Genomic DNA, 121,896 nt, shown 5'->3' with positions numbered 1-121,896 from the left:
CACAATGTCTTGCTCGTCAGGTTCCAGGGTGACACACAGAGGCCTGCCCTGTCCTATCAGCCGGCCGGCCCTGGTTTACTGGAAGGCAGGGGGCACAGAACGGATGGAACCCAGCCCAAGCATTCCTGGCCCACCCATCCCCTCTCAGATTCCTCCCCAGGCCCGCCACACCCCTGCAGCTTGCTGGGCAGTGGGCACAGGAATGCTGAGGCAGCTGAGGGTTGGGCCTAACTTGAAGGCCAAATAACAAGCAGCAACAACAATAACAGCAGTCACCACTTACTGAATGCTAACTGAACACGAGGCAGAGCGCTGAGTGCTTTCCAAGTGTTACCTCCCAGCAGCCTCTTTTCAGCCCTGAGAGAGAGGGCCCTCTTAGGAACCTGAGGCTTAGAGAGGTCACTCCCTCAGGTGACTCACACCCATTCTGTGTCCTCTAGGGGCTTCACTCTTCACCAGGACTCTGCCCCACTGGACTTTGAGGACCCTTTCTGACAGGCTCCCCCACCCACTGAGAGAAGAATCTCGCAGCTCCTGCCTGCCAGCTCTGCAGCTGCCCGCAGGCCTGGACAGGTCCTGGCTGCTGCCTCCTCAGCGGCTGTGGATGGAGCAGAGGAGGAATCAGGTTTCACCAGCTCTGGGAGAGAACCCAGGTTGCTGAGTCAGGCCTTTTTCCAGGGCTTCTTAGACTTAGCCTCTAGCCCTGGAGTAGAGGCAGCAGTCCAGAACTGGGAACCCTGGGCCACGCATCTGACCTCACCTCCCACTGCCCTTTGACTCCTGCTCCGCTCCAGGCACACTGGCCTCCCTGCTGAATCCCACCCAGCACACTCCTGCCTCAGGGCCACTGCATTTGTTCCTTTTATCCAAACATACCTGCATACTTGCTCCCCAGTACCCTCCACTCTGCTCAAATGCTCCCTTCTCAGCGAGGACTTCCCGGACTATTAGAACTGAGCCCCGCCCCCAGCCCCATCCCTCCTGCACCCGATCCCAGCTTTCTCTTCTATAGCTTCACCTTTCATTGTACCATGTATTTTACTGATTTATCTTATTTATGGTATGTCTCCCATTGAATGTTGGCAGGATTGCCCTTAGACTGGGCAGAAAGGGCCTCTGCACTGTGCTCTAGAAGGCCCTGCTCTGGCCCTCCAGCTCCTTCCATGAGGCCAAGGAGTTGTGACTGCTAGCACCCGGGTCCCCTCCCTTGCCATTGGGACCTTTCCCTGACCAAATGGCCCTAGGCCTTCACCAGGTCTGTCCAGAGGGCAGCCAGCATAGCCCAGGTACATATTCCCAGGCTCAGGGGATGGAAGGCTGTCTGTGGGGGATCAGTAGACAAAGCTTGGATGCATGGGCTGTGGTATACACACAGGAATGTCATGGTGTGGATGGAGCATGAGGTGGGTAGAAAAGTGGATTGACCTTTGCTCCTGGGCTGGGGGCTAACTCTGCCTGTGAAGCCACATTCTGGCCCAGTACTCTGGATGTGTGAAGAGCCAGACTAAAACCTGGCCTTCCAGATAGCTGTGAAGCCATGCTTGTTCCAGCACGAAGATAGAATATCTTTTATTTAACAGTTTGAGTCAACTCATATGGTATGTGAGCCTTATCCACAATTTCACCCAAAGTCCCCAGTATATTAAGGGCTGGGATTGTGAATATTTTCTGCATTTCTGTATCTCCAGCACCTAGAATAGTGCCTGGTACAGAATACACGTTCAATAAATAGTTAAGTGAACCAATGAAAAAGATGTAGGGCGATGCCCCACATAATCAAGGGGACCCCAGAAGTGGTTGGAAATGCTGTGGCTTTTCAGTGTCAGGGCCTCAGAATCTCAGGGTCAGGTAGGGTCAACTCTGCCTTGCATGGGGGACCCTATGCCTTATATGAAGACCCTCTCTCACTACCTGTCAGCACCCACACCCCCATCATAGCTGGAATTTTTATTCTTTTCTTTTTTTTTTTTTTTTTAAATTAAGATTTTAGGGGCACCTGGATGGCTCAGTCGGTTAGGCATCTGACTCTTCATTTCTGTTCAGGTCATGATCTCACTGTTCTTGAAGTTGAGCCCTGCATTGGTCTCTGTGTGGACAGCATGGAGCCTACTTGGGATTCTCTCTCCTTCTGGCTCTGCTCCTTCCCAGCTTGCATGTGAGCTCTCTCTCTCGAAAGAAATAAAGATTTTAAGTAATCTCTACATCCAAAGCAGGGCCTGAACTCACAACCCCAAGATCAAAAGTTCCGAGCTCCAGGGGGCCTGGGTGGCTCAGTCAGTTGAGCGTCAGATGCTCAGGTCATGATTTCCCAGTTCATGAGTCAGGGCCCACGTTGGGCTCTGTGCTGACAGCTCAGAGACTGAAGACTGTTTCAGATTCTGTGTCTCCCTCTCCCTCTGCCCTACCCCTTCTCGTTCTGTCTCTCAAAAATAAATAAAAACATTAAAAGCAATTAAAAAAAAAAGTTGCAAGCTTCACCAACTTAGCCAGGCAGGTGCCTTGGAGTTTTTATTCTTAATAGTAAAAAGAGCTCATACCTGGGAATCAAGGAAACCTGGACCCCAAAACTGCCTCAGTCATTCATTGTCTGTATATGGCCTTTACTCTCTTTACTCTCAATTTCCTCTTAAAAAGGGAAGCATAAAACCTGTTAGGACTGTTGGTGGAAGAATGCAGGTAACTGACTCCACCCACGTGAAAGGCAGGGCCAGTCACTGCCCAATACTGACTGCCGCTGCCTCCACTATCGTCACCAAAATGTCCAAGGCATTTCCTGGCGCACAGCAGACTCCCGTTGCAAGGTGCGTGCCAGCCAGGGGGACTGTTCCGCCCTCAGATTCCCTTCCTGTAGACTTTGCCCTCAGTCGCCACAGTGGAAGGCGCTGGGACGGTCTGCGGTTCTGATGAATAGTGCCCTCTGCTGGGCATGTGGGGAAGGGCTTGCGGAGAAATCACGGCTGCCCTCACTACTTTGTGCAGACGGGGAATGTCTCTCTCCAGGTGGGAAGTGCAGTTTCCACTCAGGCTGTGGGTGTGGAGATAAAGGAGCAGTGACTGGCCCTGTCAGTCTCAACAACCACCACAGTAGAGATCACACTGAACGCAGCTTTGTATGCCAGGCACCCTTGTAAACATTTTACAGATACTAATTTATTTACTAGGACCATTTTACAGATGAGAAAAGTGAGGCACAGGTAGGCTAAGTAGTTTGTCTAAGGCACATACACTGGAAGTGCCAGAACTTGAATCTGTGCCCTGAACCGTGGCTCCTTGGCGGAAGGTGGGAAGTAGCTCTACCTTTAGCCCAAGAGTTGGCCCTGTGGAGTTCCCATGCGAGTTTGAAACTGGACATACAGGCCGTGGGCTGAAAAAGGGGCTTTCCAGTGGTCGCCCCCACCCGTTCAAAGGCAGGCCACCAAGCTGACCTCAGGGACCCTTCCCGACTGGCCATCCTTTGGCATTTCCTTGCCTGGACCTTTCTTGGAGTGCCTTTGTGTGGGCCTGTGGTTAAGGAAGGTCCATGCCTTCCAATGGAGGACATGAATTTGAGGCCTCAGCTACTTGCCCACCTTCCAAGGATGATAGTCATTTTCCTCAGGCCCCTTCAAGGGCCTGGACAAGCCCACCTGGGGAGATGGGTCCTATCTGCAGCCCCTCGGCTCAGGTCAGCAGCAAGGGAAAACGCACCGTGTGAAGTGAGGCCTGGGCTCTGCCCATCTAGGCCCTGCTGGATGATCTTGGGGGAGTGCTTGCTTTTGGAACCTGTATCTTTTCCTATCTGAAAAATGACAGGGGTGGATTGGGGGCAATTTTCAAAGTGCTCTGCATTTGGGGGTTTAAGGAGAAACACTGGGAAGATGAGGTCAAACAGGCATGTCTCTTGGCCATCTGAACTCTTATTTCCAACAATTTCATTTTTGTAAGATTTTTAAGCAATCCCTATACCCAAAAGAGGACTTGAACTTATAACCCTGAGATCAAGAGTTGCATGCTCCACCAACCAAGGCAGCCAGGTGCCCCTCCAACAACTTCATGCTTTTTTGGATTAGGGATCTGGGACCTTGGCTTTTAAGTCTGGATGAGGGTGAGGGGGGAATCACTTAAAACAATGAGCCCAAGGGGTCCTTTCAGCACCAAGCTGTCATCCTTGACTGAACCCTCCACTTGGAAAACAAGCAGTTTGATCCCAAACAGAACCACAGGCCCCTCTCACCCTAGTGAGACTCATTCCTAGTCACTGGAGGACTGGCTCTGAAGCATCTGCAGAGTTGGGTGCTCCAAGGAGTTTATTTCAACATTGTTAAGGGCAAAAAAGTAGAATCATTCATGTCCATGGATGGTAGGGACATTGAATAAATGCTGACATCCAAACTGGGTATGTCATAGGCAGAAAGGCAGACTCCGAGGCCCTGTTGTGAAAAGGTATAATGCAAAATGTGTGTGTAATGAATGCACAGGGGGAAAAGGTTGGAAGGACACGTACCAAACTGTTGCACCACAAAATATGAAGGATTAACATTCAGGTGGTCCCCACTGGTATGGCCAAACACACTGGTTATTTATGGGTGCTAAACTTTATTTGGATTCCTTATTATAGGCCCTAAAGGCCAGAGTCCTAAAATCCCATTTTGCAGATGAGAAGCAGGCCCAGAGTGAGAAAGGGATGTTATATTTCCATCCCCATCCCAGAGCCCAGGTTCGTTTTCTCCAACTCACTCAGAGGCTGGTGACTAGTTCCAGTGCCAGGGGAATCTAGATCCATCCACAAAGACCAGCCTTGGCTAGAAAAGGCCACTTCTCCTCAACACCCTCCAAAAATCCCAGGGGAGGAAGGCCAGTCTGCACAGTGGCTGTTTGGTTTTATTATTAGTCTCAGCTGAAGATAGGGTTTCAGGCTTTTCAGAGAGGAGTTTAAGATAAGGGGCAGCAGGTGTTTGCTGGCTGAGACACCGAATCCTCTCACCTTATCAGCAAAAGCAGCAGGGCCCTGAGACAGGGGAACCTGAGGCCACAGGAGCCAGAGGCTGCAGCTTGAGGGAGAGCCAGGAGGTGGCCTTGACCTGCAGGCTAAGGAGCTGTGGACCAAGGATGGATGAGAAGGTTTCCCACGTAACTTCGTTCCCCTTTGACTTCCCATCCATGATCTGAGACTTAGGACACCCTCAGTCACATCCTCCAGAGCGTTGGTGGCAAACCTGACTGGACATCAGAATTGCCTGGAAGGCCTGTTAAAGCAGATTGCAGGGTCCCACCTAGAGTTTCTGATTCGGCAAGAAATGCAGATGCTGGCAGTCCAGGAACTGCACTCTGAGTACCAGTGCTTTAAAGCATTAGTCCCTCTTGTGGAAAGAAAATTTTTAATTCAACTTCAGCAATCCCTATGGCTTCACTTGAGATTCTTCTCTCTTGGTTCATCGCAAAAAAAATGTTAAACTTCGCTTTAACAAAGGAACGCACGGAATAGTTCTTTCCCTGCTGTCTCTTCATCCTTATTCCTGCATCCGTGTATTGTTGGGATCGCTCCAATTTCACGTACATCCTGGGTGAGTCCTCTAATTTTCTGTCTGGCTTGATTTTGATGATGATCAGGTGTCATTAAAAAAAAAAAATACAATGAGGCCATTCTTTAAAGGAGGAAAATCCCCTCAGAGGGTGATTGTGAGGATTTGTTTAAAGGAAACAGTGGAAGTTAAGTGGTATTTGGCCCTAAAATGTATCAAATAAATGGTAGCTATTACCAGTGAACACAAATTGCACCTACAGTGTGGCAGATATGAAGCCATCCAGTCTCCATAAAAATTCCCCATTTTATACATGAAAAATGTGAGGCAAGTAGAGGTTAAATTAAGTTGCTAGGAAGTGGCAGTATCAGATCCTCCCTAAACCCCCCGCTCCCACCACTCCAGCCTTTCCTTATAGAGCCCACCACACAGAAGAGGAAATGCTTGCCCACATGACAGCAGCCACTGTTCCAGAAAAGACGTTGCCTGTAGTCCTGGTGAGGGCTCAGCCTGGAGGTAAGGGAGTTAATGTTTCTGTCCCACAGAAGAGAAGCTCAGAATTTGCAGAAAGATGGGTGCCTCGCTGGTTTAGTCGGAAGAGCATGAGTCTTGATCTCAGAGTTGTGAGTTTGAGCACCACGTGGGGTGGTTTAAAAAAAAAAAAAAAAAAAGAATTTGTAGAGAGAGGGTAGACTCACCCTTATCAGGCCTCCTCGGGCATGTATACAAATCCTGAGCTTCCTCCATCATCAGGACAAAGCTGGGTGAAGCCAGCAGGGTTAGATATGCTCACTCCCCTTATAAAACTCTGAAAATTCTAAAAACCTCTGAATTGGACACCGAAGTGGGTGAATGGTATGGTATAGGACTCATAGGGCAATAAAATGGCAATAAAAAAAAGTTCACTCCCCAGGCACCTCTGGGAAAAATTCCTTTAATAAAAAAGTTGTAGTACATTTACACGATTGTCATCACCCTTTTTCTACAGCACTCAATAGGGAAAATAAAAAATAAAGGACAACCTAATCGCGCTCAGTATAAAAACGCAGTAATTCATTCCAACAGGAGGCCTTATCGCCTGAAGAAGAGACACAAATGCATGAGGGCATGTAAGTTGAGCAGCTGAGGCCTGGACTTCTGGAGGAATCCAGAGGACGGCTGAAGACCTGCCTCTAACTTTTTGAAGACAGTATTTAAAAAAAAATAAAAAAAAAAAATCCAGGTTGTGATAAGAGGACTCATTCTAAGAAGCTGGGTCCATTCCAGAGAAAACATCATCATGGGGGGGGGGGGGGGGGGCGGGGGGAGTGCAGGGGGTGGTCAGAGTCTGTCCAGTCTCAGGACATAGAGCCAGGCATTTTATGGCAGGTTATAGACTCCTGGAAATTTGGTCTCAGAAGCAACCCTGGCCTAGTCTCAGAGGTTTTCAGAAGTGAAATCAAACTGCCCATGGCCCTCTTCTGAAAGGCTCAGAAACCACCCCTTAATGTCAGACTTGACACCTCTCTCCTCCAAGTTGCTAAGGCCACTTCTTGACAATCTCCCAAGTTCTTGGCTGAGAAGAGGACTCAGGCTCCTTGGAAATGCCACTGCGGCCCATCTTTAGCCCGGGTCCTGTTGGAAGGCCGCCTAGTCGTCCTGGCCACCACCATACATGTCTGCCAGCTTCTTGAAGCGACTGCCCCACTCGTTCAGATAGTCATAGTCTTGGTCCTGGTCAGAGGCTGAGGAGGTGAGGGAGCTCAGGGACGGGGCATCAGAGCCGCTGCCCTCGTAGTCAAACACCAGCAGGGAGTCATAGGGCGGGGCTGTGGGGTCCGTGTTTGCCGCCTTCAGGTTCTGTGGCGACAAGAGCAGGTGGTTAGGAGCGGCGGTCAGACACTCAGCAGCTGTGGGAGCTCGGGCAAGGTAGCTCACCCTGCCGAGCCTGTGTTTCCTCATCTGTGAAGACCTCTCTTTCCTCCATGCAGGTTTGAAGGGTGAAATGAAATAATGCACATGGATACTTAGCACTGAGCCCAGCATACAGCAGGTGCTCACTGTGGCAGGTCAAGAGCAGGGAGGAACTCTGAAACCAGACAGCTTGAGTCAGAACTCAGACTCACATACTAGTTTTGTGACCTTGGGCAAACCCCTTTTCATCTCTAGGTGCTGTTTTTGTCTGGTCTCCAAAACGGGAGACTTCAAATAGTTTTAGAGGAATACACTAATACATGTAAATATATGTAAAGCGTGTATTAGAATAGTACCTGGCATATAGGGGAACATCATTTTCCTCATTTGTAAAATCAGGACAACAATAGGATTCCTTCCCTGCAGTCAATGTGGGGATTGAATGACATGGTATTTGCAAACTATCTGACACAGAGACATTCTGGAAATGGTCTTCATTTAACTGGAGGGAAAAGTTCCAGGTGTTTAGTTCCAAGACATCTTTTCAAACCATCTGCTCTGGGCAACTTTCCCCAGATGCTTTTGTTTTTGCACAGCTTTCTCAAATATGCTCAGGCTAAACAATAGAGTCTAACCACCAGGCTACTTCTAGAAGGCAAGAAGGGGAAGCAGAAACGTTCAAGCCAGGGTGAGGTATTTTGACAAGCCACTGGGCCCTCTGCCCATCATTGCTTCCCCAAACCCATCAATCTATCTTCCCTCCCTCTTACTGAGCACCTCTATTTTACAGGGCACCCAACTGGCTCAGTCAGTAGAGCAAGCAACTCTTGATCTAGGGGTCGTGAGTTCAAGCCCCACATTGGGTGCAGAGCTTAAGGAAAAAAAAAGAAAGAAAAACCTCCATTTACTGCTAATGGGGTCCCAGGCTGTGAGAGGCTCCTATCATTTATTTCCTGTGTACCTAGTTCAGTGGTTATCACAACCCTGCCTGTATATTTGATTTTAAGCTGGGGGAGCTTTAAAAAAATTGGAGTCTTAAAAAGAAATCCCTGGTTTCCAGGAATTGTTATTTTTCAAAATCCCACAGATAAATCAAATGTATGATCAGAATTAAGAACACTGGAGACACTCAGCTATTATCAACAATAACTATCATAACCTAATAAATGCCAGTGGTACCTGGGTGGCTCAGTTGGTTAGGCGTCCAACTTCAGCTCAGGTCATGATCTCATGGTTTGTGAGTTTGAACCCCCTGCTGCGCTCTGTGCTGACAATGCAGAGCCTGGAGCCTGCTTCAGATTCTGTGTCTTCCTCTCTTTCTGCCCCTCCCCACCTCACCCTCTGTCTCTCTCTCAAAAATGAATAAACATTAAACAAATTTTTAAATAAAATAAAATAAATGCTACATGCCAGGCCAGTGGTTCCTAGACTCAAATTACTTGGGAATCTTTTAAAAATTCTGAAGCCCAGGCCATATCCAGATCAATTAAATCACAATCTCCATGGGGAGTCAGAAACGTCAGTAGTTTTTTAAGTTCCCCAGGAGATTTCAGTGTTTGGAAACTACTGTTCTAGGTGCTTACTCATCTGACCCTTAAAGTGACTTATAATAGCGGGTCCCCAATTCTGTTCCACATTGGGATCAGCTGGGATCTTTAAAAATTTAAACAGGTAGTCTGGCTGCACAGTTTTCAAGCAACTGTTATGTGTGTTGCATAAATGAATAAATTATTCTTAACCTACTGTTAACCACTCTGCAACTTAGGGTTTTATGGAGGAGAAAACAGAAGCCCAGATGTTAGCCAAATGTCAGGAGGTCACACAGCTGGTTGGCAGGGGAGCCAAGATTTGAACCCAGAGCCAAGACTCCAAGCCCATGCTTTTTTCCCCCCATGCTGCTGGTGCTTGAATCAAGGGCTTCCCTTGGCTGGCCCCCTATGCCTCACCTCGATGATGAAGTTCCCAATCTCATCTGGGTTGGCTGGACGTGGACGGTACATGGGTGTGGGGATGAAGGACGGCGCCACATCATTGCGGAGAACGACCTCAGGCCGGGCCTCCAGACCACGGTGGAGTTGGGTGATGTCATAGTCCTTCATGAAAGTCAAGGACAGCATGGGGTTGAGAAGTGAACTCCTCCACCATTTGTATGTCATGCCATTTCCCTGCCACTTGGATGTTATGGTTCATGGGTAGGTCTTAAAAGACAGTCTTTGTCAGATATTTCTGAAAGCCCTTGTTCCCACAGCTCCTCCTCCAAAATTAAGCACAGGCTCAAGGTCACCTCAGCTGGGACCAAAGGGACTACAGCAGTAGACCAGACACCCTCTCAGAAGAGAAGAGGTATCAATCTTACATGAAGATGGATGTTTTAGGCCAGAGTCTGGTCAACGTAGCTAATATGGTTAGTTGGTTAACCCAACTATCCCTGCCAGTGGCGCTGGAGGCATCCATTTCCCAACACTTAGACCTTCCCAGTGCCTCACCTGGTCCTCCTCACCACCTCCCTCTTCGCCATAGTAGAAGACATTGTCACGGGTGTCATCTTCTGGGAGCAGAAGGGGCTCCTTGACCTTCCTCTTCTTCCTCACCAACAAGAGGAGGACCAGCAGGAGAACTGCAAGAGTTAAGGAGTGTGAATATTCACCCCCCACAACCACGGAGCTGGCCAATAGCCCCAAACCCTTAGTGCCCCATCTAATTTTAGACCCCTTCACTCCGCAGCCAGGGTTGAAAACACTTCAGTGGCTCCCCTGCACCTAGGAAAACCCCCAATTCCTTATCAAAGTGTACCGGATTGGCCCCTGTCTTTCTCCACACATCTACACCCCCACGCGGGTCTAGTCACATTTGCCTCCTTGGAGTTCCTCAAATAACACCTAGCAGTTTACCACTTCAGGAGCTTCATGTGGGCTTTTCTCATCTGGAACATTTTGTACACATGGCTCTCACCCTTCAGGCCTCAGTCTACTATCCCCTCCTCCTAGCAGCAAACTGACTTCATTCCCCCACCAACAATTATGTACCATTTATTGTCAGTCTTCCCTTATCGGTGATACTGGTCCTCAAGGAAACACTCCTCTATGGGGATGGGAATCTCCTAGCAGATGTTGCTTTTCAACAAGACTCTTTTTCAGTCCCCAGTGACCCCTACATTAGCCACAGATTTTAAGTTAAAAAGCAAGACAGTGAAACTCTGATATGGTACAGTAATTTGAACATAGGTGCAAATACTATTTTGGTATTTCAAGAGAGGAACTTAGCTTTTAGTAATATGGTCTGAAAGGCTGGCAGGCCATGTGGACATGGGAGTATTGGCCAACTAAAGCCTAGCTGTTCTCCCTAATGCCAGGACTACCCCCAGCTAATCCCATATGAAGAAGCGACCCCAGGGTCCTCTCTGTGGCTGTCCAATGTGACAGGATACACCCACCATTTCGCTTTAGCACTTTTTTTGGCCTGTTTACACAATTCCAGTCTATCTCTGGCCAGTCAAAACAGACCTAGCCTTCTTGGGGAGTCTGTGGGTTATCAGCATGCACACCTTATGTGGGCCAGATTGCAACCTTTGCCTCCCCTTTTCCTCCTCACGGAGTCTGGGGAAAGGCAGGAAGGAGGTGAACTGGACTTCTCACCTGCACCAAAGTTACACGTCTGCCTACTGATATCTCCATTTGGACCGTCTGGCAATTCTCTTCCCATGATCCTTTCCAAACTGGCTAATGGAAACTCCAGTTTCTACTTGTTTGGGTATTAGAATCATTGATGGTTCTTTTCTTCATACCACATATGAATCTGAATAGATTCTGCCTTGAAATACAACCACCTCTCACCATCTCACTCCTAGAATATGGCAATAGCTCCTTAATAGTCTCCCTGTCTCCACCCGTTTACCCCTGTACAGTCTGTTTACTGGGAATCCTATAAAATTCAAGTCAAATCACATCACTGCTTTGCTCTAAACCTTCTGATGACTTCTCATTTCATCACATCCTCACAATAGCCTACAAGGCCCAACAGGATGCTCTGCCACAACCATCACCTCTCTGACTTCATCTCCTACTTTTTTCCCCTTTGCTTTTTCCACTCCAGCAATTTATTGTTTCCACACACCAAGCACAGTGCTGCCTTAGGGCCTTTGCACTTGCTGTTCCTGAGATAGCTGCATGATTTGCTGCCTAACCTTTTTCAGGTCTTAATTCGAATATCCCTTCTCAACAAAGCCTTTCTTACCCATCCTACTTAAGATGGCAGACCTCCTCACTCCACTTCTTTTTCTCCATACCAATACCTATTTCTCTGCCAGATGATTCACTGTCTGCTCTCTGCATGCAAAGTAAGCTCCATGAGGACACAGAGTGGTCTGTGTTATAAAATGCTGCACCCCCAGCGCTAAAACAGTGCTTAGAGCACTGTATGTGGATTCGTTAAAGTTCGCCCTTGTTGAATTCGTACCGGATTGTGTTTCTGTGTAAGGAATTCAGAGGCTAGAAAAAACAAAGGTGATAGGTTCTACCTTTAAAGAACCTAGCTTGTCACTAAACACTTCCGCCCACTATACTCGTGACTCTCAAACTCTAGCATACATCAGAACCCGTGCTGGGCTTGTTAAAACACAGGTTACTGGGTCTTACCCCTAAGTCTCTGAATCAATGGGTCAGGAGTGGGCCTGAGAACTGGCCTTTTTAACAAGTTCCTGGGTAATTCTAATGTCGTTGGTCTGAAGATCACACTTTTAGAACCACTGCTCTAGCCTCTAGATGACATGACAGTTGGGCTGGGTCTGTCTGTTCACGACTGTATCCCCAAAGCCTGGCACATTCCAGAAGTTCCATCAACATCTATTGACTGAATGACACTCCTAGAATTAAGAGTATCAGGAACAGATATGCAATGTTGGGTAGCAGTCCCCAGCAGTCCAGGGTAGAACTGGGTCTTCTAACTACCCCATCCAGAGAGGGGAGAGGGCACGGGTACTCACGCAGCAGAGCCAGGACAGCCCCCAGGACCGGGAGGAGGAAGCCCCCCTTCCAGGGTTTGGGGCAGGTCTCCACATGGCCGTGGCAGTCACACACCGTGGCGCTGATCACTGTCAGCTGTTCCTTGTTGCCATGGTCAGATAGAGAAAGGTGCACATTGTATGTGTCTTGCTTCAGAAACTTCTTCAAGGACAGGGCCACTGTGTTTCCTGGAGTGGACAGATAACATTCACCCTGGGAGACCCCCAAGTGGAACTGGGCAGATCATGGGCAACAGGGCAGAAATATCCCCAAAGCACACTTATGTCAAGTGTTAAAAGTTGATATTTGGCCAAAGCCAAATATGCACCATCATGGAAAGAATTACTGGAATAGGAAAATTTATTTATTGGGGCACCTGGGTGACTCAGTCAGTTAAGCATCTGACTCTTGATTTTAGCAAAAGTCATGATCTCGCAGCCTGTGGGTGTAGGCCCTTGTGTCAGGCTCTGTGCTGACAGCATGGAGCCTGCTTGGGATTCTCCTTCTCTCTCTGCCCCTCCCCTTCTCACACTCCGTCTGCCCCCTCCCCTCTCTCAAAAGAAATAAACCTAAAATTTTTAAAAATAAGGGAAAAGAAATTCATCATTTTTCCCCCTTAAAATCAATAATTACACTATTTTTAAAATAACGATGTTTTTTAAAAAGTCATGTCATGCAAGGCCAAAAATTTCTCAGCACCATTAGCTGCTAGACTGTTCTCTGCCTCAAAAAAGAATACATTGGAATAAATTCTTTCTGAGAGATAATTAACTCATGAACCATTAGATCATGACCTGAGCTGAAGTCAGAGACTCAACTGACTCAGCCACTCGGGTGCGCCTCAAGCCATTTTTAGTTCAAAGTTTCTGCATGGGGTGCCTGGGTGGCTCAGTCGGTTAAGCGTTTAACTTCAGCTCAGGTCATGATCTCACAGTTCATGAGTTCGACCCCCGCGTCGGGCTCTTTGCTGACAGCTCAGAGCCTGAGCCTGCTTGTGATTCTGTGTCTCCCTCTCTCTCTGCCCCTTCCCAACTCATGCTCTGTCTCTGTCTCAAAAATGAATAAAGCATTAAAAAAAATTAAAAAAAAAAGTTTATGCAGACTCTCTGGCCTCCTCCTAGCAAGAAGGCTAGAAGGGAGAATTTGCCCTGTTCCAATTCAGCGATGGCAAGCAGAGAGGGAGCTCTGCAGGCTGAGAATTTAGTCTCCTACATAGAGGCCAACATGGTGCGTTTCCCTGAAACATCCCTACCACCATCCTATCCCCATGCTGGATGGAGATTTCTCAGGGGCTGATGACGATGGTGGTGCCAGTGACTAAGCAGGCACTAACTGGGAGCCATGCCTTACTCTTCTCCACTACCACTTTAAGAGGCAGGTACTATTTTTTTAATGTTTATTTACCTTTGAGAGAGAAAGTGGGGGAGGGGCAGAGCAAGAGGGACAGAGGATCCAAAACAGGCTCCACTGACAGCAGAGAACCCCATGCGAGGCTCAAACTCGTGGACTGTGAGATCACGACCTGAGCTGAAGTCTGACATTCAACTGACTGAGCCACCCAGGTGCCCCAAGAGGCAGGTACTATTATTCTGATTTTACAAATGCAGAAATTGAAGCTCAGAGAGGTCAAGTAACTAATGTGAGATCACACTGGGGTAGGGGATGGATTAACTCCCCTGACAACAAGGACATGATCAGTTAGAAAAACTAAGCTAAGCTGAGATGCCTGGGTGGCTCAGTTGGTTAAGCAGCCGACTTCAGCTCAGGTCATGATCTTGCAGTCCATGAGTTCAAGCCCCGCATCCGGCTCTGTGCTGACAGCTTGGCGCCTAGAACCTGATTCAGATTCTGTGTCTCCCTCTCTCTCTGCCCCTTCCCCATTCGCACTCTGTTTTTAAAAAATGAATGTTAAAACAAAAAACAAAAACTTAAGGGGCCACTGGGTGGTGTCCGACTTTGGCTCATGTCATGATCTCACAGTTCCTGGGTTTGAGCCCTGTGTCAGGAACTATGCTGACAGCTCAGAGCCTGGAGCTTGTCTCGGATTCTGTGTCTTCCTCTCTCTCTCTCTCTCTCTCTCTCTCTCTCTCAGCCCCTCCCCTGCTTGTGCTTACTCTCTCTTTCAAAAATAAACAAAAATACATCAAAAAAAAAAAAAAAAGGAAAGAGAAACTAACTTAAAACCAAGAACCAGGTATCAATATTATCACCAGGTGTTGGTACCAGTGGGCTTTGGTCATAATGCTCACACCTGACTGAACCAGATCTGTGATTGCTGCTGGGAAATAGTGGTGATGAATGAAGGTGGCTGTTCACACACCTACTGAGCACTGATGTACCAAACAACATGTCTCTTGTGTCATCACTTAATCTTCACAATAACCGTATCGAAGTAGGTACACTTATCGGCACCATTCTACAGATAGGGATTAACTGAGGAACAGTGAGGTTCAGTAGTTTGTCCATAATCATAAAGCTAGTAAATGGAGAAACTGGGTCTTGAACTAAGGCATTCTGGTTCCAGAGTCCATGCTCTATAAATGATAAGGTCAGGGATGGGGGAAAAAATGGCTTCCAGGCCACAACAGGGTAACAGGAGACCAACTTGCACTCCTCAAAGGAAAGGTGCTGGTTATACATACCCAAATCACAGGAATCATAAAATTGAGATCATGTAGGTATCTGAAACAGGTCTCCTGAGTCCTTTCAGGGCTAGGCTCAGCAGCAGTAATAGACACTGGACATATCCAAGTAGGATATATAGATAAATATCCTATTTATAGGGGCAGAACCTATATATACTGGTTCCCCATTTCCTTCCTAGGGGACCTTAGCCCCAAGAGGAAAGGGGACACATTTTAAACCAAAGTGAACAGTGTCTCTCCAGGGGCCTTCCTGGCACTTGAGGCTGGATCCACCTTTCTCACACACCCCGGGTCCTCACCCACTTGATACCAAGTTAGACCCCTTTTCAGTCTTGTGACAACTAAAATACCATGACAGACTGAGAACCTCTGGGTGGATGGAAAGAGAAAGCACAGGGAGATGGATTGGAGCGGGGTGTTGGGGAAAGGGACTGTGGCTTCAATTTCTGCTCCATACTTACCACTCTGTGCCCTTGGGCATACTATTTAACTTCTCTGAGCCTCATTCTCATCTTTAAATAGGTATAAAAATACTGACCACAGAAGGTGGTAGAAATATTACAGAAGGAAAGAAAAAGCATTTTGCATATTGTTCAATATGCATTCAATAAATGGTAGGAAGCAGAGGTCTAATGATAAATCAGACTGTCTGGATCCAAATTCTGGTGGCCCTCATTTTCTAGCCATAAAGCCTTTGGCAAGCTATTTAACCTTCTGTAAGCCTTGGTTTCGTCGTGTAAAATGGGTGCATACACATTTATGTGTGTTAATAGTACCTTCTTCACCCAGGGTTGTTGTGAGGATTAAGTCACCTAATCTATGAAGCATCTGAAGTGGTATAGTATATACCATATATAGTATATACCAGTGATATACTAGCACATACTAAGTATGCTCACGACATGTTAGCTATTATCACTGCAGGAATCCTAGCTCTTTTATTATGTGATACTGAGAAAGCCACACCCTCTCTCTCCCGGCCTCAGTTTTTCCACCTGTACGGGAAGGTGGTTGGACAAGAACAGTCTTAAAGGGCTGCTGTGGATTTCCACAGGCTAACACAAAGTTAATAAGTAGCGAAAGTGTGGAATGGTGTCTCTCCAACATTTTTTGTCTTTTTTTTCCTTTTTTTAAAAGTAGGCTTATGCCCAGCATGGAGCCCTATGTGGGGCTTGAACTCATGATTCTGAGATCAAGAGTTGGATGCTGAGGGGTACCTGGGTGGATTCTCCTTCTCTCTCTCTTTTTGCTCCTCCCCCTCTGGTGCATCCTCGCACTCTGGCTCTCTCTCTCTCTCTCTCTCTCTCTCTCAAAATAAACAAATAAACTTAAAAAAAAGTCAGATGCTTAACCAACTGAGCCACCCAGGCACCCATTGGTTGACGTTCTTAACTCAGTGACCCACAAGATGCTGGAATGTGTACAGGGTCCCGGTATGGGGCAGACACCCACCTACTACCCACCACCACTCAATTACCTTTCTCATTGACCTCTGCTGTCCAGTAGATATCCGAGTCATGTGTGAGCTGGGCCTGGAAAGGGGAGGTGTGGGGGGACAGGTCCTTGTCCGTGATGTTCAGCACTTGGGGCACAGGGCTTTGGTTGCAGATAGTGATCTGTCGGGGTTCGGGGACCGGGCCATGGTCGTTGATGTCCATAAGTGTTAGCAGGAGGGTCCCAGTGCCAGTGGTGGGAGGGCTCCCTGTTCATAATTACACATAGGATCCCTTTTAGTATCTGCCGTTGGTTGGGGTGATGAATGAGTGTTAAGCTCTCCTATGACCTATTCAATCAGCCCCAGGGAGGTTCCTTTTAACTACCCAGCTGTAACTTTTCAAGACCTTCCATGCCCTGTCCTGGTCTCATCATAGATCAAACCAGTGATGGTAAATCCATGGCGGCGGTCATGCCATCTTTCGCATAGCAGACATTACTAAGTGATCCTAGCACCCTTACAGCCACTTCATCCATATGGCCACTACCAATCTATCACAAAAGGAAACCTACTGGCCATTTCAGGGCTGATGCAGTGTTTGCTAATGAGCTTTAGGGATGCTTCCCTTCCCAGTCCTGCGGAAACCTTTCATCTGCCTCCAGACCTTGCTTCACTGTGTCAAGCAGCAATGTCAAGTCACATCCTAACTCCGAATCCTGTCATGGTATGACATCACTAATCAATCATGGCACTTTCCAGGCAGCCCCTTTCAATCAATCACAAGGCCAATTCTGGGCTCAGAGAACCACACACTTAGGCTAAAAGAAGTCATTCTCCTAACACTTGGGTCTTAGGGAAACCATAGCCAATCCTGGTCTTTGAAAGACTCCTCTAAAGCCCCCTTTGACCCTCCAGATGGGTTTGCTGACATCTTTCCCTGACACCATACTCTGTGGAGGGGATGTGCTGTGTCATGGGCTCCAAAGGTACCCAAGTGGAGGGATTGGGAGGAAGCTCTCACCATCATCTGTGGCCAAGACCATGACTTCATAGACATTGTTCTTCACAAACCGTTCATCCTCACGGTCTAAAACCCCCGTGGCAGTGACCTGTCCACTGTCTGGGTCCATTGCTAGCCACCCTGCTGGGTCTCTGAGGATGTGGTAGCTGGAATGGAAAAGTTGAAAAGTCATTTCCAGAATACTTAGAATTCTGGTTGTCCTCCAAAGCCTACTCATTCAACTGGCAGATGCTGTTATGGATCTCGGGGCTCCTAAGCAAGATCACATGAAGAATGCATCTCACCCCAAATGGAAGCCAGAGTGGCAGAAAGAGGGCCCAGCAGGGACACATGAGAGAGAGTGGGAATACCTGCCCCCTAGACCTCTGTTCAGAGTCTTCAGTGTTGGGGAGGGTAGGAAGGGAAGGTCCCGTGCAGGGATGATGTTCAAAATATTTAGCAATCTTTCTGGTAATGGGAGCAAACGCTGGCCATAATAAATAACCCGTCCAATACTACTAATGCTTTTGGATGAATCTGAGCCCAGCTCCTGTGTACCTGATCTTCTGATTTCCCTCGTCAGGGTCCTGCGCAGTGTAGGTGCAGACAGACTCCCCGACAGAGATGCCCTCCTGGACCTCGATGACTTTGGACGGTGGGACAAACACAGGTGCCTCATTCACATCCTCCACATGAACTACTATGGTGGCCGTGGAGGTTGGGAGCTTCACCACAAAGGGAGCCTCATTGGTCACTTCAACGTACAGGGTGTGTTGGTTTTTGGCCTCGAAGTCTAAGCCCTGAGAGAGAAAAGGAAGGAGAACCTGAGCCACCAATTTGTGAGGAGACCCCATGCAATGCTTTGATGTCAGAAGGAAAGGGCCGACAGTGAGGGGCTCAAGGTTTCCAGGAACAGCAACGTTGCCCTTTCCATATAGCCTCCTGCACTTTGAGTGGACAGCCAGTGGGGCCTCTCAGACCACCCCTAAACCAGAAAGCCCTACAGTTGGTTCCCAACAGGGTGGTGGAGAAACTCGTGGAGGCCTTTCTGGTGATCCTAATGACTGGGGATGCCGCTGGCATTTATAGGCTGGGGCAGGGAAACCAAGAACTGTTCCACAGGCCGTGTGACTTGCCAATATCCCCCTGAACATTCATGTACTTGTGGATGTGGAAAATCTGTTGATAATTCCAGTCTAGAACACGTTTTATGTGTTTCTGGTGCAGTTTTAATATATATGACTTTTCTAGGAATGCAAGCTTCTGAGGGGAGCCTGTAATTTGATTTGTTCAGGCCCTTCCCAAAAGCTGTTTATTTGCTGTCCTGTAAAGATACCAGTATGACTTGTGGTGTGTATGAGCCGACAGAGTGACACACAGCATCCGCTAGAGTTGGATGAGTCTCCAAAGAGAGGCAAGTAACTGACCACCTTCATTGTGTTTTCTAGTATGTTCTCAGAAGCTTGCGTACAGAAAATTTTTCTGTAAAATTCTTCTTTATTTCACAGTTAGGGCAATCTCTTTTTCTAGAAATTATGTAAGTTAGGTAAGTTTAATTATAAATGAAATTCATTTGACAATGTAAAAAGGGCATTACAAAGTTTTTGTTGAAAGAAGGGGATAGTTTTTAAAGTATTATATATAAAACTCTGCTTCTCAAACTAGGCCATTCTAAAAGCATCAATTTTATTCAAAGACTTTTTGAGAGACAACCATATCTCTACTAAGTAACATAAAACATTTTGCTATGCAAAAACCTAGATATGTGTTATGGATTACATGCAAAATTTGCAAGCATTCCAATAAAACAGAGCCTCTCTGTTTAAGAAGGCTGACTGGGGACAGCCACTGGACACCAGGATCTGGGAGGAGGAGCTCTACTCATCTGCCTTAATCAAATCAGTGACTCCCACCTGTTTTTTTGAAAGGAGTCCCTGGTTAAGATTTAGTTTGAACAAAGCAATACACTGACACAAGAGGGATGGGAAAGGGTCAGAAGCCACCAGCTTGCTGCACTCCCCAGTTGAATGGTTCAAAGTAGGTGTCCCAAGGCAGATGGTACCTCCTTTTCCCGGAGGCCGCAGACCTGACTGTCCCAGGTGTGGGCTTGTCTAAAGCCCAAAATGACTCACCTTCCTGGTTGTCAGAATGCCCTGGTTGCTCTCGGGGTGGGTGGTGATGGTAAAATGGTCCCCATCGTCACCTTCCAAGATGCGGTAGGTGGCGTGCCATGCGGGTGAGTTGGGGGCATCCAGATCAGTCACTGTCAGCCTCTGCACCTCGTGCCCCACCATGTTCTCAGGCACTTGGGCCTCGTACTGTTGGTGTGGGAAGCACAGCACAGTCAGAGCAGAGACTGAACACCCTGAGACCGTTCCACGCTTCACCAGCTATGGATCCTCCATGTGACTCCATGGGAGCTCCATTCCATGCCGCTCACTCTTTCTGGGATCACCCAATACCACACACCAGGGTTTCAGGGCACACACAGATGCGGAATGTCCCGAGACATGTCCTTTCAGCTTCTGGGACAGACCACAGGGATGGTGAGCCTACTATTCGTACATCCAGGGCCTACTACTCCAGTAATCACACTGGTCTGGGTGCCCTAAACCCTGCCATGCCTAGCCACCTATCTAGCTGAGATCAGAAAGGTATGGAGAAGGTGGCAAGAGGGACTAGCTGCCTGACTGCTTTACGGCACTGAGCAGGAACTTTTTTGGAAGCTCTGGAGTAAGTGGCAAAAGTTGGGAACTTGGCTGCTCAGAACACATTTCTAATCAAGCCTAAATAATGTTCAGTAGCCAGAATTATCTAAGGATGGAAGGGGGGGGGGTGGGTGTCATCTTGATTGGCACTGAATCCTCCGTCGCTGCAGGTGTACGAAGTATTCACTGGGTGAAGGTGGACAGGTATAGGTGTGAGGCAAATTATAAGTTTTCATAACAACACGGATTTTGTTCCTTTCTTTCCTCCTTCCTTCTTCCATTCTCTCTGTCTCTCCCTCCCTCTTTCTCTGTAAGGTAACCTCTACCTCTAATGTGGGGCTAACAGTCACGACACCACGATCAAGAGTCACAAGCTCCCCCTGACTGAGCCAGCCAGGGGCCCCTCAACAAGGATTTTCATATTAAGCACTTATGTACCAGGGATTGTGTTATGAACTGTACATAGATTATTTCATTTAAAACTCAGAACAATGCAGCAGGTAATACTATTAACTCCATTTCACAGATTAGGAAATGGGGCACAAAGAGGTTAGGTAGTTTGCCTCCGGTCTCACATCTAGTAAGCGGTGGCACAGGACTGGAAGCCATGTGGGCTGTTTCCAGAGTTTCATGAGAAAGAAAAACCTCAGGGGCATCTGGGTGGCTCAGTCAGTTAAGTGGCCGACTCTTGATTTCAGCTCAAGTCATGATCTCATAGTTCATGAGTTTGAGCCCTGCATGGGGCTCTGCACTGACAGTGCAGAACCTGCTAGGGATTCTCTCTCTGACCCTCCCCTGCTTGTGCGTGTGCTCACTTTCTCCCAAAATAAACAAACTTAGAAAAGAAAGAAAACTCAGCCCTTCATCATCTGATGAGGAAAGAAGGACTGAAATCAAATTTACCTTCTGAGGATCAAACACAGGAGCATTGTCATTGGCATCGAGGATTTCCACTATGGCCACTGCTGTGGTGGTAGAACCATCCCCATCCATGTCTGTAGCCTGGATGGTCAGTGTGTACTCAGGGACTCTCTGGGGAGGAAAGGCAAGTTCAGGCCAAGAGGTCCCTGGCTCACAGAGGCACAGCTCTGGATATACGTAGAGGGAAGGGGAATGTTTCCCCTTCTCACAGTGCTCTCTTGAATCCCTGCCCCACTACTCACCTACGGCAGAAAAGAACAGAGGCAAAGGGTGGAGGGGGAGGGGAAACACAGAACTAAATCGTTCTCCTGGGCCAACTGTGGGGTGGAGCCTGGGGATTGCCCCCTGACCCCGGGCTGATACAGAATGGGAGCTTTGAGTAGGGATTCGGGTAAAGGTATTAATTAGGAAACAGTAGGCAACTCCAATATCCATGGAGCTAATTCTACTTTGTAGCACACAAGGGACAAATCTGGGCAACGTGCATGCTAAGTGAGCCATTCCGAGAGGAAATGAGAAAACCTACAGAAAATATCAAACGCTTGCATTTTACAGCTGCCTCCTCAGCCTTAACGAGATCATTTGGCAGCATGCCATTGGCCCAAGAGAGCTGTGGGACATCAACATGGGAACACAGCAGCAGCCATTCCCAGCTGACTTGGATTCTCACTGCTCCACCTTGGGCTTTGGAGGCTTGGCTTCTGCTCTTGAATGTCAGGCCCCAGCCTGAGAAAGCCTGAGTCGGCGGCACTCTCCCTAAGGGCTACTCACCTCCCGGTCCAGGCCACTGGAGATGACGCTGATGGTACCCGTGCTCCGGTGGACAGTGAACATGAGGTCATGTGGGTCCTTTGGCTCTTGGCTATGGATAGAGTAAGCAACCACCCCATTGTAGGTGTTGATGGCATCGTCCTCATCTGTGGCTGTCACCTGCATCACAGAAGTGCCTGAAGGGGAGAAGGAATGAGTGAGCATCCTTCTCTCCCAGCTCCGATTACAGCATTGCCTACTTCTGGAACTATGAGAGGCTCCACCTTGGACCCATCCTCTACTTTGCGGCCAATTGCTAGGTGGTATCCTTTTTCCTTTCTCTGCTTCTTTCTTAGAAACAAAATGCTCATAATCATTTTAAGCTGAGCACAAGGTCTGCCTGGAACAAAGATTATTTCCCATCCCTCTTGTAGCTAGCTGTGGACTTGAGACTAAATTCTGACAAATGGGATATACGACTTTGGGAGAAGCGTTTTTCTGAGTATGGGGCTTATTCTTCCCATCGCTTCCCTCCTTCCAGGTGTAATGGTTGGAACTCCAGGAGCAACCACAAAGTAATCTTGGAAAATAAAGCCCCAATAGCAAAGCAATGAGAGAGAAGGAGCCTAGGTCTCCAACACTGCAAAGCACCATTGTAGTCTTGATTGTCCACCTCTAGATTTCCTGAATATAAGGAGAAAATAAGGTTTCATCTCATTTAAGGTCCTGTTCTTCTTTGGGGGATTTCTGTATTGGCAGCCTAACCAATTCATACTTCTCAAATCTTCCACAACTCAGAAGAGGAAGGAAGAGGAGAACCCCTCCCCACCAGCATCGGTTTTTGAGGTCATTATGTGTTATATCCAATCTTCACAATTATGAGTAATATAATTCCCATTCTCAGATGTGAAGATTGAGGCTCAGAGATCATGAACTTGCCCAGGGTCACAGAAAAAAAGGTCACATGTAAAGAGGCAAATCAAGATTCAAATCTAGATCTTTGTAGCTCTAAAGCTAGTGGTTCCCAAACCTGAAGCTTCTGGGAAACTTTTAAATATACAGATTGCAAAGCTGTGTATTTAAGATCATCCTTATTCAGGGATCTTGGGATAGAGTAGGGGGAATCTGAATTTTTAAAGATTTTGGCTTTATTTTTAAATTTTTAATTTATTTTTTTAGAGAATGTGTGTGCAAGTGGGGGAGAGTGTTGGAGGAAAGAAAGAGAGGGAGAAGGAGAGAGAGAGGGAGAAAGAAAGAATCTTAAGCAGGCTCCATGCTCAGCTGGATGCAGGGCTCAATCCCACAACCCTGGCATCATGACCTAAGCTGAAATTTAGAGTGGGATGCCCACCCTACTGAGCCACCCAAGCACCCCAGGAATCTGATTTTTTAAGATTATCCCAGGTGATCTGATATACAGCCAAGGAAATCAAGTATAGAGGGTTTTTCCAGCCTTTAACAGTCTTGGCTGACCTCTAGATGGTTCTAGAAGTTGACCCAAGGCTATGTCTGGGCCTAGCAGACCTCTCTAGCTGTCCCCTCCCAGTCCTCTTACCGGGTAGTACCCCTTCCAAGACGCTCCCTCTGAAAACATCCTGGGTGAACTTGGGCTTGTGGTCGTTCTGGTCAGTTACAATGATGGAGATGTTCATGGGCTCTTCCACTGAGGCACCGTTCTCTGATACAGCGTGGCCAAAGAGCTGTGGGTGCACAGGTCCAGGGTCAGCCTGACCCCACCCTCCCCACCTGGCAACGGGGCCCTGCTTTTGTTGGATGCTCCAGATTACCTACCTCATACTTCGCAATCTTCTCCCGGTCCAGCGGCTTATTCAACAACAACCAGCCTGTTTCCTTCTCTATGGTGAAGACACCCTCAGGGGGGCTGTCTGCTCCAGGGCCTGTGATGCTGTAGAAAATCTTGGTGCCTCTGTCCTTATTAGATTTGAGCTGGAAGCACAAGAAAATAGCAGCTGACAAAGTGACAAATCTCTCACGGCTGCCAACAAAAGTGAGGAGGGGTAAAGCCTTATCAGAAATTCTTCCCAGTACAGAAGCTTTCAGGAGCAAGAAACCTTATAGTAAGGCCTTTGGATGAAGGTCCCTGTACCCACCAGTGACTCCCTGGGAGAAAGCACAGTCATACCTGATTGAGCTTCTGGGGGAAGGGACCCTTGCCATTCTCAGAGACGGATATCGGTGGAACCACCCATTCTCTCTTGCGTCTTCGTAAGATACGGTTGGATGGGGAGATCTTCAATGGTTTCCTCTCCTGCAAGGAGAGAAGACCCCTTAACCCACGCAAACAGCTGGAAGATACTCGACATCCTCTCACTTACAGAAGTTAAGGGTGAGGAGGGAGACCTAAATAGGTTTATTGCACAAGACAAATTGAAAAGAATCCTAAGTGTTTATTTACAGAGAACCAATTACATACACTAGAATATATAGTTTAGTATTTTATTTAATAACTTACATAATTAGTATGTACCAGCTTTTGTGTAAAAGTGTAGCAAAATAAAGCCGCATATTCATAGTGGCTTATATATAAACAAAACCTATTTTTAGATGCAGAAAGTGCATACATGTAAATAGTATATCTTTTTGCATAAAAGAGAGGAAAAAAAAGTATTTTTAGATCTGTAAATATATAAAATACATAACATATGTTTAATATACATATAGAATATATAAATAAACTTCAAAAGGAAAAATAACTGGTAACAGTGGTTATCTGTGTATTCTCTTGGAAAGGGCATTAGGTAAATGCAGAGAAACAAAAGGAGGTTATTCACTGTGTAACTTTTTAATATTTTAAAATTGTTGAGCCACATGGATATATTAGCTATTCAAAAAATTAAAAGAAAGAAATGAGGCTGAGTGCCTCAGGTCTGTCTTCCCAGAGGCTCATGGGATGTTCATGGGGTCTTGAATCACCTTCCCTTGGGGTTTAGCAAGATGATATGGGAAAGAAGAAAAGGGTGATGGGAAAGGGGCAAAAGGTACTGGGCCATTGTTCACAAGGCAGTTCTTTGCCCCACTGGCCTGACTCTCTGGCGCCCCTAGTGGAAGGGTGCAGGCATTACCCTGCTTAGATCAGTAGCCACGCCCATAGGTGTGGGCAAACTGAGGGCTAACACTGCCTCTTCTGAAGGGGTAACATGGTTCATAACCCAGCAACCTCGAACTCCTGGCCAGCAGCAAGCTGGGCATGCACAGAGAACATCTTCCTTCCTCCTGGCAGGTGCACATGGTGTCTTACCTGGACTGTTCTACCATTCGGCACAGCAAAGTCACCATCAGTGCTAAGCAGGGCTGACTCTTGCCCAGGGCAGTCCACGAAAATCACTGTGGGTAAGACAGAAACAGAGTATTAGGAAGAAGAAGGCTTCTGGAAGCTACCCTAGTGGAAGCAACACCTGACGACAGCCTCCTGACTGGATCAAAGATGGTTTCAAGCCACTGCAGGAGACCTGGTTTTGGTCTCCATTATAATCAAATACAAGTTTCAGATGGGGCTTCCAACTTTGGCCTCAAGAGGGAGGACTACATGGTGGTTTGTGAGCCAAGCTGCTTTCTTTGTTCATGAGACCAAAGAATCAAGACCATATACATTCAACAACATCAGCCCCAGATGGCCTCGTGAGACAAAGGGTTGACCTGAGGTCATGGTTGAAGGCAGGAGATTTTCAGCATTTCAGAAGACCATGAGTCCACCTATATCCAATATGCATCCTGCTACACTGCTCCTCACACAGATCATTCTGGACAATCTCCAGCTGTTTCAGTTTGTCATGTTCCCTCTGAACCCCCCTGCTTAGCCACCTTTTAAATAAGCACTCTGAGGTGATAACTACCACTCACTAAGCCAGAGACTGGGCCCATTTCATCCTAAACTACCTTAGCTAAGGTAGGTATTATCTCCTTTTCAAAGGTAAGAAAACTGAGGTTCAGAAGCCCTATCAGCCTGACTCCAAACCATCGGCTAGAGAGTACTTACAACCAATGTTCTTAACCACCGTTCCTTGAAGCCAAAGCAGAAGAGGGTACCTGCTGAGGGAACACATGGGCCCATCAGCACCTGCTCTGGCCGAGACACCAGTCTGCATCGTTTTCCTAGGCTGCAGCACAACGAGGACCACAGGGACAGTGCTGTGCCACAGAGATGTCAGCGTGAGGCTTCCAAATGTCCTTTTTCGAAAAATTGTCCTTTAGTCTCAGATTATGAAGATTGTTGTCCCCCCACCCCTGCCTTCACCATTCCCTCCCTCATTTTTTAAATTATTTATTTTGAGAGAGAGAGAGAGAGCATGGGGGGGGGGGGGAGGGAGGGAAGGAGGAAGGGAGGGAGAGGGGGAGGGAGGGGGGGAGAGAGAGAGAATATGAATCCTAAGCAGGCTCTGTGTTGTAAGCATGGAGCTCAATGTGGGGCTCGAACTCACAAACTGAGATCAAGACCTGAGCCAAAACCAACAGTCAATCGTTTAACCCACTGAGCCACCCAAGTACACCTACGATAACTGTTTTAAAAAAAATCCTTCCTTGGGTTGCCTGGGCGGCTCAGTCAGTTAAGCCTCCGACTTTGGCTCAGGTCATGATCTCATGGTTCCTGAGTTTGAGCCCTGCGTCGGGCTCTATGCTGACAGCTCAGAGCCTGCCTTCAGATCCTCTGTCCCCTTCTCTTTGGCCCTCCTCTGCTCGCTCTCTCTCTTCGTTGGGGTGCCTAGTTGGCTTAGTCTGTAGAACATGAGACACTTCATCTCAGTGTTGTGAGTTCGAGCCCCACATTGGCTGTAGAGATTACTTAAAAATAAAATCTTAAAATCTGGGGTGCCTGGCTGGCTCAGTCAGTAGAGCATGTGACTCTTGATGTTGGGGTCATGGGTTCAAGCCCCACATTTGGGGTAGAGATTACTTAAATAAAATCTTTTAAAAACTCCTTCCATAAAATAAGAAAGGGTAATAGATGAGTAAACTACAAAAGTAATGTGAACATGCCAAAGAATTCAAACGAGTATAATATAAAAAAGTAGAATTCTAAATTATAAGTATCCAGAATATAAAAACTCCTAAAACTCAACAACAAACATTCTAATTAAAGAAAAACAAAAAAAAACAAAAACAAAAAAAAACGGGGGCGCCTGGGTGGCTCTGTCGGTTAAGCATCCGATGTTGGCTCAGGTCATGATCTCACAGTTCCTGAGTTTGAGCCCCGCATCTGGCTCTGTGCTAACAGCTCAGAGCCTGGAGCCTACTTCAGATTCTGTGTCTCCCTCTCTCTCTCTCTGCTCCTCCCCTGCTCATGCTGTGTGTCTCTGTCTCAAAAATGAATAAACTTAAAAAAAAATTTTTTTTTAAAGAAGAAAAAAGGGGGACAAAACATAAGAGACCCTTAAGTACAGAGAACAGAGTTGCTGGAGGGATTGTGGGTGGGGGGGATGGGCTAAATGGGTAAGGAGCATTAGGGGAAACACTAGTTGGGGTGAGCACTGACTGGGTGTTATACATAGGGAATGAATCACTGGAATCTACTCCTGAAATCATTACAGCACTACATGCTAACTAAATTGGAGGTAAATTAAAAAATAACTAAGTAAATAAATAAAAGACAGAAAAAGAAAAAAGCAAAGGACCTGAAAAGACATTGACCTAAAGATATACAAATAACCAATAAGCATATGAAAAGATGCTCAGTATCATTAGTCATTAGGGAAATGCAAATCAGAGTCAATTGTGGTACCACTTCACACCTGCTAGGAAAACTATTTTATTTTATTAAAAACAATTTTTTTAATGTTTTATTTTTGAGAGAGAGAGAGAGAGAGAGAGAGAGTGCAAACGAGGGGAGAGGAAAAGAGGGGTACAGAGGTCCAAAGCAGGCTCTGTGCGACAGAGCCTGACATGGGGCTCGAACCCACCAACGGTGAGATCATGACATAAGCTGAAGCTGGATGCCCTGGGAAAACTTTTTTTTTTTTTTTTTAAAGAAAAACAAAGTCCTGCCAAGGTGGGAAGAAAATGGAACCCTCCTGTATTGGGAATGCAAAATGGTGTGAAAAAGTTTGGTGGTTCCTCACAAGGTAAACAGAATTACCGTATGATCCACAGTTCTACTTCTAGGGGTTTACCCCAAAGAAGTGAAAGCAGGAATGCACGAAGAAACTTGTACACTGATTTTCATAGCATCATTTTTCACAATAGCTGAAAGGTGCACACCACCCAAGACTCCATCAAGATATGAAGAGATAAACAAAATGTGTTATGTACATGCAGTGGAATGCTATTCGGCTTTCAAAAGTAATATAATTCTGATACATGCTACAATATGGGTGAACCTTGCCAACATTAAGCCAGGTGAAATAAGCCAGTCACAAAAGGACAAATACTGTAGAATTCTGTGTATATGAGGTACCTAGAATAGTTAACAGACATAGAAAATAGAATAGAGGTTACCAGGGGCTGGAGAGAGGGACAAATGGGGAGTTGCCATTCAATGAGTGCAGAGTTTCTGCTGGAAGTAATGAAAAAGTTCTGGAGATGGATTATGATGCCAGATGCACAACAGTGTGAATGTGCTTTAACGCCACTGAATTGTTTACTTTAACATGGTTAAAACAGCCAATTTTAGGTCATGGATATTTTACCTCAGTAAGAAAAAACAGCAGAAGTCTGATGTGGGAGTATAAAACGGAATAGTCATTTTGGAGAACTGTTGGGTGGTATTTACCAAAGCTAAATATACACATTCCCCAAGACCCAGCAATTCCCCTTTGCAGTAGAGACCCAACAAAAACACATTCACTGGAAGGCATGTGTTATAATGTTCACAGCAGCACTGTTTCTAATAGTGAAAAACTGGAAATAACCCAAAGGTCCATCAAGGGAGAACGGACAGGAACACTGTAGTATATTCACACAATGAGATCAACCACAAGGACAGACAACAACGTGGATGAACCTTACAAACATACAGCTGAGTAACAGAGGCTAGGTGTAAGAGAGGACACAGGTATGATCACATGGACAGGAGGTTCAAGAACAGGCACAACCAACCTAGGTGAAAGAAGTTAAGACATTGGTCATCTTTTGGAGAGAGGGGGGTCAGTGAATGGAACGGAAAAGAAGGGAGGCTTAAAGGCATACAGAGGTGCCTTCAGCTCCCCAGAGCCCAGGGCAAGCTCCCTAGAACCCAAGAGCCCCACAGAGAGAGGCAGGATCCAGTAGGGGAAGGCTGGAATGTGCCTGTGACAGAGAGAGAAGATGTTTAAAAATCAGATTGCCCTACTGACAAGGTCCCCACTGAGGGGTGGTGGCCTGTGTGTGATATGCTTGGCCAGTAGAGGAAGAAAGTGGGATCTAGGCCTGAGTCAGTTCCAGGAGGCCCTGGAAACCGGGAGACTCTCAGGCCACCTTTCAGGGTGACCCTGACCTTTGCCTCCTGAACACAGCTCAGTAGTCTCAACATCTGAGGAATTTGCTCTAGGGCTAAAAGGCCCAGGAATGAGATGTGGCAAAGGTTAAATCACCTTAATGTAGAGCAACAGTTAAATAATCCATGGATTTACACTCCAGTGTTTACACTCCATGGATTATTTATGCAACTATGCAAAATGGTATTTATAGCCGAGTTTTTAAGTTACCTAGGGAAGTTCTTATGCTATGAAGTGAAACCAAGTAAGCAGAGAGTAAGCAGAATGTAGAAAGACCTATATAATATATGCAACTATGCACATATAAAAAGTTTGGAAGGGGACACCTGGGTGGCTCAAGTCAGTTAAGCCTCCAACTTTGGCTCAGGTCACCATCTCACAGTTCCTGAGTTCAAGCCAGACATCAGGCTGTGTGCTGCCAGCGCAGAGTCTACTTCAGATCCTGTCTCCCTCTCCCTCTGCCCCTCCCCCACTCACTCACTCTCAAAGATAAACATTAATATTTTTAAAAATAATAAATAAATAAATAAAATACTGGAAGGAGGAGCACCTGGCTGGCTCATTCGGTAGAGCACGCGACTTTTTTTTTTTTTCCTTTTTTATTTTTGAGAAAGAAACAGAGCGTGAGTGGGGGAAGGGCAGAGAGAGAGGGAGACACAGAGCCCGATGCGGGGCTGGAACTCAAGAACCACGGGACCATGACCTGAGCCAAAGCCCAACATGTAGCCAACTGAGCCACCCAGGTGCCCCAAGCATATGACTCTTGATCTGGAGGCTGTGTTTGAGCCCCTCTTAAAAATAAAAAATCTTGGGGCGCCTGGGTGGCGCAGTCGGTTAAGCGTCCGACTTCAGCCAGGTCACGATCTCGCGGTCCGTGAGTTCGAGCCCCGCGTCAGGCTCTGGGCTGATGGCTCAGAGCCTGGAGCCTGTTTCTGATTCTGTGTCTCCCTCTCTCTCTGCCCCTCCCCCGTTAATGCTCTGTCTCTCTCTGTTCCAAAAAAAATAAATAAACGTTGAAAAAAAAAATTTTTTTTAAATAAATAAATAAATAAATCTTTAAAAAAGACTGGAAGGAAATAAACCTTTCCAATGACTGTGGTTACCAGCAACTACTGTTTACATTTTTCTGTAGATCCATTTTTCTTTTAACATGAATCATCTCCTCCCCCCAACTTCAACTCATATGTTTAAGTCCTAACCCCAACTACCTCCAAATGTGACTGTATTTGGAGACAGGGCCTTTAAAGAGGTGACTAACTTAAAACGATGCCATTAGGGTGGGCCCTAAGCTAGTATGACTATTGTCCTTATAGGAGGAAGGAATATGACCACAGATACAGAGAGAAGACCATGTAAAGACACAGAGAAGACAGCCAACTACAAGCTAAGGAGAGAGGCCTGAAACAAAACCGACCAGGCTGACACCTTACTTTTTGTTAAGACCCTCAACCTGGGTTACTTTGTTACACTAGCAAACGAACACAGCATACACCATTCTCAGCAGTCAAGAATCCCTGTGCTCCTGAATTCTCCCAACAGTGGACATTTAAATCTTTTTATTTTAAGATTTTATTTTTAAGTAATCTCTACAACCAACAAGGGGCTCAAACTCACAACCGTGAGATCAAGAATTACATGTTCTACAAACCAAGCCAGGCAGGCGCCCCAACAGCTGACATTTAAATACATTTTTTGGGGGGGCGCCTGGGTGGCTCAGTCGGTTAAGCGTCCGACTTCGGCTCACGTCATGATCTTACGGTCTGTGAGTTCGAGCCCGCGTTGGGGTCTGTGCTGACAGCTCAGAGCCTGGAGCCCATTTCAGATTCTGTGTCTCCCTCTCTCTCTGCCCTTCCCCTGTTCATACTCTGTCTCTCTCTGTCTCAAAAATACATAAACGTTAAAAAAAAAATTTTTTTTTTTAAATACCTTTTTTTTTTAGGAGAAAAAAAAAAAATGCTGAGCATGGAGCTTGACATGGGGCTTGATCCCACAACTCTGGGATCACCACCTGAGCCAAAATCAAGAGTCAGACGCTTAACTGACTGAGCCACCCCTTAATACTTATTAATACAGGCACCCCTTAATACTTACTTAATACTGGCACCCCTTAAATACTTATTTAATCTTCACCAAGCACTCTATGAAATAGATTTAATGTCTATTTTCTAGAATGGAAAACCGAGAGGTTAAATGAATTCACTGAAGTTACGTAGCTAGGAAACAGAGGAGCTAGAAGTGGTATCCACATCTGTCACAGCCTGTCATTTTCTTACCCACTAAGGTTAATCTTTCTGATACACCCAAGACTTAATTAATATCTTTTCCCTACTTCCCATTACCTCTTCTCCTCCAACTACTGAAATAGCAGACTCTGATTTCTGGATGCCCAATGAGGCAGTGTGAGATTTGGAATAAAGCACTAGACTTGGAAGAAGTAACAGCACTTCTCTTACAGTGTTGATGTGAGGACTGAATGAGAACACCAGTAAAGGGCTGACAGAATAGGATGCATCGGGTCAGGGTCTGCTGTTGATGCAGTTAATGGACACAGAGACCCCTGTAGGCATTGACATGAACTTGCTTGGTGCTCCTGGGTAAGGCACTTGAATTCTCCGGGTCTCACAATCAATCGTTAGCTGAAGCTTTGAACCTGAGGCCTGGTTTCCCTTGGTTTGAAAGGAGAAATGCATACTATTAGAGTTACTCAAGAATAGTATGGGGGCACCTAAGTGGCTCAGCTGGTTAAGCATCTGACTCTTGATATTGGTTCAGGTCATGATCTTACGGTACTAGGATCAAGTCCCATGTTGGGCTCTGTGCTGGCAGCACAGTCTGCTTAGGATTCTCTCCCCCTCTCTCAAAATAAATAAACTTAAAAAAAAAAAATAGCAGTAGGACCAAACATATTTGCTCCTTGATGTAATAAGAGTAAGAAAAGCTTAAAAGGAATACCTAAACCTCCTTAGGTGATTCAGCACTCCTGCAGGTGCTTTAAAGATGCATACAAAGATCCCACAAAACTGTCAGTTGGAAACATCATTATGTTCACGCAGAAGTTGAAGCAACTTATTAGGAATTTATGTTTTCTCATTTGGAAGATGGAAATTAGACTTCACAGAGCCATCTTCAACACCAAATAAGATAGGGCTCAGGTCATCAAGGTTCTTGAGTTCAAGCTCCACATCGGGCTCTCTGCTGTCAGCATGGAGCCCGCTTTGGATCCTCTGTCTCCCTCCCTCCCTCCCTCCCTCTCTCTCTCTCTACCCCTCCCAAGTTTGCACTCTCTTAAATAAACATTTAAGATAAATGTCTAGGGGCGCCTGGGTGGCTCAGTCAGTTGGGCATCTGACTTCGGCTCAGGTCAGGATCTCACAGTCTGTGATTTCGAGCCCCGCGTCGGGCTCTGTGCTGACAGCTCAGAGCCTGGAGCCTACTTCAGATTCTGGGTCACACTCTCTCTCTGCCCCTCCGCTCCTCATGCTCTGTCTCTGTCTCAAAAATAAAATAAAAAAACATTTTAAAAAAATCTTTATAAAAGTCTAAACTACAAATTTGTAAGCCCCAAAAGCTTACATGGATTCTTATGGCACATGAGGAAACTGAGGTTCAGAACTGAGATGATAGCCCAAGGTTACACAACTAGTGAGCGGAAGTGGAGTTAGAACCCAGGGTAGTCAGATTCTAAAGCCAGGTTCCTCTTGTTCATTCAAGAGCTAGTTGAGCGCTTCCTTTGTGCTCCATTTTCTTCTAGAAACTAGGGATGCATTGGGGAACAACTATCTATCCTCAAATATCTTTATTTAAAAATTTTTTTCAAATGTTTGTTTATTTGAGAGAGCAAGAAAGTGAGCATGAGTGGGGAAGGGGCAGAGAAAGAGAGAGAGGGAGACAGAAAATCCCAAGCAGGCTCTGTGCTATCAGCGCAGAGCCCGACTCAGGGCTCCATCAAACAAACCATGAGATCCTGACCTGAGCTGAAATCAAGAGTTAGACACTTAACTGACTGAGCTACCCAGGCACCCCTCAAGTACCTTCAATAAGTACAGGATACTGCCTCCTGTCCAAAATCAACTTTTTCAGCTACTTACCAAACTAATTAACAATGCATTGACTGTAATAGCAAAACTCCAGACAATCCAAATGCCCATCAATAAGAGATTAACTTTATGTTATAACGACATCTATATGAGAACACCATGCAGCAACAAAAAAAAAGCTATAAATGAGGAGCAATCTCCTACGTATTATATGGAAAGCTTTCTAAGACATACAATTAATTTAAAAAAGAGATACAGATCAATGTAGTCTTTGCTAATTTGCTAACATTTGTATTTTTAATTTTGTTTGAAAATACCTTTGAAGGTAACCCCCAAACTGGGTTTATAGGTGGAAAAAACAGCAGGTAAGGAACAGATATGAGTTTTTCTGTACACTATTCTGAATTCTGACCTGCATGAATGCAGTAGTTATTCAAACACGGATAAAAAAAAAAAAAATCAAGTCACTTTTCCCATTCATATTTTTTTAATGTTTATTTTTGAGAGAGAGAAATAGAACGAGTGCAAACAGGGGAGGGGCAGAGAGAGAGACAGAGAGAGAGAATCCAAAGCAGGCTCCAGGCTCTGCTGTCATCACAGAGCCCGATGCAGGGCTTGAACTCATGGACCATGAGATCATGACCTGGGTTGAAGTCAGACACTTAACTGACTGAGCCACCCTGGTGCCCCTCCCATTCATTAAAAAAAAGTATATATATATATTTTTTAATATATATTTTTATTTATTTTATTTTACTTTATACATATTTAAAAAATATATATATATATATATATTTTTTTTTTTTTTTGGAGAGAGAGCACACACGCTTGCACAAGAGGGGTAGGGGCAGAGAAAGAGGGGGGCGGAGAATCCAAAGCAGTCTCTGCTGACAGCAGTGAGCCTGATGTGGGGCTTGAACTCATGAATCGTGAGATCATGACCTGAACCAAAGTAGATTAACCTACTGAGCCACCCAGGTGCCCTGCACTTTTCCCGTTCTTAAAACAGGCTTCTTCCTAAGGTTAGGTCTTCAGCTAGCAGAGCGCTGGCCAGGTATGTCTGTCAGCTGTTTCCCTTAACCAGAGACTATCAGCCTTCCAATCCTCTCCTATCAGGTTGTCCAGCCAACAGCTAATGGACTGACTCCCCCATAAGAAGCCTTAATCCTCCCACTCTAAAAGTTGCCAGGAACCCAGAAACCCTCTCCTTGTTTTCTACCAAATCTGCCCTGCCCTCCAAAATGTACAATACACTTCAGTGTCCTGTGTGCTGGCACATTTCCATTATCATATGGTTCCAAATATTTATAGTTGGGCTGTCCTATTGTTAGAGAGGACAGTGCAACAATCAAGAAGTCAACAGCGATGCACTCCAAGTGTACGTGCCTCCCACTCAGGCTGCATATTCCAGTTGCGTCAGAGGGCCTGGCCCCATCAGCTCTAACCTGCATTCAGTTAGATACAGAGCACATCAAGGGGCATGATTCAGGCAGGCAGGAACAAGCTTCAACCCACTCTGCCGGAGACACCCGGCTAAGTGTTTTCCTATCCAAATCCTCAGAAAATAACCTGCAAGGTGGCTATTACTGCCCCCATTCTCACAAGTCAGGAAACAAGAGGCTGCCTGAAATTGAAGTGCCTTAGGAAGCGGCTTCAGAAGGATCTGAGGCCCCACAGCTAGGAAGCAGTAGGACCAGATTTCAAATCCTAAAGGCAAGTAAATGATGTGGGATTTCAAGTCCAAAAGACTTGGGCTCAAATTCATATTGCGTGGGGTGCCTGGGTGGCTCAGTCAGTTAAGCGTCCAACTTTAGCTCAGGGCATGATCTCACGGTCCGTGGGTTCAAGCCCCGTGTCGGGCTGTGCCGACAGCTCGGAGCCTGGAGCCTGCTTTGGATTCTGTGTCTCCCTCTCTCTCTGCCCCTCCCCTGCTCATGCTCTGTCTCTCTCTGTCTCAAAAATAAATAAAAACACTAAAAAAAAAATAAAAATAAAAAAAATTCATATTGTGTGAGCATATGGAAGTGGTTTCCTCATCTAAAAATGGAGATGCTACTACCTAACTCATAAGATTTTGGGGAGGATTAGGTAAGACAATGTTTGTAAAGCACTGAGCACTATGTCTGACCCACAGCAAGCCCTCAATAAAAGGCACCTCTAGCTTACTCACAACTAATCGAGGTTTCTGATTCCAACTCTGAGTCTCTCCCTACACCACAGAGAAACCATCAGCTACAGCCAAATGCTTTACCTGAGGGATGAAGCACCAAAGCAAGGAGGAGATACACAGGACCAAAGAGCCTAAGAGGGAGCTGGCTTGGTCTGCATTTGGAAAGGACTGTGTTGCAGGGGTGCTCCGTGGTTTATCAGGGACCTCAACAGACAAGTTCAACTGCCCAGGGAAACTTGCAGAGGCACCTGTAGGAACATGAACAGTTTTTTTCTACAAGCCATGAGTCACAGAAAGGCTGGTAAATGGTAAGCCCTGGGGCAGATCGTTACAACTTCCTCCCAGATGTTCCTGGCACCACTGGCTTGTATTACTGGTTTCAAAAGGTAATTGATCTGAAACCAGGTCTCATCATCACTCATCCCCTTCTACCCCACCTTGTAACAGCTAGTGAAGTAAGCTGATTCCCATTCCTGACTGCAGCCTAGCTCCACAAGGCCACACATCTTGGCCAAGTCATGGGAGCATGAATGGACTTGTGTCAGACTCTTTCTGGGGAAAGCTGGTGAGCACTGATGAGCACATGGGGCAACAGTTCAGATCCTAATACTGGAAAAGACACCTAAACACAGCTCTCCCACACCCACCTGGGACCTTAAAGTCATGTGACCGCTTTAGACTCAAGAGATTCTGAATCACAAAGTCAACGAACCTGATGGAGAGTTCAGTATTTCTACCAATATAAATTGATAGCTTTCAGCCCTGAGCTTAAGTACACAATTCCTAGAATATTGTTGGGGAAGGGATTAGAAACTTGAGACTGCTTCCCGACAAATAGTTAAAAAATCAGAGCTCTGTGTATCTGCACTAGAAAGAAAGACATCCAAGGGAACCAGGAGTCTCTGGCCTGTGCTCAAAGCTCCTGTCTAAAGACCATCCCACCAAGCCCAGCCTCAGACCCTGAACTGGCACCACTATACAAGCTGGTCAAGAAGAAGAGTGGAGTCCCTTGGGGTAAAAGAGCTGTTGAAAAAAAGAAAGCTTTTTTCTTAATATTTATTTTACGTAATTTTTCTAATGTTTATTTTTGAGAGACAGAGCGAGAGAGACACAGTACGAGCAAGGGAGGGGCAGAGAAAGAGGAAGACACAGAATCCGAAGCAGGCTCCAGGCTTTGAGCTGTCAGCGCAGAGCCTGAACCGGGGCTTGAACCCATGAACCGTTATATCATGACCTGAGCTGAAGTCAGATGCTTAACCGGCTGAGCCACTCAGGTGCTCTTTCAAAAGAAAGCTTTTAAAGTAGACTTCTAGGAACTGATGGATACTGGGCTGAGAATTCATCCCAGGCCAGCTTTTAGGTCGAATTGCCTAGACACCTCCAAACTGCCAAGGGAACACCCTTGAAGGGCAGGTAATTGTCTTCTCAGCCATGACACATAGGTACCATATTGTCCCAAAGTTCAACCTTACAGGGTGTTCTGAAAAAATAAAACCACCCATCTCTCGGGAAATAAAATGTCCTTCAAGTGATCAATCTTGGCCAGTTTCCTGCTGATCTTTGGGCATTTTGACTAGAATGGAAGGGTAATATCAGTTTTAAAGTATTGCAGCCCAAAGGAAGCTTGTGGGGGATGGAAGAAAGATAATCAAGTCTCCATTCTGGCTTGGCTTAGGGATAGACCTAGCTCATAAAGCAAACATGTGCTCATAGCTATCACTGCTTTCTGGGGTAAGTATGCAAAATTGCTTGAAAAAAAGATTCTGGCATTTTCCTGAGTAAAACTACATATAGAAAAAAGTTCACTAAGAAATACAAAAGAACAAGTGTTGTGGAATACTTTGGAAACAGGTGCTGCTATATACTATTAGGGAGGAGGGGAGTGTAAATTGGCACAACCTTTTTGCCAATTAAGAAGCCTTAAACAAGCCCTTTGGCCCAGGAATTGTGCCAGAAAGCATCCCAGACAGGACAAAACCATACCTGCAATTATGTCCATAACTGTTGCTCAAATTGTAAAAAAAAAAAAAAAAAAAAAAAATTAGGGGCACCTGGGTGGCTCAGTCGGTTGGGCGTCCGACCTCAGCTCAAGTCATGATCTCATGCCCTGTGAGTTCAAGCCCGGCATCAGGCTCTGTGCTGACAGCTCAGAGCCTGGAGCCTGCTTCGAATTCTGAGTCTCCCTCTCTCTGTCCCTCCCCTGCTCATGCTCTCTCCCTCCCTCTCTCTCAGAAATAAACATTAAAAAAAAAAATTGTAAAAAAATAAGTCAGTCTCAACCACTTAACATTCAACAGAATAAGTATGTGTGCCACTGCCACTCAAAGGTCTCACCTACAGCATTCAATGTCATAAAAGAAAACCTATGGGTGGGGGGCTGGGGGGTAGCTGCTGGGTGGCAGTCAGTTAAACATTGGACTTCGGCTCAGGTTGTGATCTCACAATTTGTGAGTTCAAGCCCTGCAGAGGGCTCACTGCTGTCAGCGCAGGGCCTGCTTCGGATCCTCCGTCTGCCTCTCTCTCTGCCCCTCCCTGATTTGCACTCTCTCACTGTCTCTCAAAAGTAAATAAACATTTTTTAAAAAGTTAAAAAGAAAGGGGGCGCCTGGGTGGCTCAGTCAGTTAAGTGTCCGACTTCGGCTCAGGTCATGATCTCACAGTGCGTGGGTTCAAGCCCCGCGTCGGGCTCTGTGCAGACAGCTCAGAGCATGGAGCCTGCCTTGGATTCTGTGTCTCCCTCTCTCTCTGCCCCTCCCCTGCTCACACTCTGTCTTTCTCTCTCTCAAAAATAAATAAACAAAAAACTTTTTTTAACTTAAAAAGAAAGAAAGAAAGAGGGAAAGAAGAAAAAAAGAAAGAAAACCTATAGGGTGCCTGGCTGGCTTAGTAAGAAGTGAGTGCAACTCTTGATCTTGGGCTCTTGAGTTCGAGCCCCCCACATTGGGTGTAGAGATTACTTAAATTAATAAATAAAAACTTTTTTTAAATTTTTTTATTTAAAAAAAGATTTTTTTTTTAACGTTTATTTATTTCTGAGACAGGGAGACAGAGCATGAACGGGGGAGGGTCAGAGAGAGGGAGACACAGAATCTGAAACAGGCTCCAGGCTCTGAGCTGTCAGCACAGAGCCCGACGCAGGGGTCGAACTCACGGACCGTGAGATCATGACCTGAGCCGAAGTCAGCCGCTCAACCGACTGAGCCACCCACGTGCCCCAATAAAAACTTTTTTTTAAAAAAGAGCATTTATTAAAGAAAAACTGCTCTGCTCAGAAAAAAAAAAAAAAAAAACAGGTCACAAAACAGCTATCTATTTATGTTTATTTATTTTATTATTATTATTATTTTTAATGTTTTATTTATTTTTGAGACAGGGAGAGACAGAGCATGAACAGGGGAGGGTCAGAGAGAGGGAGACACAGAATCTGAAACAGGCTCCAGGCTCTGAGCTGTCAGCACAGAGCCTGACACGGGGCTCGAATTCACGGACCACGAGATCATGACCTGAGTGAAGTCGGCTGCTCAACCGACTGAGCCACCCAGGCGCCCCTATGTTTATTTATTTTTAGTAATCTCTACACCCAACATAGGGCTCAAACTCACAACTCTGAGATCAAGAGTCCTATGCTCTTCCAAATGAGCCAGCCAGGCGCCCCACAATGCAGTCATTCATAGTTTGACAATTACAAAATATTAGTATTTTTTTTTTAATTTTTTTTAACGTTTATTTATTTTTTGAGACAGAGAGAGACAGAGTATGAATGGGGGAGGGTCAGAGAGAGAGGGAGACACAGAATCGGAAACAGGCTCCAGGCTCTGAGCTGTCAGCACAGAGCCTGACGCGGGGCTCGAACTCATGGACCGCACGGATCGCGAGATCATGACCTGAGCCGAAGTCAGACGCTTAACCGACTGAGCCACCCAGGCGCCCCAAAATATTAGTATTTTTATACCTGTAAAAGAGAGCAGAGAGATGGGGGAAGAAAAGACACAGAAAGAGAATGGGGCTGAGTCTTGGCACCAGTAAGGTGGCCCAGCTATCCCCAGAACCAACAATCCCAGAAGCAAAATAAACCAAGATGGCAGAGGGTGAGCAAGACCTAACTTAAGGCACTTACATGGGGTCAAGGGAGCAGGTGCAAAGGAAGCTGGGAGTGGGTGGGGAGAGTCCATAAGGCATGCTGGGAAGCCAAGGGGCTCCAGGGGTCCCCAAGGCCATCCTCAGGACCTAGACTCTCCTTCCAAAAGCTGAGAGCAGAGCTAGCCAACTTGCTGTCATAGAGGTGTTCCTGATGATTCATCACTACCAGATCACCATTTTAGGGCACGCCAAGGAATCAAGTACTGTGCTCGAGTGGAAGCACTCGGTGGAACGTGGCTACAGGGGCAGCAGGGGCTTTGCATAGACAGCCAGCTCCTGGACGACAGCGTGACCCTGGCAGAGTGTTGCCATACCTGGCAGATGGCCCCCTCAACACACCGCTCATCTTAGACCTGGGTTTTCCAGCAGATGGGGCCAATGGAGCTCTAGAGGCCCTCAGCATGGAGCCTTCTCCTACCCACCGAAGTAGAAGATGAAGCTGGATTGCTAGGGAAGTGGGACTGGAGGGTGAAGTGTAGGGCAGTGAAGGAGTGGAGTGGAACTCAGGCCTTTTCCCTCAGATCAGGCATCAGTGAACACTTGGTTAGGGAAACGGACCTGGAAGATCTATTGAAAATGTTCATTTGATGGGGTGCCTGGGTGGCTCAGTCGGTTGAGCGTCTGACTTCGGCTCAGGTCACGATCTCACGGTCCGTGAGTTCCAGCCCCACGTTGGGCTCTGTGCTGATGGCTCAGAGCCTGGAGCCTGTTTCAGATTCTGTGTCTCCCTCTCTCTCTGACTCTCCCCCATTCATGCTCTGTCTCTCTCTGTCTCAAAAATAAATAAACGTTTAAAAAAAAATTAAAAAAAAAGAAAAAGAAAATGTTCATTTGAAACAACAAAGGTCCTTTATGGATGGTGGGCTTCCATTTTGCTTATCTTCCAGTTTTCCATAGTTAAACATGTTTTTGATTTCTTATCAGAATGAGACGTTGTGATTCCCCCCTCTCCTGACTAGAAAAGTTGTATGGTAACCCCATATTGTTGAGGAGAAAACAGTTCTTTCTAGCAAGTTCCTTTTGTCTCTCTGTTGAAAATTCTGCAAAGAGCTCCATTATTCAGGTTCCTCCTTACCCTTGGGAACTGGGGGTCCTCCCTTATAATCTGCAGAGAGAAACCCAAGATGAGCTGTACTCCACAGCACCCTGGAGTTTGGGATAGGGCTGAGTCAGAATTAAGCATAAAGTGTGCTGTCTGGCTTAATGATTCCCACCCTCAACAACAATACCAGAACGGGGATCCTAGCTATCACTTTGGGACATCTGGGATAGCAATTAAGGGTCTGGTAGCTAAAAGCATTGGTTCCCAATCATAGCTGAATGGTTCACCTGGAGAATTTTTGAAAATCCAGATCCCCTACTTCTAGCCCATCCATCACTTCTTCTGAATCATCTGGAGGTAATCTTGGGAAGGCAGTTTATTGGTTTTGAAAAGTTCCTGGGGGTGCCTAGGGAGCTCAGTCAGTTAAGCATCTGACTTGGCTCAGTTCATGATCTCGCAGTCGATGAGTCCAAGCCCTGCATCAGGCTCTGTGCTGATAGCTCAGAGCCTGGAGCCGGCTTCAGATTCTGTGTCTCCCTTTCTCTCTACCCCTACCCTGCTCATGCCTCTGTCTCTAGCTCTCTCAAAAGTAAATAAACACTGGGGCGCCTGGGTGGCGCAGTCGGTTAGGCGTCCGACTTCAGCCAGGTCACGATCTCGCGGTCCGTGAGTTCGAGCCCCGCGTCAGGCTCTGGGCTGATGGCTCAGAGCCTGGAGCCTGTTTCCGATTCTGTGTCTCCCTCTCTCTCTGCCCCTCCCCCGTTCATGCTCTGTCTCTCTCTATCCCAAAAATAAATAAAAAAAACGTTGAAAAAAAAAAAAAGTAAATAAACACTAAAAAAAAATTTTTTTTTTCACTTTATAGACAGGATACGTTTATTACCAAGTCTATACAAATAATATTAAAAAAAATCTTATAAACCAACCTCAGTATGAATATAGATCCAAACATTTTATTTTTTATTTTAAAAATTTTTTAATGTTCATTAAAAAAAATTTTTTTTAAAGCTCCTAATTGTCGGGGCGCCTGGGTGGCTCAGTCGGTTAAGCGGCCGACTTCGGCTCAGGTCATGATCTTGCGGTCCGTGAGTTCCAGCCCCGCGTCGGGCTCTGTGCTGACCGCTCAGAGCCTGGAGCCTGTTTCAGATTCTGTGTCTCCCTCTCTCTCTCTGACCCTCCCCCATTCATGCTCTGTCTCTCTCTGTCTCAAAAATAAATAAATGTTAAAAAAAAAGTTTAAAAAAAAAAAAGCTCCTAATTGTCTCATTTCTCTGAAATAGGCCAATTGGAATGGCTTTTTGAGGGCACTTCGAAAGCTGTTATCAAGATTTCAAACATCCAGATCCTTCCTCTGAACAACACATTTATCTGTTTATTCAGTATCACCCCCTGGAGGTTTTAAAGGTGACTTGAAATCAGTGTGTCAAAAACCAAATCCATGATCTCAGACTAAATATGGTTCTTTTCCACTGTCTCCTAGAGAAATGACATATCATGTACTTAGGTACTCAAACCCAAAATCTGGGTCTCAGAAGCAGCTCAGTCTGGGTCTAGAGTACCTGGGCTCAAATTTTGGCTCCACCACCAACTCTGGGCAAATTTGTTTCCTCATCTATAAAATGAAATGATGCTAACAGTATCTATGTCAGTTAAATGAGTTAATACTTAGCACAGTGCCTGGCATATGGTTAGCTAGAGTCATCATCTTCTATGACCATTTCTCCTTCAGACTCTCCTTCAGATTCCAAGTCAATCACCAAGACTCCTTATGCCTCTTCATCTCTACTCATGGTACTTTAGTACATACCACATCATATTTACCCTGAGAGTGCAAATATTTCCATTTTAAAAAAAGGATCTTTTAAAAATGCAACAAATGATACATTTGAGAAAATGAAATAAGATCACTTCCTTGTTTGAAACTCATGCATGGTGTGCCACTGTTGTTCTTTAATGCGCTCACTCTCAGTTTCCACTGTCTAGTCACAGTAGTACTCTCCTTAAATACAGCATAACCCCCTTCCCACAGGACCTTTGCACATGCAGCCCCCTCTGTCTAGAACAGTGTCTCCCTACACTCTCACTCCAGTTTACCTAGTTAACTCCCACCATCTTTCACATCCCAAAGCAGTTTACTTTCTCAGGAAAGCTCTATGTAACTTCCTGCCGTATAACTCATTACAACTGTAATTATATGTTTACTTGTTATTATCTAAATGCCTATCTCCCTTAATACTCTCAATATATGCCCAAAGGCAAAGACTATGTTAGAATTTGCTTATCACTGTATCTCAACACTTAGCTCAGTGCCTGATACAAGGTAAGTGTTCAGTAATTGTTGAGTGAACTATCAAAGTCCTTTGACCTAGCAATTTTGCTTCTAGGAATTCATTTTTTTTTTTAATTGATGTTTACTTATTTTTGAGAAAAAGCAAGAGCAGGGGAGAGGCAGAGAGGTGGGAAGAGGATCCGAAACAGGTTCTGTGCTGCCAGCAGGGAGCCCGATGTGGGGCTTGAACTCACAAACCGTGAGATAATGACCTGAGTGGAAGTCAGATGCCCAACTGACTGAGCCACCCAGGCGCCCCTGAATGCCACATTTTCAAGCTCTCAACACCCAAGGAAAATAATGCAAGTGCTAAGAGCTTTGACAGTTTACTTCTGAATTAAGCAGTTTACATTTTTAAAATTTTTGATGATTTGAAACATTCAGATAATTAAGTCATCAAACAATAGTTGGTGTGAAAACTAATGATTTTTAAACAGCATAGTAACCTTACTAAGCTTATTGCAAAGCCTATCTTAAAGGTATTATTCAAAAGCTTAATTTATCTGAATGGGGTTAAGATGAACAATTCATGTGATCATCCTTCTCCAGCAGTCTTTCCTAATAAGGTGATTCCTGACAGTCAGATTTCTGAAAATCCAAACACTTTACAACTTTTATGTTAACTCCTCCCCACTTCCACATCTGCAAAAGATAAAAGTGGGGTTAGCGAAATAAATCATGTATATCCACCACATAGAGGACAATGGAGCTGTTAAAAACAAGATAGATGTGTATTTAACAGTCTGCAGAGATGCCTGTGATTCAATTAAAAAGGCAAGTTGCAGGGGCACCTGGGTTACTCAGTCAGTTAAACCTCCAACTCTTGGTTTCGGCTCAGGTCATGATCTCAGTTGTGAGTTCGAGCCCCATGTTGGGCTCCGCGCTGGCAGTGTGGTTAGAGAGACACTCAACCGACTGAGCCACCCAGGAGCCCCCCTCCCAATTCTTGTTTTAAAAATTCCTGAATGCACACAGAAGCTTCCCCTAAAGAGAAAGGTCTACAAGGATTCACATTAAACCATTGGATGTGCTCATCCTTAGGCAGGAGAACTGAGAAAGGGAAGAACTTTCATGAGTTTATTTCTGGTTTGCTTCTATTGAGAGGCAGTGGCATTCAGTGGTTAAAGCTTGGGCTGGTTAGATTTTATTTATTTTTTAATTTTTTTTTTTAATTTTTTTTAACGTTTATTTATTTTTTGAGACAGAGAGAGACAGAGTATGAATGGGGGAGGGTCAGAGAGAGAGGGAGACACAGAATCTGAAACAGGCTCCAGGCTCTGAGCTGGCAGCACAGAGCCCGACGCGGGGCTCGAACTCACGGACCGTGAGATCATGACCTGAGCCGAAGTCGGCCGCTTAACTGACTGAGCCACCCAGGCGCCCCTGGGCTGGTTAGATTTTAATCCAAGCTCTGCTATTGACCACTTGTGTGATCTTGGGCAAGTTACTCAACCTCTCTGGCCTCAGTTTCCTCATCTGTAAAATGGGGATAATAATAGTACCTACTCCCAAGCGTGTTATGGTGATTAAACATTATATATATATATATATATACACACACACACACAAATATAATTATATAACACATATAAGATGGTAAGAGCTGTACCTGTCACATACTAAGTGCTACATATTTTACTAAAAAACACGGTCTTTACAGTGAACATATATTCATGTATTAATGTAAAATTCCAACCAACCAGCCCAACCCTAATAAACAATATAAAAGGGTACATATGGAGGGGGATGTGATAATAATAAAAAGCTCCCTAGGCAATTCTGATATTCAGCCAAGCTTGCAAACTACTGACTCAGGGGCCAAAGACACTGGTAAACCAGTTGGAGTGTGGTTGAGTCCCAGCTGGGGAATGCAGGAGAATTCTGGAAGCGGAAAAAGACCATAAAAGACAAGAAAATAGCAAGTCAGGCAGCCCCAGTGGGAAGCTCTGGCTGAGGCCGACTCCACAAAGAGAGGGCAGGGTGTGGGCCTGGCACCTTGTTCTGGCTTGTAGACGAAGAGCCCACAAGCAGCTATCTTTTCTCTCTGCCTGAAGCTACAAGATGAGACTCGTTATGAAAAGGCAGCCAGCCTTAAGCAAGATGCCCAGCACAGTAGCATAGCACTCCAATCCTGCCCTCTTAGTGACCAGCCAGCAGTCCACCTCCTCATAGCTCCAGGGACATGAAGGCACTTCTCACACACAGGACAGTTAGAGCCTCAAGGCTGAGGAGCTGGGACCAAAGTAACTTGCCTCAGACCACATAGTTTGGGATAAGAAACCAAGTTGAGAACCCCCATCTTCCCCTGCCTGTGCCCAGATGCACACCACCAGGTCTGTCCCCACCACTGGGTTTGACAAGACTCTGAAGAACTGAATGGACGTGGGCTGGCGGCGGGGGGGTTTGTGGGGACAGTGTAGAATATGCTAGGTTTGCCAAATTTGCGGGGGGGGGGGGGGGGCGTCATCTCAGAAAAATACATAGGCAGTCTTGGACACAATGAATTCCAGGGGAACAAGGACTTCCTAAAACTAACATGAGACCCTGAGGTCAGAACTCTAGGCAAGATCAACCTACTTCTAGCCTCCACATAGGTTTAAGTTTTCTTGGTAAGAGAGATGGAACACTGAACTAATCTTATGTGCTCTTAAGCAAAAGTTAGGGTCCTGAGATTGAGAGGGAAGAGGAAACCTTGGGATTGTGCCTCCTTGGCCTGATCTCCTCATCCAGCTCTTGAGATGCCTGGGGGTCCCAGTGGAGAACAGATCTCTCCTCCCTGGAGTTCTGTTTAGCCTAGAGAGGCTCTCATGAAGGGAAAGCAGCCACCAACTTGCCCACCTCCTGGCTGTGGGGCCCTGGCTCTGAGCACTCTCCTCGGATGTCAGACAACAGAGTCAGAATTCCGAGTTCAGGGGCGCCTGGGTGGCGCAGTCGGTTGGGCGTCCGACTTCAGCCAGGTCACAATCTCGCGGTCCGTGAGTTCGAGCCCCGCGTCGGGCTCTGGGCTGATGGCTCGGAGCCTGGAGCCAGTTTCCGATTCTGTGTCTCCCTCTCTCTCTGCCCCTCCCCCATTCATGCTCTGTCTCTCTCTGTCCCAGAAATAAACGTTGAAAAAAAAAAATTAAAAAAAAAAGAATTCCGAGTTCAAAGATGGGTAAGGGGATAAAGGAAGGTGTCTGTTTGGCTTTATTTCCAGGATAAGGCATTTTGGTTTACTGAGAGCATAGCAGGATGCCAGCACCCCAGACCCACTACCATAGCCTAGAGGGGATTCTGTCAGCTTGAGGAATTTGCAGACCACTGATGCTCTAGTGACCCAGAATTGCAAGGGTGCCCAGATTTGGCTGGGGGAGGGGGAGGGGGAGGGAGGCAGAGTATATCAAGCTCCTCCACTCAGAGCATGGTGGGGGTGGCGGGGAGGTGGGGGTGGCGGGGAGGTGGGGGTGGCGGGGAGGTGGGGGTGGCGGGGAGGTGGGGGTGGCGGGGAGGTGGGGGTGGCGGGGAGGTGGGGGTGGCGGGGAGGTGGGGGTGGCGGGGAGGTGGGGGTGGCGGTGGAGGGGAGGGGAGGGTAGGGGTGGGGTGAGGAGAGGCAGAAGATAACCAGCCAGAAGGCAGATTCTCTCTGAGAACTGTCAGAGACAGTCCTTGCTATCAGGCCTGGTATCTGAACCTGCCCTGTCCTCCCACATCCTATAAGAAGCCAGGCGTCCTGGAAAGAAATACCCCCGCCCTCCAACTCCAGCTCCTGGTGATTAACAAGAGGCCTGTGGAGGGAAAAGGAATTCAAATCCCTTGGGTCAGAAGTTAACTATTTCTCATCTTCCTTCAGCATGCCTGGGGTCAGAGGACTCACAACCTCTTCCCCTCTCTCACACTCAGGGAGAGGTAGCTGGGTTCAAGTTCTACTTCCACAATTCACTAGCTGGGGGACCTCGGATAGGTTACAAAGTTACAATCCTAGGTTTCCTGTCCAGCTAAATGGGGCCAATTTCACCCCTCCCCCAGTGGGGCTTTTAGGAAGATTTAAAGGGCTTATTACATAAAGTACATAGCGTAGTCTCTGGAACTCAGTAAGCTCTCAGTAAATGGTATTTAGGTTGTGATTTTTTTTTTGGTTGTTTTGTTTTGAGCCCTTCCTTGCGGGTAGCCCTGCTGCCTGGCAATGACAGGTAACTAAATGAAATGAGGGGGGAAATTTGACTGAGACTTATAACATCCCGAGGTCTGAGAAAAGCCGGGAAGGGGAGTCAGGAAGAGATGCTGGAGGTGGGGCCCAGCATCCTGGTTCCAAAGGAGACTTCAGCGACTCTGGCTTCCATGAAGGCATAATTGGGACTTCAGCCACATGTGCCTTGCTGCCTCCCTGATGGGGTGGCAGTCTAAACTGGACTGGGCCCTGCCTACTTCTTTTATTTACCTCTCCCCACCTTACACTCCATGGTCCAGTCAGACTCACTGTAGTTAAGTTCCTGGCCCCCATGCTGTTCCCTTGCCAGGAACACTCCCTGCTACCTCTCATACCCCAACTCCCCTGCAGAATTCTTCCTCAGCCTTCAGTGTGGACATCACTTCTTTCAGGCCCCCCCAAGAACATGTCAGCAGCCTTTCTTATCTGACTCCATATTTTTTCTCCCTCACTTCCTGTTGGATCATATGTATATACAACATGTGATATATATATAAACATATATATAACTTATATAAAAACATATATATAACTTATTTTGTCTATCTTTCTCCACTAGCAGGTAAATGGCCCCCAAAGCCTGCACAAAAACATGCACAAAACATGTTTTCCTTATTAATAGAACCCTAGCACTTGGAACAGCAGTATCTGGCACTTAGTAGGTGCTCAATAAATACTTGTTGTAGGTCAGATTCATAGTTAAAACTGCCTGGTGGCTGATCTGCTTCCTCCTCTAATTGCGGAGCTCATGATGTTAATGAGCTATGGGTCTTTGTCATCTCTGAACATCTACTAACATTCGTTGGCTGAATGACCACTCAGCTGGGCCTTGGGTCTCAGACACTTCACTGCCTCCCTAATGAGGCAGGAGCTAGATTTAACCACCTCATCCATGTGAGGAACCTGTTGCCCACTTATACACTGTCCAGGATAAACATCATCCAGGAAGCCCTCACCTAAAAAAACCCAGGGCCATTTCCAGATTCCCTTTATATTTGGGGGGACAATAACAGGCATTGGCTTAAGGACAAATAAAGGGAAGGATTTCTCCCTCAACACAAAGGATGTGACCAAAGACATAATAAGATTTGTTGTCTCTCAGCATAGTGCTAAGGGAGAATCAAAAATCCAGCAAGGGTGGGGCACCTAGGTGGCTCAGTTGGTTAAGCATCCAACTCCTGGTTTCGGCTCAGGTCATGATCTCACAGTTTGTGGGTTTGAGCCCCGCAACGGGCTCCGTGCTGACGGTGCGAGGCCTGGAGCCTGCTTCAGATTCTGTCTCCCTCTTTCTTTGCCCTTCCCCCACTCATGCTCTGTCTGTCTGTCTCTCTCTCTCTCCCTCCCTCCCTCTCAAAAATAAAAGCTGACTTCTCAGTACAACAGCCACAGTACTGAGATGCTCACATAATCCTCAGTTAACCCAGCAATTATGCTCGCAGGTATGTACCTAACAGATAATGTACACTGAGACTGTCCACGGAGACTGGAACGATAATGTTCACAGCAGCACCAGTCATAATGGCCAAAACCCATAAACTCCTCAAATACCCATCGACAGTAAACGTGTCAATTGTCACATAATGGAATACTACAGGACATTGAGAATCACCTACAACTACCTCCAGAACTATGGAAGCATCTCACAAAATGTGCGATACCCAAGAGGATATTCTGTACAGTTCTTTTACATAAAATTCAAATACAGGCAAGTTAACCTGTGGTATTAGAAGTCAAGATAGTGGGGGCGCCTGGGTGGCGCAGTCGGTTAAGCGTCCGACTTCAGCCAGGTCACGATCTCACGGTCCGGGAGTTCGAGCCCCGCGTCGGGCTCTGGGCTGATGGCTCAGAGCCTGGAGCCTGTTTCTGATTCTGTGTCTCCCTCTCTCTCTGCCCCTCCCCCGTTCATGCTCTGTCTCTCTCTGTCCCAAAAATAAATAAACGTTGAAAAAAAAAAAAAAAAAAAAAAAAGAAGTCAAGATAGTGGTTTTCTTGCTGGGAAGGGTAGAGAACAGGAAGGGGCATCTGAGGTGCTGACAATGCTGTTTCTTGATCTTGGTATGTGGGTGTTTTAAATCTGTGACACTCATTGAGCTGTACACTTAGCATTTGGGCACTTTCCTCCATTTATGTTATTCTTCAATAACAGTGATTCTCTGAATGGAGACAGTTCAGCCTCAGAACCAAAGCCTCAACTGATTTGGACAGGGGAGGTCCTTCTCTCCCTCCTGCTCCTCCATCATCCTCCAAATGCTTTGCAGAACTATAGTTTCCAGCCTTAGAAACCCACTGCTTAATGTAAGCAATGCCTTCCTCATCACACAGCAGGGAGGTGAGGGCACCCTGCACTGGGTAACCTAGGAACAGAGTGCCATGTGAGGAAATGGGAAGGGAGATTAGAGGTTTGGGACCTGCTCCCCAAGCACAAGCTAACAGTGATGTGCAACAGGCTTTAGCAACCTACCCCAGTCTGCTGCTGAGCCAGGAAGGCAGCCAGCCAGGCTCAAAGCCCAATTTCCCAAATAATTCATTCCTGAGGCAGATTTATTTGGCCCTGTGAAATCCCACTGGATTTAAAATCCTGGCCTTACTGCTGACTGCCCCCGTGACCTCACACCAAGTTGCTTACCCTCTTTTACAACAAAAGGGAGTTACCACCACCTGCTTTGCAAGACAATCGTAAGCATAAGAAATATTGGACTATAAGCTCCCCAAGGGCAGGAGCTTAGTTTTGTTAACTGCTTTTAGCCGCAGTTCTAGAATCCTGCCTGATACATGCAGATGCTAAATATACGTTTACTGAAAGAACAAAATGTAAAAACAGAGGACATGGCCCAGGCTGGAGGCCCCAAAACAAAAGGCAATTTTTACACAAGTTCAAATAGCCAAACCATCTTGAAGTGAATTCATGCTCAGTCAGATTCATTACTGAACTTTGAAGTTTCCTACCGAAGCTAATGAGGGTTAGCTTTAATCTTACTCAAACACTGACTAAGGGTGAGTTGAACCTGCTGAGGGGCAGTAATGAAGTACTGGGTTTCTTTTACTGTAATTAAGCTGCCTCTCTCAACTGTTTGCCATTAATGATGTATAGACCACAGTTAGGTCAATCACTTTTAATCACTGTACTAATACCATGCAAATTCCTTCCTCCCACCTCTTCTTTGTCTTAGCTTCCAGACCACACTTGAAGGCAGCCCCCCAGACTGTGGGGTGGGGGTGGGGAGAACATTCCAACTCTTCCTCCAGATTAACCTCTTGCTCTTAGTCTAGGCACCCAAGCCCCATCACTAGGACACTTAGAGACTGTATCAAAGCCAGTTTCCCTACAGGAATGTTTCTGGAAAACCTTACGATAAGAATGAACAAATGATTAATTGCTCTTAGGACAGGGGGTGGTAACTGGTGTCTTTAGGATCTGGCGCCCCAACATTCTACTTCATTTCATCCACTTCCCACTTTCTGGTAGTAAAAAGTGCCACTGAACTCAGGAGTCAGAAACTTCCATTCAAGTCACTGTAGTAATGACTTTCGTGAAGCCACAACCACTCAGGTTTCATTTGTAAAATAGACCTTCAGCAGACTGTCATGATTCATGCGAACACCTACTGGGCATCCTGTGAAGTATCAGGTCCTGGGAATAAACCTAAAGGTACAAGTGATGTTTGTGACCCTCACGGACGCTCATGAGCTGTTCAGCCTAGCAAACTGAATCCATTAAGCTGTTCCTGTTTCTCCACCTTTAAAACCTCCAGCAGGGCTGGGCTACAGGTTTTCTGAAGTACCAACTCTGAGATTAAGAGCTCAAGCTGTTTAATAGTTACCTTACCAGCTTTGAGAGAATGTCAGGAGGACAAAGCAAGCTCAGAGTTGTGGAAGTGCTTTGAAGAGGAAAGTGCACATGCAAACAAGGTATTAATTATATCAGATAATTTCTCTGAGCTCGACTTCATAGACACCTGTGATATTCATAACCCAGGGGCGAACAACAGAGGCAATTGTTCCTTAGCAATAAGGAAACTTGTCTGCTTGGCCAAACTTGAGAGTTTGTATGTACCCTCAGGATAACCCTTTCAACATGGCTGGATCCATCCTGTGCAGAGAGGACAGAAAGCCTGGGGTGGAGGTGCGGAGGTAGAAAGATGTCAGCAACTGAGGACTAAGAAGAGAAATGCCAGTATTTTCTGTTGAGGTGTCTCAATTAGTTGAGACCAATTGGACTGGGAAACTTGCTTTTACTTAAAAAAGAAGGCAACAGTCTATTTCACAGGAAAACCACTCTAAGAACCAGTCATGTTGCAGGGAGGCTCAAGGTTAGCCAAGCACATTAACCCCCCCCCTTTTTTTTATAACCCAGGTGTGCTCCTGGCATGAACCCACCATTTTCACAACCATAAACCAGACATCCAAGAAAGCAGAATTTTCTCAAAAGGTTTAAAATGCCTGACGTCACTGGGAAGCATTCACCAGCCAACCGGACCATGAAATCGAAAACCTGATCACCGCTTCCCCTCGACAACCTCAAGCTTAGTGAAGTGACAGTTAATCTGATATTTCTTGCTTCAGTAAGAAAGATAAGGCACAGTCAACACTCAAAAGCCACGAGATTGTAGCCAGAGAACTTGACAATGAGGGGGAGTACAGATCTGGCAGAGGTCTGGTTAGCAATAAAGCTTCCTCAGGGAGCCGGAATTGGATTTGGGGCCCTGCCCAAGGTAACATTTTTACAGGTTGGCTGAGTTGCAGTTTGTTAGCCAGTCAGTAATAAACCCATGTGCAAGAATTTAAAGTTTATGAGGCATGGCCTCTTAATGCCTCTGCTTGACTCCCTACAGCCAAGAGTTTAAGGAGCCTGGCCTAGCCTGGGTGTTAATTGTTTTGTCAATCTGCAGGGTTACTGGGGGGGGGGAAGGAAAAAAAAAAAGGCCCCCACAAACTCCAGACCCCAGTCCCCTTTTGGAGAAACAAAGGAGAGCCATCTGTCCCCTAAGCACTGACACCCCAACATTCAAACTGTGGAAATTTGTATGTGGGGTGAGGGGTATGCTGACGAGGGCATTAGATTAATGCTAGGTGGCAACAGTTTTTAGTTGTTTTGAAAGCCAGGTAAACTGTAGGTCCTCTCCCTTGGAAAATGCATACACAAATTCTTAAACAATCTCACAGGTTAGGGATCCTCTGGAACCCCACCCAAGGATCCTGGGTAATAGCTCTTTTTAAGAACTTGGGTTTGATCCGTGGAGAAACCCCCACTGTCCTGGATGGAGGGAAAGGGGCCCCCATCAGCCGGCAGCTGCAGGGGTTTCCTAACACCAAAGTGACTCCCCACTCTCCAGTTTTTGAACTTGTGGGGGGGTGGGGGTGGGGAGAGGGAGACACAAGTAAACTGGGTGATCAAAAACATGCTTTGATCACCCAACCACCGCCCCCTCAGCTCAAGACCTTCCAGCTTGGGACCCCCCCCCCCCAATTCCCCCAAGTACCCTAACATTCCAGTCTCAACACGGGGGTGGGGTGGGGCGGGGGTGTCCCCAAGTGCGTGACGGCCCCAGCCCAGGTGTGCCAAGCCCAGTTTCCAGGAAGGCTGCGGGGGCTCAGGCCCTCCGGGAAGGGCAGGGTTAAGAGTGCATTCCAGAAGGCGGGGAAGAAGGGGGGCGGAGGAGGGGAGCGCGAAGAAGAGAAACAGACCCGGTCTGTCTGTCGGGAGACACAAAGCACGGTACACAAAGGGGGCCCGAGAGGGGCGAAGGGGGCTGCCCGGGGCACGGCTCATCCCCACACCTGCGCGGGGGTTGGGGGAGGAATGTGGACCGCGCATTCCTTTGCTGGGGCCAGTGGGGGAGAGCTTCCCACGTCCAGGCTGGGTGAGGAGCGCAGGCGCCTCGCACCCCGAAGCAGGTCAAGGTAAGCCGCCGCAGAGGGGCAAAGAGGGGCTGGACGTCAGAGGGCGCTATGCTCTCCATCCTCCTCGGTCCGCCATCCACCCGCGCGTTAGCCCCCGAGAGCCTTTCTGCGCCTTCTCCATACCTGAGGCGGAGCCGGCGGCGCCAGAAGTCCCCCGCCCTGGCCTGGACACCCCTCGCGCGGATCACACCGCGGCGGACCACGTGCGACCCCCCGCGCTGCGGTTCCACGGGGCTACCTCCCAGAGGGTCCTACCTCTCCTCGGCGCCTGGCCGGGCTCCAGCTCCGCGCCTCCCGACTCCAAAGTCACTTCAGCTTCCCCGAAGCCCGCCCGGCACGGCTCGGAGGCCACGCGAGGCAGCCAGCAGACCTGCGCCTGAGGGAAGAGGGGGAAAGAGGGAGGCCGGGTCACAGGCATGCCCGGTTTCTGCATACCCATCCCCAGATTCTTTACTGGCCTTTCGGGGCCACCTTGACTCCAAAGAGCCCAGCCCCGCACTCTCCCCGACGCCACCACCGCCTGCGGACCCCACGCAGCCAGAACTGCCCGGCCCGGGCTAGGGCAAGACAGTGGAGTACCTGAAGGAGGAGGAGGAGGCGGAGGAGGAGGGACGCGAGAAACCCATTAGGGAGTCCCATGGCTGGAGAGAGAAGAACGAAGCTGCCGCGACGGCGGGCTAGCGCTCGGCTAAGCTTTCCGCTCCCCTTGGCGAGCAGCAGCCCGCGGGAGCGAGCGGGAGGGGGCCAGGTGAGCGCAGGTGGGTGCTGATTGGTCCGGCGCCGCAGGGTCCCGCCCCCTCGCAGGTGGGGCCGCGGCTGGCTTGGTCGAGGCACCGGCGAACGCCCTCCGGTCCTTTTTGATGCCTTCCAGCGATCCCTCGGCTTTTCTGGAGCTCCTCCCGGCAGGCGCGGAGGCCTTGTCTCACAGATTCCGGGTTCGAGGGGAAAAAACAAAAAACGAACCAACAAAAACCCACCCCGTTCCTCAGCCTCCGCAGCACGCGAAGAAAAATGTTTTGTGCCTTGCGGCTGCAGTGGAAAAAACAGTGGCGATGCATCTGAACCCGACTGGAAACAGAGGCGCCCCATTCATACTCCCCCGAGGCATTCTGTTATCCAAAGCTTTGATGGAGGCCGGGTGTGTCGGCCCCACACCCGGCTGCAGCCCGGGCTGCCCACTGCCTCTTTCTCCACCTCCCACGCCAGCCAGCCCGCTTCGAGGACACAGAGTAAGGTTTAAAACTGGCAGTGGGCTGCAACTTGCGGAAGACTCATTATGTCCACTGCACAGCCGAACAAATGGAGGCTGGAGAGAAGGTCCCAGTTTGGGACAGAGTTCGGAGGCTGTCGTGGGGCCCAACTGGGCAAGGTAGAGGGGTGGTTATTAGCCCCACCATCTCCAGCAATCCCCTTCCCCCATTAAATATAAATAACACTTTCTCAACTTTAGGTAACTTTTATTTTAAGTTTTTTAGTGTTTTTGAGAGAGACACAACGCAAGTGGGGGAGGGGCAGAGAGAGAGGGAGACAAAGAATCCAAAGCAGGCTCCAAGCTGTCAGCACAGAGCCCCAGGCGGGGCTGGAACCCACCAGCTGTGAGATCACGACCTGAGCGGAAGTCAGATGCTTAAGGGACTCAGCCACCCAGGCGTCCCAACTTTAAGTAATATTTAAATAAAAACTTAAAAAAAAATAAAGACATTTACCTGTTCCTGAGTGGTTCAGTTGGTTGGGCGTCAGACTTCATTTGGCTCAGGTCTTGGTCTCAGGGTTCGCGGGATTGAGCCTGTTTGAGATTCTCTCCCTCCCTCCCTCTGTCTTGTCCCTTCCCACCCCACCTCAAAATAAAAAATAAAGACTTTTCAAAATGCGGCTGTTTTTATTGATCTGAAATACTGATATAATATAAGTGAAAACTGTTATATGCAAGCAGCCTTCCAGTGAGCCTCCTTTGGCAACCACTCTCCCACCACCCTTCTCCCATCAACCTCCTTGAGAAATGCTGAACCGTCCAGCGGGGCTGGGATTTAGACCTACTTTAGACCTGAAGTGCTTCCCTCTTCAGGAAACACAACTGGGCCCCAGGCACAGAAACTGTCCTGAGACTCAGTCCCTCCACTCTGCCAGCCTTCTCCCAATCAAGCCGAGTTTCCCCATCTTCGGGTTCCCTGAGGTCTCTCCACCTTCTCTAGATGCCCTGAAAACCCAAGCTGACACCTCCTCGACACTCTCCTTCCTCCTCCCCAGCTCAGATTCAGGGGTTTGAGGAGGGGACTAGAGTCTCTAATTAGAGATTGTTTGGCCCTCAAGGGCTAACCTGGTGGCCTCCCTGGCTTTCCAACTACCAGTCCTGTGGCTATGAGGATGACACTTGCCATGAGACCATGGTAGTCCTCTCTCAAGCTGAGCATCAGCTCTGGGGCCCTACCACCTGTGTTCAAACCTGTGTTCCACCACGGTTAGTGCTACAGCCTCGGGCAAGTGAAATACCTCTTTGAGGCTCAAATGGGACTGTAAGCATCAAATGGGACTATTAAGACATCTGCCCTGTAAAGTACTAGGATTAAGTGAGTTAATACATATAAATGAGGATTAAATTAATACGTTTAAAACCAAATCTCAGTACCTGGCACAGAACAAGTGCCCAAATGCTGCCTGGTATTATTGCTTTAGGATCTGGCTCATTTGTCCTCTGCCTCGTGAGTGGTTGGTTTCTCTCCTCCTTAGCACCCTCACATTCCCCAAAATAAGAAATGAGAAACACTGCAACCCTTCAATTTCACGGCTGATGGTAGAAGCAAGCAATTGGCGTCTGGTGTTAAGGGAGAGCTCCTTTATCTGGCCTGTGGTCCCAGCAGCTGTGGGTTGGGCGTGGACAATGCGCAGGAATAGCCTGAGGCAGCTTGCTGAGCTCCAAGCCTGCCTTGCTTGCCCCGCTCCCCCGCAGGGGTCGCTTCCCGCCCTCCGCAGGGGTCGCTTTCCGTGCTGGAGAGAAGGTTAGATGTCCGTGCTGGGGAGCATGGTGGCAGCGAAGACCCCAGAGGGTACCCCGTGGCTCCACCTATCTTCGCCTCGAAGGTTCCGCTGAGCCGGCCCGGAACCAGATGAAGCCATTAGGTGGACCGTTAAACACAGACGAGCCTCGAGATACAGGCCCTAATTAAGTAAACACCCGGCTAGAGGGCTGTTGAGCGCGCTCATTTCCGCCTCCTTCCAGGGCACTCAGCATTCCGGGAGAGGGCGGGGAGAGGAGAAATGGAGAGTCAGCTCTTCTGCCTGCAACTTGGACCACACTCCTGTCTTCTTTGTGGCTCCCCCTTATTGGTCATTTATTTATTCATTCATTCATTCAACAAATATTTGCTGGTAGCATGCTATGTGCCAAGCACCGGAGATACAATAGAGAACAAAACAGATAACTCTGCACCCTTGGACCTTCCATCCTCAAGTGTGGGGGTGGGGGGAATCAAGGAAAATAACCAAATAAGTAAATGTATGTTAGATAATACATGCTGTGTAGATGAACAAGAACCAGGTGGGAAGTGCCAATTCATGAGACATAAGGTAGGGTTGGAAATTGTACATAAAGTGATCTGGAAGGTGTTTCAGTCAGGGTCCAGCAGAAGACAGACTCCAGGTCAGGTGGTTCAAGTCTTAGTGAAGGGACTAGAGGAATGGGCAGGGTTCAGAGAATAAAGAGGGATGTTGAGGCACCAGGGACCCACAACAGCAGAAAGGCCTTAGAACTTTGAACCCTGAAGGGCAAAGGGAAGAAATGGTGTCATTGAAAGTTGGGGGTTGGGGAGAGCTGGAGAATGAAGGACCACCCCTCCCAGATGCAGCTGGTGTCCAAGCAGACACAGGCACTGCCCGGAGCAGGGAGGATGTGGGAAAACTCCAACATCTCTCTCCGTTTGCCATTCATCTCCTGGCAGCGCTTCCCATGGACTAAACCCACCCAGAAGCCTGAGGGCAAGAAAGCCCAAGTAGTGGAGTATCTAGGGGTCATTCTCCCCAGTCACATGGCAGGATGGGGGAAGACAGAAAGAAAATGGATGAGGGGTGGGTGAGCAAGGGGCAAAGTCCAGAGGCCTCAATGAGAAATGGACATTTGAACAATACCTGAAGGAAGTGAAGAAGCAAGTTACACAAGGATTCTGAAGAAAGAGTATGCCAGGCAGAGAAATCTGGGCAAAGGCCCTGAGGCAGTAGTTTACTTGGGACAGAAAAAAAAAAAAAAGAGAGAGAGAGAGAGAGAGAGACAGTGGCTGGAGTAGAGTGAGCAAGTAGGAAATGAGTCAGAGCTGGAAGGGTGGGGAATAAATCATAGGCCACTGTCAGAACTTGGGTTTTACTGAGTGGGAAGGAAGGAAGGCACTGGAGACCTTGAGCAGAGGAGTAGTATTGAGACCGCAGAGGATGAGGGTAGAAGCAGGCAGGTCAGCTGGGATCCTACTGCAATCATCCAGGCAAAAACTGAAAAGGCTTGGTTTAGGGTGGACGTTATAGAAGGGATAAGAAATGATCGGATTAAAAAACAAAACAGAAAATAACAAGTGTTGGTGAGGATATGGAAAAATTGGAACGTTTCTGCATTGTTGGTGGGAATGTAAAATGGTGTAGCCAGTATGGACAACAGTGGAAAACAGCATGACAGTTACTAAAAAAATTAAAAATAGAATTGTCATATGGTCTAGCAATTCCACTTCTAGATACATACTCAAAAGAATTGAGAGCAGGAACTCAATTAGATATTTGAATATCCCTGTTCGGGGCGCCTGGGTGGCTCAGTAGGTTGAGTGTCTGACTGCGGGTCAGGTCATGATCTCGCAGTTCGTGAGTTCGAGCCCCGCGTCAGTCTCTGTGCTGACGGCTCAGAGCCTGGAGCCTGTTTCAGATTCTGTGTCTCCCTCTCTCTACCCTTTCCCTGCTCATACTCTGTCTCTCTCTGTCTCTCAAAAATGAATAAACGTTAAAAAAATTTTTTTGAATATCCATGTTCTTTTTTTTTTTAGTGTTTATTTATTTTTGAGACCGAGAGAGACAGAGCATGAATGGGGGAGGGTCAGAGAGAGGGAGACACAGAATCTGAAACAGGCTCCAGGCTCTGAGCCTTCAGCACAGAGCCCAATGCGGGGCTTGAACTCATGGACCTCGAGATCATGACCTGACCCAAAGTCAGCCCGCTTAACCAACTGAGCCACCCAGGCGCCCCTTGAATATCCATGTTCATAGCAGCATTATTTGCAATAGGCAAGAGGCAGGAGTAATCCAAGTGTCCATCCACACATGAATAAATAAACAAGATGTTCAACAGGTACAGAGTTTTAGTTTTGCATGATGAAAAGAGTTCTGTGAATGGATGGTGGTGAGGGTTGTACAACAATGTGAATGTACTTAATGCCACTGAACTGTATGTTACATGAATTCTACCACGATTTTTAAGAAGTTACTTTAAAAGAGTGATTAGGCTCTGAGTATATTTTAAAGATACAGCCAGGACACCTGGCTGGCTCAATCAGTAGAGCATGGGACTCTTGAGCTCCCGATCATGAAATCCAGCCCCATTTTGGGCATAGAGATTACTTAAAAAAATTTTTTTTCAATAAAGATATTGCCTGGGGCGCCTGGGTGGCGCAGTCGGTTAAGCGTCCGACTTCAGCCAGGTCACGATCTCGCGGTCCGTGAGTTCGAGCCCCGCGTCGGGCTCTGGGCTGATGGCTCAGAGCCTGGAGCCTGTTTCCGATTCTGTGTCTCCCTCTCTCTCTGCCCCTCCCCCGTTCATGCTCTGTCTCTCTCTGTCCCAAAAATAAATAAACGTTGAAAAAAAAATTAAAAAAAAATAAAGATATTGCCAACAACAAGATTGGCTAAAGGATTGGATATGGGTGTGATAGAAAGAGTAGGTCAAGGATGACTCCAGGGTTTGAGGCCTGAGCAACCAGCAGGATGGCAACACCATTTTTTGAGTTTGGGAAGGTATGTGTAGTAGACATGGTGAGGGTACCACTCAGATCCTCCCTGGGATCCCTTTGATGGTTTCTGAGCTCCCCTTTCTTGGCTTGTGTGCGCTGATGCTTCTAGCAGCCTGCACATGTGACCCTCTTCAGAGACCTGCCCGTCTGCTACTGGGGTTCCTTTGCTCTTGTAAGGAAGTGCCTAGGAGCTCACTTCCCCAACTCTTAGCCAATAACCAACTGGTGCAGGAATATGGAAGCCCAGGTCCCTTTCCCCCAGCCTGACAAATTCAGAGTAACTTACATCTAGCATTCTTCTGTGGGATCAGGCTGAAGCTACTCTCTGGGGACTTGGTCTGAAATCACACCCCTGTTCAGCTTCTTGCCTCCCCGTCCTCCTTCTTCTTTTTCTTCTTCTCCTCTTTCTCCTCCTCCTGATCCTCCTCCTCCTCTTCTTCTTCTTCTTCTTCTTCTTCTCTTTATCCGTCTTCTTCTTCTTCTTCTTCTTCTTCTTCTTCTTCTTCTTCTTCTTCTTCTTCTTCTCCTTCCCCTCCTTCTCCTTCTTTTTTAAATTTATTTTTTTCATAATCTTACACCCAACATGGGGCTCCAACACATGACCCTGGGATCAACAGTCACATGCTCTTCTGACTGAGCAAGCCAGATGCCCCACTAGGGGCCTTTTTTGTCCTGTTTCTCCCACTCCTTTACCTACTCCTCTTGGGATCCCTTCCTTAGTATGTCATCCAGGCACATGAATCCATCTCAGGGTGGGCTTCTTGGAATCCCACTGCAGATGGAACAAGTTTGGAATTGGGGGAAGATCAGGACTTCAAATTGGGGCATGTTTAGAGATGCCTGGTAGTAGCATGTTGAGGAGGCTGTGGTTGGAGACACCAGGTCTGGGGGAGAGGTCTTGTCTGGAGATATACATTTGTCATGTTGGGAAAGCATCAGTTCTAGGGGCAGTCTGTAGAAAAAGACCTGCCTGGGTAGAATTCTGGGCCTCTGGGGCCTTCCCATCTCTGACAGAGCATGGCCTTCAGCAGTCAGAATGTCTACACTGTCCGGGGCACCCTCCACGTACACAGAGCCAGGAGTCTTTCATTTTTTGCTTTTTCGAAAAGAAGTACACAAAATAAGAGAGAGAGAGAAGAAAAGAACATAAGAAAAGTAAACTTTTCTCTGATTAAAAAAACAAGAATTACACTTTTCCTGAGTTTCTTGTCTGCATTTAAACTCCTGCTAGGGGTACCTGGGTGGCTCAATCTATTAAGCATGCGACTTGATTTTGGCAGTCATGATCTCATAGTCAGGTCTTGAGATCCAGCCCTGTGTCAGCTCACACTGGGCATGGAGACTGCTTAAGATTCATTCTCTCTCTCTCTCTCCCTCTCTCTCTCTCCCTCTCTCTCTCTATCTCTCTTTCTCTGTACCTCTGCCCCTCCCCCAAGCATGCTCCCATGTGCTTGCTCTCCCGCTCTCTCTCAAAATAAATAAATAATAAAGTCATGCTACTTACTGTGATGTGCAGTCTCTGGCATTGTTACTTTCCTCTGTCTTTCTACCTCACTCTCTAGCACCCCTTTTTTCCCCTCATTGGGAGCTCCTTGGGTCAGGGATCAGAATATAACTTCTCCAGATTCCCCCACACCACCCAACCCGGGAAAGGCCTGTGGCATTGAAATTAAGGTTGACAGACACGAGTCTGAACCTTGCCTCTAAAGACGACTGCCTGGGTGACCCGGGGTGAGTTATTTAATCCCTCAAAGCCCTCTGGAGTTAGTCGTTCCTATTTGATGGGTGATGGTGAGAATTATCCCAAACTGAACTCCTGACTTCCCCTACAAACCTGCTCCTCTCACAATCTGTCCATCTCAGTGAGAGGCAATTGCATCCTTCCAGCCTGAGGTGTCTTTCACTCCCTGACTCATCTTGTACTCACTCTTCTTTTCCAGCACTTGCCTCCCTGCGGTTCTCAGAACACACCAGGCGCAGGCCTGCCTGCAGCCTTTGACTTGTGCTTCCCTCTGCTGGATCGCCCTTCCCAAAGACGTCCACCTGCCTCTCTCCCTCACTTCTCCAGGCCTCTGCTCAGATGTTGCTCCTTTGAGATGGCTTCCCTGACCATCATGCATAGAGAGCATTCTCCCATCACCCTCTTTCGCCCTTCACCCTGCTTTATTTTTTCAGAGCGTTTATCACACACTAATTTATTAGTACATACATTATTTTTTTTTTCTTTTCGGAGGCAACACACAGTAATGATTAAGAGCAAGGACTCCAGGGGCACCTGGGTAGCTTAGTTGGTTAAGTGTCTGACTCTTTATTTCGGCTCAAGACATGATCTCATGGTTTGTGGAATAGAGCCGTGTCTTGGGCTCTGTGCTGGGGGTAGAAACTGCTTAAGATTCTCTCTCTCTCTCTCTCTCTCTCTCTCTCTCTCCCTCTGCCCCTCTCCCCTGTGTACTCACTTGCCTGTGTTCTCTCTTCCTCCCTCCCTCTCTCTCTCTCTCTAAGAAAAGAAAAAGAAAAAGAAAAAAGAGTAAGTGGCAAGAGCCACTGTCTGGCTTTGAATCCTGAATCCAGCTTTTCTGACCTATGGGATTAGGTAGGTGATTCTAACTCCCGTGTGTTCCAGTATTCTCTAGGGGTTCCGGGCTGGCTCAGTTGGTAGAGCGTGAGACCCTTGATCAACTCTCTTGTGCTCCAGCAGTCTCATCTAGAAAATGGGATAAGCATAATAATGCCTTCCTCATAGGTTATGATTTACTATTTGTAAAGCACTTTAGAACATTATAAACGTAAGTGCTTATTAAATTGTATTTATTGTCACTCTCCCCTCATTGAGTGTATCCTCTGTGAAAGATAGGTAATTTTTTAAGTTTATTTACTTATTTTGGGAGAGAGGTGGGGGAGGGGGGAGAGAGAGAGCTGGAGAGGCCAGAGAGAGAGAGAGAGGGAGAGAGAATCCCGAGCAAGCTCCAGGTTGTCAGTGCAGAGCCTGATGTCAGGCCTGAACTCATGAACCATGAGATCATGACTTGAACCAAAACCAAGAGATAAATGAAGGTTTAACCGACTGAGCCACCCAGATGCCCGTGAAAAGTATTTTTGTCTGCTGTTCGCTGTTGTACATTCAGTACCTAGAACAGCCTAGCATAAAATACTCAAGTATTTATTGAATGGATGAAATCAACAAGATCTTTCTGATGAGAGATCCAATGAGCTAATACAGAGATAAATGTTTTGCAAAGTGTCATACAAATAAAACAAGTCATAATAAAATGAACTACTACTATTTCCTGAGCACGCACTGGACACAGACTCTGTACTAATTACTTTTATGCATAAACTCATTCGAATCCTCACAACTTGACATAGTAGTTCATATTATTCTCTTTTCACAGACAAGGAAACTGGGGTTAAGTCCCTTGCCCAAGACCATACAGGTAAGGCAGAGGCAGAGCCACAGTGCAACCCCGTTCTGCCTCACTCCACCATTCATTGCCTGAACCAGTTGCCAAGCTGCTATCCATCAGTATTTGCTGGAAGAATGAATTTGTGAAGCAGGTCTTTGGTATATTAGGAAGAATTCCGCAATATCCAATCCTTTCTCTTAAAAACCTCTTAAAATAAACATATTTGCCCCTGGTTCAAGGTTAAATTCTGGGTCCTCCAAGAAACATTTAGAAAGAGCTTTCCTGCCCATTTTTGGTAGCAAAAATTCCCAGATCTCCACTCCCACACAGCACATTTATGGGGATGTGTCCCAAAGACAAGCGGGTATTTTGTAGTCTTTTCTAGGAAGTAGCCTTAAAACTGGGTGAGGTCTTATTTCCTGTCCCTCCCCTCCACTGCCCAGTGCTCTGAACAAACGATTCCATAGTCTTACTTCTTTATATTTGTTCTTGATTTTTCTGAGACCTTCCTTTTTGTCTGGCAATGTCACTGGCCAACTCCTTCCATCTATCACTTCTGAATCCTTTAAGGTGCTGAGACAGCTGATCCCCAGCAAGAAACTTGATCCATATGCCTTCCCTTTCTTTGAATCTTGGGAGGGGCTGTGCTGCCTTCAGCACTGGTGAAGTTTTGCCAAGGTCTGAGCTGTCAGTTTCCAGAGATCAGAGGCCAAGCATTTATGTATGTGTGTACACGGAGCACACAGAATCAATTAATCGATAAGCACTCACAAAGCCCTGAAGACTTGTGGTTGGCCAAGAGACTTTGAGAAGTGTATGGCCAAAAAGGGCCTTAAAGAAAATAATAATAACAATAAAATAATAATAATAATCTATCCTCAAAGCCATTCTTCATCCTTCCTCTAAGAGGCAGGTGACCTGCAATTTAGGTTTCCCAGGCTCCCTTGAGAGATAACTTCCTGCTGGGGTCAGACAGTGGGAAGTACTAGAGGGAGACTAGAGGGAGACTACAGGACAATGGAAAGGCCAGGGTATTTCTTCTCCTACAACAGTGTCTTGGCAAAGGCTGTGTCTTGTCTACAGCTCCAGCTCCTGCTGTGGTTCCAGGTTCTGCCAGACTCAGGGCTCCAGTAACACCACCGTTTCCCTCTCTTCTTCCCGCTCAGTGGTGGATGATTTCTTGCTGCCTAATTTGTAGGTCACATCACTGTCCTCTATTTGACTTCTCAGCCTCTCCATCACTTCTGTATTAAGTTCCCTTTGCTTTAAAGACTCACAGTGTTTTTTGCCTTCCCTATTGGAACTTGACTGATAGAAGAGTTAAAACTTACACAGTGCTGGGGCACCTGGGTAGCTCAGTCAGTTGGGCATTTGACTCAGATCATGATCTTGAGGTTTGTGAGTTCAAGCTCCACATGGAGCTCTCTGCTGTCAGCACAGGGCCCACTTCAGATCCTCTATCCCCCTCTTTCTCTGCCCCTCCTCCGCTCATGCTCGCGTGCTCTCTCTCTCTCTCTCAAAAATAATAAACATAAAAAAAAGAAAACTTACAAATATGTGCCAGTGTTCTAAGTGTATTATGTAAGATAACTTTCTCAATTCTACCATCTGAGGAATGATTACAGCTACAGATCACATTTACATCACAAAACTGAGGCACAAAGAGTTTGATCTACCCTAGTAACATCCCAAATCTGGATGCATATCAAAAATTTGCTCAGGAAGCAAATTAAAAATAGAGGAGATGATGGATGCCATCCTATACCTACTGAATCAGACTCGTTGGTCCATGGGGCCCAGGAATCTGGATATTTAAAAGATCCCCAGGTGATTCAGATGCTGCTAACCCAGCAGGCCTCCACGAACTGGTATTCAGGAAACCCTGACCTTGTTCTGGTGATGAAGACACCTAGATCCAGATCAGGAAGGTGGCCTGCCCCAGCTGCACAGCAAACTCTCTGGCAGACAAAAACACGGCCAAGGGCAGCAGTTTCTGCTATCTTTACTGCCTTCTCCTTCAAGGTCACATGGCTGGTTCTGACGTTTGGACTTGCTTTCCCTAGGAGGCATCTGAAGCCACTTCTTATAAGAACTGTTTTGGAAAATTCAGTGTATAAACAGACATGTACGCAGGATTTCTGACTGGCTGATCAGCGTTTGGGAAAGAAAAAAGGAGGCACTTTAATCCACATAATCTCTTATTTTCAGTCCTTTCTGAATAACTTCAGGGAGTTAGTTAATCCTGCATTCTACCTTCCCTATTCTGACCGAGACTCTGATTGGGTGAAGAATATATACTTTTTAACAGGAGCCCATGGTGATCAGACAATTTGGAAAAGATGATCAAAATCCAAAAAGCCCACAATCTAAATGGACTTCATAATAACCAACCCCATAAAGGCTGGACTTTTGTCTCCTCTCCGCACACCATTACTATATTCCCAGCACCAACAGCAGTGCCTGGCACTTAGCAGGTGCTTAATAAATATTTGTTGAATGAAATAATAATAGTAATACTTTTTCTTGAATTTTGAAAATATTTTTGGTACAGTTATTCCCTAATCCCCACGATGGACAGGATAGATATCAGAGTCTTCATTTTACAGATGAAACTGAGTTCGGAGAGACTGGGTGCCCTACCAGGTCACACAGCTAATGAGAAGTGTTAGAAGCTCTCTCTATGAAATTCTCCCTCCCAGCCAGTGGTGATGAGGAGAAACACAAGTGGGAAGATGCACATATGAATGAAGAATAAACTGTCAGAATACAGTTCAAATAACTTGACAAGGGAAGAAATTCTAGCCTTTCACCAGAGGAGGAGATTGGGGGCTCAAAAATTCCAGAGGATACACAAATCTCTCTCTCTCTCTCTCTCTCTCTCTGAACTCAGCACTTTCCTTAGTCATTAGTTCAGGCAGCCGTTGCTTGCCTGCTTTATTGGTAATAGTAACTCCCCCTTTGTCCATATCATCAAATGCTAAACACTTTGTGCATCTTATTCTACCATCTCTCTCCTGGACGACTGCAGTAGCCTTCCTTAATTCCCCTCCTGCCTGTTTTCCCCACTCATGTCAGACTGATCACTTAAAACTGCCTAAATAGGGGTGCCTGGGGGGCTCAGTAGGTTGAATGTCTGACTTTTGATTTTGGCTCAGGTCATGATCTCATGGTTTGTGAGTTTGAGCTCCGCATCGGGCTCTGCGCTGACCGCATGGAGCCCGCTTGGGATTCTCTCTCTCTCTCTCTCTCTCTCTCTCTCTCTCTCTCTCCCTCTCCCTCTCCCTCTCCCTCTCCCTCTCCCTCTCTCTCTCTCTGCCCTCCCCTGCTTGCACTCTCTCTCTTTCTCAAAACAAAGAAACATTTTAAAATAAAACTTCCTAAATGAACAAATAAAACATAAAACATAAATAAACAAACAAACAAACAGATCACTTTATCTGATTAAAATTCCTAAAGGCCTCTGCACTATGCTCTGTCAAGGTTCTGCCTGGTCTAGTCCCCACCTACCTCTCCATTTATTACATTCAAGAAATACTTATTGAGGGCCTACCATGTGTCAGGTGCTATTTGGGGCATCGAGGATGCAGCAGGAAATCAAATAAACAAGGTCCTTTCAAGGAGTTTATAAGAAAAAAAGTAGAGAAGTTAACAAACAAGATAATTAGAGACTACTGAAAGTGCTAAGGTGGAGATAAAGTAACAAGAAAATCTCTAGGGAAGCCAATTTATTGACAGAATGGTCAGGGCAGATGCTCTGAGGAAGCAACACTGAAGCTAAGACTTGAAGGCTGAGAAGGAGTCAGTCATGGAAAAGTTGGGAGAAAGTATTCCAGGCAGAAGGAACAGGCATGTGCCAAGGTCCTGAGGTAAGCAACTTCTACAAATCAGGAACAAAGAAGTCAGTGTGGCCGAAGCAGAATGAATCAGAGAGACAGATGAGGTAACAGCAGAGAAACAGGTGTGCGCCAGATCATACAGGGCTCTGTAGCCACAGAGAGTAGTCTTTTATTCCAGAATAAAAGAAAATCACTGAAAAATTTTAAGCAGAGGAGGAATATTGCCTGATTTATATTTTGTAACAATCCTTCCGGCTGCTGTGTGAAAATGAACTGGGGGCAGGAGGAATGAATGAAGGACAAGAGAGAAGGCTGGTGCTGGGTCCAGACAAGAAATGATGAGCTTGCCTGGGGTCACAAGACAGGATGAAGTAGAGTGGTCAGATTCCTGATAGAGCTTTGGGGTGGAATTGACAAGACTTGATGATAGATTGATTTTGAGGATGAAGGAAAAGAGGAGATGGTGCTATTTATGGAGACAAAATCAAGTGCAGGAGGAATCAAGTTACATCTGGATTGTGAAGTTGGAGCTAGCAAGATGCAGATGTCAAGTTCACCACGGGCTATGGGCAGGGTTGGATATACCAACATGGGTATCTCCGAACAGTCAGCACTTAAATGCATTGGATTAGCCCTGTTGCCCTCTGACGTTTGAAGACTGGGCAGGGAAGGAGGGACTAAGAGAGGTAAAAGGAAAACCAACCATAAGATTGAAGTCCACAAATGAAAGGGTTTCAGAAAAGAGGAAGTGATCAGTTGGGTCAAAGTTGCTGGGAGCTTGAAAGATGTGGTCAGAGATATGTCCATTGAATTTGGCTGCTCGAGTTTGTTGGGAGCATAGTTTTAGCAAGAAATCAACCCAGTAACAATACTGGATTAGACAGAAGAGTAAATTAGAGGTGAGGAAAAATGTATGGAGAATTCTTTTCAAGTTTCCTTCAACAGAGAATGTAGCTGCAGGTGTGTATGTGCAGCCAAGTGACAGGTTGTTTTTCTAGCTCAAATTTACTAGAACCATGTTCTCCAAACTTCAGTCATTGAAGAATAGTCTTTGGGGGTGCCTGGGTGTCTCAGTCACTTGAGCATCTGACTTAATTTTGGCTCAGGTTACCATCCCAGGGTCATGAATTCAAGCTCCACATCGGGCTCCACACTCAGCGTTGATTCTCTCTCTCTCTCCCTCTGCCCCTCTCCCCCGACTCATGCTCGCTCTCTTTCTAAAATTAGAAAAAAAAAATTTAAAAATTGTTAAAAAAAAAGAAAAGGAATCATTTTTGTTTTTGCCCCATCCATATCCCAGGGGTACTCTATATGTAAACTTAGTATTAAAATCAACTCACTTTTAATTTAAATTTGCTGGAAATATTTACTTAAAAAAAAAAAGCAACATTACTCCATCAAATGGGAAACCAACACCACTTGCCATAAATAGCAAATCAGTTCAATAAAAATAAAACAATGTCACTAGGTTCCAGCTGGAGATTATTGCCTGCTGGGGGCCGAGCCTAGGATCAGCTCTGTTTAAAAAGGGAAATCACTAAGTGTTAGATGTTGAAGACATACGGACATCAAAGTGAAACTTTCTCCTTCAAGGACTGAAAGAGAATTAAAAGGAATTTTGGAGGGGCGGGGGGTGGCCTATGTGATTTAAAACCACCTAATAGTAGGCGTACACTCTGAGAAATACTTCTTAGAACATTTTATTTTATTGAGAAATAACTTACACTTAGTTGAGTGTGCAAATCTTAAATGTGAAGCTTGAATAATTTTTACAAATGTATATACCAGTGTAACCAGCACCCAGCTCAAGCTCTACAATTTCCCAGCAAGCAGGCCAGTGCCAACCTCGAAACATAACAGACAAGGTGTGTGTCTTCATGGGATTTACAGTTTGCTCCCCATGATATCCCTAGCACCTAGCACAGTGCTAGTACATACTAGGTGCTCTCTCTCTTTCTTCCTTTTTGGCTTATCTATGTTTGTTTGTTTGTTTGTTTGTTTTTTCCTATTTTCTACAGAGAGCGTGTGTTATTTGTGAGTTAAATACCAGTCTTATCCAGGACACCTGGCTGGCTCATTTGGTTGAGTGTGCAACTCTTGATCTTGGGGTTGTAAGTTCAAGCCTGATGTTGGGTGCAGAAATTATTTAAAAATAAAATCCTAAAAGCACAAAAACAACCAGTCGTATCCAAACTCCAATTTTCCAGAGTGTCTAATCGAGAACTTATCAAGGAAAACCAAAAAGAACAACATCAGGATCTCCCTGTGGATATAAAACCCTGGACTGAGAAGAGAGAAGTGTCCAAACAGCAGAATCCAGGAGCAGGTCTCCTGATTCCAAGCCTCTCCCTCACCTACTAATCTGTATTTTATAGCCCTCTGCAGCGGTCTTTGCTCTCACACCCTCACACACAGTAGTTAAGGACACCAGAACCCATTTGTGTGCCCTCCTCATTAAAACAGGGACAGCAAGACAAAACATCACCAACAAGTCTTTAAAAATTTAAAGAGCCTGATAAAGTCCTTCATTTGGCATCTGCCACGGAAGGAAATCGCCTCTGGCGTGTGTGTCTGTTGTGTTCCCCCTTTCCCAGACATCTTTTGTACAAACACCCCTCCCTAAGGTTTACCTGCAGCTGATTGTAGGAGGGTGTCAGGACCCCTTGCAGTGGAGGATGGGGAAAGCCCTTATTTTCAGACAGTGAAGCTAATGAGTTGATACTCTTCAAGCACGTTGAGGATCAAAGCGTGAGATCTGAAACTTCGGCAATAATACAGCCACCTGCGGGCATGGGTGGGCCCAAGCTGGAGGACCCTGGAGAGCAGTACCAGGTGCCGTGCACACTGGCTGAGCCTGCCTGTGACAAGACAGGTGTTAGGACTGACTGGAGAAGGCCAGGTCCCCAAGCTGCATGCAGGAAGAAAGAATTCAGAACAATTGTAATTAAACTAGTTACAGGAATTTGGGGGGTTGGAGAGGGGTGGAAGTAAAGGACAAGGAAGAAAAAAAACATTCCCACCAAACCAAATGAACAAATGTTAGAGTTTTAGCTTTAGTTTGCTTCCAAAATGATGCAACCAGTGTCCTTTGTGTCCAAAATGTGCAACCAGAATATCGTGATTAAGGTAAAAATACTTAATTTCTACTTAGAAATTCATTCCCATCTTTACCTCCAAAGATGCAAACACTCTGAAATGGTTTATGTGCTCCTCCCTGAATCTAAAAAATACTTTTACATAATTGTAATAGCCCGACAACTTACTTTTCCCAATAAGTCACATATTTGTAAGAATTGTCCAAGTTGATATATATGAATTTACTCCTTTATCACCTCCAGCACATACATGGACCACATATTATTGGTGGCCATGTAATACCAATAGCCAACACTTAATAGCATTCCTCTCTCCCAGAAACGTTTCCAAGTCCTCTCTGCATATTAACCCCTTTAATTCTCACAAGGACCTAAGAGGGCATAGACATAAATCAAATTTCTCATCATCACACAGCTGGTAAGTTGTCAGGGTATGATTTGGGGCCCAAGTCTGGAGCCAAAATTAGGCTCTTAACCACTACATCATCCAGCTGGCACTTGGGTTGCTTCCCAAGTTTTGATCTTTCAGGCAAGTTGTCACAGTATTGTATCAATTAGCTATTGCTGGGTAACAAACCATCCCCAAAATGTAGTGGCTTAAAACAATAATAGTTTGCTATTTCTCATGATTCTGGGGGATGACAAGATTCTTCTGATCTCACCTGGACTCACTTAGTGGCTGCAGTTAACTGAAACAAGCTGTGGTTAACTGGCAGCTTGACTGATTGGCTTATGGTGGCGTCAGTGACATGTCTGGAGCCTCAGCTGGGATTTCTGGCTGTCTCTTTCCAGCTGGACTTCTTCAGAAAATGGTGGCAGCAGAGTGACAGCAGAAGCTGCAAGGTCTCAGCAATATTGGTTTAGGAAAGTCACAGGGGTGCCTGGGTGGCTCAGTCAGCTGAGCGCCCACCTTCAGGTCAGGTCATGATCTCACTGTTCCCAAGTTCGGGCCCCTCATCAGGCTTTGTGCTGACAGCTCAAAGCCTGGAGCTTGTTTCAGATTCTCTCTCTCTCTCTCTCTCTCTCTCTCTCTCTCTCTCTCTCTGCCCCTCCTCTGCTTGCACTCTGTTTCTCTCTCTCAAAAATAAATAAACATTAAAAGAAGAAAGAAAGGAAGAAAGAAAGAGAAAGAGAAAGAAAGTCAAAAGACCAGCTCAGATTCAAAAAGTGGGAAAATAGACCCACCTTTGATGGGAGGGAAAGCAAAGAATTTGTGGTCACCTTGAATCTACTAAAGTAAACATCCTTATATATACCCCTGGTGTATGGGGAGTGTGTGTGTCTCTAAAGTGTACCAAGAACTAGAATTTCTGGAACTGGATTTTCTAACTTCATAGTTGTTTTTATTGAGATATGATTCACATACCATAAAACTCACCATTTTAAACTGGTGAATTCAAGAGTTTTTAGGCTATACAACCATCACTGTTATCTAATTCTGGAACATTTTTATTAACCCCAAAATAAATTCCTAACTCATTGGTAGGAAATTTCCATTCCCCTCCTCCTCAGCCTTTGGAAAGCACCTTTAGATTTAACTATTCTGGACATTTCATATAAATGGAATCATGCAATATATGGTCTCATATCCGGCTTCTTAAACTTAGCATAATGTTCTCAAGGTTCATCTGCATTGTAGCATGAATCAGTACTTCATTCCTTTCTACAGCTGAATACTAGTCCATTTACTGACTAACCACATTTTGTTGATCCATTCACCAGTTGATGGACATCCACATTGTTTCTGCTTCTGAATAATGCTTCTATGAACATTCATGCACAAGCTTTTGTACAAAAACACATTTGCAATTCTCTTGGATATATATCTCAGAGTAGAACTGTTGGGTTGTGTGGTAACTCTATGTATAACTTTTTGGGGAACTGCCAAACTGTTTCCATAGTGGCTGTCCCATTTTACATTTCTCCCAGCAATTCATGAAGTTTCTGATTTCCCTCCATGTCTTTGCCAACATTTGTTATTTTTCATTAAAAAAAAATTATAGCTACGGGTCACCTGGCTGGCTCAACCTCACGACCCCAAAATCAAGAGTCATATGTTCTTCTGACTGAGCCAGCCAGACACCTTCAATCCTTTGTCCATTTTTATTTTTAAAAAAGTTTTTAACATTTATTTTTTTAATGATTTTTTTAATGTTTATTTATTTTCGAGAGAGAGAGAGAGACAGAGTATTAACAGGAGAGGTGCAGAGAAAGAGAGAGGAAGACACAGAATCCGAAATGGGCTCCAGGCTCTGAGCTGTTGGCCCAGAGCCTGATGTGGGGCTGGAACTCATGAGCAGTGAAATCATGACCTGAACTGAAGTCACACACTTAACTGACTAAGCCACCCAGACGCCCTGTCATTTATGTATTTTTGAGAGAGAGAGAGACATAGTGCAAGCAGTGGAGGGGCAGAGAGAGAGAGAGGGAGACACAGAATCCGAAGTAAGCTTCAGGCTCTGAGTTGTCAGCACAGAGCCCGACGTGAGGCTTGAACGCATGAACCGTGAGATCATGACCTGCGCCAAGTCAAACGCTTAACCAACTGAGCCACTGAGGCACCTCTCCTTTGTCCATTTTTAAAATGGGTTGTCTTTTTATTGTTGAATTGTAAGAGTTCTTTATATATTCGTTAATAGACCCTAATCAAATATATGATGTCCAAATATTTTTTCCCATTCTCTGGGTTGTCTTTTCACTTTCTCAGTAGTGTCCTTTAAAAAACACAAGTTTTGGGATATGTGGGTAGCTCAGTTGGTTGAGCGTCCGACTTCGGCTCAGGTCATGATCTCACCGTTGGTGAGTTCAAGCCCCGCGTCAGGCTTTGTGCATACAGCTCAGAGTCTGGAGCCTGTTTCAGATTCTGTGTCTCCCTCTCTCTCTCTGCTCCTCCCCTGCTCATGTTCTGTCTCTCTCTTTCTCAAAAATAAATAAACCTTAAAAAAAATTAAAAGAAAAAACCACACAAGTTTTGGGGCACCTGGGTGCTCAGTCAGTTGAGCATCCAATTCTTGATATTTGCTCAGATCACGATCTCGGGATTGTGGGGTCGAGCCCTGCATCAGGCTCAGGGCTGAGCATGGGGCTTCCTTGGGATTCTCACTCTGTGCCCCTCCCCCACATGTGCTCTCTTTCTCTCAAAATAAATACATAAACATTAAAAAAAAAAAATAAAACACACAAGTATTTGTTTCGATTTATCTATTTTTTCTTTGCTTGCTTGTGCTTTTAGTGTCATATCTAAGAAATCATTGTCTAATCCCAGGTTATGAAAATTTGTACTTATGTTTTCTTCTAAAAGTTTTACAGTTTTAAACAGTTTTACAGTTTAGCTCTTACATGTACGTCTTTAATCCATTTCTAGTTCATTCTTATATATGGTATAAGGTAAGAGTCCAGCTTCATTCCTTTGGATATCCACTACCATTTGCTGAAAAGACAATATTCTTTCCCTGTTGGGTAGTTTGGAGATCATTGTTGAAAATCAGCTGGCTACTATTACAATATCAAATAGTAAGAATAATACCCAGCATCCTTGCCTTGTTCCTAGTCTGGGAATAGTTTTATTGTTTCACCATTATGTATGTTGTTTGATACGTATGTGTCAGGAACAGGACTTTCTCTTTAACTCTGGTTTACTAAAGTTTAATCATAAATGAATATTGAATTTTATTACCTACTTTTTCCTGCAGTTATTGAGATGATCACATTTTTCTCCTTTAACCATACAGTGAGGTGCATGTATTACATTACACAAATTTTCTGTTGTTGAAATGCCTCTGCATTCCTGGGGTAACCAATTGCAATTATTTCCTATTCTGAGTTTCTTTTATAGCTCCCTGTCTCAGCTCATGCTTTGAGGGTCCATGTTGTTTCATGTTCTGGATCTGCATCAAAAGCTCCAGTTTCTTAGTTGGAATGTTCTCCTAGAAGCTTCCGGAAGCTCAGGTTTGCTCGTTAGTGATGTGGTGGAGGTGGCCAAGAGGCTCTAGGGCAGAGCCCAGCGCTTTAGGCTGTGTGCGTATTTGCCACAGAGGAGCCAGATAAAAGCCAGGTGCCGAGCAGGTAGCAGCCTTCCAAAGTCACTACTTTGGTCTTTAAGCAACAGAATTTAAATTCTCTGTCCTTGTCTGTAAAGTTTATTCTGTCTCGTAAACATTTTTATGGTGAAAAGCAGAACTTTGATCATTTTATGTTTTGTGCACTTCCTAAACGACGGGCAGTATGCTCAGTCATTTACACACATTATTAATAATGATGCTAGCTACCACTAACTGGTCCTTCACCCAGTTGTAAGCACTGTGCTAACTGTTCTACAGTAGTGTTTCCTTTAATCCCCGTAACCTCCCTGTGGAGCAGGTATTATCATCTCTCATTTACACATGAGGAAACTGAGGCTGAGAGAGGTTAACTTGCCAGTGGTCATCAGACAGAGAGCCATGGTTCAAAATTAGGTTTGTGTCATCGCAGAGTCTGTGCCCTTAGCCGCTGCTATATGTGCTATGTGTAATCAGCTCTGTCAGCCCGAGCTCCCATGATCGGTGTTAAGTACCAACAGCTCCGTGTGACCAGAGCGTGACCAGGCATCGCCAAGTGTGATTGGCTGGAATCGTTTGCGGTCGGCTTGGTCTCAATGTCAGGATGTGACCCACGCTCACATGAGGTGTTCTGCAGTAATGGCCCCCTTAGGGAAATTGTGCTGTGTGCTTTTCTTTCAAGCTTTTAAGAAATAACAGTCTTATTTGTGATGTAACTAACCTACCATACAGTTCCCCAATTGAAAGTGCAGGATTTTTTGTACATTCACAGACTTGAACAGCCATCACCATAATCAATCTTAGACTATTTTCATCACCCCTAAAAAGAAGCTCTCTGCCCCTTAGTAGTCCTCATTTCCTCCCAGACTCCTCACCACCAATCTGCTTCCTGTCTCGACAGCCTCGCCTTTTCTGGATATTTCATCTAAATGGAATTGTACAATATGTGGTCTTTACTGACCGGTTTCTTTCACATTAAATAATGTTTTCAAAGATATGGTATATGTTTGTAGCATATACCAGTATTTTATTTCTTTTTATTTTCAAGTAACATTCCAATGTATGGATATACCCCATTTTCTTTTTCCATTCATCATTTGGTAGACATTAGGGTTGTTTCTACTTGTCGACTATTAATAATAATGCTGCTATGAATATTTATACACAGGTTCTAATGTGGGCGTATGTTTTGTGGGGTTTTTAATTTTATTTTTTAAGTAGGCTTCACAGCCAGCACAGAGCCCAAAGAGGAGCGTGAATTCACAATCCTAAGGTCGAGACCTGAGCTGAGATCGAGAGTCAGATGCTTAATGAACTGAACCACGCAGGCGCCCTGTGCACTTCTCACTTTCTAATGTAATATAATTTACCTTTTCTTATGATCATCGTTCTCGCATCCTCTTACTCTGCCGTCCCCACCCTTGCCAAATCAGCACAAGGAGGGCTGAGATTTTTGAGTAATTTTTTCCAAAGTCTGGAACAGGCCTGGCACTGTTAGATGTTTAACAGATACTTGTTGAATGAATGATCCAGCTGCTAGATTAGATCAGCCCGTCCCAAGCTGCTCTCTTTCCTCCTTTTCTCTCTCCTGATACAAACACATCTTAGGGACACTCTTAGGTTCTTTGCTTTCTGCTCCCCACTTTCACACCAGCTAATTTCCCACCAAGAGGTAATGCCTGAAACTTCCTTTCAATGAAGCTGCACTTTGGGTTAACGTTTTCTTTTAAGCTTATTATTTTGAGAGAGACAGAGAGACAGCACAAGGGAGGGGCAGAGAGAAAGGGAGAGAGAGAGAGGGAGAGAGGGAGAATCCCAACCAGGCTCCATGCTGCCAGAGCAGAGCCCCACATGGGGCTTGAACCCATGAACTGTGAGATCATGACCTGAGCCAAAATCAAGATTCATTGGCTTAACTGACTGAGCCACCCAGGCACCGCTGGGGAGGCCCACCCTCCCTCGTCCTTCCCTTCCCCTTCCCCTTCTTCCCCTTCCCCTTCCCCTTCCCCTTTCCCTTCCCTTTCCTTCCCTTTCCTTTCCTTTCCTTTTCAGACTGGGAGCCTGACTGGCTCAGGCCAGCCTGAGAGTTACTGTCCCAACTCTCTTGGATCTGTTGTCCACTCTAAGTTCAGTCAGCCCTGGCCCAAGCGGTGAGTGATGAGACACAACACAGCAGCAGAGGTAGTGGGCTGAGATCCTCTCAGAACTGCATGTGGCTGAAAAGACAAGGAGCAGCTTCACTGGCTCCCCCAAGAAGCACAAATGCCAGATAAGAAAGCAGGGCAGCGGCTGTGCTCAGGATGTCCCCTGGCAATGCTGAGGTGGATCTCAGTTCTCCATGCTGCCTGCTGGCTGTCCTAGCCAAGGGACAGCAATAAACCATCAATCCTGCAGGGTCATCTCTGCTGTCCAAAAAAAGCCTAACTAATACACTCTCCTCTCACAAACCAGTGCTGGGGGATTTGCTGAGACCTTTTCCTCTCAATTCATAGAAATTTCAAGAAAGAGAAATTTTGTCAAAAAGAAATTTTGTCAAAATAGGTCAGCTCCAACCACAATGCTGCTAAAGCCCCTGACTGATTATGGTGAAGACAGTAAGAGGGGAAAATAAGAGCAATGAAAAGGAGTCTCCTAGACTCTGTAAATTTAGGGAGGACTGAAGGTAATTTTATTTTATTTTTAGAAAGTACTATGATAAAAAATAAATATACAACTCCAGTTGACTCCAGCAATCCATGTGGGAGAAGGGAAAAATTCAACTCCAGTCCACCCTAGCCATCATATCCCAACTACAGGGGGGAACAACTGAGAAGCACATGTGAAGTTCACAGTCCAGAGGCACAGGCTCACAAAGAGTCTGAGACCTAATCATAGGACTATAGAACACTTCTTCTCTCAGCAACACCTTACCACTGTATTACTTAGCCTATTTGCAGAAGTTCCTTTTACATAGTGCATCATGTCTGGCTATAGAAAAAAAAAATCACAAGACATACTAAAAGGCAAAAAACACAGTTTAAAGAGACAGAACAAGCATCAAAACCAGACTCAGAAATGGCAGGGACACTGGAAGTATCAGATTAGGAATTTGCCACAACTGTAATTAAAATGCTAACAGCTCTGGGGTGCCTGGGTGGGTGGCTCAGTTGATTAGGCGTCTGACTTCAACTCAGGTCATGATCTCTGAGTTTGTGAGTTCGAGCCCTGTGTCGCGCTCTGTGCTGACAACTCAGAGCCTGGAACCTGCTTCAGATTCTGTGTCTCCCTCTCGCTCTCTGCCCCTCCCCCACTCAAGCTCTGTCTCTCTCTCTCAAAAATAAATAAACATAAAAAAAAAATTTAATGCTAACAGCTCTAATGGATAAAGTAGACAACATACAAGAAGAGATGGGTAACCTACACGGAGAGTTAGAAATTCTAAGAAAGAACCCAAAGAAATGTTAGAGATTAAAAAAAAAAAAAACTGTAACAGAAATGAAGAAATGAAGAATACCTTTAATGGCTTATTAGTAGATTGGACACAGCTGAGGAAAGAATCTCTGAGCTTGAAGATATTTCAGGAGTAACTTCCAAAACTAAAAAGAAAACGGAAAAAGAGTGGGAAAAAAACCATAATATCCAAGAACTGTTGGACAACTACAAAAGGTGTTACAGACATGTAAATGGGAATTCCAGGAAGAGAAGAAGGAACAAAAGAAATCTTTGAAACAATAATGCCTGAGAATTTCCCCAAAATTAATGTCAGACACCAAACCACAGAACTAGGAAGCTGAGAGAACACCACATGGAATAAATGCCCCCGAAAAGCTATATCAAGGAATATCATCTTAAAACTATAGAAAGTCAAAGATAAAGAATAAAAAAGTAGAGGGGCACCTGGGTGGCTCAATCGGTTGGGCAGCCAACTTTGGCTCAGGTCATGATCTCATGGTCTGTGAGTTCGAGCCCCTTGTCGGGCTCTGTGCTGACAGCTCAGAGCCTGGAGCCTGTTTCAGATTCTGTGTCTCCCTCTCTCTGACCCTCCCCGATTCATACTCTGTCTCTCTCTGTCTCAAAAATAAATAAATGTTAAAAAAAAAAACTTAAAAAAAAGAAGAATAAAAAAGTAGAAAGTAAGAAGATAAATCCTGAAAGAAGACAGAGGAAAATATACCTTACTTATGGAGGATCAAAATTAGGAACTAAATTCACTTTCTCCTCAGAAACCATTCAAACAAGAAGAGAGTGGAGTGAAATACTTACAGTGTAGAGAGAAAAACTCCACCAACTTACAATTCTGTACCCTGTGAAATTATCATTCAAAATGAAGGAGAAATAGGGGCTCCTGAGTGGCTCAGTCAATGGAGTGTCCAACTTGGGCTCAGGTCATGATCTCCTGGTTGTTGTCAGTGCAGAGGCCGCTTCTGATCCTCTGTTCCCCTCTCTCTGACCCTCCCCTGCTCGTGCTGTCTCTCAAAAATAAAAAAAGTAAAGGAGAAATAAAGTTTTTCTCAGACAAACAAAAATTGAGAATTTGCTGCCAGTAGACCCGTTTTGCAAGGAATTTTCCTTTAGAGATAAGGAAACATATAGGTCAGAAGACCAAATCTACATAAAGAAAGAAAGAGCATTGGGGCACCTGGATGGCTCAGTCAGTTAAGTGTCAGACTCTTGATTTCGTCTTAGGTCATGATTTCATGGTTCATGAGATTGAGCCCCACATTGGGCTCTGCACTAACTGTGTGGAGGCTGCTTGGGATTCTCTCTCTCTCTCTCTCTCTCTCTCTCTCTCAAAATCAATATACACTTTTAAAACAAGGACATCAAAGGAGGAATACAAACTTTTCTTTTTCTTATTCTTTTTTAAATGTTTACTTATTTATTGAGAGAGGGAGAGAGAGAGAGCAAGGGAGGGGCAGAGAGAGAGAGAGAGAGAGAGAGAGAGAATCCCAAGCAGCCTCCACACAGTCAGTGCAGAGCCCAATGTGGGGTTCAATCTCATGAACTGTGAGATTATGACCTGTGCTGAAATCAAGAGTTGATGCTTAACTGACTGAGCCACCAAGGAGTCCCTCTTTTTCTTACTCTTAATTGATCTACAGATAAGTTTGTTCAAAATAATAAATAGCCACAATGTATTTGATTATGTATATATATGCTTATCTATATGTCAAATAAATGACATCAGTGATACAAAGGACAAGAGGGAGAATCAAGATTATTTTGTTATTATAAGGTACTCACACAACCTGTAAAGCAGTCTGGTGTTATTTGAAGGTAGACTTGGATTAGGTATAAATGTGTATGGCAAACTTAAGGCAATTACAAAAAAAAGTAAAAAAAAAGAAAAGAACAAGAAGTAAACTAATATGCTAAGAAAGGAAAGAAAACGGAATTATAAAATGCTCAATAAAAACCACAAAAGCAGAAAAAGAGCAGGAGACAAAAATAAGAACAAAGAACAAGGAGCACCTAGGTGGCTCAGTCAGTTAAGCATCTGACTCTTGATTTTGGCTTAGGTCATGATTCCATGGTTCATGAGTTGGAGCTCGGTGTTGGGCTCCATGTTGACAGTGTGGAGCCTGCTTGGAATTCTCTCTCTCTCTCTCTCTCTCTCTCTCTCTCTGCCCCTCCCCCACTTGTTCTCTCTCTCAAAATAAATAAACATTAAAAAAAAAGAACAAGGAGAGCAAATAGAAAACAGTTGCAAATATGGCAGATATTATTCCAACTATATCGATAATCACTTTGAACATCAATGGTCTAAATGCACCAATTAAAAGATACATTGTCAGAGAAGATCAAACCCAACTATATGTCATTTATGAAAAACCCTCCCTTTAAATATAAAGACACATATAGATTAAAAGTAAATGGATGGAGAAAGGTATACCATTCTAACACTAATTAAAAGAAAGCAAGAGTAACTATATTAACTTTAGATACAACAGGGGTGCCTGGGTGGCTCAGTTTGTTGAGCGACTGACTTCAGCTCAGGTCCCAATCTCACGGTTTATGAGTTCGAGCCCCGCATCGGGCTCTGTGCTGACAGCTCAGAGCCTGGAGCCTACTTCGGATTCTGTGTCTCCCTCTCTCTCTACCCCTCCCCTACCCATGCTCTGTCTCTCTCTATCTCAGAAATAAATAAACACTTTAAAAAAATGTTAAAAAAAAAAAACTTTAGACCCAACGAACTTCAGAGCAAAAAAAGTCTTCAGGGTTAAAGAGGGGCACTGAATAATGATAAACGGGTCAATTCTCCAAGAAAATATAACAATTCTTATCATATATATGTCTAACAACAGAGATTCAAAATCTGTGAGGCAATGACTGATAGAATTTCAGGGAGAAACAGATGAATCCAGTATTATGGTTGAAGATCTCAGGACTCCTCTATCAGAAATGGATAGTCCTCTCTGGGCTCAGATCTAGTTTGCAGCAACATGGCTAAATGTACCAAGAAGGATGGAATTGTCAGTAAATATGGGACCCATTATGATGCCTCCCTCAGGAAAATGGTGAAGAAGATGGAAATACGCCAGCACGCCAAGTACACTTGCTCCTTCTGTGGCAAAACCAAGATGAAAAGATGAGCTATGGAAATCTGACATTGTGGTTCTTGCATGAAAACTATAGCTGTGGTGCCTGGACCTACAACACCACTACAACAGCACTTCTGCTGTCACAGTAAAGTCAGCCATCAGGAGACTGAAGGAGTTTTAAGACCAATAGAAACTCCACCATTTGAAATATTGCTAGCCTATAATAAATGGGTTTATATAACAACAACAACAAAAATAAATGGATAGACCCAGCAGTCAGAAAATCAGTCAGTACACAGTTGAACTCAACATCACCATCAATCAACTGATATAATGGACATCTATAGACTACTTCATCCAACAACAGCAGAATACACATTCTTCTCAAGCTCACATGGAACATTCACCAACATGGGCCACATTCTGGGCCATAAAATACACCTTAACAAATTTAAAAACATAGAAACCATACTATGTCTGCTATCAGACCACATGGAATTAAAAAAAAAACAGAGAGATAGGTGGAAAATCCCCCAAAACTTAGAGATTAAACAATATACTTCTAGAAGAGTCAAAGAAGAAACCTCAAGGTAAATTTAAAAATATTTTGAACTAAAAAAATGAAAACACAACTTATCAAAATTTGTGAGATACAGCAAAAGTAGTGCTTAAAGGGAAACTTACAGTATTGAATCATATATTAGAAAAGAAAGATTTAAAATCAATCATCTAAGCTTGAACCTTAAGAAGGTAGAAAAATAAAAGAAATTATTAAATCCAAAATAAGGAGAAGAAATAATATAAATTAGAGCAGAAATCAATGAAATTGAAAACAGGAAATCAAAGAGAAAATCAATAAAACCAAAACCTAGTTCTTTGAAAAGATCAATAAAATCAATAAGCCTATAGCCACACTAAGGAAAAAAGAGAGGGTACAAATTGCTCACATCAGAAGTGAATGAGGGGACATTACTACAGATCCTGTGGATATAAAAAGGATAATCAAGGAACAAGCCTATGTCCACAAATATGATAACTAAATGAAATTAACCAATTCCCTGAAAGACACAATCTACTAAAACTCATACAAGAAGATATAGACAATCTGAATAGCTTTATATCAATTTAAAAAATGGAATCAATAATCAATAACCTTTCAAAACAGAAAGCATCAAACCCAGATGTGTTCCCTAGTGAAAACATTGAATTGAATGACAACATTCAAGGAAGAAATTATACCATCTCACCACAATCTTTTCCAGAAGATAGAAGCAGAGGGAATACTTCTGAACTCATTCTATGAGGCCAACATTACTTTGAGATAAATAAATATTTGGGGTGCTTGGTTGGCTTAGTGGGTTGAACGTCCAACTCCTGATTTTGACTCAGATCAGGATCTTGTGATTTGTGAGTTTGAACCCTGCCTGCATCAGGCTCCGTGCTGATGGTGCGGGTCCTGCTTGGGATTCAGTCTCTCTCCTTCTCTCTCTCTGCACCTCCCCTGCTCACTCTCTCTCAAAAATAAATTTAAAAAATGGTCTTTTTTTATTAAAAAATGAATATTTTAAAAAAGATGAGCAAAGGAAATAAAAAGAATACAGATTGGGAAGAAAGAAATAAAACTATTTTTGTTCACAGATGACATGATCATCTATGCAAAAAATGAGAAAGAATCAACAAAAAAACCTCCTGGAACTACGTGATTAATAGCAAGCTGTAGGATATAAGGTTAATATATAAAGAAAAAAAGTCAATTTGTTTTCTATGTATCAGCAATGAACATGTGGAATTTGAAATTTAAAACATAATACTATTTATGTTAGCACCCCCAAAATAAAACACATATAAATCTAACAAAATATGTACAACATCTATACAAGGAAAACTATAAAATTCTGATAAAAGAAATCAAAGAAGTAACTAAATGGATAGTCCATGTTCCTGGATAGGAAGATTCAATATTATCAAGGTGTCAGTTTTTCCCAACTTGATCTATAGATTCAATGTAATCCCAATCAAAATCCCAGATAGTTATTTTGTGGATAGTGACAAACTGATTCTAAAGTTTATATGGAGAAGAAAAATGAGACAGGAAAACTGAAGGGACCCCATGAAAGACTGCATCTTTGCTGCCTCTATTCTTGCCAGAACCTACATCCCTGCCCTCCACAGGCCTCTGGTTCAGATGATGTATGTCCTCCTTATAAAGGTCAAGGAGTTAATGATTTCTTTGGAGTCTTCCAGCACAAGAGATAACATCTAAGCATCTAAGGAGTGACTGAGTGAGGTCGTCATGTACCTTTTCCAAGACCACAGACTCATAAGACCCCTGGCTCCAGAGCATAAGTGGCTTGTGGAGGACACCTAAACACTTGCCTTTGTTTTAACCAGTTCCTGGACCCTTCAGGAGACACATCACCAGACCACAATCCTCAATAAAAACCCCAGATCCCAAGCAAAGATGAGACTCACTCTTCTTTCCTTTCTGAGTCTTCTGGACACTCTGTCCCTATCTATACTCTCTCTATATCTTTAACAAACTTTGCTCTCACTTCCTCTCAGTTTCCATTTGATTTCTATTCTATAACAAACCAAGGACCCTCTTGACTGGTCCTGCAGGACCCTCTCTGAGTTCTCAGACCCAGCCAGCCTGAATCAAAAATGTGAGAAATAAGCCCACTGACCCAATCAAAGGAGGGATGCAGAGACTCGGAGCACAGTGATGCGAGGCTTTAATCAATGTTCTTGTTGGGGAGCCTGGGTGGCTCAGTCGGTTGAGCATCTGACTTTGGCTCAGGTCATGATCTCACAGTTTGTGGGTGTGGGCCCTGTGTGTCAGGCTCTGGGCTGAAAGCTCAGAGTCTGGAGCCTGCTTTGTATTCTGTGTCTCCCTCTCTCCCTGTCCCTCCCCCACTCATGCTGTCTGTCTGTCTCTCTCTCAAAAATGAATAAACATTAAAAAAAAAATGTCCTTGCAAGATTGGGTGTCTGATGGACAGGCACACTCAGGGAGTCACAGCCTACAATTTATCTCCTAGCATGTATTGGCTAAGTACTATAGAGGTTACAGTCTTACTTGGATGTTGCCTATGCCCATGTAAGGCAAAAAGTAATCTGATTGGACACTCCCTGAGGTGACTCAGAGACTTTCAGTCCCTCCTCTCTCTGTTCTTCAGTGCAGGCTCATTTCAAAGCCCACAAAAATAAGCCCATGAAAGGGAGGGGGAAAGAACTAGGAAGCAAAGTGTCTAAGGGTTTGGGACTCCATTGTGTGAGGAGGGTGGGTTTCGTACATATTTCCAATAGGTTGTAAACCTATTAATTAGATAGCACAGATTTTATTTGGTATTTCTGAAAATGAATCATCTCCCTTACTTTTCATAAAAAAGACCCAGAATAGTCAACACAATAATGAAGAAGAACAAGGTTGGAGGACTGATACTACCCAACTTCAAGACTTAATGTTAACCTACAGTAATCAAGGCAGTGTGATATTAGCAAAAGCATAGACAAGTAGATCAATAGAACAGAATGGAGTGCCCAGAAATAGACCAACATATAGTCAATTGATCTTTGAAAAGGAGCAAAGGCAACACAACGGAGAACAGTCTTTTCAACAAATGGTGCTGGGACAATTGGACATCCACATGCAAAAAAAGAAAGAAAGGAAGGAAGGAAGGAAGGAAGGAACAAAAAGAAATAAACACAGACCTTACACCCTTCACAAAAATTAACTCAAAATGCATCATAGACCTAAGAGTAAAATGTAAAACTATAAATCCTTTGTAGAAGATCACATAGGAGGAAATCTGGATGCCCTTGAGTTTGGCAATGACTTCTCTCTCTCTCTAAGTAAACTCTACCCCTAAGATGGGGCTCGAACCCACAACCCCAAGATCAAGAGTCACATGCTCCACCAACTGAGCCAGCCAGGCACCCCAGTAATGACCTTTTACATACAATAGCAAAGGCATAATCCATGAAAGAAAGAATTGATAAGCTAGACTTCATTAAAATTAAAAACGTCTGGGGGCGCCTGGGTGGCTCAGTTGGTTAAGCGACCGACTTCAGCTCAGGTCACGATCTCGCGGTCCGTGGGTTCGAGCCCCGCGTCGGGCTCTGGGCTGATGGCTCAGAGCCTGGAGCCTGCTTCCGATTCTGTGTCTTCCTCTCTCTCTGCCCCTCCCCCGTTCATGCTCTGTCTCTCTCTGCCTCAAAAATAAATAAACGTTAAAAAAAATTTTGTTTTAATTAAAAACGTCTGCTCTGTGAAAGTCTCCTTGAAGAAAAGAAAAAGTCACAGACTGCATTTGCAAAAGACATACCTGATAAAGAACTATTCAAGAAAACAAACAACCCAATTAAGAAATGGGCAAAGGGGAGCCTGGGTGGCTCAGTTGGTTAAGCAACTGACTTCGGCTCAGGTCATCATCTCACGGTTCGTCGTAGGTTTGGGCCCCATGTCAGGCTCTGTGCTGACAGCTCAGAGCCTGGAGCCTGCTTCAGATTCTGTGTCTCCCTCTCTCTCTGTTCCTCCCCTGCTCGTTCTCTGTCTCTCTCTGTCTCTCAAAAATAAATAAAGGCTAAAAAAAAAAAAAAAGAAATGGGCAAAAAACTTGGGAAGATATACAGCTGGAAAATAAGCATTTGAAAAGATGCTTCACATCCAGTCTTCAGGGAAATGCAAATTAAAAAAACTTTTTTAATCCTTATTTATTTTTGAGAGAGAAAGAGCATGAGAAGGGGCAGAGAGAGAAGGAGACATAGAATCCGAAACAGGCTCCAGGCTCTGAGCTGGCAGCACAGAGCCCAACACAGGGCTTGAACTCATGAGCCAAGCTGTGAGCTCATGCCCTGAGCTGAAGTCAGGCGCTCGACCTACTGAGCCACAGAAGTGCCCCAGGGAAACACAAATTAAAACCACGAGATAACACTACACACCTAGTAGAATAAGCCAGCAGGCAGAGCACTGATAACACCAAATGCAGACAGGGATGTGGAGCAACAGAAGTCTCATTCATTGAGGGTGGAACCCTCACTGCAAGGGAGTATGGGAAGTGTAGGGTTTAGCTTTCCTACATCTCCAGCTAGAAGAGGGTGGAATGAATGAGTTTCTTTTTAAATTTTTTTTTTCAACGTTTATTTATTTTTGGGACAGAGAGAGAGACAGCATGAACAGGGGAGGGGCAGAGAGAGAGGGAGACACAGAATCGGAAACAGGCTCCAGGCTCTGAGCCATCAGCCCAGAGCCCGACGCGGGGCTCGAACCCACGGACCGCGAGATCGTGACCTGGCTGAAGTCAGACACTTAACCGACTGCGCCACCCAGGCGCCCCTGAATGAGTTTGAGAGAGCCAATCCACTACACCCTCCAAAGAGATGGCACCAATTACATTCCCACCAACACAGAATTTAACAACTCTTTGAGCTTTACCAATCTAGCACATGGAAATCTAGTACCTTCTTGTTTTAACTGGCATTTCTTTTATTATGGGAGAGGTTGAGCATCCTCTCTTATAGACCACCACAATGTGCATCTCTGTGAATAGCATTCAGTGTGAATGCTGCCCCCTGGAGTTGTATAATATGGTGACCCTGTAATATGGTTACGTACCATTTGAATTTCCTTTTGTGAGTTCTTTATGTACTTTGCTCACATGCTGGCTTTCTTTTTTCATGATATATTTAACTGGAAATACATGGGGCCTGAGAATATGGTATCTCCAGTAGCACACTTTTCTAAACCTAAACCTTACCTAGTGTGATGTTTAACTTTTTTTTAAGTTTATTTTTATTTATTTTGAGAGACAGAGAGCATGCACAAGCAGGGGAGGGGCAGAGGGAGAGGGAGAGAGAATCCCAACCAAGCTACTCACTCTCAGCGCAGAGCCCGACTCGGGGTTTGATCCCATGAACCTCGAGATCCTGACCTGAGCCAAGATCGAGTCAAACCCTCAACTTGACTGAGCCACCTAGGTGCCCTGGTGGTTAATTTTGTGTCAGCTTGACTTGGCTAAGGGATGCCTGCATAACTGGTTAAATATTACTTCTAAATATGTCTCTGAGGGTGTTTCTGGAAGAGATTAGCATTTGGGTCAGTAGACTGAGTAAGGAAGACTGTCCTCATTAATGCTGGTGGACATCATCACATTCACTGAGGGCCTGAATAGAACACAACGGCAGAGAGAGGGTGGCTTTGCTTTCTTTTTGAGCTGGAGACATCCATCATCTCCTGCCGTCCGATATTTGTGCTCCTGGTTCTCCGTCCCCTGGACTCAAACCGGGACTTACATCATTGCCCCTCCCCCACTTCTAAGGACTTCAGGTTTGAACGAGAACCACATCACCAGCTTTCCTGGGCTCCAGCTTGAGGACAGCAGACTGTGAGACTTCTCAGCCTCCACAAATGCATGAGCCAATCCCTCATCATGAATCTTGTTCTCTCTATATATGTCTATCCTATCGGTTATGTTTCTCTAGAGAACTCTAACTAATATACCCGGTGACCCAAACTTTTTTTCTCCCTTTGGGTCATCTCCCTCCCAAGGGATGGTCCCAGGGAGGGGTAGGGAGGAACAGCCTCAACTCAGAATGCCACAAGAATTTCAAGGTCTGGAACACTAGACCTTTGAGATTAAATTGTCATCAAAATGCTTCTCCAACACCAGTGCACAAAATTCTAGTTTGCCTCCTGCCTGCCACAGATTTAATTTCGAATCATGCTGGATGGACGGATGAGGACACAGTGTGCCCAGTGAGCTGGGCGGCCATTCCTGTCTGCCAGGCTTGTGTTCTTGTGGTTTATAATGTCTTCTCGGGTGAATAATAACCTCGAGTTCATGCCAGGCCCTTAGGTCTTTGCTGATGACCTATAGAGCCTGGAAGCCTGAGATCTCAAATTCAACAGCAGGCCTTTTAAGCCTGGTCAATCAATCAGGCCACATAGAGGCACAGAAAGCAGAATCTGCTGATGCAGAAGGACCCAAGAACCCAGAGGAACATACCACTTGCCTGGAAGTGTGGGGCTGAATGTTTTTTTTCTTGAAAATTCCCAGTTTCCAGGGGGCTTCAGGTGCTCAGTAGCAGGGCCAGCTAGTAAGAAGTATACTTAGGGACTTTCCTCTAAGTCCTGATGTGATGCACCGAATTCCATCATTAGATATTCATTCCTTTGGCTTAAACCTTCCCCTAATAACTCAGTACTCCCTCCTGACTTACTGATTATTTTCCATTTGGTCAGGCTCAAAGTGTCCCAGTCATTTTTAATCCCTTCCTCTTTTCTTCCCCTCCTCCCCTCCCTCATCTAATTAATCATGAAGACTCCTTGATTATTCCTTCAAAGTATCTCTGGAGAAAGCCTACTGTAGTGGTGAGAATACTGGTTGTGTGGCCTTGAGCAAGGGATTAAAACTCTCTCTGAGCCTTAGTTTCTTCACCTGTAAAGTGAAGCTAACGACATCCTCCCTCAGAGGGTTTTTTTGTAAAAATGAAAAATATATGGTCTTATTTAAAAAAACACCCACACCATTTCCTCCAAAGCCTCTTTGGCTGATTATTGTCAAGCTTAGAGATTTAGAAGATGCTTTGTACATATTATATTTTAAAATACACACACAAATAGTACATGGTTTTATAAAAATGAGATCATATTCCATACTTTGAAAAAAGCAATGTGGCCCAAGCTGGTCCTTTCCTTTCTGTTTCCTCCTCCACGACCCTAATTTAGGTCCTCATTCATTTCTGTAACAGCTTCTTAACTTCTTAAACAGCCCCCATGCCCCCACCCCCACCCGCAGTTTTCCCCTCTCCAAAACATCCTCCTCCTCACTGCTGCTGCTCAGTAATCTTTCTAAAACTCTCTTCTGATTATGACCTCCTGATGCTCAAAAATCTATGGCTCCCATCACCTTTGAGTATTATGTCCCAACTCCTGGTAATGAAGGCTCTCCTAAAGTGGCCCCAACCTAGTCCAGTTCAACAGGCATTTTCTGAATGCCCACTGTGTGCCAGCCTCAGGCGTGGCACACAGCCTGAGGGATGGATTCAGCAAGAATAAGATATTGTCTCCTCCACCATCTAGTGGGGAGCCAGATAGATGAACAGACATTTTCTAGAATACATGGTAAACAATAGGATAAAGGTAATCCCAGGGAGCTACAGGATCTTCAGGAAGCATCTACCTTTCTGGTCATGTCCTCATCCCCTATTATCCAAATCCTCCCTATTCTGTATCTCAAACATATCATGGCAACTCTATCTTTACCCCCAGGTGGGTAGGGCCTGATGACTCAGATAACAACACCTGCTGCACATTATTCCATTCATTTGTTGGGCCACTGTCAAGACGTCACATTCTTCAAGGGCATCGACAGTAGAATGGATAAATCAATTGATGCAGTCACTCAGTGGAATACTGCACAGAAGTGAGATGAATGGGCTCCAGTAACGTGCAGTAACACGGATGAATCTCACAGACACAACATTGAGTGAAAGAATCCAGACACAGGAGGGTACATAGCATTATGATTCCATTTACATAAATCCAAGTATAGGCAAAATTAATCTATGGTGTTAGACGTTAGGACACCAAAGTTTCATGAAACAATGCTCACTCTTACTGTGTGTGATGTGCTCTATTGTTTCTTTTTGGCTCTATTTCTTTCTTTCCTTTTTAAGTGCTAGTCACCACTCATTTAATTGGCCCAATAAAGGATCAAAACCCACAGTTTGAAAAAACACACTACTCTAGGGGTGCCTGGGTGGCTCAGTTGGTTAAGTGACTGACTCTTGATTTCAGCTCAGGTTATGATCTCACGGTTTGTGAGATCGAGCCCCACATTGGGCTCTGTGCTGACAGCACAGAGCCTGCTTAGGATTCTCTCTCTCCCTCTCTCTCTGTCCCTCCCCTGCTTGTGCTCTCTCTCTCAAAATTAATAAACATTAAAAATAAATAAAAAGAAAGTGAGCGAACAAAGTAGTCCTCCTTCAACCCCACTTTTTCCTTGAGCTCCTACTTCATAGCATGCTTCCCCTTCCCAAAAGAGCTTCTGCCCACACTGCTTCCCTCTCTCCTCCTTCCTTCCTCACTCTGCACTGGCTAACTTTGACTTATCTGTTGCATTGAACCCACTCTGGCAGCCAACAACTTCCATGTCGCCAATCAAGAGGTCACTTTTCTGCTAGCTCTGACTTTGCTTCTCAATGGCATTAACCTCTCTTGGCATCTGTGATGGTTAATTCTATGAGTCAACTTGGCGAGGCTAATAGTGCCCAGATTTGGCCTAACATTATTCTGGATGTTTCTGTGAGGGTGTTTTTGGATGAGCTTTACATTTAAATCAGTGGACTTTGAGTAAAGCAGATTGCTCTCCATAATTGGGTGGTCCACATCCCATCAGTTGAAGGCCTGAGCAAAACAAATGGCTGACCTCTCTTGAGCAAGAGGAAATTCTGCCATCAGACTGCCTTTGGATTTCATCTGCAACACTGGCTCTTCCTGGTTTGCCAGCAGACTGCCTTTGGACTTGAACTGCAAATCTTTCCTGTGTCTCCAGTCAACTGGTTCCCCCAGCAGATTTTTGACTCCCCAAGTCTTTGCTATTGTGTGAGCCAATTCCTTAAGAAATCTCTTTCTACATATATTCATTCTGTTGGCTCAATTTCTCTGGAGAGTCTTGACTAATACGGTATCTAACTCTGCACCCCCTGGTCTGCTCCTTATTCAATGGCCTGTGGGAAGATTTTCATTCATTTAATAAATATAAATAAGGTTTAATACATACACAATATTTATAAATTGAATTATCATTGTCATTCCTCTTTAAAGAGCCCGTTTCCCCAAAGTACTACCCCCTGGCTCAGTGGGGAAGCACCTCCATCAGCAGGTTTCTGAATGCCCATCTTCTGCCCCCAGTAGGTTCATAAGGTAGCTTTCTGGATTCTACTTTCTAGATCTTATTAATTGACTGGATGCCTGCCATTCCCAGCTATGAGATCCTGAGCAAATCATTTACCTCTCTGCCTCAGTCCCCTCATTTATAGAATGGGAAAAATAGAAGAACCTACCCCATAAGGTTGTGGTGAGGATTAAATTAAAATACTCAGCATGCAGTAAGCATTAAGTAGATGCTTGCTAAGTGTGGTCTTTCATCTGGAACATTGGGGCCATCCCAACTGCCTCCTACCTTGTCTCCTCTCTAAAGGGCTGTATTGGTTAGCTATTACTGCATAATAAGCCATCCCAAAACTCGATGGCTTGAAACAATTCCTTGTGACTCTGTGGGCCAGCTGGGCAGTTCTGCTGATCTGAGTGGACTTGCCTCATCTGTACTGGGCCCATTCATGTATCACAGTCAGCCAGCAAGCAGGCTGCCTGTGGCTGGTGGGTCTAGGATGGCCTCTTTCACACGTCTGGCATTTGGCTGGGCAGCAAGAGTGACTGGGTCATGATCAGCAGTCTAGCCTTCCTTGTTTTCATGGAAGAGGCAATGTGCCAAGAGAAAGAGCAGCAGTATGCAAGGTTTCTTGGGGCCCAGATGTGGTACCATTACTACCATTGCATTCTAATGCTGGTCTAGATCCAAGGGCTGCAGAAATAGACCCTGCCTTTTAGAGGGAGGAGGTGCAAAGTCATATTATACAGGGTAAGGACACGGAGAAAGGTCAGGATGGCCAGTGTTGATATCAAACTCCCACCAGAACATTGATGCTGGTGTGGGGAGTTCAGAATATCCATGCCACTTGAGGTAGCAGGGGCATCACCTCCTAGTTTTGAAGCCAGATCAAACTGGATTTAAACACCAGCTCCATCAGCTACCTTGGGAAGTCTTTGGGTGATTTACTCAACCTCCCCCAGCCTCGGTTTCTTCATAGGTTGTTGTGAGGATTACACAAGGTTATTCAGGGAAGGGGCAGAGCACACACAGCCCATCCTGGGCTGTGCCAAATCCTCCCTCTGCTTCCCAAAGCTGAGGAGATGGAAACCAGGCTAAGCAGGACTGTGATTTCAGATGGGGAACTATGAAATGGCAATTACAGAGTAAGAGCTTAATTACAGTTCTCTGGGAGGGAAAGCGAGGAATGCAATCTGTTTGGTAGAGGGAAGGGGACTGGTGGGGGGGGGTGTTAGTGGAGGGGAGAGAGAAAGGGAGGCCTGAAAATGGAAAAACTGAGCCATTGAAAAGGCATCTCCCCTCATCCTCTAAAAAAATATTAATGATATTTTTATGTCACGTTTTGTTGCTCTGATTACAAAATTACTCCAGGGTACTTGGCTGGTTCAGTTGGTTGGGCCTCTGACTTCGGCTTGGGTCCTTTGAGTCCCATATCAGGCTTGCTGCTGTCAGGGCACAGCTTGCTTCAGATCCTCTGTCCCCCTCTCTCTCTGCCCTCCCCATCCCCAAAATAAATATTTAAAAATTAAAAAATAAATTGGGGCACCTGGGTGGCTCAGTCAGTTAAGCATCTGACTTCGGCTCAGGTCATGATCTCATAGTTCATGCGTTCAAGCCTCACGTCAGGCTCTGAGCTGTCAGCACAGCTGAGGAGCCTGCCTCAGATTCTGTGTCTTCCTCTCTCTCTGCCTGTTCCCTGCTTATGCTCTGTCTCCTTCTCTCTCAAAAATAAATAAACATTTTTAAAATTTTTACATAAAATACAAACAAAACAAAAAACAAAATTACTGTGTGATCGCTTTATGCAGTTTAAAAAATACATACACTGAGGGAGTTTTGCTCACTCATATAAGTCAGAGAATGACAAATTCTGTATGATCTCACTTATAGGTGGAATCTAAAAAAAAACAAAAAAACAAAATCGAATTCACAGACACAGAGGAAAAACAGGTGGTTGCCAGAGGTGGGTGGGCAAAATGGGTGAAGGTACAAAGTTTCAGTGAGAAGGTAAGTCAGTCTTGGGGCTGTAATGCACTATATGTATGATGACTATAGTTAATACCATAATGTGTATTTGAAAGTTACTAAGGGAGTAGATCTTAAAAGTTCTCATCACAAGAAAAAAAATTGTAACTATGTGTCATGATGGATGTCAGCTGGACTTATTTTGGTGATCCTTTCACAGTATATACAAATATTGAATCATTATGTTGTACACCTGAAACAAATACAATGTTATACGTCAATTATATCTCAATTAAGAAGTACAGAAACTATTTTACCCATAACCCCACCAGTCATAGTGGCTGATATTTACATGCATCTCAATACAAGAGCCCCCACTCACAAATACTTTATACTCCAGTGACTCATGTGACTACCCCACACTGCTATCCCTACTGCACAGGGGAGGGGCGGAAACAGGGGCACAGAGAATTTAAGTAACTCACCCAGGGTGTCACATCTAGTAAACAGCAGAGTGGATTCAATCCAAGCCACCTAGTGCCAGAGGCCTTGTGTGTCACCACTGGGTCACAGTACCACCTGGACACAGCCGACGCCTGGTATATCGCCCTCCATCGTCTTTCACTTTCAGGGAAGTGTACCACTATTTCATTACTTCTGAAAGCCTATGTGAAAAAACTTATCTTTCTCCAATTTTATTTTTGTTAGTACTATTCCCAGGAGAGTATTAGTTTATGTGCTTTTCTCCTTCCTGCCTTTTTTGGTAATTTATAATTTTGATACAATTTCCGACTTATATAAAAGTTGCAAGACTAGTGCAATAAACTCCCAGAAACTTTTAACTTATATTAACCAGTTGTTTACCATCTGCCTTATCATTTTCTCTCTCCATATAAATATATATAGGGGCGTGTGCATTTTTGTGAACAATCTGGGATTAAATTGGAGACATCAGGGCCTTTAACCCCTAAATACTTCAGTGTGTATTTCCTAAGAGATTTCCATCCATAACCACAGACCAATTGGCAAACTCAGGGAATTTAATATTGCAACAGTACTATTATTAACAGTACTGGTCTACAGTCCATATTTAAACTAATCAATCAGGTGTGTGTGTGTGTGTGTGTGTGTGTGTGTGTATAATTCTTTCCCAATCCACTATCTAAACTGGGATCTTTTTTTGCATGTAATTGTCATATCATTTTAGCCTCCTTTAAAAGGGAATAGTGTCTCAGCCTTTGTCTTTTTTGATCTTGACATTTTTTTATGATACAGCCCAGTTACTTTACAAAATGTCCCTCAATTTAGGTTCCTTCCTGTCTTTTTTCTACGCAAATATATACATCCATATTTTAAAAATTAGTATCACATAGTCGTGGTATGTTTTTAAATTTTTCATTTAAACAGAAATGTGAACAGATCATAAGTGACACTGAACACATATGTCACCAACACCCAGAGTACGGGACAAAACATGACCTGCCCCAGAAACACCCTTGTGCCCTCTGTCAGTCCCTGACCACCCGCCAACCCAAAGGTAACCACTAACTTGACTTTTAAAACAGAGATTAGTTTTGCCTAATTTGGGGCTTTATATAAATGGACTTGTACAGTGAGTAATACTATTTTTGAACCTGACTTTTTCACTTAAAAATGTTGTGAACGCTTTTCCATATCATTGAAAGTTCTGCCCCAGCATCATATTTAATGATTTCAGAGTACCTCTTCCAGGAAGTACACCATAATTTATCTGGTCAGCGCCCTGTTTTGCAGCCTGTAGCTTATTTTCCATTTTTCCATATTATAACTCATACCGCAGAATCATCCTCCCAAGGAAGAAGCAGCACAGGGTAGTGGCTAAAGCACAGGCCTCAAAGCTGTCCTGCCTGGACATGAATCCTGGATCTAACACTTGCTATGTAACTTCAGGCAAACTGCTTCATGGCTTGGTGCCTCAGTTTCCCCACACGTAAAATGCGGGTGATGATAATGATGATGATGACACCCACGTCCTCTCTTGTTGTAAGGATCTAAATATGTTAATAGAAATATAGTGCTTAAAATAATGCCTGGCACAAAGAAAATGCTCAATAAGTGTTAATCACTATTATCAGTCATTGGGAATATTTTCTAGAAGGAAAAAAAAAACATATTAAGTTGATCCTAAAAGGCATTCGATTTTTTTTCTTTTATGTATGGTGTTTGTTGGTAAAGTCATTGAGTGGGATTTATGTCAGAATATGCTGAAGTGAGAAAGCCCTAGAGTGGAGGGAACAAAACCCTGGGCCTCAGCCTCGCTTGCTAGTTCAGGAGCTGCTGTATGATCTTTGAAAAGTCCTCTGATGTCTCTGAGCAACTATTTCCTCATATGAAGTAATGGGACAACTATTGCATATAGTCCAGGGTTAATTAGGCCGGCTTTGGGCTCATGCAAAATTGAGGTTCAATTCTTACTCTGCCACTTATTCTCCTAAAACCCTTGGGTAAGTTATTTAACTTACTTAAACCCGCTCACAAGGCTGCTGTGAGGACATAAAGATGCTCGGGAAAGACTTGCAGAGGCCACGCACATGTAGATTCACTATTGCTGCCTTTTTTTTTAAAGTAGGTTCCAACACCACATCAAGCCCAATGCAGGGCTTGAACTCACAACCCTGAGATCAAGACCTGAGCTGAAATCAAGAGTCAGCTGCTTAGCCAACTGAGCCATGCAGGTGTCCCTATTGTTGCTAGTATTAATGTTACCAATCCTAGCCCCAAATTAAAGTAAGAAGAAATTATAAACTTTTAAGTGTTATTATTGACTAAGTTAGGAGCATGAGCTCTTAAATAGGGGGGCTGTTTGGCAAAGTGGCAAGTCAGGGTGAAACAGCAAACAACAGAAGTTCTAAAGTTTTGGGGAAAGGGATAAATAAGAAGCAAAACAACTTCAAGTTGGGCCAGCCCCATTTCCCAAACTTGCCTGATTATAGGACTCACCTGGGGAGTTTTTAAAACTATAGATTCTGAGCAATAGGTCTGAAGTGGGGCCCCAGAATCTTTGTTTTTAACAGATGCTCCAGATAATTCTTGGAATTATCAGTTTTGGAAACATAGGTTCTGAGCGGAGTAGAAAGCATGGACTTGCTCCCTGGGGCAGCTGGGAGGGGTCAGGTAACTACATGGAAATCATCGTGTACCAAGCACCTACTAGGGGCCACGTACCAAGCTCAGTATGTTCCTACAATGTTAATCGTTACAACAGATCTAAGAGACAGAGATTATTGTCCCAGTTTTACAGACAGCAGCCTAAGGATCAGAGTTGAATGGCTTGCCTGAGGTCATAGATAGCAAGATATCCAGGTGTCTCTGATTTCAAAAGTCTTAAGAACTACTCTAAACTGACTGGCCAGAACACTCAGCTCTGTCCATTAGAATAGATCATTCGCTATGCAAGTATCACTGTATCTACTACTTTACAGTTTTCAGAGCACTTTAAGAATATTCTTTTTAATGTTTATTTATTTTTGAGAGACAAAGAGAGGCAGAGCCTGAGTGGGGGAGGGGCAGAGAGAGAGGGAGACACAGAATCCAAAGTAGGCTCCAGGCTCTGAGCTGTCCGCACAGAGCCTGACGTGGGGCTGGAACCCATGAACCGTGAGATCATGACCTGAGCCAAAGTTGGATGTTCAACTGAATGAGCCACCCAGACTCCCCTCATAGCACCTTTTTTTTTAAGTTTATTTATGTATTTATGTATGTATGTATGTATTTATTTTGAGACAGTGTGTGCAAGTGCTCGAGGGAGGGGCAGAGAGAGAGAATCTCAAGTAGGCTCCATCAGAACCTGACATGGGGCTTGAATCTACAAACCCGTGGATCGTGACCTGAGCCAAAACCAAGAGTTGGATGCTTGACCGACTAAGACACCCAGGGGTCCCCAGAGCACTTTTAAAAAAACAGCCTTATTAAGGTATAATTTACATATAAAATTCATCCAGGTTAAGCATGCAATTCTCTGGGGGTTTTTTATGAAAAAATTTTTTAAAGTTTATGTATTGAGAGAGAGAGAGAGCATGAGAAGGGGAGGGGCAGAGAGAGAGGGAGAGATAATCCCAAGCAGGCTCCACACTGTCAGCACAGAGCCCCATGAGGGACTGGATCCCACGAACCATGAGATCATGACCTGAGCTGAAACCTCGAGTAGGAGGTTTAACTGACAGAGCCCCCCAGGCACCCCAATTCACTGGTTTTTAAATCTATTTACCGAGTTGGGTAACTATTACCACAACCAACTTTAGAACATTTCTATCACCCCAAACAGAAACCTCGTGTCCATTTGCAGCCAGTCCCATCCCCTCCCCAGCCCCTTGGCAACCACTAATCTATTTTCTGTCTCCACGGATTTGCCTATTCTGGACATTTCTTATAAATGCAGTCACATAATATGTGGCCTTTTTGTGTCTGGCTTCTTCCCTTTAACATAATGTTTTCAGGTTTGTCTCGGTTGTAGCACATGTCTGTTGCAATACTTCATTACTTTCTATGGCTGAATAATACTCCAATGTACGGATGTGCCACATTTTATTTGTCTTTATCAGTCGATGGATATTTGGGTCCTTTCTACTCCTTGGCCATTCTGAATAATGCTGCTGTGAATGTTTGTGTACAAGTTTTTGTGTGGACACACATGTTCATTTCTCTTGAACACATACCTAGCAATGCAATTGCTGGGCCATATGGGGACTCTACATTTAATCATGTGAGGAACCACCAGAATGTTTTCCCAAGTGGCTGTACCATTTTGCCTTTCCACCGGCAGTGTAGGAGGGTTCCTTTCAGAACATTTTTATAGGTACAAACTTGGTTAATCTCCACAACAACCCCAGAGATAGGTATCCTTACTTGTATCTTCCTGATGAAGACAATGAGAGGCAGAGAGGGGACATGACTTCTCAGAAGACACCAGCTATGAAGGCTGGGCTCCAACTCCAGGACTCCCTTCTTTCCTTCAAGAAGCCTGTTTTGGGGGGCCAATTCAGTGAGTTCTGGGTCTTTAAGAGGTGATGGATGATGGGCAGAGAGAAGGAATCTGTGGTGCAAAGCCTTGGAATGGAGAGGGAAGCTTCCAGTTTTCAGGATGGAGCGATCAAAGCCACTTCTGTTTGTGTTTTAATAGGCGACAGCTGGAGCCAGGTTCTGACTAATTAATGATGATCAAAGTGCTCTGACAAGATGGAGTGCTCTGCAAACGCCAGCCATGAATTATTCACAGCCGGTCTTCCTAGCTGGAGGGGAGAAGGCTGCCCAGGAGTAGAAGAACAAGAGGCCCTTACTCCTTCCTTATTTTGCAAGAGCCTGAGCCTTCCCACATGACTCAGTTTCTCAGTCCAGAAAATGGGTCCAGCTGTGAACTCTCATTCCTTTATGCTCCAAGCCAGGACCTGACAGAGAGGGGCTGGTGACCTGAGTCCTGTTCCCATCAAGGCAGCACACACTCAAGCTGCCTCCACCAAACAATAAATAATTAATAATAATAACACCAACATATAGTTCAGGGGGTGGCAAACATTTTCTGTAAAAGGCCAGTTGGTAGGGCACCTGGGTTGAGCATCTGACTCTTGATTTCAGCTCATGATCCCAGGGTCATGGAATTCAGCCCAGTGTCGGGCTCCATGCTGAGTGTGGAGCCTACTTGAGATTCTCTCTCCCCTTCTCTTTCTACACCTCTCCCTTACTCACACTCTCTCTCTCTTTCAAAAGAAAGGAAAGAAAGAAAAAAAGAAAGAAAGAAAGAAAGAAAGAAAGAAAGAAAGAAAGAAAGAAAGAAAGAAAGAAAAAGGGAGAGAAAGATCAGAAGGTAAATATCTTAGGCTTTGCAGGCCGGTCACACAACTCAACTCTACCACTATAGCTTGAAAGCATCACAAACAATACATAGCGAATGATGCAACGGTCCAGTGAAACTTTAGTAGTGGCCACTGAAATTTGAGTTGTATGTGATTTTCACATGTTACAAAATAGCATTCTCTATTTTATTTTTCTCAACCATTTAAAAACATAAAAACCACTCTTAGCATCTGGACTGTATGAAAACAGGTGTCGCCGCAAAGTGTGAAACAGGGGTGCCTGGGTGGCTCGGTTGGTTAAGGGTCTGACTCTTGATCTCAGCTCAGGTCTTGATTTCAGGGTTGTGAGCTCAAGCCCTGCTTTGGGCTCCATGCTGGGTGTGCAGCCTACTTTAAAAAAAAGTGTGGAATATAATATCACTGTGGATCCAGTGATTCCATTCCTGTCTCCAAAGGAAATGAAAACATACGTCCATATCAAATGTGTCCATCCAAGTATATCCGCACTATTCATGATAGCCAAAAAGGAGAAGGAAAAAAAATATGTAGTCTATCGGCTAATGAACAGAGAAACAAAATGTACAATGAAATATTGCTCAGCTGTAAAAGGGAAAGGGTTTTATATATGCTACAACATGGACGAGCCTTAAAAACATGCTGGCTAAGTGAAGAACAAAGAGGGCATGTCGTGTGACTGCACGGACAGGAAATGTCTGACTAATTAATGATGATCAGATTAATTAATGATAGAGACAGAAAGCACAGGAGTTGTTGCTTGGGGCTGAGAGGGAGAGGGGTCTGGGGGTGATGGCTGAAGGGTACGGTGTTTCCTTTGGGGTGAGAAAATGTTCTAAAATTGATTGTGGTGATGGTAGCACAACTCTGTGAATGTACCAAGATCCACTGAAGTATACACCCTAAATGGGTGAATGTGTGGTAAGTTAGATCTCAATAAAGCTGTGAAAAAGGAAGGACAAGAGGTGCACTGTAGTTTGCGGACCCCTGACACAGCGCATACTTGTTTAGCTTTTCATGAAGCACCTTTCCTCATGCTGTCACAAACAGCCAGGCATTCACACCTTCAACCTTGAAGAAAGCCAAGGCTCAAGAAGGGACTGACCTGCTCTAGGACACAGGTTACCAATGGTGAGGTGTGAGCACAACTCAGGTCTTTAGACTCCCTCTCCAGTGCTCACTGCAGCGCAGACCTTCCCAGAGTTACAGTCAGAGTCTAGGTAGTCACTCCTCAAAGCCCCAGAGGGGAGGAGATGACAGGCAGACCCCTCCCTAGACCTGTCTGTCCCAGCGGCTGGCTCCTCTGCCACTCCCACCCCCCCCCCCTTTCCTTCTCCCAGCACTACTGAGCAAGGCTTTCCCTCCTTATGCCTCACTCAGGGGGCTGGGAAGGGATTGGGGGAGAAAGAAAGAGCAGGCTTCTCCAGAAATTCAGTCCATAGGACATAGCTGGAAAATGGCTCAGGAGGGAAGAGCAACGGGTCCAAGGTTGTATAGCTGATATCTGACCTTTGATTTCCTTGATCTGAATGAAAAGAGAGGGTTTGGGGCTGGGGTAGGATCCGAGGCAAGCAAAGCTCCATCCTATTCCTGATTCTTTGCCCCATTCTGTTTACCCCAGCATCTCCTGAAGTTGCCATTTCCAAAGGCATCATAAACTACAAGGGAGCTAGGGTGGAGAATCCTCCTAAAAAAATTAGTTGTAGAAAAATCAGGAAATAAAGATAAAGTAAATAAGGATCACCTTGGTCTGTCTCACTTCCCAGGAGTAAATATTCCTTGGGGGATATTTTGTGGTGGCTCTGGGGCCAGTGTCTGGGTTCAAATCCTGGGTTCATCACTTACTGTCTGTGTGACCTTGGGCAGCTCATTTCACCCCTCTTGGCCTCAGTTTCTTCACCTGTAAAATGGGAATAACACCAGGAGCACCCGGGTGGCTCAGTTGGTTAGGTGTCTGACTTTGGCTCAGGTCATGATCTCACAGTTTGTGGGTTTGAGCCCCATGTTGGGCTCTGTGCTGACAGCTCAGAGCCTGGAGCCTGCTTCAGATTCTGTGTCTCCCTCTCTCTCTGCTCCTCCCCCACTCATGCTGTCTCTCTCTGTCTCTCAAAAATAAAATAAAACATTAAAAAAAATTTTTTTAATAAAAATAATGGAAATGATAACAACACCGATGCAAAGAGTTGTGTGAGAATTAAGTGACACTGTAAAGCACTAAAAACAGTGTGTGGCCCTTAGTACATTATTGCATTTTCTCAGCATTTTCTACTCACATACATATTTTCCTTACAAAAATGAGACCATTCTGTATCCACTATTTTATAACATGAATCTCTCCCCCCATCGTAAGGGAATTACTAAAATTTTTCCATTGGCATTAGAAATCCTATAGAATATTTCTTGTTTTTTTAATATATTTTTAAATGTTTATTTATTTTTGAGAGAGAGCACAAGTGGAGGAGGGGCAGACAAAGAGAAACAGAATCTGAAGCCGACCGCACTGACAGCACAGAGCCTGCTGCAGGGCTCCAACTCACGAACTGCGAGATCCTGACCTGAGCCAAAGTTGGACGTTTAACCAAATGAGCCACTCAGGTGCCCCTAGAATATCTTTCTTAAGATAGCATACATAGTGTAGCAAAGGTGGTCATAAGAGGGAAGTATTTAGCAATCCAGGCCTTCCTAAAGGAGGAAGAAAGGTCTCAGATACACAACCTAACCTTACACCTTAAAGAGCTGGAAAAAGAACAGCAAATAAAACCCAAAACAGTAGGACACAGGAAATAAGAAAGATTAAAGCAGAAATCAATGCTATCAAAACCAAAAAAAAAACAGTAGAACAGAATGAAACCAGGAGCTGGTTCTTTGAAAGAACTAACAAAATTAATAAACCCACAGATAGTTTGATCAAAAAGAAAAAGGAAAGGACCCAAATAAAATCAAGAATGAAAGAGGACAGATCACAACCAACACAGCAAAAATAAAAATAATAATAAGAGAATATTATGAAAATTATATGCCAATAAAATAGGCAATCTGGAAGAAATGGACAAATTCCTAGAAACATATAAACTACCAAAACTGAAACAGGAAGAAACAGAAAATTTGAACAGACCCATAACCAGTAAAGAAATCGAATTAGTAATCAAAAATCTCCCAGAAAACAAGAGTCCAGAACCGAATGGCTTTCCAGGGGAATTCTTCCTAACATTTAAAGAAGAGTTAACACCTCTTCTTGAAGCTATTGCAAAAAATAGAAATGGAAGGAAAATGCCCAAATTCTTTCTATGAAGCCAGCATTACCTTGATTCCAAACGAGACAAAGACCCCAATAAAGAGGAGAACTACAGATCAATTTCCCTGATGAACATGGATGCAAAAATCCTCAACATGATACTAGTCAACTGGATCCAACAATATAAAAGAATCATTCACCACAACCAAGTGGGATTTATACCTGGGGTGCAGGGCTGGTTCAATATCCACAAAACAATTAACGTGATTCCTCACATCAATAAAAGAAAGGACAAGAACCATATGGTCCTCTCAATAGATGCAGAGAAAGCATTTGACAAAATACAGTATCGTTTCTTGATAAAAACCCTCAAGAAAGTAGGGATAGAAGGAGCATACCTCGAGATCATAAAAGCCATCTATGAACAACCCAACACTAATATCATCCTCAATGGGGAAAAACTGAGAGCTCTCCCCCTAAGGTCAGGAACATGACAGGGATGTCCACTCTTGCCACTGTTATTCAACATAGTATTGGAAGTCTTAGCCTCAGCAATCAGACAACACAAAAGAATAAAAGGCATCCAAATCAGCCAGGAGGAAGTCAAACTTTTGCTCTTCACAGATGACACGATACTCTATATGGAAAACCCAAAAGATTCCACCAAAAAACTGCTAGAACTGATCCACGAATTCAGCAAAGTCACAGGATATAAAATCAATGCATAGAAATTGGATGCATTCCTATACACCAATAACGAAGCAACAGAAAGAGAAATCAAGGAGTCAATTCCAATTACTATTGCACCAAAACCCATAAAATACCCAGGAATAAATCTAAACAAAGAGGTGAAAAATCTATACACTGAAAACCATAGAAAGCTTATGAAAGAAATTGAAGAAGACACACACATAAAAAAAGGAAAAATATTCCATGCTCCTGGATAGGAAGAACAAATACTGTTAAAATGTCAATACTACCCAAAGCAATGTACATATTCAATGGAATCCTATCAAAATAACACCAGCATTCTTCACAGAGCTAAAACGAACACTCCTAAAATTTGTATGGACCAGAAAAGACCCCTAATAGCCAAAGCAATCCTGAAAAAGAAAACCAAAGCTGGAGGCATCACGATCCCGAACTTCAAGCTGTATTACAAAGCTGTAATCATCAAGACAGTATGGTACTGGCACAAGAACAGACACTCAGATCAATGGAACAGAATAGAGAACCCAGAAATGGATCCACAAACGTATGGCCAACTAATCTGTGACAAAGCAGAAAAGAATATCCAATGGAATAAAGACAGTCTCTTCAGCAAATGGTGCTGGGAAAACTGGACAGCGACATGCAGAAAAATGAACCTGGACCACTTTCTTACACCATACACAAAAATAAACTCAAAATGGATGAAAGACCTAAACATAAGACAGGCAGCCATTAAAATCCTAGAGGAGAAAGCAGGCAAAAACCTCTTTGACCTCGGCCACAGCAACTTCTTACTCAATATGTCTCTGGAGGCAAGGGAAATAAAAGCAAAAATTGAACTGTTGCGACCTCATCACAATAAAAAGCTTCTGCACAGTGAAGGAAACAATCAGCAAAACTAAAAGGCAACAGACAGAATGGGAGAAGATATTTGCAAAAGACATATCAGATAAGGGTTAGTATCCAAAATCTATAAAGAACTTATCAAATGCAACATCTGAAAAACAAATAATCCAGTGAAGAAAGGGGCAAAAGACACGAATAGACACTTCTCCAAAGAAGACATCCAGATGGCCAACAGACACATGAAAAAATGCTCAACAACATTCATCATCAGGGAAATACAAATCACAACCACAATGAGATACCACCTCACACCTGTCAGAATGGCTAACATCAACAACTCAGGCAACAATAGATGTTGGCGAAGATGCAACGAAAGAGGATTTCTTTTGCACAGCTGGTGGGAATGCAAACTGGTGCAGCCATTCTGGAAACAGTATGAAGGCTCTTCAAAAAATTAAAAATAGAACTATCCTACGACCCAGCAATTGCACTACTAGGTATTTATCCAAGGGATGCAGGTGTGCTGTTTCTAAAGGGGACATGCACATGTTTATAGCAGTGCTATCAACAATAGCCAAAGTATGGAAAGAGCCCAAATGTCCATCGATGGATGAATGGATAAAGAAGGTGTGGTATATATATACAATGGAGTATTACTTGACAATCAAAAAGAATGAAATCCTGCCATTTGCAACTATGTGGATGGGACTGGAGGGTATTATGCTAAGTGAAATTAGTCAGTCAGAGAAAGACAAAAATCATATGACTTCACTCATATGAGGACTTTAAGAGGCAAAACAGATGAACACAAGGGAAGGGAAGCAAAAATAATATAAAAACAGGGAGGGGGACAAAACATAAGAGACTTTTAAATACAGAGAATGAACAGAGGGTTGCTGGAGGGGTTGTAGGAGGGGGGATGGGCTAAATGGGTAATTCCTTAAGGGGCATCAAGGAATCTACTCCCGAAATCATTGTTGCATTATATGCTAACTAACTTGGATGTAAATTTAAAAATTAATTAATGAATTAATTAAAGGTTCCTATCACCTAAAAAAAAAAAAAAAAAGATTACACATGTAGTATTTCATCTCCTAAAGTCAGATATTTAGGAGTGATTTTTTTTCCCCCAGCTACCAAACACTTTTCTCCTTGTCTTTCACCAATTACTGCTTCAGGACAAATTCCTAGGAAATTTTCTGAGTCAAAGTGTGTGCAGGTATTTAAGGCTTTTGTCAGACTGGCCTTCAGAAAGGTTTAGAACTAGTTTCACTTCTGAGCTGGAAAAAGAAGGCCCCATCCTCTCCAGCATCATTTCCAGTTTGGCCTAGAAGTGCTATTTGTTGTCTTACTCTGATTTGCAGTCTAAGCTCTTCCTAATGGTACTCAGCTTCAGCATCTGTTCAACACCATCATCCCTGTGGGTGGCCCTGGGCTGGAAATCAACCTCCCTGAACCCGGAAGTCTCAGTTGTAGTCTCCGAGATTTCTAAATTGAGATGATATAAATAAAAACCCAACTCAAGGCCCAATTCTTATTATTTGAAACATAAGATTTCAGAAACGGGGATGGCGTTTCGGAAGAGCCTTGTAGGTAACTGTGGTGCAGAAGTGGAAACTGAGGCGGAGGAAGGGGGACGTCTTCCCAATAAGAAAAAGTCAGAAACATCTGCTAGAAAAATGGGTAAAGAACATGAACAGACAATTTAGAGAGGTAACCTAAATGGATGCTAGTATACAAAGAAATGTCCCCACCCATTAGCCGTTAGGGAAATCCAGGCCAAAACAAGAAGGAGATACAAATTCAGACTGGCAAACATCAGAACGTTGGAAAACACCAAGTGTCAGGAGGGTGTGGAGGAAATGGGGCTCTTGTGCACCACTGCTGAGTTAGACTAATACCCTGAAATCCAGCAATTCCACGCCTGGGCAAATATCCCAGGGATCTTCCCACGCAACCAAGGATGTTCACTGCAACTGTTCATGGTAGCTATGGGAGTAGGAGATAAACAAATGCCCCTCATTGGGAATAGATATGGGATCTATTGGCAAATAGATCTAATATTGGCAAATATTGGCAAAGTATGGGATATTTTGGAATTATGGAATTATTGTGCAGCAGTTCAAAACAATGAAACAGACCAGAGGTCAATACACAAAGGCCTCTGGACCAAATTTGACTTGTTGCCTATTTTTGTGCAGCTTGGCTCATGAGCAGAGAATGATGATTCCATTTTTTAGTGGTGGGGGAAAAAAAAATCAAAAGAATATTTTGTGACACATAAAAATTGTATGAAATTCAAATTTCAGCATCCATGAAGTTTTATTAGAAATACAGCCATACTCATTCATTTATATATTGTCTGTGGCTGCTTTTGCACTACATCAGCAGACTTGAGTTGCTGCAACAGAGACCATATGGCCTGCAAAGCCTAGAATATTACAGGTAGCTCTTGACAGTAAAACTTTACTGACTTCTAAACTAGACAAACACAAAGAAACCTGAATGAATCCACAAATGTTATAGCTAAATTTAAAAAGTAAGTATCAGGCCACCTGGCTGGCTCAGTTGGTAGAGAGTCTGACTCCTGATCACAGGGTGGTGAGTTCAAGCCCCACGTTGGGCATAGAGCTTGCTTAAAAAAATAAAAGGTGAAAGAGAACAATGACAATAAAGTAAGTATCGGTTTATCCATTCCTGTGTAACAAATTATCAAAAATCCTAATGACTTAAAACAAGATAAACATTTATTATCCTACATAGTTCCTGTGGGTCAGGAATTTGGGAATGGCTTGACTGAGTGGTTTTGGCTTGGGATCTATCATGAGAATGCAGTTAAGATGTCGCTGGGGCTGATGTCATCTGAAGGCTTGACTAGGGTTTGAGCATCATTCAAGATGGTTCACTTACATGGCTGGAAAATTGGTGCTAACTGTTGGCAGGAGGTCTCATTTCCTCTTAGACCTCTCCATAGGTCTGCTTCAGCATCTTCACACCGTGACAGCTGGCTTCCCTTAAGGTTGGTGACCCAAGAGACGGCAGGGAGGATGTTGCAATGTCTTTTATCACCCAGTCTTGGAAATCACACACTGTTACTCTTGCAATATTCTCTTTTGAGTAGGGTCAGCTCTGTTCAATGCAAGAAGGGACTGCTCAAAGATGTGAATACCAGGAGATTTACTGGGAACCATCTTGGAGGCTGGCTACCACAGTAAGAAATAGAACGTGATCTATAGCCAGATACTTTTTAATTAAAAAACTAAATTCATATTTGCAGGAAACAACACTATATATTTGACAAAGCTACATACAAATTAAAAGATATTTATTAGGGGTTCCTGGGTGGCTCCATCATTGAGCGTCTGACTCTTGATTTCAGCTCAGGTCATGATGTCACAGTTTGTGGGATCAAGCTCCATGTAGGGCTCTGCGTTGACAGCACGGAGCCTGCTTGGGATTCTCTCTCTCCCTCGCTCTGTGTCCCTCCCCTGCTCACCTGTGTGCAGCACGCCCACTCTCTCAAAATAAATAAATAATTAAAACATTAAAATATATTTAATTATATATCTCACGAATTGTGAGATCACGACCTGAGCTGAAGTCGGACGCTTAACCAACTGAGCCACCCAGGCACCCCAAAAATATTTTTAAAAAGATATTTATTGAACAGAGTGGGGAAGGAGGGTAATGGAAGTGGAAGACAGGGATTAAAAAAAAAAAAGAATGAGTGAGTGAATTAATAAAACCAGAAAGGAGTCTTACACAATTAATACAACTCTCTTTACTCAAGTTCCCCCCTCCCTTGAAAAAAGAGAGAGAGAGATTGAAAAAAGTTTCCTTGTCCAAGATCACAACCAAGATCACAAGAACCCAGCCTCCCTAACCAAGTCTGTCTCTCTCTGCCACACTCTCCTTCAATTCAGGGTTGACCTGCAGAGACTTCAGAGAGCTCTGGTTCCTGGCTAAGTAGGGAAGATTTTTGCCTGCGGGAGGGGTGTGGGGACCAGCAGAACTAGCCTGGGAAGAAAAGGCTTAGTTATTACCCAAATAGTGGTGCTGGTGGATTGCTCACCCTTCCTGCCAGGGTTCTGCCTTCTCTGGAGACAAAGGACTCTCACAGCCCAGAGCCCTGTGAACACCCCCAGGTCCAGCCTGTTAGTAGTGGGAGAAGTGAAACTCTCATTTCTTTAAAAATATATCCTGGGGCTCTAGGCCTTGTGACTTCTTTTATTTATTTCTTTTTATCTTCATAAGCTCACCAGGTAAGAACTGTTATTTCAAGAAGTGAGTTGAATAGATCATTTCTGTTTTACCTCCCTGTGAAGTCACTCACTCGTCATTTCAGCAAATCCTTATTGAGCATCTACTGTGTGCCAGTACTGGGGATACAGCAATAGACAAAGCTGGCAAAGCCCCTGTCTTCATGAGGGGTGGGAGTAATAGGAACAGACATTTGACCGCAAACAAATAAACAAAAAAAAGTAAAGATAAAGTAAAAGAGGTGAAGGAAAGGAAAATTATTGTGTTATCAGGGAAGACTTGTATTTGAACTGAGATCTGAAGGTGAGAAAGAGCCTGCTCACTGGAATGAAGAGCAATTTACAGCAGGTGTAAAAGCCCTGAGGTAGAATTCAATGTGCTGGGTTTGTGGAGATTAGGGAGGCAGGCAAGGCCCAGATCAGACAGGCCCTCGTAGCCATTTGTCAAAAGAGTTTGGAATTTATTCTGGGCATCAGATGGAACTCACTCCACCATCATTAGTTATATGATCTCGGACAAGTTACTTCACTCCTCTAAGCCTCAGCTTACCTTTCTATAAAGTAGAGTTAATAATTATGTCATTGTAGTAGACAGCCTCTAAAGTCCCCCTACAACAACTGTGCGTCCTGGTGTTCACACCCCATGAATGTGGGCTGATTCGCTTCTAACCAGTACAGTATGGCAGAAGTGATGGCGTAATCATCTCCTCTTCCTGCTGGAAAAAATCACCACAAACATAGCAGCTTAAAACAGCACAAATCTCCTACCTTGAAGTTCTGGGGGTCAGACATCTATGTGGGTCTTACTGGGCTAAAATCAAGTTGTTGGAAGTTCCCAAGGAGAATCCACGTCCTTGCCTTTTCCAGCTTGTAGAAGATGCCTGAATTCTTCAGCTCATGGCCCCTTTCTCCATCTTCACAGGGTATCACTCCAACCTCTGCTCCCATTGTCACCTCTCCTTTTTTGTCACCACTGTCCTGCCTCCCTCTTTCCCATATAAGAACCCCGTGATTACATTGGGACCCATGTGGCCAATGCAGGATAATCTCCCCCACTTTAACTAAATCCTTAACTTTATCTGTTACCTTGCCATGTAAGGTAACAAATTCACAGGTTCTAGGGATTAGGACTTGGACATGTTTGGGGACCATTATTTTGTCTGCCACAGATGGTAGGTCAATTTTGTGATTAGGTAATAAAAGACTGTATCTTTTGTCTCAAGTGCTTTTGTCCCCTACCTCCTTTCCCTTTTTCTTTCTTTCTCCTCCCTTCCTCATTTCCACTCTCTCTCCCTTCTCCCTTTCTTTCTTTCGCTCATCACTTTGGGGGGAGCCAGCTGCCATGACATGAGGCAGCCTTGTGGAAAGGTCCATGTGGCTAGGAACTGAAACTCCCAGCCAACAGCCAGTGAGGAATGAGGTTTGCCAACAACCATGTTTGTAAGCTTGGAAGTGGGTTCTACGGCCCCAGCCAAGCATTGTGATTGCTATAGCTCTGGCCAACACTTGACTGCAGTCTCATGGGGAACTTGAACTTAAACCACCCAGCTAAGCAGCTCCTAGATTCATGACCCTCAGAAACCATGTGAGAGAGTCGTGATCTCATGGTTGTGAGTTCAACCCTCATGTTGAACTCCATATTGGGCGTGGAGCCTACTTTAAAAATACATACACATACACACATACATACATAAATATACAAACTAAAGTGCCTGGGTGGCTCAGTCAGTCAAGTATCACTTTAAAAAAAAATTTAATGTTTATTTAATTTTGAGAGAGAGAAAGAGACAGAACATTAGTGGGGGATGGGCAGAGAGAGAGGGAGACACAGTATCTGAAGCAGGCTCCAGCCTCTGAGCTACCAGCACAGAGCCTGACATGGGGCTCGAACTCACAAACCACGAGATCATGACCTGAGCCAAAGTTGGACGCTTAACCAAATGAGCAACCCAGGCACCCCCTAAGTGTCTGACTCTTGATCTCAGCTCAGGTCTTGATCTCAGGGTCATGAGTTCAAGCCCTGCATTGGGCTCCTACTTAAAGGAAGGAAGAAATGAAGGAAGGAAGGAAGGAAGGAAGGAACGAAGGAACGAAGGAACGAAGGAGCAAGGAAGGAACCATGTGAGAGAATGTTTGTGGTTTAAGCTGCTAAATTTGGGGGTGATTTGTAATGCAGTAATAGATAACAAATACATTCATTCATTGATTCAGCATATATGTATTAAGTACTATACTATGCACCAAGTTGTTTGAGGTGCTGGGAACATAACAGTGAATAAAGCAGAGAAAAATCCCTGCTCTTATGGAGTTTACATACTATCAAGGGGAGATGGACAGCAAACATGGCCAGTTATGTGATCTGTCAGAAGGTGACAATTGCTAGGAGGAAAAAGTAGAGCAGGGTAAGGGAGATAGGCTAGTCAAAGAAAGCTTTGCTGAAAAGGTGCTGTTTGAGCAAAGACTTGAAGGAAGTGAGGGAGGAAACCATGCTCTTCATGGGGAAGAGTATTCCAGGTGGAGGGAAGAACAGGTACAAAGGTCTTGTGGCAGGACAATGCCAAACTCTTAAGAAAAGCAGTATGGAGACCAGGATGATTGAAATGAAGAGTACAGAGGGCAGAGTGGTGGCAGATGATGAGAGAAATGAGGCGGGGATCAAAGTAGATAGTGCATGTTAAGCTTTTTGAACCTAGTAGTTGCTCAATAAATTAAAGCCTTTGTTTTCTTTAAGAAGCTACATTTTATTTTATTTTTTAAAGTAGTCTCTGCATCCAACGTGGGGCTCACACTCACAACCCTGAGATCAAGAGTCACATGCTCTATTGACTGAGCCAGCCAGATGCCGTGCTACACTTTTTTTTTTTTTAATTTGTGAAATAATCTAAGGAGAACACAAAAAAGGAAAGATAACATAATGAACACCCATTTAACCATGACCTACTCTAATAAATAAAACCCAAGAGCTACTACTGAAGCCTCCAACATACCTTCCCATATCCCAATCCTCTACCCCAAATATCACTCACTGAATACAGCGTTATCATTCATATATATGGCTTTATATTTTTACTATATGTGTGTATCCATAAAGAATCTCCAGCACTGTTTTTCAGGAAATAAATAAGTAAATCTGATAAGGGATGAATATCCAGAATATATAGAGAACTCCTAAAACTCAACAACAACAAAAAACCAAACAGCCTCAAAATGGACAAAGGACTTGAATAGGCATTTCTCTGAAGAAGATAGATGAATGGCCAATAAGTACAAGAAAAGATGTTCAACATCACTAATCATTATTAGTGAAATGCAAATCAAAACCAAAAAGATACCACTTCACACCCATTAGGATAGCTATTATTAAAAAACAGAAAATAGGGGTGCCTGGGTGGCCTGGTGGGTTAAGCTTCTGCCTTTGGCTCAGTTCATAATTTCATGGTTCATGAGTTTGAGCCCCTTCATCTCAGGTCACGATCTCATGGTTTGTGAGTTCAAACCCCACAGCACAGAGACCGCTTCAGTTCCTCTGTCCCCCTCTCTCTGCCCCTCCCGAACTCGTGTACTCGCGTGCTCTCTCTCACACTGTCTCTCTCTCTCTTAAAAATAAACAAACTTAAAAAAAAAAACAGCAAACACGTATTGATGAGGATATGGAGAATTTGGAACCCTTGTGTACTGTTGGTGGGAATGTAAAATGGCATATAGCCTCTGTGAAAAACAGCATAAAGTTTCCTCAGAAAAATTAAAAAATAGGGGTGCCTTGATGACTCACTCGGTTAAGCGTCCAACTCTTGACATCAGCTCAGGTCATGACCTCACAGTTCGTGAGTTCAAGCCCTGCTGAACTCTGTGCTGACAGCACAGAGCCTGCTTGGGATTCTGTCTCTCTCCCTCTCTGCCCCTCCCCTGTTTGCTTTCTATCTCTCTCTCAAAATAAATAAAAATAAATAAACTCTAAAAAAATTAAAAAAATAGAATTTCCATATGACCCAGCAATTCTACTTTTGGGTATATACCCCAAATAAGTGAAAATAGTCCCAAAAAGATATTTGTACACCTATGTTCATAGCAGCATATTTACAATAGCTAAAACATGGAAGCAACTCAAGTGTCCATCGACCAATGAATGGATTACTGAAATGCAGTATATACAGCCCCTGTATTACTATTTGGTCTTAAAAATGAAGGAGATTCTGCAATATGCTACAACATGGATGAACTGGAGAGCATTGTGCTAATAATGTGAAATAAGCCAGTCACAAAAACCAAATAGAGAGTAATTCCACTTATGTGAGGTGTTTAGAGTAGTCAAAATTTAAAGAAAGTATAATGGTAATTGCTAGGGGCTGGAGAGAGGGGAGAACAGAGAATTGTTTCTAAATAGGTATTGAGTTTCAGACTTACAAGATGAAAAGAATTATGGGGATGGATGGTTGGTAATGGGTTGGATGGGGAGGGGATGGCTACATGACAATGGGGATATATTTAATACCATTGAACTACACACTTAAAAACTGTTAAGATGGCTAATTTTATGTTATTTGTATTTTAACACAATAAAAAAGAGAGAAAAGCAAATCCCGTATATCATATATATTATATCCTCCCTATATATAAGGGTATCATTGGTATACCAATTGTATCACTCTATAATTTATTTTTTTCCACTCAACATGTTATTCCTGAGATTTATCCAGCATGATAAATCTTTTTCCTTTCTTTTTGGCTGTATAATATTCCATTGCATGCATATATTATAATTTAATATATTAAAATGTTTTGAAATGATAGCCATGCCATTATCACACCAACAAATTCTCAGTGATTTTTAAATATTATCTATACCCAGTCCATATTAAAATGTCTCCATTTATCTCAAGGATGTCTTTTTACAATTAGTTTACTCAAATCAGGATTCAAACAAGATCTATCCAATATATGTGGCCATATGTCTCTTCAATTTTTCATTCTAAAACAGCCTTTTCTTCTCCTCCCCACCCACACCATTACATAGATGGTTAGAGAAACTGGGACATCTGTTTCACATCCTGGATTTAGCTGTTTGTTTGGTTTTTTGCTTGTTTTGTGTTTTAAAGTTTATTTATTTATTTTGAGAGAGGGAGAGATAGCACACAAGTGAGGGAAGGGCACAGAGAGAGGGGAGAGAGAGAGAATCCTAAGCAAGCTCCACACTGACAGCACAGAGCCTGACACGGGCTTGATCCCATGAACCGTGAGATCATGACCTGAGCTGAAATCTTGAGTTGGATGCTTAACTGACTGGGCTACCCAGACACCTCCCCACACCCTTTTTTTTTTTTTTTAATGTTTATTTATTTTGAGAGAGAGAGAGCATGAGTGAGGGAGGAGCAGAGAGGGAGAGACAGAGAGAGCGAGAGATAATCCCAAGCAGTCTCTGTGCTGTCAGTGCACAGCTTGACTCAGGGGTCAAACTCATGAACTGTGAGATCGTGACCAGAGCCTAAATCAAAAGTTGACCTGAAACTAAATCAAGAGTCAGACACTTATCTGACTGAGCTACCCAGGCATCCTAGCTGGTTGCTTCTGACAGTGTCTTGATCAGATTCAGTTTTGTTGGGGAGATAAAGGGAAGTACAGGAAACTCATGTAGCCCAGTGACCAAACCTCGTGTCACCAATATGCTACAAGTCTACAAGATGGGCTTCCTGATAATGATGTTATGGGAAATAGATAACAAGGGCTGTTATCTATTTTACCAAAAGTGATGTCACTTGGGGTGCCTGGGTGGCTCAGTCGGGTAAGCGTCTGACTCGGTTTCGGCTCAGGTCATAATCTCAGGGTTAGTGGGTTGGAGCCCTGCATCGGGCTCCGCACTGCCAGTGCTGTTAAGGGCCTGCTTGGAATTCTCTTTCTCGTCTCTCTCTCTGCCTCTCCCCTGCTCGAATGTTCTAAGTAAATAAACTTAAAAAAAAAAAAAAGTGTACCTGAATCTAATTATGAAGAATAAATAGGACAAATTCAGATTGTGGAATCTTCTACAACTTGTTTGGATTCTTCAAAAATGTCATGAAAAGAAAAAATGAGATGAACATTGATCAGATCTTGGATCACAAACAAAACTACAGCTATACAGGACATAACTGGACAAATTGCAGAAATTTAAATGTATATAAATGTGGAGTTTCTTAGATGTGATAACGGCATTGTAGCTATATGGGAGAATGTCCTTGTTGTTAGGAGACACAGGCTTAAGTATTTAGGGGTAAAATGTCAGAATGTCTGCAAGTAACTGTCAAATGATTTAGCCAAAAATAAAATATATGTGTGTATATAAATAACCTGGTAAGGTGTATTGACAATTGATGAATACAGATGAAAGGTATAAGGATATTTATTCATTGCAGTTTTTAAAACATTGCTATTGGTTTGAATTTTTCTTAAAGAAAAGTTGTGGGAAGAAAAAAAAGAAAACCCTCCTTTGCTCTCAGAACTGCTGGGCACCCTCTGCATTATTACCACAGGGGCACCTTGGATTTGCGAAGTCTTCACCATAGCTGACATTGACGCCAATCTCCCTTATTGCCGAGCGCTCCCCTCCTCCCCCCCTCCCCCGCGCCAACCCACTCCCGTTGCAAGAGCCACGGTTAGAAGCCCCAAGAGCCCGGATCCTATCACTTCCAGGCTGCTAAATTCCAAACACTGGAGGAGGAAGAAAAGAAGAGGAAGGCCCTGCCGGTTCCCTGGCACCCTCTGCGGTCCGGCACCGCCCCCTGGTGGCCGCTAGCATGCGGGCGGCGTGGGTGCTGGGAGGTGGGCACTTCCGGGGAAAGATTCCGCACCGCCCCCCCAACCCCCCAGACTAGCGCCCTCGCAACCCCAGCCTGTTCACCCTGGGACTGCACATTTTATTTTTTTTTTCAACGTTTATTTATTTTTGGGACAGAGAGAGACAGAGCATGAACGGGGGAGGGGCAGAGAGAGAGGGAGACACAGAATCGGAAACAGGCTCCAGGCTCTGAGCCATCAGCCCAGAGCCCGACGCGGGGCTCGAACTCCCGGACCGCGAGATCGTGACCTGGCTGAAGTCGGACGCTCAACCGACTGCGCCACCCAGGCGCCCCATGGAACTGCACATTTTAAAGAACACCACCTACGTGCCCAGCGTGGTGCAAAGTGCTTAACAGATGTTATCTCACTTAAGTCTCACATCATCGGCCCTTACAGGTGTGAGTATGACAGGCCCCATTTTAAGGACAAAGTGAGGTGCAGAGAGGGGAGGGGAAGTGCACAAAGACTGCAAGGCTAATGTCACATTTTTTCTTTCTCTTTCTTTTCTTTCTTCGTTTCTTACTCTTTCTTTCTTTTTCTAAATTTACTTTTGAGAGAGAGTGTGAGTGAGCGAGGGGCAGAGAAAGGGAGAATGCAGAGCCCAAAGCAGGACTCAAGACTTGAGCCAAGTCACATGCTTAACCGACTGAACCACCCAGGCTCCCCTAGTGTCACATTTTCTAACTCAGGTCCAATGCCCATTACACTATGTGCCCATTACAGCCCAGTTGATTCCAATGATAGTGATGTGATGATAATTACCACAAAATAATAGCAAGATAACCTACAGCGCTATGAGCCATGCACTGTGGGACATAAACACATTTAGTCTACAATAGCCCCAGAGGGTAGGTTCTATTAATATGCCCATTTTACAGTTGAGGAAATTGAGGTACAGAGAGTATTAAGACATTTGTCCCAGGGCACCTGGGTGGCTCAGTCAGTTAAGTGTCCAACTCTTGATTTGAGCACAAGTCATGATCTCATGGTTTGTGAGATGGAGCCTCACATCAGGCTCTATGCTGACAGCGGGGAGCCTGCTTGGGATTCGCTCTCTTCCTCTCTCTCTCTCTCAAAATAAATACATTTTTTAACTTAAAAAAAAAAGAAAAGAAAAGAAAGAAATTCATCCCAGGTAACTCAGAGAGTAAAGAGTACTGTGAAGGCATCAGGAGACGTGGAATTGTCCAATGGCTCTGTTCATAAATCTTTACTGCACACCTACTAGGTGCAGGCCCCTGAGCTGAGGCCTGAGTGCAGCACAGAGGAGGACTAAACAATGCTAGTACAATGAAGCATGAGAAACCGCAGAGCAAGTCTATACACCAGAAATGTATTACTGAAAATGAGATCCTCAATGAGGAAAATGGTTTAGGATCAGCCAGAAATAAAAGTAAACACGAACAACTGACCACTTCTGGGGGTGAAGAGGATAGTTCAAGTAAATATAAACACTGTCACTGCAACATGCCAGCAGGGATAACACAATGGTAACACCTAATTTGAGGCTTGGCTGAGCATTTGCTTTGAAGAAAAGTAAAAGGCGCTGCCATTCTCCTGAGAAATTCGGAAAAGGAATAGCATTTTAGACACGAATTAAAATTCCTACTCCTAATAAACAGAATCTAGCGATTCAATCTGACTTTCAGAGAAGGCCATTAGACCACCACCTACAACCAACTCCTCCTGCTTCAAGCCTGGGGCCTCAAGAATCCCCTCCCTGGTTTTAGGAAAGTCCACTGTTCTCTGGCCCAGCAGCCTACCCTCTCCCTCCCTCGGGTGCCTCCCAAGCTGGCTGCGGAGCACGTCTCCTCAGGAAGGTTCCAGACTTGGGGCCGCCATTTCATTGCCAGAGATACACCCCTTCCTTACCCGGGTGAGACCCCATGGCGAAGGGACTGTTGCAGGAGGCCAGGTCTAGGGCCCACCATGGGCTGCCGCTGGGACTGGAGCACTCTCAGGGCCAGCCCAGCGCTGCCCCTCTCTGCCCACACATTTTTCTCTTTTCTTGTAGACATTTTGTAAAAAAATGAAGAACATAAAGCTTTATCATTTTCATTAACCACCCCCCCCCCACTTTATTAAGGTATGATGGGCATACTTTAGCTGTACATAATGTTTACAACATGTTGTTTGGGTACCATTTTTTTATTGAAGTATAATGAACATACAATGTTTTATCAGTTTCAGGTGTACAGCATAGTGATTCAGTGCTCACCAGGATTCGTGTAGTCACCATCCAACATTATTACAATATTACTGAATATATTCCTTATGCTGTACTTTCCATTTCCCTTAGCTTATAACTGGAAGTTTGTACCTCTTAATCCTCTTTATCTATTTTGCCCATTCCACCCCCACCCACCTCCCCTCTGACAACCACAGATTTGTTCTCTGCATTTAAGAGCATGGAGTATCATTTTCATTCTTGCCATTCTTGTTACTATTTTGGTCTGTATCATCCAAGAAATGTTGTTTGGACATATTTGAGGAAGAGATAAGGTTGGAAAAATTGGCTAAGAGTTTGAATAAACTGGAGAAGAGTATTTGAAAAACAAAACAAATACAGCTTCCCCTAAAAGTAGCTGTAGTTTTGATAACCTAGATTAGCAGGGCTCAAAGTGTGGTCCCTGGACCAGCAGTGTCGGCATCATCTGCAGACTTTTTAGATCTGCAAATGCTCTGGAAGAGATCTGCTGAATAAGAAAACAGCAGGCTGGAGCCCAGAAATCTGTTTCAACCAGTGCTCCAAGAGATTCTGATGCGTGTTCAAATTTGAAAACCACTCTACTACACAATAACCAAATCTCCTGTGAGTTCAGTCATATTTAAAAAATGAATTTATATTTCCCTAGCCATAACAACAACTTCTATCTGAGACACTATGGAAAGAGGAGCCTGGAAAATGCCTGGTGTGGGGACAGAGTTTTCCCACCCAGAATTTCTCCTGGAGGTAACAAGTCGTATGAGTTACAGGCACCCAGATGGGTTGGGCAATGTCAAGGGTGTGGTTCCTTAATCCCCACCCCCCACAAAGTGTTTGTAATGAAACTGGAAAATAAAATGAAAGTGGAAAAGGACCAAAAATGTCCTTCCTGAGCCTGGCTAAAGGTAGGAGTGGATGGGCATGGAGGAAAGGGTTACTGTAGTTTGTGCAAGATCTCCCTTAACTGAACACCCTTGAGCTCCCAGGAGGGGTCCCCTGGGTGTTTTTTCGGCTCCCACCCCTCTGTCTTCCTCTCTTCATCCCTTTCAGGTCTCCTTTTGATCACCCTGGGGCCCATTTTCCCTGGCTCCATCTTTTTACTCTCTACCTTTTCCTGCACCCCAGCACACACAAGCTCCTGGGTCTCCAGCTGCTGACTCTTCAGCACAGAGAGCACAGAAGTCATCACCTCCTTTTGGTCCCTACATAACCCTTCACGGATTTCAGGGGCAGAGGGCAGAGGCGGTGCAGGTGAAGGAGGATGTGCAGAATCCTGCTAAGCCTGGAAGGAGAGGGGGACCCCTGTAGGGCCTGCAGGGGTTCATAAAGCTCCCCAATTTGGAAGCCGTTTTTGTCCCAAGGAAAGGCCACAAAGCCACTACCTTTTGGGGAGGCTCACCACTGCTGTTCTGCTGGGTCTTTGAGTCAGTGAAGTTACCCCCACCTCTGGCTGGATCCCTGAGCCAAGAAATGCCACTGACCTGGCAACCTTTGGGGAATGTCACACACTAAAAGGGGAGGCAAATAAGTACTTCTTTTCTCTCCCTGCCTTTGGCTGTTTCCTTGCTGGACTCCTGTGCCTTTGCCCCCCACTCTTACGGACACAGGGACTATTTCTGGGCAGAGGCGTGGTAGGTGAAAGCCACTCCTTTCCAGAAGCTGCAGAATTTCTTCCAGATCAAGTTGGGATAGTGAGGCAGGGTGTCTGTGGCTGTGGAATCCTGGGATTTCTCTAGGCCAGGGCTGGCATCCAGCCCATTACCCAGGTTACAAGTTCCGGTTCAAGCCTGGGTCTCAGATGAAACTTCATCTGTCCACTGACCCCCACAAATAAGAGTCAAATTGCCCATGGTGACTCCTCAGCTGAATTTGCTACATTTGTGGATATTCAGAAGGCTCTTGACATGTTTTTTTCTCACCTTATGAATTAATGAAATATTTTTATTTTGTTCTTTCCATTAGCTTGTTAGACACCTGTGAGGTTTTATTTTGTTTTGACCATTCTTTCAGTATTTACTCTTTAAAGGTAAAATGCCTTTTTTTTCCTTTTGATGTTTTTAATGTTTTCTAGTCTTTTTCAACCATTTTACAATTATGTGACTAGTCAACTGTCTCTGTGGGAGAGGAGGCAATGAGAATGCTGGGCTTGCCTCAGTGAACAACCCTTCTCTTTGATCCTCAGTTCCTGCTGCTTTGGGAGCTCTCTAATGCCTTCAAATATATATATTTGTATTTTATCCATCTCTTCTAGCTATCTCTAATAGACGTGTTAGTTTATGACACGCTATTCTGTTAATACTAGAAATGGAAGCATCACTGTCTTGGATTTTAATTCTGTATGTTTATTTTTTTTAATGTTTATTTTTGAGAGAGAGAGAGAGAGAGAGAGAGAGAGAGCGTGTGCACAAGTGGGGGGGGGGTGGTGCGGAGAGAGAGGGAGACGGATGACCCCAAGCAGGCTCTATGCTGACAGCAGAGAGTCCGATGTGGGGCTCGAACTCACAAACCCTGAGATCATGACCTGAGCCGAAGTCAGACGCTCAACTGACTGAGCCACCCAGGTGCCCCTAATTCTGTAATGTTTAAAGACATATAAATAATACTGTTGTTTTGTACACTTAATTATTTACTTTCTTCACATATGATCACTTTCTTTGGGCTTGATTCTTTCTTATGTCTCTGACCATCCATCTGGGATTATCTTCCCTTTGTCTGAAATACAGCCTTTACAACTTCATTTAGGGTCTGCTCATGATGAAATTCCTGTTTTTAGCTGCATAAATAGGTCCCCATTCCTGAAAGATTTTTGCTATACACAGAGTTCTAATTAGGCACATATTTTCTTTTAAGTGAAGATTTCATTCCTCACTCAAGTGGCTTCCCTTAATGCTACTGGGAAGTCAGATGTTACATCTCTGAAGTTAATTGATCTTTTTGTCTAATTGTTTTAAGATTTTATGTACCTTTTATATTCTTTAACCATGATGTGTATAGTTGTGGACTTATTTTTATTTATACTCTTCTGAGTTTCATTTGGCTTCTTGAATCTGGAGCTTGGTAGGTCTTTCATCAGTTCTGGAAAACTCATAGCCATTAACTCCAAATATTTATTTTCCTCTGGAATCTAATTAAACTTAAGTTGGGCTTTCCTACCCAAAGGTTTCATGTGTTTTACTTTGTCTTGTCCCTTCTTCTTCTGTCTTCATCTCACTGTCTCTGCCCACCAGTTTCTGGACAATTTCTTCCTACCCATATTCCAGTTGATTCTCTTTTATGTGTAATTTGCTGTTAAAAAAGTTGTTTCATTTTTTTTCCCCAAAGGTCAATCTTTTTAGTTTTTTTTTTTAACATTTATTTATTTTTGAGAGACAGAGACAGAGCATGAGCAGGGAAGGGGCAGAGAGAGAGGGAGACACAGAATCCAAAGCAGGCTCCAAGCTGTCAGCACAGAGCCTGACACGGGGCTCCAACTCACAAACCGCAAGTTCATGACCTGAGCCGAAGTCGGACGCTTAACCGACTGAGCCACCTAGGCGCCCCAAGTTGTTTCATTTTTAATTAGCTATTTTTTAAAGTTCTTTGGTCACTTTTCCAAACCTACTACATGAATTTTTTAAGCTTTCTTGGTTTTGTAGGTATTTTCTAGTTTTTTTTTTAATAACTCTTTAAAAATACTAAAAATTGCTATTTTATACTCTGATAAACAATTCCAGTATTTGGAGTTTTTGCGTATTTGTTGTGCGTTATTTCTGTATGTTCTCTTTCATGATGTCCTACATCCTTGTGTATCTGGTTATCTTTGAGAATGTGCTGGAAGTTACTAAGAAAAGGGCTGTGTGTGAATACTCTGATGTCTGAGATGACAATACCTTCCTCTAAGGGTCATTTTCATTTGCTTCTGTCAACACGTGGACACAACACTAGTGTGGTAAATACTGAAGGTTGAGATTCCTTTACACGTCCAAGATACCCTGAATTTGGGAGACACGTCTGCGCCAGGGCCTTTTTATCTCAACATTTACTTGAGGGTACCTACATTTGGGGGTCCCTGTTCAAATGTGGGGTGATTATTCAGACTCCCAACTTTCAGCACTTTTATACTTGTACCCCTTATACTGCAAGTCCACCAATCTTACAGCTGGAATTGTCAGTTGTCTTCTTCCATCAGCAAATGCCTTCAGGCAAAAGCAGCTTGAGTGACGGATTTATGAAGTCAGTCTGCTTCATCTCCTGGAGTTTGATTCCTAATTCTTCACTCTTCTTGTTAGCTCTTTTGAATGCTGTCGTTTTTCAACATTTCAACCAGCTCAGGTTATTTTGTATGTTAGAGTTGGTCCTAATTACCTAGACTACCATTATATTATTGGGAGTGTGGCCCTTCACTCAAGGCTTTATTACTCTCCCTCCAGCCTGCCTGCACAGGACCGCTCCTATCCAGAGTTAGGGAGAAAGGAGAGCGGAAGAGGAGATGGTGTCTCTCTTTTCACAGCCTTGTTTCAGGGGAGCAGAAACTTACACTTCCTCAGGAAGAGCCACATTTTCTCAGAGAGATAAGATATGGTTACCTGGTTTCTCCACTTACCTACACAATCCCATTTGGTTGAACTTATCCCCATTTTGTCGGGTAGATCACATGATCGGAAATGGTCGTGCTATCAGGGCGAAGCGCGGGGAGAAGAGGGGCGGGGCCTGGCCTGGGGTTTTCTGGTCATGGGACTCCCGTGGCTGGTGGCGGCCACTGGAAGAGGGTAGCCTGGCCCCGGGAGCAGGACGCTGGGCACAGGTCGCGAACGCCCTTGCTCCTTTGCACTCCGCGCACACAACGCGATGGCCACGCCGACGCAGACTGGAACTGGGTGTGCCGGTGTCAGCGGCGGATGACGTCAGACACGGTGGCATAAGTGCGCCGACGCCAAGGCTTTCGGGGAATGTAGTCTCCAGCTGCGCCACGCGTCTCGGCAGGCGGAGGCCCTCTTGGTGCGCGTGCTCACCCCGCTTCCCACCTAGCGCCCGTAAAATGTGAGGGGACGCAAGTGGGCCTCCTTTCACCTCTTTAAAAGGGCACACTTAGCTCTTCCTATTACTAACTCGAAATTTGATGGTACAAACCCTTCTAACCTGCCTTCTCACCGCCGCCACGCTGTCACATCCCCTTTTAAGATGCTTAACCTGAGGGAAAGCCAATTTGTGCTTACTAATGGATATTGAAACTTACAGTCTAGCCCTGTTTAAAACTCCAAACTCATACCTTACTCTCAGATGGCCGAATGCCCTGCCTGCTCCGCGCATGGGTGAAGGGAGAGCGAAGGAGAAAGAAGATGCCCGTTTGCCGCGTTAGGTCCTGTTTGGGGGCCGGTGGCCTGCCCTCATCGGGAGATGCGCACCTGTCTGGGCGCGGCATTCAACTTCGCCCCAGTCCCAAGTGTTCATTCACAGCGGGCGGTCTCTCATCTCTTTGGCCCCATGCAGTGCTTGCATTTTTTTTTTAACCCCTTGCCAGATGGGTCATCCCCTAGCTTGGTGCAGCAGTCACTGGGTCACAACCCTATGGCTCCTGCCATCCTATTTTCCTTCCCTCTTCTGAGACCCCCAGGCACAGAGAAAAGGTTTGCCGCGGTTTTCGAGAACCGCCCCCAGCTTCTTGTTTGGTTAGCTCCCCATTCATTCTCAAGGGTCTTGGTTTCAATGGTCAATTTATATAATCACCCTCTTCAGCGTCTAGTGAAATCCTGCCTTGGGATCTTTGGCAGCAAAGAAAACAGTTGGAGTGGCCTTATCCCTTGCTTCCTAGGCACAACATGAACTCGGACCCTTAGAGGGCTTCATGATCTGCTGGTAGGTGCTACTCCAGCAGCAGCCGCCCCTCCTTCAGAAATCTCGTTTCGCCCCTGCCTGTGTTTTGTTCCTCCCCACCCCCTCACCACCGCATATACACTCTTCAGAGGTAGGTACACGGCAAGCTCTCCCAAGAAGGGGGCCTGTGGTTTGCTGGAGATGGAGCCACCAAGCTCCAAGGATTTCTGACGTCCCCAATATCTCCAGTTATTCTCTTGGTGCCGGAGTCCCCCCACCCCTCCCCATCCTATGGAAAGGGCAGAGGTCTTCACCCCAGGACTATAAGGCCCCTCTCCTCTGGATCTGAACCTTGTTACATGGTAACATGTCAGTGGAGGCC

At 44.8% G+C, this 121,896-nt stretch overlaps 1 protein-coding gene and 1 pseudogene across 1 annotated transcript; one reads left to right on the top strand and one right to left on the bottom strand.

Moving 5' to 3' along the window:
- Positions 1-6,419: 6,419 nt before the first annotated feature.
- CDH3 (cadherin 3) lies at positions 6,420-54,573 on the bottom strand. The gene is made up of 16 exons (XM_043600933.1): positions 53,665-54,573; positions 53,341-53,461; positions 25,113-25,198; positions 23,997-24,122; positions 23,645-23,800; positions 23,409-23,553; positions 21,875-22,050; positions 21,086-21,214; positions 19,607-19,792; positions 18,033-18,274; positions 17,496-17,641; positions 16,517-16,741; positions 12,376-12,582; positions 9,881-10,011; positions 9,341-9,487; positions 6,420-7,340 (listed from the first exon to the last, which is right to left on the bottom strand). The coding sequence occupies exons 1-16, from the start codon at positions 54,172-54,174 to the stop codon at positions 7,131-7,133; spliced, it is 2,943 nt and encodes a 980-aa protein (XP_043456868.1). The 5' UTR covers positions 54,175-54,573; the 3' UTR covers positions 6,420-7,130.
- Positions 54,574-79,644: 25,071 nt separating this feature from the next.
- Positions 79,645-80,193, top strand: LOC122495146 (annotated as a pseudogene).
- The last annotated feature ends 41,703 nt before the right edge of the window (positions 80,194-121,896 follow it).

Source organism: Prionailurus bengalensis, chromosome E2 (assembly GCF_016509475.1).
Source record: "Prionailurus bengalensis isolate Pbe53 chromosome E2, Fcat_Pben_1.1_paternal_pri, whole genome shotgun sequence".
NCBI classification, from domain to species: Eukaryota; Metazoa; Chordata; class Mammalia; order Carnivora; family Felidae; genus Prionailurus; species Prionailurus bengalensis.
This window is presented reverse-complemented; position numbering and strand designations above follow the sequence as displayed.

Excerpts from the sequence above, each read along its gene's own strand:
- CDH3 (XM_043600933.1), bottom strand. The coding sequence starts at position 54,174 with ATGGGGCGCCTCTGTTTCCAGTCGGGTTCAGATGCATCGCCACTGTTT. Across the intron at positions 24,123-25,112 it reads CGAATGGTAGAACAGTCCAG|GAGAGGAAACCATTGAAGAT; the intron begins GTAAGACACCAT and ends CTCTCCTTGCAG. Across the intron at positions 22,051-23,408 it reads CTTGGAAGGGGTACTACCCG|GCACTTCTGTGATGCAGGTG; the intron begins GTAAGAGGACTG and ends TCTCCCCTTCAG.